General features: G+C 40.6%; 2 protein-coding genes across 11 annotated transcripts; one reads left to right on the top strand and one right to left on the bottom strand.

Moving 5' to 3' along the window:
* The first annotated feature begins 6,204 nt into the window (after positions 1–6,204).
* LOC118671686 (alcohol dehydrogenase class-3) lies at positions 6,205–22,445 on the top strand. 4 transcript variants are annotated; one of them, XM_036340337.1, is made up of 9 exons: positions 6,205–6,297; positions 9,324–9,425; positions 11,193–11,334; positions 11,974–12,061; positions 17,807–18,026; positions 18,180–18,440; positions 19,908–20,043; positions 21,882–22,020; positions 22,151–22,445. In XM_036340337.1, the coding sequence occupies exons 1-9, from the start codon at positions 6,286–6,288 to the stop codon at positions 22,173–22,175; spliced, it is 1,125 nt and encodes a 374-aa protein (XP_036196230.1). In that variant the 5' UTR covers positions 6,205–6,285; the 3' UTR covers positions 22,176–22,445. The 4 variants fall into 4 exon arrangements, 2 of the variants coding, with proteins under 2 accessions (XP_036196230.1, XP_036196237.1); XR_004972817.1 differs by lacking the exon at positions 21,882–22,020 and having other exon boundaries at positions 19,837–20,043; XR_004972816.1 differs by lacking the exon at positions 22,151–22,445 and having other exon boundaries at positions 19,837–20,043; positions 21,882–22,018.
* Positions 22,446–24,957: 2,512 nt separating this feature from the next.
* Positions 24,958–104,304, bottom strand: METAP1 (methionyl aminopeptidase 1). Of its 7 annotated transcripts, none has more exons than XM_036340312.1 (11): positions 104,012–104,303; positions 60,998–61,049; positions 55,629–55,741; positions 54,658–54,718; positions 49,358–49,449; positions 47,714–47,797; positions 43,748–43,886; positions 41,332–41,463; positions 38,156–38,299; positions 33,531–33,596; positions 24,958–27,749 (listed from the first exon to the last, which is right to left on the bottom strand). In XM_036340312.1, the coding sequence occupies exons 1-11, from the start codon at positions 104,123–104,125 to the stop codon at positions 27,739–27,741; spliced, it is 1,008 nt and encodes a 335-aa protein (XP_036196205.1). In that variant the 5' UTR covers positions 104,126–104,303; the 3' UTR covers positions 24,958–27,738. The 7 variants fall into 7 exon arrangements, with proteins under 7 accessions (XP_036196205.1, XP_036196177.1, XP_036196157.1 ...); XM_036340284.1 differs by lacking the exon at positions 24,958–27,749 and adding an exon at positions 30,024–31,422; XM_036340264.1 differs by lacking the exon at positions 24,958–27,749 and adding an exon at positions 30,024–31,697 and having other exon boundaries at positions 104,012–104,302.
* Between the last annotated feature and the right edge of the window lie 2,834 nt (positions 104,305–107,138).

Genomic DNA, 107,138 nt, shown 5'->3' with positions numbered 1-107,138 from the left:
GCCCCAATCACTCTGCGCCATCAGCGGGTGTGAGCAGGGCCGGTGCCATTAGTGCGTGGGAGCGACAGCGGGAGCAGGGCTGCCAACAGACAGAGGACTGGGACCATGGAGGGAGGGGCCAGGGAGGGGTGCAGAGGATGGGCTGAGACCCTCCCCTGTGCCTACCACAGCCTCGCTGCCCACACTTCCTTTCAAGGGGCATGACTTTGTGCACTGGGCCCCTAGTCTATAATCATAAAAGCGTAATATGCAAATTGACCAAACCCCCGTCTGAACGACCTTCCGGATGAAGCTGGGGCTGCAGCTGTGGGTTGAGGCAGCCACAGCGGCTGCAAGGAAGGGAACAAGGCAGCCTCCAAGGCTGCAAGGGATCGAGGCAGCCGCCATGGCTGTGAAGGCCTATCTTGCACAAATTTCATGCATCAGGCCTCTAGTATGCATATAAATTCTTTGGTTAATCTCTTCTCAGCCCCTCCCCCTTCCCTCTGAGATTCATCAGTCTGTGCCATGCTTCCATGTCTCTGGACCTATTTTGTTCATCAGTTTATTTCGTTTTTTAAACCAAAAGGTCTTTTAAAGCTCCAAATGCTTTAGGAAGTGTTGCCTGTCCTGTGAAAATAACCACCAAGAGGAATCTGCAATTCTGGTTGCCTTATTAAGAAGGTTTGACCTGATAATAATATTGTAAATGACATCTCTATATTCCTAAGCAGTCTTCTAATTGTTCTGACAAATTATAAAAGAATCATCAGCACTTTCCCTTTCTCCAATGTTCACCATGTGGAATTATTAACTGTTCCATAATAATGGGATAATTAAAAGCCCATGCCTTTGCTATAATTACTTTTTTAAATCTGAGCATCTGAATCTGTGTTTCATTTCTATTAATAAATCCATGGGTGATGGTACAAGTGGAAGCATGACAGGGAAAACAATTCTAGACCCAGCGTAAGAATTCACCCCAGGGAGAATAATGAGGGGGACCCATGTAATCAGTCAGAGAGCTGCCCTCTGGTCCCCTTTAGGTCCTGTACCATATTGAGGACCCAGGGGTGGATGCTGCTATCAATCTGGGTGTTCAGCATGGCAGAGCCAGGACAGCCTTGGTAAGGAACGCCTGTGCTCGTGGGCCCAACCTCACCTCTATGGCCACTACATTATTAGCCAACGAAGCAAGCACTTGGGGTGCTGCTGAGCAAAGTCCTGGGACAGTCACCTTGTTCACCTGATTGACACTTTCTTCCAGAATCAGACCTTTTGGTGAGATTCACTTGGAACGTACGTTTCCTCACCCAGTGCCTATTATTGAAAGTTCCATCCCATTATCTTTTCTAGTCTTATTACAAATCTTACAACCTCATTCCTTTGAAGACCCTGATCACCTAACCAAATCGTTAATTACTGCCTCTTAATCAATGTAGGTCCATACTTCAGAGCATTTCATTCCTGTCAAAGAGATGTAATACTTAACGTTCTGTACCCCGGCAGGATTTTCCAAGTCTACCCCTACCAACTGCCAGAATATTATTTTTAATATGTTTTTATTGATTTTTAGAGAGCAAGGGGGAGGCATAGAGAGATAGAAATATTGATGAGAGAGAAACAGTTGCCTCCTGAACACCCCCTACTGGGGATCTAGCCCACAACCCAGGCATGTGCAGTGACCAGGAATCGAACTATAACCTCTTGGTTCATAGGTTGATGCTCAATCATTGAGCCACATCAGCCAGGCACACCTGCTAGAATATTATGTAGAGCACCGTAAACCAAGCTGAAATTCTCTTCCTCCTCTACAAATTGATCATAGGAAATGTCTCTGAGGGGTGGAAGTGCAGTAGGAGTGTGAGTCAATTGCTCAAGCAATTTACGGTGCCTTCAGAATCTTCATCCACATCTATTACTTCTTCTTGATAATGCTATCCTCCTGGGCATGTCCAGCCTTATAATTCTGTTTATCCAATAATACCCAGTCACGGTGAGAAACTCCAATAGCATAATTACCTAGTATGTCATCCCCAGGCATTTTTTAAAAATATGTTTATATGTTTTTATTGAGAGAGAGAGAGAGAGAAACCCCAATGTGAGAGAGAAACATCAATCAGTTGCCTCCCATAGGCACCCTGACCAGGAACTGAAGCCACAGCCTGGGCATGTGCCCTGACTTGGAATTGAACCAGTGACTTTTTGGTGCATGGGACGACACTCAACCAACTGAGCCTGGCATACCCAGGCATTTTTAATCAAAACCAAGAATAAAGCGAGCATGGCCTGCTCTTAAACTTGAGCTTTCCCGTGATTCTAGTATTGGAGCTTGCAACAGGCTCCATACAACATTCTGCCACAGTCGCTTAAAAACCATTCAGTCCATAAAAGGAAAGTATCAGAGTAGTTCGCACAGCAATCGAGACCAGGCGGACTTCTCTTGCTCTAGGTTCTATTCAAAGCTGGTTTTTTAGGTCACACTATAAACCGGTGAAAGCTGCCCAAAGATGGTGTTGCCCACGCTGGTTTCCTACTCATTAGCTGGTCCTCACTTCTCCCTGACACACAGACCCTGATTTTATCCAAGAAACACTCAATAATGAGCTCAGGGTAGGTGGTACTCTCCCTCAGCTCCAGAAGTTACACTATGATTGGTCTAATCCCATTCCCCTTTGCTAGGGACTGATTCGGGATTGGCATATGACTCCATCCTGGTGAGTGAGACATTAGGGGAGATCTGCCTGAGGAAGAGGGGGTGAGGGAGTGATTTCCCTCTTGGTTTTAAAAAAAAAAAGCGTGGGGGAGGATAATGAGAAGACCCCTTCCTTCCTGCCTCTGGATGTTGTCATGTAAGGACATGACGGGCTGGAGCTGCAGGTGCCCTTTTGCAACCATGATGAGAAAGACAGGAGGGTGGCAGAGCAGCTGAACGAGAGCCCTGGCATCATTGAGCTGCAGAAGTCACCATTCTTTCATCAAACTGTCCAGCCCTTTTAGAAGCAAACATCTATCCCCACAGGCTTTGAATGAATGCACTTTATACTCTTCTGTGGCAAAACCTTGTGGTCCCCAAGGCTTTGCCTTCAGTACTTTTCATTCCAGGAAATCAGAGTTGACTTTTTATTAACTGCTCCACCCCTGCATGCCTAGAGATACTCTACTCAGAGTCAACTGGATGTTCGCTGCCTTCAGCCTCAACCAGGTCAGATCATTAATTCCAGATGGACCCATTCGCCTGGTAGTCACAGAAATCAATTCTTGCTAATTTAAAATAATAAAGAATGTATTAAGAGGAAACTGGGAAGCTCATAGAATTACCAAGAGGACTAGAAAATACTTTCAGAAATATACAGCTTGATAATATGTCCAAACCTTGCACACAGACCTTGCAGCAAATGATTGGTCACCATTTTGCTGGCCCTCGGGCCTCAGATGCTGCAGACTGAACCACCAATCCCACCCCTGGACATAGGACACCACCACTGGCTTGGCTGCCATTGCTGCCCCAGGAAATTAAATCGGAAGGAAGGAAGGAGGGAAGGAGGGAAGGAGGGAAGGAGAGAAGGAAGGAAGGAAGGAAGGCTTTGCTTATTCTCCCTCCCATGCTCCATCACTCCCACTATTTGCCGGCTACTGCTTCACACTTCTTCCATTGTCCAGCCTAGAAGGGAAGGGAAATTTAGAGGAAAAGACTACACTTTACATGACCAGTACTGCTGCAATCAGATACTGATGTTCTTTGGGTGTGGCATCTTTGAAATACTGGAGTTCTTCCTGATTGGGGAATTTCTGTGAGTTTCACATAGAACCCCCTGCCCCATTCGGAATCTCCTACCTCCAATTTCTTTATCAGGATGATTCTTTCCACAACAGGCCAACTAAGGCCCTGCCTTCAGCCCTGGGCTTTCACCAGTCGCCTTACCTCTCCAGGTGGATCTCTTGGTAAAGTTCCTTTTACGATGATCTAAACTTTATCCCTTTGCAGGGCGCACACCTGGCTCATGGAAAACACACTTGTGTCCTTGTCCCCACTAAACCCTGCTCTACTTCACTCTGTTACCAGACAGGCTGTTCTACATGCCTCTGGCCATACATTTACTTTCTTTGTTTCAGATACCAGACCTTCAGTCCTCCAGCTTCCAGAGAAACATCTGAACCTTATTGAGTGGTTTTCTTCTCTTGGCTTCAGATAAGGGGGGAGTGCGTCCCTCATCCTCACCAGGAGGTAGAAAGGGCACAGCCAGCACATGGACAGCTCTGTCCAGAGAGACCTTCCCTCCTGACCATTTCTGCCCTTCCCCACGAATTCTTTGCCCTCTCTTACAAACAGATGAGCTGATACCAGCAGTTGAAAGGTGCTGTGTCTTAGCGTGTCCTACATTAAGTAGTCGAGTACCTGGCCTTAGAATGTGGGGGTAATCTGGGTACCCGTATTGCTTGGCCTTGGAATGTTTAGCCAAAACCGAGACAGTATGAAAAGTCGTCTTCGAATTTCCTGTTACATTTAATCATGGAATTATACCTTGCTCTTCTCCAGCCTGTCAGGTTTGCCAGAGGCTCCGGAGTTCCTGTCAGGAGAAGGTATGCTTAGGTTATTTACAAGAATGGATAACTCACAATATATTATTGCCTGCAAAAAAAAAAAAAATACAAGGAAAATTCACTTCTTCAGGATCACAGAACCACCTTGAGGGAGTCTCTGACTCCCAATTCCATAATATGCGTTTATCTTGAAAAGTAACAAGGAAAACTGCACAACACAAACTGCATTCAGTTTGGAGCTGCAGCTGCAAATTAGACGGCCACCTTCTCTGTATGCCATGCGTACGAAGGAGAAAGGACTTGATGGGTGGCTTTGTAACCTCGGTATTGAACAGCATTAGTACCAACCACTTCTGGCTCCCTCTTGTTCAACCCATCAGGGCTTTCTTCAGTTCAGTCAGTTTTCTGTTCCAGTTCATGGCGGCTCCAGCAAGAGCTGTCTTTGCCTCTCTAATGAAGTATGTACTCAAACAATGCCTACCAGAGCTGGGGGGGGGGGGGGGGGAGTTCCCCTCAAAAGGTAGCAGACATTTATGGCTTCATGAATGCCTCCCTTCAATTCCCCAGGGTAGGTGGTACTCTCCCTTCAATTCGCTCAGTATTTATCTTCCTTGTGAGCACTAAGAAATCTGCTTCAACTTGTTTGAAATCTGACGACTGTACACTTCCTTGCCTGTTAGAAAGTCCAAAATGACCGGTCATTTTCACCTAGTAAATCTGTCAGTTCAAAATAAACTGAGCTATTTTCTTAGGAGGCAGAATTACATACAAGTTAGCACTGTCCCTCATTGCTTCCCGTCTTCTGCTGGCTGAAATGGGGAAAGGTAGGTCAAGAATTTAACAGTCTGCTTCCAAGTGATACCTGGCGTTTGAGGCTCTACAGCACTTCTGCACGTTGCTGCTACGCTCATTGTATGATCTGTATTTGGAAAAATACCTGTCTCCTACCTGGTCAGCTTATTTCCAATGCAGTGCACACTAGCAAATTCTCTAAAGGGACTGAGGGCCTCTAATTTCACCTTATAACAAGTTTACCCTTCTCACAGAAAGTAGATGGGATTTACAAATCTACTTGTCATTCCTGCCTATGGTTTTTTAAAATATACTTTATGTCAGGGGCAGCTGGAATAGGAGCCGAGGACATTTCCCGAATGGGTCCCCCGTCCTTTGTGTCCTTTGCTCATTCTCACGCTCAGCTTCCTCTCGATGGAGAATCTTGAAGGGCTTTCTCTTACTCATCTTGCATCCTCAAGACGTAAGAGTGCACACAAAGTTCCGGGGAGCACGAAGCCCAGGCAGTCCTCCCGGTTCTCACGTGCTCCCGGTGGAATTCCTGGTCCCTCGCCTCCCACATCGCCCCCTGGAAAGGCTTACCTACGCTGCCTCGGCTACAGTCACCCGAGGAAACCCTGTCCTGGCACACACGGTGGGCAGCCAGGCGTGCGGACAGCCAGGAAGCCGCCGCTACCCCGCCTCGCCCACACCCCGCCAGCCTCCCGGACCAGACCTCGCGCGACCGCTAGAGGGCGCGGCGCGGCGCACCCAGGCCCCGCCCATCCCTCCCAACCCTCGCAAACCCCGCCCCACGTCCCGCCCCGCCCCCCGGCGCCGGAGGAGGCGGGGCCACGCCGAGCTGAAGCCCCACCTACGCTGCGCCTGCGCCACGCCCCCTGCGTCGGGCACACGCCCCGCCCACGTCCCGACGGTGCGCCCGCCCCGGATGCGCGCCCGTGCTGGTCCGCGCTGACCCGCGCAGAAGGCATGGCGAACCAGGTATCGTAGGCCCTGCCGCGGGCCCGAGTCCGAGGATGCGGGGCGGGGAAGCACAGCCTGGACCCGGGCTGCTGGGAACCGGAGCTGAACGGGGCCTCGGAGGAGCGGTTCGCGGGAAGGAAGCTGTGTTCCGCCTCCTTCCTGGGGAGGGCTCTGCGCTCTGGGCAGCTGGAGCGGAGCGGGAGGCCGGGGGCGGGGGCCAGGGTGGTCGGTGCGTGTTCCGGTGAAATGGCCCGAAGCGGCGCTTGGCCTGTGCCGAGAGCACGCAGGCCCTTCTGTTCAAGGTGATTTCGTTCATAAAGGGGATGAGAGGCCGTAGGAGCTGCACCCCCGCTGGTGTTAACTGGCATCTGGTAAGATGAGATGCCTAGTCCGTCGTTTTGCGCGAAGTCGCAGAACCGATCCAGGTCTTACTGTGACTTGCCCAGGGTCATACTTGCGGGTGCAGAATTGTAATTCCTGTTATAGATGTGGGAGTGGGGCAGTTGCCTGTGATTTAGAGTGGGGCTTTGTTGTGATTAGAATTGTCATCGAAAGGAAACATCCTTTAAAAGTGGGGGGGCTGGAGAATAAACCACATATGGATGGACTATTCCTGCTGCTCCAGATCTCAGGTGTGCGATATGACCTCATTGTTAATATTCTGCATTGGACCTTTGAGGTTTACGGGACATTGAGGTGAAAAGGATTCCAGTGCAGAGTCTGAATTTTCTGTACCATCAGATTTAATATCTACGTCTCAACTTTAAAAGCAGAATTTCGCACTAGCCGACTTGGCTCAGTGGATAGAGCGTCAGCCTGCAGACTGGGGGGTCCTGGGTTCATTTCCGACCAAGGGCACATGCCTGGGTTGCGGGCTTGGTCCCCGGGGGGTAGGGGGCGTGCAGGAGGCAGGCAATCAGTGATTCTCTCTCATCATTGATATTTCCATCTCTCCTTCTCCCTTCCTCTCTGAAATCAATAAAGAAATATATTTTTTAAAAAAAAGCAGAATTTCTCCCCTCACCAACTTACACAAGCCACTCATCCTATATAATCCTCTGTAATAAAGAGCTAATATGTTAATTAGACCAGAGGGCAGGATGACCTTCCGGGAGGACTTTCCTGCCCGACCAGTGGGCCAGGGGCAGGGCGAAGAGGCAGCCGGGGCTGCTGGGAGGGCCAAGCCCCTTGCACGAATTTTGTGCATCGGGCCTCTAGTCTCTCTATATAGTTTAACTCTCCTTTCCCCTCCCCTCTTTGTTTCACTGCTACTAATAAGTACTAACTTATTTTTGCAAAGCTACCCTGTGCCAAAGAGAATGAGTATTAGGGGCTTCATATTCATTCTCATTCACCCTTCACAATTACCCTGTATGTAGGTGTTTTATCACCATTTGTAACTCTTCTTCTCCTTCAGTATCCCAGCTAAACGCGATGCTTTCTCAAACTCACTGCCAAAGTTACACTTTCTCCACTTTTCGAATTCTGTAGCACTTTGTGCCTCTCCCTTTAAATCACACTTTCTGTAATTATTGACTTTCCAGTCTGTCTCCTATAAACCCAGTGGCTTTCAACCTTTATTCTACCAACTTGTTTCATAACCATTATGTAAACTGATGGAAATCTTCCCTGTTACATTTGATTCTCCGGGAATGGAGGGGTGTACTAGAATCTCTAAGGCAACATTATGCTATAGAAATATAATACAATTCACATATGTAATCTTAACTTTTCTATTAATCATATTAAAAAGCATTAAAATTGTGTTAAAATTTAATCCAGCATATTGAAAATACTATCTCAACATGTAATCAATATTTTAAAATATTATGGAAGTATTCTTACCTTTTTTTGTACTAAGGCTTCACAATCTTACAGCTTAACTCAGTTCAGACTGGCTATTTTTCAAGTACTCAGTAGCCACAGGTGGCAAGTGAATACTGTATTGGATGGCACAGTTAAAAAGGATTGGAATAGCCTGGCCGGCTGGTGTTGCTCGGTGGTGGAACAACCTGGGTATGTGCCCTGGTGGAGAATCGAACCTGCCACCTCTTGGTGTACAGGACAGTGCTCCAACCAGCTGAGCCACACCAGGGTGATAGGTATGGTTTTTTAAAGTTCCCCCATTCTGGTACTCCTTACATTCCTTCCCATCCTGTGGTTTTGTACTACACCAATGTTACTCACACCAACCTGAACAAAAGAATTTCACAGGGTACGTGTTAAGCATTCAGAGTCCTTGGGCCCTATGCCAGACCTACTGAATCAGATTCTCTTAGACCTGTATTCTTTACCTGCTCCTGTAGAATGTCATTAAGTATTCCATGAACAAAACTTTTCAACCGGAAGAGGGTTTTATATCTGACCAAAGGCCATCTAAATTAAATACTAATGAATATTACTTACACAAAATCTAAAAAACAGGCAAAATAATTCTCCATATCACTTAGAGCAGTGGTTCTCAACCTTCTGGCCCTTTAAATACAGTTCCTCATGTTGTGACCCAACCATAAAATTATTTTCGTTGCTACTTCATAACTGTAATGTTGCTACTGTTATGAATTGTAATGTAAATATCTGATATGCAGGATGGTCTTAGGCGACCCCTGTGAAAGGGTAGTTCAACCGCCGAAGGAGTTGCGACCCACAGGTTGAGAACCGCTGACTTAGAGGAACATGCTTCCTTTTTTTTCTTTTATTAATACATTTTTATTGATTTCAGAGAGGGAGGGAGAGGGAGAGAGAGTTAGAACATCAATGATGAGAGACAGTCATTGATCAGCTACCTCCTGCACACCCCCTACGAGGGATCGAGCCCGCAACCCAGGCATGTGCCCTGACTGAGAATCGAACCCAGAACCCTTCAGTCCAAAGGCCGACGCTCTATCCATTGAGCCAAATCGGCTAGGGCAGGACATGTTTCCTTGTGAATCTTTAATATGCTTCCTAAGATTAGCATTCATCAGTATCTAAATTAACTAACAGGCAGTTCATTATTCGTTCATGTGAATAAACAACTTGCTCTTTTTTTCCCCCCATTTCAGGTGATCAAGTGCAAGGCAGCGGTTGCCTGGGAGGCCGGAAAGCCTCTCTCCATCGAGGAGGTAGAGGTGGCACCCCCAAAGGCTCATGAAGTTCGAATTAAGGTAATGTTACATCTAAGGCAATGGAAAAAGAAGACTTAACAATTAGGTCTCTGGATAGATTAATACTCTTGAGTTCTGCAGAGGATAAATCCCAAAGGAGTATCGAGAACAAGGTATTGAAAGTCCTCCAACCACAGAATCACAACATCCTCCTCTTATTTTATCCCTCTCTCCTCTGCAGCACTCCTCCATCTTTTAGCTTTGATGTTGGGCTGAGCAGCCTTCCCCAGGGATCACTGCAGTTTATTTCCATAGCCTAGGTGTAAGGTGACTTTGACAGATGTGTCCCCTTTCTGCGGATCCCATAACTTAAAATGTATGATGACACATTAGGAACAAAAGAAAAAGAAATGGTCTTTAGTTTTGTTAGGTGAGACTTCAAATAAGATTTGGGAAGAGGCTCCTGATCAACTGGAGCAACAACCCAGTAAAGTCATCTTAGCTTTAAATACTGACACTTGCAGACAGGGCCCGAGTTCCAGGGATGCATTCATTATCCCAGTGCTGCTTAAAGAAGCGATCCTAGGAGAGAGGCATAGTTCACAAGGCCACCAGCTGGGTGTTTTTAGCATTCTTCTCTGTTATGATGTAAAATTAATGGTTTAAAGTAGTGACCTTTGCCCTGGCCCGTGTGGCTCAGTTGGTTGGACATCATCCCATGCACCAGGAGGTCACCGGTTCAATTCCCAGTCAGGTCACATGCCCAGGTTTCTGGCTTGATCCCCAGTAGGGGGTGTGGCCGATATTAGGCGCTCACATTGATGTTTCTCTCTTCCTCTCCCTTCCTCTCTAAAAAAATCAATAAAAATATTTTTTAAAATAAACTAGTGACTTTTAAATAAAACTAACATCCTAGAAAAATGAGCTTTTTTTTGCTATAAATTGGAGTAAACGTCCCCGGTCCTACCTCCAAACACAGCACATAAATACGTACTGACTCATGCTCCCAGGGACCACACATACCAGGTCAAGAAGAACAAATAACTTTTCAAGGTCCTTTTCAACCCAGACCCAGAAATCTGAAATATTTTAATAGTTAAGTTCAGAAACTAACCTGGTTGTGATTTTGCCACTGAAAAAGAAAATGTCCTGGCTGTATTGTTCGGGGCACACTGAGTTCAGCTGTCTTTCCTGGCATTGCCAACAAATAGCAAAGAATGTTACATTGTAAGTGGGTATGTAAGTGAGAAGCAGAGAAGTATAAATACACTCTAAGACTTTTTCTTTGTGCTTTTTTGGTGGTTTGGAAAGATAACATACTTAAAAGAGATAGGGATAAAGGGCTTATTTAAGCAAAATTTGTGTGTGTGCTAAAAGGGAGTTGGTTCCACTAAAAGCTCCGAGTTTTAGTGCAGACCAAGCAGACTGGCATATTTCAGAAATAATCCATAGCTTTTTAGAAATACCATTTCCCAACAGTCATGAAGAGCCCAGCAGTGAAATGGCTTTGCACACAGGTGTTCTTCCTCTTCACCTTGTTTGCTTTGTCTTGCTAATATGCACTGAAAAGGAGAATAGATGTGCCTCTTTCATTGAATATAAATACTCTAGCCCTTTAATGTACTACTAAGAAAAGGCTGCCAATTCTAGTTGTTAAGATGTCATCTATTTATAAGCATATACTGATTTAGAGAGGTTAAAGTATGAAAGAAAAGTATCTTGGAATCAATGGAATATATTAAAATAAAAGGGCCTTTCCTTTGACCAATGCCTCACTGAGTTGCATGCACACACACTGAAATGCTCTTTATTTGAATATCCTGATAGATTATTGCCACTGCTGTGTGCCACACTGATGCCTACACCCTGAGTGGGGCTGATCCTGAAGGGAGTTTCCCAGTGATCTTGGGACACGAAGGTGCTGGAATTGTGGAAAGTGTTGGCGTAGGAGTTACTAAGCTAAAAGCAGGTAAGAGGGTATTTGAACCACTTATTTTATACCACCATAGGGAAATAACATTTCTGATCAGCTATACATTGTTTATTTATGAACAAATTATCACCTAAGAAAGTTGGGAAGATTGATTTTATTCCTCACCCAGGAAGCATAAATACTGGGTGGGCAAAAGTAGACTGCAGTTGTTTGTCTGGAAAATAATACAATAACTAATAAATAATACAAGAATAAACTGTGTTTCCCATAGTCACAACTGTAAAACTACTTTTGCCCCCCTCCCCCCCCTTTTGATGGGGTTTTTTTTTCCCTGATTTTGCAGACTGTTGTTCATCTGAAACTGTTAAAAACATTTCCGAAGTCAGTTTCTAAGCAAGAATTTTTAGATATGCATCAGTGAGTCAGTAGTTTGAGGCACATGACTCCTTGTACTCCAGTTATTAAAAGTTTCCTTTAGTCAAAATTCTGAAACTTATATTTTTTGCAGAGTCAGGCATTGTCTGAATGATGTTATGTAGGTGAAGTTCTAAGCCTTGAAGAGGTTAACTTTCAAAGCCGAATGAGCTGACAGGAATAGGAATTTGCAGGGGCTGATACGTTCATTAGAAATAGATGCTACGCATCCAGGATAATGTCTTTGTATTTATTTTCCAGGTGATACTGTCATCCCGCTTTACATCCCTCAATGTGGAGAATGCAAATTTTGTCTAAATCCTAAAACAAACCTTTGCCAGAAAATAAGGTTAGTATCTTTTTATTTTTATTTTTAAAACAAGATTCATTTTTAAAATGATAATAATAAGTGTGTGGCAATTTATACAGACCATTCTACATGAATTATTTCAATCCATCTTTATGGCAACCTCACTGTCATCATTAGTATCCCAGTTTTCATAGATGAGAAAGTTAAGACTCAGAAATTAAGTGGTTTTCCAAGTATCATCAGCTATTAAGAGAGAAAACTGAATTTTCTGAACTCAGTCTCTTTCCATAACATTAGGCTAAGTTTGCTAACATGTAATAAGGAGGGACATGCTTATGAAATTAAATGAAATCATTTGTATGCCATTTTATTATCCATGAAATCGAAATCGAAGTAATAAAACTTATTTCAGCACACGCCCCCCACCCCATGTGGCTCAGTAGTTGAGCGTCAACCTATGAACCAGAAGGTCACAGTTCAATTCCTGGTCAGGGCATATGCTAGGATTGTGGGCTTGATCCCAGTTGGGGGCATGCAGGAGGCAGCTGATCAATGATTCTTTCTCATCATTGATGTTTCTGTCTCTCTCTCCCTCCCTCTGAAAATATATCTTTTTTAAAAAAAACTTCATAAGGTTACTGGGAAGACTACAAGAGATAACATGACCCCTTAACATGGGAAAGGTAGTTACTTTATTGTAGTAAGGTAACAGGTCTTAAAGAACTACTTCTTTAAGGCAGTTTATGATCTTTTTGTATTTGTATCCTTTTTTGTTTTCTTTTTATTGAGGTAGAACAGACCTAATAAAGTACTTAAAGTGTACAAATCTTAAGTGTACAGCTCAATCTATTTTTATGTATGTAAAAAAGATCAAGAAAACCCTTCCAGCACCCCACAGAGTCCTCCATGTCCCTTCCAAGTCACCACCTGCCTCCTTCAACGGTAACCTCTATTCTGATTTCTTTCTCTGTAGAACTTCATATGCATTATGTGCTCTTCCGTTGGGTTTCTTTCATTCACAATGTCTGGGAGATGTAGCCAGTTTGCTCAGTCATATTCCATTCCCAGTATCACTACCTTCTCTTTGATGTTATGCAAAGTGCTGAGATCTCAGAAAACCTCTGCATATTGTTCTTGGATTCCCAAAGAAATAATCCAGAGGACTGGCTATGAAAGACATGAGTTTATTAGGACTTACACGCACTCCAGTGGCGCTGACACCAGTGAAGTTGAATCACTAAGTCACTTGCGGCCTACAGACAGGCCACTCCAGGGGGGGCCGCCGGCCAGTGCTATTATCTCATACCACCTAGACTTTCCCAACACAAGGTTTTATAGAGTCAGAAAACAGAGAAAAATAGGGCATGCAGAAGGAGAGGGATGGGCCTGGAGAGATCAAAACACTTCTTGCCTGAGGAGCTGACCAGGCTCCCAAGGTCTCACGGTCAGCTTACTAATGGCCTTCATTGTCTTCCCACACAGTGTGTGTGAGAAGGGGGTGGGGGGTGGGGGGGTGGGGGGTGGGGTTTGGAGGGGGAGAGTTTAGACCATGGAGAGGGGCCCTTGTTCCCATTTACCCCACAGGTATTTCCTAGGGCTGGAATGCTAAGTCATAGGGTATACTCCCACCAGCTTTATACGGGAGATCCCTTTGTCCTTGCATTTGTTTTCTAATGCCATTGACAAAATTAGTTCATATTTTTGGAAAACAAGATTCCATTTGTTTTATAACATAAATCCAATTACTTTGGGCAAAGCTAGAACAAAAAGAAATTGTTTTCAAAGGGAATTTCAAGCAGCCTGGAAAATTTTGTGACACCTCAAATACAATAATGGTAGTGGGCTTTCTTTGGCTATCTGGTACCATGTAGAGGGACAATTCCTTCCAGAGCTTACATGCATCCTACATCACCTCCTGTGTGTGCACTCCTCTGGGAAAAAGTGATTACATGTTCAGGAGGGCTAAGCAAGCAGGTAGCTCTCGTGAAGATACGACATTTATAGTGGAGCTTTGTCACCTATTTGCTCTTTGTTTCTGGTCATATTTCTGTTTTTCTCTCAAAGAACTTGTATTTGCTCTTGAATCCAGAGGCAATCCATTTCTCTTCATTTGTGTATTTGTTTATTCATATACATTCCAAAGGATTTGTCTAAGAGTGTACCTTAAATTGTTACCTGGTGGGGCTGGGCCCAGAGTGGGTCTGTAGGTCTGCCTTGAGCCGGCTGGTAGCATGTGAGTTCTTGACTTCATGCAGGAAAGATTTCATAACAGGAGTCCAGATGATTTTGAGAGTACATTAATTAAAACTGGTGACAGTGAAACAAAGGAAGAGTTAAAGGTAAAAGCAGCAACAGGAAAGAGATTAGGCAGAGCTGCTTTGGCTCACTGAGAAAGAGAAATCACAGTCAAAGAAGTGAGCCAGGGAGGGGCTGCTGTTAGCTCACTGGAAAGTCAGAGAAAAGGGGGCCTTGGAGACAGGTTCAGGGGGTGAGCCCAAGATGAGATGCCGCTGCCCGCTGCTCCCTTGGTGGCAACTCTTGTAGGTCCCTTAGAGTTTAGAAAAAGAGCAGAGATGCAAGGCACAGGCATGCTATAGTGAGGGCACTGTTGCTCCTTTGTTTTGAGGTGTTTTATCTTTAGCCAGTGGAAATCCAAGTGGAGGTCTCAGAGGGGGGTCTTAACAGGATATTCACTAGCTTTCCAGGTGTGTCCTTCAATATGTTGATTCATCAAAATGTGCATATGGAGGGGTCAGGGTTCTTTTCTGGTTAGTTTCATTTTATTTTTTTTTTATTTTTATTTTTTTAAATTAAATCTTTATTGTTCAGATTATTACATTTGTTCCTCTTTTTTTCCCCCCATAACTCCCCTCCTCCCAGTTCCCACCCCACCCTCCGCCATCACTCCCCACCCACTGTCCTCATCCATAGGTGCACGATTTTTGTCCAGTCTCTTCCCGCATCTCCCACACCCCTTTCCCCCCCAGGAATAGTCAGTCCATTCCCTTTCTATGTCCCTGATTCTATTATAATCAACAGTTCATTCTGTTCATCAGATTATTTATTCACTTGATTCTTAGATTCACTTGTTGATAGATGCATATTTGTTGTTCATAATTTGTATCTTTACCTTTTTCTTCCTCTTCCTCTTCTTAAAGGATAGCTTTCAGCATTTCATATAATCCTGGTTTGGTGGTGATGAACTTTTCCTTATCTGTGAAGCTCTTTATCTGACCTTCAATTCTGAATGATAGCTTTGCTGGATAAAGTAATCTTGGTTGTAGGTTCTTGGTATTCATCACTTTGAATATTTCTTGCCACTCCCTTCTGGCCTGCAAAGTTTCTGTTGAGAAATCAGCTGACAGTCGTATGGGTATTCCCTTGTAGGTAACTGAGTTTCTTTCTCTTGCTGTTTTTAAGATTCTCTCTTTGTCTTTTGCTCTTGGCATTTTAATGATGATGTGTCTTGGTGTGGTCCACTTTGGATTCCTTTTGTTTGGGGTTCTCCGCGCTTCTTGGACCTGTAAGTCCATTTCTTTCACCAGGTGGGGGAAGTTTTCTGTCATTATTTCTTCAAATAGGTTTTCAATATCTTGCTTTCTCTCATCTTCTGGCACCCCTATAATTCTGATGTTGGTACGCTTGAAGCTGTCCCAGAGGCTCCTTACACTATCCTCGCATTTTTGGATTCTTTTTTCATTTTGCTTTTCCGGTTGGGTGTTTTTTGCTTCCTCGCATTTCAAATCATTGACTTGATTCTTGCGCTCCTCTGGTCTGCTGTCGGGAGTCTGTATAATATTCGTTATTTCAGTCCGTGTATGCTTAATTTCTAGTTGGTTCCCCAATATAAGATCGAGGGTCTCATTAGTTTTCTTGTAGATCTCATTAAGTTTATTGGCGGCTTCTAAACAGTTCTTGAGAGACCTTAAAAGTGTGGTTCTGAACTCTATATCTTCCATTGACAATTTTGTCCTGTTTCTTTGTCTCCGCATTTTGTTATGCTTCCTTGGTGCACCCCCTAGTGGTCTTTGTGCGCAGTCTTATAGTTAAATCTTGATTGTTGTAGCTAATTCCAGGGAGGGTTTGACCTCCAGGCCAAGTGGCTATGAGAGTCAGCAGTGAGAGAACTTCTGTCCTCTAGGGAGGTGCTAATCTAGCCTTTGCCTGAGGCTATCCGGCAAATGCCTGTGTGCAGGGCTTGGGCGGGGCGGGTCACACAGGATCAACAGGGTGGGCCGGAGAGAGCAGTTATGGCGGCTCTCAGTCCTGTCCCCAGGGGCTCTGCCTCTCTGAGTCCCAGCACCCGCTGCAAAGCTCAGAGAGAAAGCTGCGCTCGCTCTGACCAAAGCCAGACAGTCCCGCTTCTCCCGTTTGAGTCTGGGTCCCTAAAGACTCGCCCGGATCTGGAGCTCAGAGTCTGCGACTCCCTCCCGATTGAAAACGCCAACCGCGCCCTCCGCCGCCAGCCCGCTCCGCGCACTCCGCACCTCAGAATTTGACTTCAGCACTGCGCCTCCTCTGAGTGTCCGTATGCGTTTCTCTTTCCTCCTAGTTGTAGGACTTCCACTCAGCCAGCGTTCCTGTGGTTCTGGGTGCTGTCCCTTCCGTTTTTTGGTTTCACTTTTGAAGTAGTTGTTCAAAGCAGCAAACTCGGCGTTAACCTATGCCGCCATCTTGGTTCTCCTCCGTTAGTTTCATTTTAAAACGACTTCATCAGAGAGGGACTGGGATGAGGCCAGGCTTCCCCAAGACGGTCTGGAGTTTGTTAACTATTTGCTCCTAAGTGCCCTTGGTTAGGGAAGGTAAAACCTTGTGATTCATTAGCTGGCTGTAAATTGCTCAAATTGTTTTGCCTTGTTTAATAATTTTTGTCTCAGTTTCCCATATTCTGCTTCCCAGCTTCTTACTACTCTGCTTTAAAATTATAGTGTTTGTTTTTATTAACAATAAAAAATATTTATTAAGCAGTCTGTGCCAGGCTCAGTGCTAATGCTTTACATAACATCTCATTTGATTTTGATTTTATTTTATTTTAGCAATCTATGAGAAAGAATTGTTCTCTGCATTTTCTAGGGAGGAAACTGAAAGTCCAGTTTCACACAGGATTTGAGCCCAAGTGTGTCTGACTTTAGGGCTCATTCTCCTAAACAAGACACTATATCACCTATATGTTTAGATTCTCAAAAGTAAATTTTGCTAACATATATCATATTGGTTGCCTTTGTGAGTTTGCTCTCCCACCTCCATCCCCGTTACTGTAACCAACTACACAGGCAAAAAACTAAGTGAACAGAGAAAGTAACTTGAATCCTTGAGGATTGCTACACTTTTGAAAAGGCCTGCTGAAAGATCTAAATTAGCCAGTTTGGCCATCTGTTTTCCATAGCCAAATGGATCATTGCATGTGGTCTCTGCTTGTGTAGATGCTGGGTTTAGCTTGATGCTTTATGAAGTTACATTTGCTCACAGAGTGTTATGATGGAATTTTAAAATAATTTTATCTGATCCATAAGTTTTACCTGTTAAAAATCATTTCAATATTCTGACAGTAAGATCCAGAAGAATACTGAATGTTGGAAAAGATGTGAGGTTATAAATCTTTTACAAGTTTCCCTATTGTTGAAAGAGATAACTGATTAATACATACATTAGAAATTGGACTTTTGGTCTTAGCACACTTTCTAACTATTTATATTAGTTGTTATTTTTAAAAGTAATTCTTTTTCTTATGGGTTTTAGGGAACCTAATTCTATCCTGCCTTTTTCCTTTTCTGTTTTCTTTAGAGTCACTCAAGGGAAAGGATTAATGCCAGATGGCACTAGCAGATTTACTTGCAAAGGAAAGAAAATTTTACATTACATGGGAACCAGTACGTTCTCTGAATACACAGTTGTGGCTGACATCTCTGTTGCTAAAATTGATCCTTTAGCACCTTTGGATAAAGTCTGCCTCCTGGGTTGTGGCATTTCCACTGGCTATGGTGCTGCTGTGAACACTGCCAAGGTAAGTGTTGGCCTGGCTTTTAGCTCCCACCTTCTAATTTGATGCAACAAAACTTTGCTGAAATAATTAAATTGGTCCGATCTGTAAGAAACCTAGTGATTTTCTTGACTCTTGTGGAAGCAGTACCTCATAGACTGACTGTCTTACTATTAGGTGGAGCCTGGCTCTACTTGTGCCGTCTTTGGCCTCGGAGGAGTTGGATTGGCGGTTATCATGGGCTGCAAGGTGGCTGGTGCATCCCGGATCATTGGTGTGGATATCAATAAAGATAAATTTGCAAGGGCCAAGGAGTTTGGAGCCTGTGAATGTATCAGCCCCCAGGACTTCAGTAAACCCATCCAGGAAGTGCTCGTTGAGATGACCGATGGGGGAGTAGACTACTCTTTTGAGTGTATTGGTAACGTGAAAGTCATGGTAAGTATGCTTGGTTGGCTAGTTCCTTTCTCTCTCTCTCTCTCTCTCTCTCTCTCTCTCTCTCTCAGTAACCTTTTTTTTTTCTAATATATTTTTATTTATTTCAGAGAGGAAGGGAAAGGGAGAGATAAAAACATCAATGATGAGAGTGAATCATTGATCAGCTGCCTGCTGCACACCCGCTACTGGGCATGTGCCCCACTCCGGAATGAAACCATGACCTCCTGGTTCATAGGTCAATGCTCAACCACCGAGCCTCGCCCTGCTGGGTTGTAACTGCTTTTTTAATGTAATTTTCTTAAGATTTAAAGTTTTATGTTTGTAAAGGAGAAGTCTCTTGATAAGAATTATTCTAATAGAAGAAAGGAAAAATAATGATTTGAACTACAAATGGGAAATGACATGAGTGGCTCAGGGAAGGATGAAGAAAAAATGTTTCTTTGCCTTCCATGCATGCTGGATCTTAGAGTATGTCTGCTTCAATAGAAGCAGAGTGATGCAGTTGTAGAGAGCATGCGCTTTGAAGGTGGATAAACATCCACATGCTAAATCAGTGACCCTGAACAATGACTTCTCTAAATCTCAGTTTCCTCATATGTAAAATACAGACAGTAAAGCCCCTACTTGATACAAAGTAGACATTCAGCAAAAGTGTCAGTATTACTTCTCTGCCTACTTCTTTTATTAAAGTCTTTAGAATTTTGAGCTGGTATTTACTTTTAAAAATGGACAGCAAGTAAAAGCTTTAAATCCTTTCCATTGGTGTCACTATATAGCCAAGTTAATAAATTTCTTTTTTTTTTTAAGGGGAGAATGATAATTTTTATTTTTTTAAATATATTTAATTGATTTTTTTACAGAGAGGAAGGGAGAGGGATAGAGAGTTAGAAACATCGATCAGCCCTAACTGGTTTGGCTCAGTGGATAGAGCGTGGGCCTGCAGACTGAAAGGTCCCAGGTTCAATTCCGGTCAAGGGCATGTACCTTCGTTTGCGGGCACATCCCCAGTAGGAGGTGTGCAGGAGGCAGCTGATCAATGTTTCTCTCTCATTGATGTTTCTGACTCTCTATCCTTCTCCCTTCCTCTCTGTAAAAAATCAGTAAAATATATTTAAAAAAAAAAAAAGAAACATCGATCAGCTGCCTCCTGCACTCTCCCTACTGGGGATGTGCCCACAACCAAGGTACATGCCCTTGACCAGAATCGAACCTGGGACCCTTGAGTTCGCAGCTGACGCTCTATCCACTGAGCCAAACCGGTTAGGGCAATAAATTTCTTAAAGAAAGTAAAATTGTTCAATAAAAGTAAATGCAGTAAGCATTCTACTTGATCATTTTCCTGCTGTTTTTTTAGAAAGCTTTGTGAAACCACTCTCTCTTTGCCCCTCTCCCCCAGAGTTTCTGGGGAAGCAGATATCTTCGGCAAAATGCACTGACTTCTGTGATTTGGTTCATCTCTGCCTGCAGAGAGCCGCGCTGGAGGCCTGCCACAAAGGCTGGGGCGTCAGCGTGGTGGTAGGAGTCGCTGCTGCCGGTGAAGAGATCGCCACTCGGCCCTTCCAGCTCGTCACAGGACGCACATGGAAAGGCACCGCCTTCGGAGGTGATTGTTGGATGGGATGGCATGTTTTCTCGCTCATTTCTGTTTGCAGAGTTTTAATTGCAGGCCAGTTTTCTTGGTTTAACAACAATTTTCACGGGCTGCTTCTCATACTGAGTTGTTGTATACAAAGTTATTTTAATAGAAGAGTTTCACACTCAATCAGTATTTTCTCATGAAGCTCAAAGCCACATTTGACTCAGTAAAAGAAGAAAATTAATATTCTATAAATGAGGCCATCGCTGGGGGTAGGGCAGGCATGAGAACTTGTTTGCAGGCTAGGCAAACAGTCATCCACACTGCGTCATGTTGTGGAGTTAAATAGGTTACAGGCATTTTTTACTCATTTTTCTGAAGGGTGCAGTGGTCAATCATACCTCCGAAGAGTACTGATTTCAGCGTAACTAATATTAAATCAAACTGAAAACGTTAAATTAAACAAAACCTTATAACAAAATTAAAAAGCTGCCAGACTGATTATTTTTCCCTGGTATGATCCTAAAAAGTGCATGGTTGTTAACCTTTCGTACGCCATAAGCCTCTAGATGCAAGGATGGTTTCCATTTTGGACACATGGCAGTTAACTGGTTAGGGTTGCCTACATTTTAATAGGTTTTTAAAAAAATATATTTGCACTATCCTCTTAGGAATAAGATCATATAGCATGAGCTTTGCATGATCTGTGTATCTGTTAACATCCACTACCTTATGTTATGCCTGCTTTTTTGAAAGTCAGAAGAAAAGATTTAGGAAATATGCTAAATTGAAGAATTTGGCCAAAGTTTTCCTTCTTTATACTAGAGAATTTGCTGTAGAAATGTCACGCTGACTAAACCCTCCTGTCCTGGAAGTATGCTGAACTTGAGAATCTTAGAACAGACCTTTAAAGCCACACATGCAACTCAGAGGCATCCTCTCAGGATCCAGAGCTGAATTTGAAGGGCCTTCTAAGCCTGGGTGACTGAGCCAGGCCGGGTGGTAGGAACCTCTGACTGAAGCCTCGTCCTAGCTCAGTGCTGTTTGGGAACTAAGCAGGAGCATTTGGGGCCCTGTGGTGTTCCTAAAACAGCGGTCGCCAACCTTTCGGGCCTCACGGACCACCAGTTGGCGACCACTGTCCTAAAATATGACCCACAGATGTAAATAGATGTTTTGGTCTAGAGTTGTAGATGTCTCAGTTTTAATAGGAGTTTTGAAAGAGAAAGAAAAAGCTCTCAGTTTGTAGGGGAAAAAATAATTAGTAGAGGATATAATGAGGGAGATTTGGAAAAAGCTCAAAAGAGATTTGAAATCTGGTCCAAAGCATCCCGGCTTTAAAAAGTAGGAAGGCTGCTTTGTTGTTTTATTGCTTCTTTCAATAACAAGTGAAAAATTAAAGCATCTGATTTTCTACTTTGCTTTCAGTTTCACAGTTTTCCATTCTGAGTTGCTATCCCTATTCATTGTTGACTTAACACCAAAGAAAGAGTCATGTAGCACATCAATATTTTTCTTCCTTACATTTCATTATAATGGAAATCTCTGCTATTATGGACCTAAAAAATAAGCTTCTAAGACTTACAAAGTTCTATTCTGGGTAGCCTAAAAGTCTCAATTGAAACTTAATGACATTTTAGTAAATCAATATAGAAAGAGGAATGTACTAAAAAGTCATTTACTTTTTTCTTAACTAATATTCATTAAATTCTTTCTCATCTCTATGCTGATTTTGACGTTTTTCATTCCTATGTAATGAAAACATTTATTCTCTTAAATGTCTTTGTTTAACCCACAAAGTAATAAACATACTGTAGAAACTTGCTGAAAAAAAAATTAATGAATAGATGTATGATTTCTTTTAGGATGGAAGAGTGTAGAAAGTGTCCCAAAGTTGGTGTCTGAATATATGTCCAAAAAGATAAAAGTTGATGAATTTGTGACCCACAATCTGTCTTTTGATGAAATTAACAAAGCCTTTGAACTGCTGCATGCAGGGAAGAGGTAAGCTGTACCTTAGGTTGTATATTATAGAATAAGTTTATGGAGGAAAAAGGACAAACATATCAATTTAATGTTCCTAAAAGAAAAGATACCATTCAAAACCTACATGTATTGTTTCTTTCTCTTACAGCATCCGGACTGTTGTGAAGTTTTAAATTCAAAAAAAAGAAAATATGTTCATCCTTATAACTGAATCATGTGAGCTGATTGGAGCAGCTAGACAAACTGGGAGAAGCTCTTACAAGTTCACAGCCTCTTAGATGTTTGGTAACCTACTGTAGGGAATAATGTTTTCTGTATAATTAATACCTCTAATCAAGGGGAAGGCTAATACAGTCATAAATCTGTTTTCTGGACTCTCCTTATGAATAATTGTTAGCTCATTAAGGAATTTTTTAACAAAATTAAAGTAATTTCTGCATAAATGTTTATCTCTGTTTTATGCTAAATATATACTCATGGTTTTTTCCCCACTATCTTTATTCTTTAAAGGAAAGATGGAAGCAGGCCAATAATGAGTTTATGAACCTTGTCTGCTACTGGCTCAGTAACTTTGGCTTAACTTTTAAGAGTCTCAGGCCCATTTACTGAAGAACAGATACCCTTAGCCATCAGTGACAAAGTTAATGAGAACCCAAGAAGGCCTCTGTGAGGTTATTTTGAGGGCAGGCAGGTACTGTGCCTTGTTCAAATTTACATACCCCCAGTTCCTAGCATGATATCTAGCCCACAGTGAACACTAAAATTCATCATTGAAACAACCTTCTGTACTTAAGTAGGTGTGTGTGTGTGTGTGTGTGTTCTTAGCTGTATAAACTATTTCAAGATTATAAAAATTACAGTTATTTATGTACTGAATGTCCAAGTTCCGGGCACTTACTTTGATCAGATCTTCACATGTTACCATTGGCCAGACACATTGCACTTCCAGAGGAAGCAGCATCCAGAAATCGATGTCTAGCACTCTCATGCCTGTTGTTATGCGTTTTACTGCCTGGGCATACAGTAAGTCCTTGCTTACTGTCGATAGGCTCTTGGCAATTGCAACTTTAAGCAAAAGGACACCTCACCAAACCAATTTTCCCATAGGCTAACTGATAGAAACAACAGTTAAGTTCCTACCGCATATTTCTGGTCACAAAAACATCACCAAACTAAAGATTCAACATTGAAATAAATGGGATCTATACATACATTGAAGAAAGATTAATAAAAACAAGGCAGATAATGATGTTCCTCCAGCCCACTGATTCCAGTTCAGGGTTGCGGGTAGCTAGAGCATCTCTGCAGGTCAGGGCGAAGGAGGGACCCCCATCCTGGACGGAAACCTTCCCATCACAGGGCACACTCACACTACATGCACTCAGACTGGGGCAATGTGGACACGCCATTCACCTCACATGCACACCCATGCAGACATGGGGAGAATGTACCAACTCCACACAGACAGTGGCCCCAACTGGGAATTTTTTTCTCATCAACATTACAACGAAATCAAGTTGAAGAAAACCAGGTTATTCAAGGACCTGCTATACCTCACTTTATTGTGCTTCTCAGATACGGGTTCCGTTTTTCTTACAAACAGGTTTGTGTGGCAACCGTGTGTCGAGCAAGTGTATCAGCACCATTTGCAACAGCATTTGCTCACTTCAGGTCACATTTTGGTAATTCTCGCAATATTTCAGATAGTGGTTCCTCTAATGGATCTGGGCAAAGTACATTGAAAACCTAGAAAGGATTCACCATTCTAGATGCCATTAAGATCATCCGTGACTCGTGAAAGGTCAAAATGCCGACATAAAGAGTTCGGAAGAAGCTGGTTCGAACCCTCATGGATGACTTTGAGGGGTCAAGACATCAGTGGAGGAAATAACTGCAGATGTGGTGGAAATAGCAAGAGAACTAGAAGATGTGACAATTCTTGCAATCTCACATGATAAAACTAATGGATAAGTTACTTCCTAGGGGTGAACAAAGAAAGTGGTCTCAAGGTGGCATCTACTCCTGGCAAAGATGCTATGAAGATTGTTGAAATGTCCACAATTGACTTAGAATATTTCCTAAACCTACTTGATAAAGCAGCAGCAGGATTTGAGAGGATTGGCTCCAATTTTGAAAGAAGTTTTATAGGTAAAATGCCATCAAACAGCATCCAGTACTACAGAGAATTGTTTGTGAAAGGAACACTCAATGTGGCAGGATTCACAGTCCTTAAGAAATTGCCACAGCCACCCCAACCTTCAGCACCATCACCCTGATTAGTCAGTGGTCATCAAAGAGGCAAGACCCTCCACCAGCAAAATGATTACAACTCACTAAAAATAGCTCAGATGGTGGCTATTTTTCAGCAGTATTTTTAATTATGTACATGTGCCCTAACCAGGAGTCGAACAGTGACCTCCTAGTTCATTGGTTGACCCTCAACCATTGGGCCACGCCGGCCAGGCTGGAACAAATTATTTATTACATGCACAGAGAACTAACAACATATACAATAGAATGTGTAGAATGATGGGTGGTTGGTTTTTTTGAATGGAGATGAGGAAAAAACTGCATTATGTCCAAAATTCTGTCACATGGAGCAGGTTAAGGTGTGTAAAACTCACACCAAACAAAAATGTCCCCAAAGCATACACATAATGCTACTCCTATTTATCCATTTTGGATGCAAATGATACGTAATTCTCAAAATGTTTTGATTTGGGGAGGGCGGGGGGAGACATTTTGCATGCACAGAACGCTTCAGAACATCTTCTGCTTCGCTACCAACCTACAAGCAGGCTGATGATCAAAGTCCGAAAGTAACTTTGGGCCTGGAAACATTTTGCTGACCCAGGAAAAAGACCAACTTTGGACTCAGACAATTTTGTTTCAATCAACACGCAAGATCAGAGATTCTCTGCCAGCAAATACCTTTAGGAAAAAGTACACTGCAAACACATTTGGAAAACATTTTATTAAGTATATTCAAAGCTATTTAGATCATAAATGCATAGAACTATACCAAGGAAATCATCTTTAGAGAAACAACCATAAAGTGAACAGAGATATTCCAAGTCCTCCACTATACCAGTTTCATTTTCTTCACAAGAACAAAGCAGATGGGGTGGGCTGTCAAGCACTGCCTTTATCAAACAGGACACTGACAGAATCCCTTGAGATGAGGTAAACATGCGCATGCTCCTTCCACGGAAGGAGCATTAATTCACCATAGAGCTACCTCCTTTAGACAGGGACTAAAACACCAAAAATAATCAAGCTATGTTAAGGTAAAACAGTGGAAATTTGGATTAAAATATGTTGATCTCTTCTCGAATCTACATTTTCATACTAAATGTTTTTATCATTGGCTACTTTGTTTCCTCAAAGCCAGCTAGGGCTCAGATTTACTGATCAAGTTCTAAAAATTCTAGCCTGAATCTTCTGTTTAACTCTGATGCAGCTACTAAACTAAAGCAGATTTGCTTTATAGTCACAGTATAATAATAAAAGTGTAATATGCTAATTAGACCGGACATCCTTCAGGACGAAGCGAGGGAAGCCCAGGTACCAGGTGCCAGGGGGAAACTGGTGCCTGCAGCCAGGGGAAGGAAGGCCTGCTCTTGCACAAATTTCATGCAACAGGCCTCTAGTATATAGAATAAAACAGTTGCTAAGTAGTGGTGTCATCCTACACAAAGATCAAGTATGGCACTTATCCTCCTAGCCATGCAACCAGTGAAAGAATCCGGGAAATCACAGCCCTGGTGTCCTGACTGTTGGTCTTGTGCCCTCCTCATGACATCATAGTGCAGATGTGCCTACATGTTTTGAGAAGTATTGGCATGTGTTTGTTGTTGTGAGTGGGATGAGAAGGTGGGGGTAATAATAGTAAAAGGGCTAATCACCCAGGAGATGGGAGCTATTACTCCACTAAAAGCTTTACAATAGTAAAAATCGATGTCCATAGGAAAATATTAAAATACTTTGAACTATAACAAACATATTAATACTATCAACAATAAAAAATACATTTAAAAAAACACATATTGATGTGAAAGTCTTTCCAGGAAGCCCTTCCTGAATGCTCCACATATTTGACTTTTTGGCACATTTTAGTAAAATATACATTTAATGTAATCACAGAATTGCCATCTAGACAGTTGTTGCTCACCCAGTCTCCAACATGAAAGGCGGCAGATGACAGGTAGTCAATGCCATCTTAGTCTTGCTCTTTTGCAAAATAACCAAATGCAAACCAGTTTTTTATTGTCATCCTTCACACCAAAACGAAGAGGTAAGGGGGAGGCTGCCACCAAAGACTGCTTGCACCTCAGAGTTCAGACACTGAAGCCAGAGGATTGCCACGTGTGGAGCATGTGCTACTAAGCTGACCTTTCCTTAGATGTTCATTTTTAAAATGAAGCTAAACACATTACCTTTTAGAATATTAGCATAATGCAGCTTACGCTGTGAAACAATTTGTACCTAAAACATTACTGTCCAGATGATTTTCCCCCCTACTATATTGGAAAATGAGCCACATATCCGCAAGTGGTATAATTTGCTCCTCTCATAGGCTAGGGAGCCTGAGAGAAGTCAAACACCATCAAATGCAGACAGAATCTTATCATACTATCTCAAACGGTTCCAATATTTCTAACTCCCAGACCACTAAATTATCCTCACTACTCCCACTGTATTCACTGCATTCACTGTTAAACAGTAGCTCAGTTTATGAAATTTAGCACACAGTAGGATCAAAATTAATTCAAATAATTTTTAAACCAATACTTGCATGCTCTTAATGACATGTTCCAAGAATAAAAAGAATCACAAACTTTGCACTAAATAACTTTATTGTTGGTAGTGATCTTCACGCAGTCATTCTGAAATAATTTTACATCTTGTAGAATCAACTAAATAGTAAATACTGATGTTCAGAACCAAAGTTCTCACCATCAGAGAAGATACAGGTAGGGAACAGGGAAAGGTGAGACAGATGTTAGATGTGAAATAAAGTATGTGAAGAAATTCATGATATATAAGCAATGCATTTTCTGGCTCCATTCCCTAAAAAAGCCTAGAAACGATGACACCCCAGTAGCACACAGATCTTGATTTCCCAAGAAAAGAAAGTGGGTTTTTCCTTGAAGAAATAGCCAGACACCAGTGTGGAGCAGGCAAAGTGTATGATAAACCTAGAATATCTTGCTATAGCAAAAGGCACGATATTATGCCTTTTAGGCACAAGTCAAAATAACCCATGAATAAGCTTTAAAGGTGTTCCTGCTGACCCAATTTGGAATTCCAGTAATTTAAGTAGAATGTTTAAAAAGAATCTATGAACCCAAAAATACTAAAAAAAAAAAAAAAAAGTGGTAAGAGGGAGGAAAAACACATCTTTGTAAAAGGGTGCTAGCTAATAATGCAGATGAAATACTAGGTTTAGAAAGTCCCAATTTGCAGCAATCAATTCAATAAAACAATGGATTCTGCAGTGAACACTAAAACCATTGAGTGAACAGGATCTCCAAATGGTCTCCAAGTATCTCCTCCCAAATTATTTGCTTTTTTAAAAAAAGATGTTTTAAATTTTTAAAATAAAAAGATCTGACAGAATCCAAGTGACAAACTTGTATTGGCATTAAATATGACAATATTATGTGCCTCCTGATGAGATGTGACGCAATGAAAGGGACATACCATATGCCATTATGGTGTCTTCTGCCAAAATGTTTATCTTGAACCTATTTATGAGAAACAGAGAAATACAGAATTCTACAAGCTAACTGGCCTGCTTTTTCAAGTGTCAATTAAAAAAAAAAAGGCGGGGGGGGGGGGCGGGTAGAATTGCTCTAGAGCAGCGGTTCTCAACCTGTGGGTCGCGACCCCTTTGGGGGTCGAACAACTCTTTCACAGGGGTCGCCTAAGACCATCGGAAAACACATATATAATTACATATTGTTTTTGTGATTAATCACTATGCTTTAATTATGTTCCATTTGTAACAATGAAAATACATCCTGAAATCAGATATTTACATTACGATTCATAACAGTAGCAAAATTACAGTTATGAAGTAGCAACGAAAATAATTTTATGGTTGGGGATCACCACAACATGAGGAACTGTATTAAAGGGTCGCAGCATTAGGAAGGTTGAGAACCACTGCTCTAGAGTAAAGAAGACCACAGATACATGACAACTGAATGCCATGGGTCTGGATCCTGGATTAAAAAAAAAAAAAATTTTGAAGAACATTTTGGGAGAAATTGAGACTAAAGCTTGAATATGTATTATATATTAGCCCAGTGATTTCCAACTGGTGTGCCATGACACACTGGTGTGCCACAAGAAATTTTTAAAACATGCACTACCTGTTTAGTCAGGGGCACTGACTTCTTTTCCCTTAGGGTGTTAAATTAAAAAAAAAAAAAAAACAGCTAACACAAAAGCCATCTAGTGTGAATAAATCAAAATAATATCTTTTTTTTGGTGAGATCAGCAAAAAAATTTTTTTGATGTGCCAAATTTTAATTAGTTTGTGTACTATGAAATTAAAAAGGTTGAAAATCACTGCAGTAGACAATTCTGTATCAATGTTAAATTCCTTGGGTAAGATAAATGTACTATGGTTGTGTAGGAAATGTCCTTGTTTTAAGATACATGCTGTATTAGTAATGGCTGAAGTACAATGCCACTTCTTTCAAATGAAAAGTGTGCTTATATAGACAAATTATGACAAAATAACAATTGTTGAGTACAAGAAAAAGAAATGTGATTATTTCATGGTTTTTATAAATATACTTTCAAGGTTTTTTAAATTTTCAAAATAAAAAATTGGAAATAAGAAACTAAGGGAAAAAAGAGAGAAATAGCTTACTGATACCATGGGGGTGCCTTGGGGGGCTTTAGCAAAGTGGAGCATCCTGCTCTTAATTTTAACCAAATCCAATGCAATACCAGAAGTGATTATAGAACAAATTGAGGAATCAAGCTAAGATGGCAAACAAATTTCTAAACCTCTTCTTCCTATTTACTTAAGACATGTGGATGGCAAGTGGTATAAAGGTGTTGGTAAATGAGTTCTAATGAACCTTAATCCATTTTATCAGCAAAAGACATAAAATGAAATTAAAAGGCTAATATGTTTTCCTTCTTCTAAATTATAATTCCAAAGGGGCATGTAGGACTGGTAGGGGGGGGGAAAGATTATTTAAAAGTTATTACAGCCCTAGCAGGTTTGGCTCAGTGGACAGAGTATTGTCCTGTAGACCATAGGATCCCAGGTTCAATTCTGGTCAAGAGCATGTACCTCAGTTGCAGGCTCCTCCCCGGCCCAGGGCCCTGGTCAGGGAGTGTGCAGGAGATAACCAATCGATGTGTTTCTCTCACATCAATGTTTCTCTCCGTTTTTCCCTCTCTCTTCCACTCTCCCTAAAAATCAATGGAAAAATATCCTTGGGTGAGGATTAACAAAACAAAACGTTATTACAAAAAAAAAGTTAACACATTGGCTCATTTTTTTTGAGAAGTTGGCAGAATGATGTAACTAGATGTTTTCTTATCTAAAACTAATAAACATCTATAATTAGATATGTACAATCAGAATAGAGCCCGTATTATTGTAAAATCTCCCAAACTGAGAAAAGCATCACCACCAGTATGGTGTCTTATCTTTTAACAAAAGAACCATCCTACCAAGATTTTTTCCTGGAGCTTATTTTGTAATGATAGACATCGAATCAGCACACACTTAATCCCACCACCAGTACATACAATGCTCCACTAACTATGTAGCATTCTCTGTCTTAAAAGCTCTCAAAAACACATTTGCATCTCAAATGTTGCTGGGTAGACTTCTGCTGAACTAAACACAGTACTGGAATTTTTATATGGCCATTAAACTTGAAGAAGTATTTTTATTCAACTAGTTGTGAGTTTATTTTAGATTATGAAATCAGCTGCCCCATTTCCCTCTGAAATCCCAAACAAAATGCAGCAAAGTTAATGACTACATGGCGGGATAATCACTCAAACTTTTTAATCTCCCTTTACGCATTATATTAACATTCATATTGCAAGGCATTCCATTCACAAATATTACAGTTTGATAAAAAACTTCGCACACATACCCCCGAAAGTCTACACCAGATTCAGTCACCTGACTAAATCATTAAAATAATAAAATGAAAACATTATCGTAATTCTTTTAAAGCAACAACGTCTGAGGCACTCTGGGAAAGATATTCTCCTACAAGTATTAACATGTCAGTGGTATCGAATTATCTTACAAGAAAGTCACCTGAAACCCAGTAACCAAGTACACTCTAAGGACAATGCCTTTGACCTGCTATGCCTTCACTGGGTACAATCCCACTTGGACTGACCTACTGAAAAGAACACAGACATTGGGCAGCTGAGGTCATTTCTAATGAGATTCCCAGAGATGTAAAGGTGAAGTATGTTTACAGCTGCATTCCTACTGCAAGGAAACAGGCCAGTCCTGCAAGGGGTCCTTTCTCCTCACCACCAGGCTTACTAAATGTTAGGTCTCACCTCTCACCTGACCGACTCTGCTCACTGCTGGAGAGCTTTCAGAACTGGCTTTCCCCATCCACTTCCAAGTGCAACCTCCACCCTCCTCTGACTATCTCCAAGGTGTGCTCTAGAAATAAAAAAGTGTGGAAGAAAGGGAACTCCTTCCCTCCCATTTTGACCAAACAGAGGTCTGAAATAGCAATGTATTACAAAACCCTCATGCTCTGCAACAGCCACCACCATGTGGAGCATGGCTATTTTTGCCATAAACTAGATTTTTTTTAAAACCTAACCTTTTCCCAAAGTGAATTTTGCCACATCCATTCACTGACAGTCTGACTGAGTGTTTCCTTACACACAACTACAAAGGTAAATAATTAGCATTGGGTGGGTGGGGGTGGGGGAGAAGGGGCAATTCCCAACTGGGAATTAAACTAACTACTGCACACTATGGGTCCATTTATGACAGCATATAACCCGTCAGAGCAGAATCAACACAAACCCAGGGCACATAGTGTTCAGTAATTACATATAAGGAATTTAAAATGTATACATATATATTTCCTATATAATAAAAAAAATCTGAAGCAACAGATGTTGCTAAAGTTTCAAGGGTTCTCATGTTCTACATTCATCTCTCTGGAAAGCAGCTGGCTCTCGGTGCCCAGTTGTGGCAGTGATAAAAGCAACTAGAAGCAGGTTTAGGTAAAAGTGCTCAAAGGGCAAATGAGAAAACAGGGGTGCAGAGATTGGGGGTGGGAGGAGGGAGAGAGGGGAACACTGAAAGGAGTTGAAAGTGTTTCCTTTATTCTTCTTGGCTTTTCCAGACCCAAGACAAGTTCTTGAGGACACGTGTCAGATGCTGTAATCCTTCCTTATCTATAGTCAAAACAAAACAAATAATAAAAAATTTTCTCTTCCATTCTGTACTCTCAATAAAAAGCCTCGTACAGCCAGGAAGTGTTACTGAGATGTGCCATCTCGGGGAAATTAAAACTGGGACATGAAGTGAGGCCGCTCGCTATCCAGTCGCCGGGTTAGGATTTCACAGCCAGTGTCCGTGACCAGCAGGGTGTGCTCAAACTGAGCAGACCGCTTCCCGTCTCTCGTCACCGCGGTCCATCCGTCGGGCCAGGTTTCATCCTGCCATCCACCTAAAACAACCAGAAACAATTTCTTCCTTCCATCACCCAGTTTTCTAAATAAGTTCCAGGTAAGTGTACCTGTGTATCCTATATCTGTAGATAGCACAGAAAACCAATTAGAAAATTCTGTATTAAGATTCCTATTTACACTTCAACTAAGTTTTAGCTAAAGCTGTTGATATTTAAATTTACATAGGTGTTATACTTGACATGTTTTATACTTCCCAAATATCAAATCAAGATAGTAGTTCCAAAATAAAAGCACGTGGGTTTCATTTTAGAAAATATATTAATACCACTCACCATAAAGCTATAGGGGAAAAAAATGAATGCATGAATTTAGCTCTTTCCTGGTCTAACTCTGGCATCTGACTAAACTATAGCCGGTGTTAATAAAGATTGTCTCTCTTCATTCTTACAGCAGCCCTGGAGAAGTGGCACAATATAAACTGTATTTCCCATTTTACAGAACAAGTCTGCAGCCTCTCACAGGCTCTCCAGTGCTCCCCTCCGCCACTTGAGTGCAGGCTGGGCTTAGAGACCAGGTCTAAGGAAGAGACTCTGGTAGGAGTGACAGGATGTCTCTCCCAAGATTAAGTTATAAAACAGACGGGGACGATCAGAGAGAGGCATGTCCTTTCACACAGGGCCAGGACACATGCCTACTACTACGGCCTCACTCTGCATCCCTAATCCCAACAAAGAACTGGCAGAAAGGAAAGGCGAAGGCTTCACGAAGCAGACCCGAGTTACCAACTGAGTCTATCATCATTGCCACGTGCCTACCACAGGAATAACAGCAGTGAGGACAAACAACTGCCAGCACTAAGTATGTCTGTGCTGTGCTTTCTCCACAATAGTTGTGTGACACCACCTGACATCGTGAGTGCAGACCTTGAGGCAGAACAGCTCAGGACATTGGAATCCGACAGAATCTGCCATGCAACTAGCTAAACGACTTTATGCTAGTTACATAATCTCTTCGAGGATCAATTTGCTCTTCTGTATAATGGGGACAGCACCTACCTCATAAATTGTGGAGAATTAAATCATTTAACTGTGTCTGTCTCAAAGTGAGTGGCTCTACTTCTTTTCTCCTCCTGTCCACCTTCCCATCCCTTCCCCATGTCAAGCAAGAATTTCTACACAGGCTCGATGGAGGCTTCTAAATATGATAATGTAGGCCCTGGCTAGGTGATTCCGTGGTTTAGAGCGTTGTCTCGATACACCAAGGTTGGGGTTCGATCCCCTGTCAGAGCACATACAAGAAGCAACTAGTGAATGAAAAACTAAATGGAACAACAAACCGATGTCTGTCTGTCTGTCTCTCTCTAGCCTCCCTTAAATCAATCAATAAACAATTAAAAATTACAATGCATCCTGTGACAGGATCTTTATTAAAAGGGACCAGGATTCAAGTACTTCAGCATCTACTGAGAGCAAGAGAAAGTACCGCTTCCTTGACAACCCTTACAATGTTTAAACATTTATCTTTTTAATCCTCACCCAAGGACATGCTGATACAGGAAAGAGGAGGGGGAAGGGAGGAGAGAGGGGGAGAGAGAGAAGAGAGAGAGAGGCCAGTTGTCTTCTGTTTGTGCCCCAACTGGAAGTGGAACCAGCAACCTTTCAGTGCACAGGACAATGCTCAACCAACTGAGTCACTCCGGCCGGGCACCCCTCACAATGTTTAGTTCTCTGCATGATACTAAACCAAGCTGAGATGGGACAGGGAGCAGAACTGAAGCAAAAAGTGAGTAGAGCAGACTACTAATTTGTACATCAGTAACCAAGAGTAAACAAAAATTCAATTAAGGAATGTACAGCATCCTTTTTGCTCACCTTCACAAATCATTGGCTCAATGGTAAATACGTGGCCCGCCTTCATCACTCCAACTGCTTTATTTTCTGTAATTAAAGAAGAAGAAAATTAAAAACATAGAAAAAACCAACAGTGTTGCTGAAAAGCTCACTGGAAAGAGGAGACAACTGTATTCCCATCAGTCATCCTCAATTACCTTCTCCTCTCCCGATTCTCCTTTCTTACAGTAGATCATTAACAACTGATAACCACCTACTCTGGAGCAGACGCTCTCCTCCATGACGTCACTGCTTATGTTTTCGCTAGGAAAGTACAGACATCCAAAGGCTGAATTTTAGATGTGATTATCACTTTTACAAAAGGAGAAGTGCCACCATTTATGTGACAGCAGGATTAGAAATGCAATCATGGAACCAAGCAAAACTGCTTACTCACCCAGGTGTAACAGTGTGGAGGCGTGTGTGGATGAGTGGTGGGAGTCGGGGCACAGCCCATAGAAAACTGCATGATTTTTCAGTTGTCTTCTTTTTCTTATCTTCAAAGGAGAAAAAGCCTCTGCACACTACCCTATTTTTTTTTTAATGCTGACGAGACTATTTTTATTTGAAATCAGAAATTCCATTTCTCCCTCCAAATACTGTTTTAGCTTTTGATCCAAATTCACTAACATCAGAGTATTTTTCAGGACCATCATGAGAAACACAACTATTAATCAAACTGTCCAGACCTGCCAACCCTCTCCAGGATGCCAAAAGTTAAAAATAGGGATAGGCCTTTTTAGACCCTCAGACAAAAACAGAGAACCAGTTTAAATTTCAAATTAAAAACCAACTAATAACAGCCCCAACAAATGAATGCCTGCATTTACTCTGCCAGACCAGCAGGGGGCCAAAACATGGCTTTCAGGGGTTTTTGGGTCTGGTGGTTGTCTTCATGGTGCTGACTTTGGTAATGACTGACACATGTCCACTGAGGCTGAATCTACTAAGTATCACACTTTCTAGGTATGGTCTAACCTCACCCACATCTTTCCTTGTAAATGGCTATCATGCTGGTTTCCACTACCTGAGGTATTGCCAAAATCTGAGGAGTAAACATAATTTTGACTTTTTATTTCGAATCTAAATAACTTTCTCCAAATGACATGCAATTACTACATATAAAGAATTGGTCCTATTCCCTTGAGAAAACATCAAGAGTGTCAGTGTGGTGTCATGGACAGAAAAAAGGATGAAGAAATCTAGAGCTGCTGTCCGACACAGCAGCACTGGCTGCGTGTAGCCACTGAGCACTGGAAAAGTGGTTGGTCAGAATGAGATGGGCTGTAAGTGTAAAAATATGCCGATTTTAAAGACAAAAAAAGCATGCAATATATCTCAATAACTTTTCCATTCATTACAGGTTGAAATGCTACTATTTTGAATGTAATAGACTAAATAAAATATACTATTAAAATGAATTTCACCTATTTCTTTTTACTCTTTGAATAGGACCATTAGAAATTTTTAAATTACATATGTGCCCCATCTATTCTATTGACCAGCACTGATACAGAGAACCTGAGCTCCACTCCTCATTCTGCCATCGATTCACTATTCTAGAAAGGTTACAACTCCCACACATCTCAACTCACGGTTTCAGCTTCTCAATGTATCTCAACCAATACACATTATCTGAGTGACTACACTACTGCAGACACTGTGCTAAGTACTTTTTAAAAAATGTGTACCTCACAGAATTATTGCAATATACATTCTAAACGTAGGTATTATCATCATTACTTCCCAACCATTAACAACTTAAATAATGAAGCAAACTCTCATCTAATAAGGACTTCTCTCATACAGAAGAGGTGGAGGGAAGTTAACACATTTCCCTGGTTCCAGTTCAGTAGGTCAGGAATATGGAGTTACAAACCAAAGCAGAGATCATTTACATTCCAAAAGGCCTCGGCTCCACAAGGACTCTCTCAGCAGTTTCCTCTAACACTTCCCTAAAGTGAGCACAACAGATGCTGATTTATATAAACCAGATTTACACGTGACGTTTGGTAAACATATCAAATGTATGACATGAAGCAGATCTAGCTCGCCCTTGCTTCTTTCCTCAGAATTTTTTTATTTCTAACTAGGTGGTTTTAAAAAACTTCAAGTGGCATCTCTTGTATACCAATGGCACCGTATTTTGCTGACCCCAACATCACTGACACATATCTCCTTCTCCCACAAATTCTATCACCTTCTAACAGTCTCTCTTTGTATCATCTATACCTAAACCTGAGTTTGTCACTTCTGTAAGGGCACATTTTCATTCCCTCCCTGCACACATACTTTTTATTTACACACACACAAACACACACACACACACACACACACACACACACACACCACTGTAATCAGAATAGTTACTTCTATTCTAAGAGGATGCACACCACTTGGCTAGAGGGCTTACCAGTAAGGAATGCAGGCGGCTACTAAGTTTCTGCTCCTAGCTTTTATTTCAAGCATAATTCACAACTTAAACAAAAAGAACTATGTGGTCTGTTAATAAATGCTCACTGATCTATGTTAAATGCTGTACTCTGAACAACTTCTTCAGCTCCTCCTAAGTGGCTTCTGGCTCATTTCCCTTCCTCTTCACAACCTGCCATCTAGGATTTTACCGCCTCACATCTGGACCTCTGCCAGCGCACTGGGCTAACTAGCAACACCAGTTCGCACCTCCAATACATTCTAGATACCACCGCCAAATCCGTCTTCCCAAAACAGCAACTTCACTTGCCACTCCTCTGCCCAAAAATGTTTCTGAAAATCCCTACAAATAAAGCCAAATATCCTTAGGCTGGCACTGCTATTACTAATAGTTCTTAACACATAATAGCCAAGCTTGTATTATCTCTGTTCAGTCTCAACTTGAAGCACCTATTCATGCTGGAATGGTCTTCATCTTTCCCCGCCAAACCAAATCTTGGCCATTCTTTATTTCCCCCATAGGCCCAGCACCACACTACTTCAGTCTTTACCAGGCAGCACAAAGTACAGGGGAAGACTGACTCTAGAAAGCCAGACAGAACCCAGGTACAAATCCTAGTCCTGGCATTGTCTTACTAGTTTGTGTGAAGCTGAGTAAATAAATTACTTCTCTAAGCACAAAATCTGCTTTTTAAAATAGGGCTAAGAAATTATGCAAGGAGTTGTAATGATCAAATGAGATAATGTATGATTTTCAACCTTTTTCATCTCATGAATCATATGAACTTATTACTAAAATTCTGCAGCACACCAAAAAAAGATTTTTTGCCAATCTAATAAAAAAAGTATAATTTTGATTGATTTACATAAAAAATATTAATAGTAACTACCTACTTTTTGCTCCAAGTGACTTTTAAAAAAAATCAGGTACCTATACATGTATGTAAGAATTTTTGGTACCAAGAATTAACCAATCAGATGCAACTTTATTATGCAACGTAACCAATAAAATGCAACTCTATTATATAACCTATATAGTTATGGTTTAAGACAGGGCATTCACATCAGACGGCTATTTGACAATCTTAGAGAAAAGAGGTCAGTGCCCCTGACTAAATAGTCAGGTATTGCATGTTTAAAAATTCTTGTGGCACATGAGGGTGCTGCAACATACCAGCTGAAAATCACTGAGATCATGTATATAATCATCATCACCATTCTAAAGGTTAACATTAAGTGTTTTCTGTGTAATGATATCTCACTTTACCCAATAACAGTTCTAGGGTAGGTGCCAGCCATTCCCTCAAATTATACAGATGAGGAAACTTAAGCAATAAGGAGATACATGAAAGTGTTTACATAACAATTGTTAAATTCCTTTTCAGGCCACTTACTGTGAACAGCTTTCTTTTCTAGCGCTAAATAACAAGACTTATTCCTGTATGTCTTATTCTCCAAGAAAAAAGCCTTCTGGGAGAAAACTGTCCTACACTTCCTTTGTTATCCTATCAGACAGCACTCACGTGGAGGAAAGGTACTTTGTCTATTCCCCTCAACACCAACAAATAGTACAAAGTCTGACATACACTGAGAACTCGGGTCAAACCAAGCTGAAGCCATTTCACTGAAGGAATCAGAATAGTGATGGATAGACAGGTAGCAGAGACTGTTAGCTATTCACCAAAATTAGTTTACTTTTCTCCTAGGGTATCAGCGAGATAACATTCCTAACCTCCCGTACAATTAGTGTAGCCATGTGACTAAAGTTCTGCCAATGAAAAGTAAATGTAAGTGATTATCCCAAGTCCGGGCTGGCTCATTAAAACCTCCCAAGCATACCCCTCCAATGCTTCCCCCTCGCCCGGTATCTATAGGTTAGGAGGGAAACTCCCACAGTGATCTTGAAAGCTAAGGGTTGACAATGACAGAGCCTAGGTCACGGAATAACTGCCCTATCCCCACAGTGACCAAACACACATGCTTTGGACTGTTATGTGAACAAAATGTACATATAAACATGTATTGTGTTTGAGCAAATATACATTTCTAGGGTCTATTTATAACAGCTAACAGATTACTCTAATAAATACAAAATAGTACGCCCTGTTAAATGTTTGAATAAATATCTGTTGAATAAATGGTTAACAAATATCAAATCTTTGGGCGGTACTTACTGGCATAGTGGGGTACATTGGGGGCTGTATGAAAAAGCTTATGGATTCCATGCCCACAGTAGCTTCGAACAACTGAAAAGCCATTTGCTTGGGCATGCTTCTGAATAATGTTTCCCAGTTCTCTGTATCGAACGCCAGGTTTCACTAAAAGGGAAAGAGAAGACTTATGAAACAGTAATAACAGCTAACATTTACTAAGCAATTACTATCAATGTGCCAAGAACCTTCCTGAATGCTTTATAGGCCTACATGCTGAAACTTTCAGATGAGGAACCTGAGGCACAGAGAAACTATCCTGGCAGTAAATGGCAAAGGGGTGTTTCAAACCAGTGGCACTGGTACTTCCTCCTTTGATGTGGATGCATAGAGTAAGTGGGGGGAGGCACCTTTTGCTTTCTGAATAAACAAGAGAATAGAAAACACACTTCTCTCCTTCCCTCAGGTCCAGTGTGCTATTCTTTTAAAGAGAGAGGAAGAGATGAGAGGAAAGAGCATCAGGAGAAAAAGGAATGTCCAAAGTAACTTGACTTGTCCTGAGTTTCAGTCTCATCAACTTCTCAAAGAATTACTTCCATAGACATGGTTCTCAAACTATTCACAGCTGCCTCTGGGGGTAAGGTATAGAAAGGTACTTCTCACGTGTATATACTTCCTAGTTCATTTAATTTTTATGACTTTTACTTCTGTTTCCATAAAAACCAAAACAAAAGAACTGGTTCTCATTGCTGTGAAGACTCTCCTGGCACTGAGACCCCTTGCACTGGGCCCTGCCAGACTCCCAGACTCCTGGGGAATCCAACCACGGTTCTGGGTGTCCTCCAACTCTCTAGTCTCCTCCTGTGCCTGATTTCAATTTGAGGTTCAGGTACAACATACCTTGTCCAGCTCATCAAATTTCTGGGCAAAAAGCTCAGGAATCATTTTTATTAACACTTACTTGCTCTTAACCAGATGTTCCAGCTTGACATTTTTGGGGGTGGGAGGTTAATGATTTTGAGGAACCATGCTGACTTTCATAATGATACTCTTGCATTCCCATCAAGCCTTCCTATCAACCCCAGTCAATGGGAAGAAAAGCAAAATTTTAACCCATGTTGGACAGTAGCAAATAAAGAAAATCCCTACTCATCAATAATGAGGGAGAGTGAAAGGGGAAATTCCTCCTTAATTCTCAAAGCAGAGGCAATCCTGGTCCCAAGGGTGCTTGCAGTAGTATCTGTAGATATTTTTGGTTGCCAGAACATGGAGTGTGGTACATATGGCATCTGGTGGGTAGCAACTAGAGATGCTACCTAGCAACCTGCAATACACAAGGTAGGCCCCTCAAACAAAGAATTATCAGATACAAAATGCCAATAATGTGTAGGCTGAGAAACCCTATGAAAAAGGCGAATTTCAACTAATAGTCAAGCTCTCCAGTGGCTCAGCAATACGGTGGGCAGCCAAATTAATGGAAAATAGGACAGACACGACACATACAAAGCACCTTCCTGAGATTAAGCAGCTTTTGTTCTTTCCTGGCTACGTTATGATGACTTTGGTTTCTGGTAGTTTCTTTGCAAGTCTTTGTAAAATAAATTTCAGCAGTCTGGTTATTTCAATCAACTCAGAGAATCAAAAAGGATATAAACATTGAACACATTATCTGGCAGAAACCCTAACAATTATTTAAAACTAAAGCTTCCACAAATGAGCAACTAAACGCTCAAGTTCTCATCACACAAAACCACTAGGAGTATTACAGTCCTTTAATAATCAACAGGGGCCCTGGCCGGCTTGGCTCAGTGAATAGAGCAACGGCCTGCGGACTGAAGGGTTGCGGGTTTGATTCCAGTCAAGGGCATATGACTGGGTTGCAGGCTTGATCTCCAGTGGGGGGCATGAAGGAAGCAGCTGATCAATGATTCTCATCATTGATGTTTCTATCTCTCTCTCCCTCTCCCTTCCTCTCTGAAATCAATAAAAAATATATTAAAAAATAATCAACAGCAAATACGTAAAAAGAATACATATTGATACATGAAACTATCACATGCTTTCGTTTTTCATTCCTCCAACTTCACTACATTAGTAAAAATGTCATTATCTCCCATGCATGTTAAATGAACTAAAAACAATAAAGACAATGAATTTCTATTATTAGAGACAATAGAATTCTGTCCTGTCCAATACTTTGTTGATGATAGAACAGGGTTATTTTATTTTTTGTGGTAGTGGAGTGGGTGTGCAGAAACAGAGACAGAACACTGAACAATAAAGCTGAAATGCTATGGATTTCAACTGAAAATTTATTTGCTCTCAAACTGTCCTGTTTGGTAATGGATTGTTAATATTTGCAACAGAGCCTTTCCTTCTCTTTCCTCACAAGCTATAGCTTAAACAAACCAACAAAATAAACCCTGGATGAATTGTTTGCATGGACAAAGAGAACCTGAGAAAAATCCTACAGAAATACCCCTTTACCCACAGATATTCACTATAGCAAGACATCTAGAAAACACCAAAGTCCAATAAGGAATAGTTGTAGAAATTTTCATATTATGCAATATATAGCCATTAAAAGAATGCAGTAGACTATGCATACAGGTACACGAGCTAATGCGGAAAGATTCCTAAGATACTGTAAGTTAAAAAGTACCAAATTACAGAATACTACAATTATGATTCCATTTATCCTAACTAACCACATACACATAGGGATGAGTGTGTGTGGGTGTGTGTGTGTGTGTTAATGCACAGAGGAGAGAAAAAAACTATTAAAAGTAAATACCTCTGGAGAAAAGAGAGATATAAAAAGAGGAGAGACAAGTGCAAAGGAGGACCATTCATTTTTCCCTCATAATCTAGAATCCTGTTTTAGTGTTTTATGAGAACATAATATTTGTTAAAGAATAAAACATAGGAAAAAATTATACTCAAAACTAACTATTCATACATTCATTTGTCAGCCATAGAAAGATAAAATCACAGAAGAGTCAAAGGATGAGAGGCAATCATTCAGTCCATTCTCACCAAGGGATTCCAAATCATCCTTAAACCATCACTGTGAGAACCCAAAGCTCACTCTTGTAGGAGAGAGGCAAGGCTGGCAGGGACCGCAATGCCTCGTGCAGTGACGAGTCATTCAAAACCCATCAACACAGGCAGGTCCCACGGTGCCCGGCACTGAGGCTGACCTGCATCGATGGCTTGCATCAAGCACTCATATGTGGTCTGAACCAGCTTCAGTGCCCCTTCATCCACGTCGCCGACAAAGAACGTCTCGTTCAGGTCTCCATGATAACCATTGCGATAAAGAGTGATGTCCACTGCAAAAGAATGTGCAAATATAAAGAACACATTTGGTTTTGGTTTTGTCAATCCTCACCCAAGGATATTTTTTCCATTGATTTTTTTTTTTTTTTTTTTTTTTTTTTTTTAGAGAGAATGGAAGGAAAGGAGGGGGAGAGGAGGGAGAGGGAGGGAGGGAGGGAGACAGCAATGTGAGAGAAATGCATTGATTGGTTGCCTTCCGCACATGCCTTGACTGGGGCCAGGGAACGAACCTGCAACCCAGGTACATGCCCTTGACCGGAATTGAACTCTCGACCCTTGGATATGCAGGCCAACATTCTACCACTGAGCCATACTGGCCAGGGCTTAAGACCACATCTGCTTTTATTTCAAAATCAAAGTCATTTCTCCAACATGACAGCATCAAGCAGCTTATGAGAAAGATAATTCTGCATTCTCCTATTAGACCCCAATGGATGTACAGTTGCTGCCCGACAGACACTTCTTATCTACAATACAACTGAACTCACTGTGGAGAACAGAGACATGGTCACGCAGCACAAGCCAGACAGTGGGCTTTCATTACTCTTATAGTAGTAACAGATCACTTACGGCAGAAGAAAAATGCATCCAGGACACATTCATGCAAGATCAATAATCTGAGTTAATGATATTAAATGGAAGACTTTGTTACATTTGACATTAAACAGAAAACACTGCTTTAATTTATTCAACCAGTTTTTCCTCCTCTTGGTGAATCAATAAATAGAAAAACTTACCCTACTCTTCACTTATTTTTTAAAAACTCGTTTGCCTTTCGCTTATTTGTGAATATTCATCCTTCTCTTTGTCCCCATGTTTAAGAATACAGATTATTGCCGAAACCGGTTTGGCTCAGTGGATAGAGCGTCACCTGGCGGACTGAAAGGTCCCAGGTTCGATTCCGGTCAAGGGCATGTACCTGGGTTGCGGGCACATCCCCAGTAGGAGATGTGCAGGAGGCAGCTGATCGATGTTTCTCTCTCATCGATGTTTCTAACTCTCTCTCTCTCTCCCTTCCTCTCTGTAAAAAATCAATAAAATATATTTAAAAAAAAAAAAAAAGAATACAGATTATTGCTCTAGCCGGTTTGGCTCAGTGGGTAGAACGTAGGCTGCGGACCAAAGCGTCAGGGGTTCGATTCCGGTCAAGGACATGTACCTCAGTTGCAGTCTCCTCCCTGGCCCAGGCCCTGGTTGGGGCTCGTGCAGGAGGCAACCAATTGATGGGTTTCTTTCACATCGGTATTTCTCTCTGTCTTTCCCTCTCTCCCACTCTCTCTAAAAAATCAATGGAAAAATATCCTTGGGTGAGGATTAAAAAAAAAAAAAAAAGAATACAGATTACTACTACACCATTATAATACACTAAACTTATACTAGAAAGCACCTTCAATGAGTCTTTGTAAACCACGAATTTTCAGACAGCCAACAATATCACAGTACAGGTGTGTTGGCTCAAGCTTGATACACATATTCCTAAAAAAGCTCACCCATCATGCATGTAATAAATGACAGGGTTCATATAACAGGGATGGGCAGGCATCTCACCACCTCTGGAACTTTATAAACAGATACCTAATTAAAGCAATAACAATCCACATAAAAACAGTGCCTCCACTGTCATTCACAGCCAGCATCCCAGCGGGTGCATTCTCTGCAACCTTCCACATGTGGGCTCATGTTTCCTCGCTTGATATGTAGGTCCTTGAAGAGGCTGGATTACTAAAGAGACCAAGTTCATCAACATTAAAAGTACCATCTAGAGGAGTCTTCAACTTTTTTTTATCTCAGAGGAAAATGTCTGGCAGCTTCTTCCTCTGCACTTGCAACTTCCCAAGAGCTTAACTTATAAGAAGGGCACTTCTGTAAGATTTCTAGCTTTTTTCTTAAGGTTTTCATATATTACTAAGGATTTCTCTTTATCTGTAAGAAAGTCTGAGCTAAGCTATTCAAAACCATTAGTGAACCAAAAGAAAAAAGAAAACTCTCACTTGAATGAACATTACTCCCACATTTCACTGACACCTTTCACCTACTTACCAATCACATGATAATCTGCATTAAAGAAAGACATGCTGTACCAAAGGCATCATACTAGAAGTATCTTAACACCATAAAAATATTTTCACAGATTTAAGATTTAAAATTTTAAATATGAAAAAGGATAAGTTAAAGACAGAAAGCAAGTGAAGAAAACACAAGTCATTATCAGACACCCACCAAACCTTGTTGTTTCTTTACCCATAGTGACCAAAGTCACACTTACATATTTCTTACCGTTAACAATATCACCTTCTTGCAAGGGCCGTCTGTCTGGAATTCCATGACAGATAACTTCATTCACTGAAGTACAACAAGACTTTGGGAAATTATAATAATTCAACGGAGAAGGATAGCAATTTCTTGCAATGCATGCCTATAATAAATTAAAATATAGAGAAAATAATTTGCAATGTGTAATCTTACCCAATTAACCAGATTTTAAAATTTAAAAACTGTGGAAGTGTTTGTTGTACAGATGCTCTTAAAGGAAAGTTTGCTTAATATTTTATTTTAGAAGAAAAACAGTAGTTATTACAATAGGATTTGTGCTTGTCAGACAGACTATAGGCAAAACCAGTCCAAATTCCTGATAATGGCAAAGGAAAAGCAAATTTACATATTACAAATATATACAAATATGAAGATTCTAGTGTAGAATTAACTACTTGTGAAAAATGTGTTATTTCAAGTAAAAAGATAATATTTAAGGTAATATTAACACATTGTATGTGGGAAACATATTTATACGTTCTACCAGTGTAGTAGAGTGCGGGACACATATTAATACGTTTTTTATAGACTAGCGGTAGAATGCGGGTAATGTATAAATACGTAAACTAAAGTTATCGTAATTTTACTGAACATTGCCATTTGTGCAAAAAATTAGCAAAAATGGCCCACGCTACCTGTTAGCATGCGATAAAAACTACCTGCAAACAATGTGTTAACATGTACTTTTAATCCTATATAATAAAAGCCTAATATGCTAAGTTGTCCGGTCAAAAGGTCAGCCATTCAACCAATCAAAGCATAATATGCTAATGATATGCTAAGGCTGTTCAACCGCTCACTATGACGTACACTGACCACCAGGGTGCCGACAGTCAATCAGTCGACCAGTCGCTATGACGTGCACTGACCACCAGGGAGCAGTTGACTGGTAGGTTAGCTTGCTGCTAGGGTCTGAGTTAGATGGGCCGGATATGCCCTGGAGCCCTCCTGCGGTCCCTCCCCAGCTGACCAACCTCCCGTGTCCCTCTCCGGCCCCGATTGTGTACTGGTGGGATCCCTTGGCCTGGCCTGCACCCTCTCACAACCCAGGACCCCTCAGGGGATTTCAGAGAGCCGGTTTTGGCCCAAACCCACAGTCCAGGCCGAGGGACTCCACTGGTGCACTAATTCGTGCCCCGGGCCTCTAGTGTAATTATAATTTATTATACAGAACTAACCTATATACCTATAATCAAAAGATTAATACTTAATATACCAGGTATACCAGTTAATAATGCAGATTTATAATCAAAGAAAACACAATAATTTCAAGAGAAACATCAAAAGTGCTTTATTCAAAGTAATGCCCATCGCTGGCTACATATCTCCCCCATCTTTCAGGTAATTTGTGGATACCATCCCAATAGAACTTTTCTTGTTTTGAAGCAAACTATTCAGAGACCCAATTATCCACTTCTCCGTACGTTTTGAAGTGCTGCTCAGAAAGTGCGTGTGCCATCGATCAGAACAAGCAGTAATCTGAAGGAGCAGGGTCTGGTGAATATGGTGGGTGGGTTAATACTTCCCAGGCAAGATCTTTTAACGTTTCTTTAACTAGTTTTGAAGTGTATGATGGTGCATTATCATGAAGCAAAATTACTTTGCTGTGTCTTCTGGCACATTCTGGTCATTTTACGATCAAAGCGTGGTTCAAATTGAGTATTTGTTGTCAGTAGCCATCAGTATTAACGGTTTCACCTGGTTTTAAAAGCTCATAACACACCACACCTTCCTGATCCCACCAAACGCAGAGCATTGTCTTCTTTCTGAAGCTATTTGGCCTTGCAGTTGATGTTGATGGTTGACCTGGATCAACCCATGATTTTGTGGGTTTGGGATTTTCAAAATAAATCCACTTTTCACCGCCAGTCACAATTCGATGCAAAAAAGACTTTCTTTCGTGCCGTTGAAGCAACATTTTACTGATAACTTTTCGGTTTCCCATTTGTCTTTCGTTCAGTTGATGTGGCACCCATTTTCCTTCCTTTAAAATCTTTCCCATTGCTTGTAAATGATCGGAAATTGTTTGCTGAGCAACGTTTCATCTTTCTGCAAGTTGTTTTTGAGATTGACATGCATCTTCATCCAATAATACTTGTAATTGTTGGTCTTCAAACTTTTTTGGTTGACCTGGACATTCTTTGTCTTTCACATCGAAATCATCACTTTTAAAGCATTTAAACCGGCATTCATAAGTATCTTGAGATGGAGCATGTTCACCATAAGCTTCCTGAAGTATACGATAACTTTCAGCAGCACTTTTCTTCAAAATAAAGTAATAAATTAAAATTTCCGCAAATGCTCTTTTTCTGGCACAAAATTCAACATTTTTAAGTGTAAATATATCTATGATGTTAACACCTTCAGCAAATTTGACATATGAAGTTTTGAAGCTTGTTGTCAATACAACAAAATAGCATACTTATCAAATCACATATATATCAACATATATGTAACCCCATCTATTGAAAAAATTCCACATTATTAACCGGTACACCTGGTAATTAAGAAATGGTAAAGTACTTCTAGAGACATTTTAATTACTACATTCATGTGGAACAACAAAGAAACCTCTAAGAAAATGGTCTGGTTTTCCATAACAAGTCCTATTTTACTAAGATATTTTTACACAGTGGTAGTCACAGCATATATAATTTTTCTTTCCACACTACCACACAGTCTTCAGACTAATAATTTTTAAATAGTGGCACACAATAACTTCATTGACAATTACACTATTATTTGAAATTTAAATTATTTCCTGAATTAAAAAAAATATCACCCTTTGCCAATAACTACCTATCACTTTTGCCTTGCTTAACAATACTATACTTCTATGTTTCTTACAACAGATTCTCATGACTAAAAACGCCAACGCCATCACAGGTTGTGTCACCGCAGGAAGTTAATCTCCCTGTCTCAGTTTCCTTACCTATACAATGGAGGTGCTAGCAGCATCTATCTCGTGGAGTTGTTGAGGGTATTAAGTGAGTGAGTAAAAGAAGCATGTGAAAGAGCACCTGCCCAAAGGAGGACGCAAGGTGCTATTACTGCACACTACGTACTTTATCACATATGGAACAATAACCAAAAGTCAGGGTTTATAAAATTCTGAATATGTTTTTAAAAACATTTTTATGCTCAAGACACATTGTCAAATTTCCTTTCAAAAGTGTTGTCCGAATTTACAATCATACCACCACATTTCATCATCCCCAAATAGGGGGTGGATATAAGCATTTTAAAAAATACTTAGTAATATAGTAGAGCTTCATGATTTGCATTTGTTTGATGACCAGAGAAAATTAGTTTTCCAGGTGATTTCTTAACTAGTTATTGCTCTTCTTTTGTGAACCATTTATTCATATAATGTGTACACTCGTCTACTGTAGTGTCTATATCATATTTACTACAAATACAGGTGGGGCAAAAGTAGGTTTACAGCTATTCGTATGGAAAATAATACAATAATTAACAAATAATACAAGAATAAACTGTGTTTTGTATACTCACAACTATAAACCTACTTTTGCCCCATTCTGTGCCTGGTCTATTTACTGCCTTGTTATTGTGGGTATGAAAGGGAATTTTTCCACTAATCTAGTTTCAGAACTTGTATTCTTTTTATTTCAGAGTATTTGATGTATGTAATGGCATGATTTAGTTCAAGCACCAATAAATTAATCATTTTATAAAAGCTAAACTAAAATGTTATGAAATGTGAGGTTTCAGAAACAAGGTATTTTACAGATACTTAAAGATGGAAATAATGACCGCTGAATATTTTCCACATTTAAAACAAAGTAAAAATTTGCTTTCAAATTAACATAGCCAAGTTACTTTAGACATTCAGAACTTAAGTTTAATTTTTAGTAGTCTAAAACATTAAATAATGCGAAACATATTCAAACATAAAAGTAAAGTCCTTACTAAGTGCACAGCATGATCTATTTCTTCAGTAGTTACACCTGGTTTAATCATCCCAGCAGCAATGTCCAGGACTTCTCTAGCAAGCTGTAAAAGAGAAACCCTTCTTACATTTCAGAAGAAAGGAAATAAAAACAGAAATCTGTACCTTCTGCCCTATCACAGATTTTGTGAAGATTCATAAAGTGCACCTCGCCTTAAAGGTTATAATCCTGCATGTTTCACGTGCTCCATTTTAAAACCATTTGTATTTCTAATGCCCATCAATACACGTGTATGTAAATACATACATAAAATTGGGCTAGCTAGTAAATAGCTTAATAAGTAAGTCTGACTGATTTCTATGTGAAAATGTACATGTTAAGTAGTCTACACAATGATCAACTGGTAGAGATTGAGTCCTGTCATATTTCTGTAATGGGGAAGAAAAGGGAAGTAAAAGAATAGATGATTTCCTTCAAAGAATCACAGCACATAAGTGATGGCAACAAAATTTCTCCAGATTATCAAAGAAAATTAGTATCCAATCACTTTTAAGCACTGAATAAAAACTTAAAGGATCATTTCTAAATCAGCAATATCACCCTAGCCGGTTTGGTCAGTGGTTAGAGCATTGGCCTGCGGACTTAAGAGTCATGATCCTGGTCACGGCAATGTATTCCAGGTTGCAGCCTTGATCCCCCAGCCCGTTTGGAGCGTGAGTCGGGGGCAACCAATCAATGTGTCTCTTTCACATCAATGTTTCTCTCTGTGTCTTTCCCCTTCCCTTCCACTCTCTCTAAAAATCAATGGAAAAAAATATCCTCAAGTGAGGATTAAAGAAACAACAAACAAACAATAGCAATTCTTCCTTTTTTCTTTAGAAAAATGTGAACATGTGACTTCACTTAATAAGTATCAGCCTAAATCCTACACTGCATCGGTATTTCACAATAGGATCTTTAGCTGACCTTTAAGCCTTAAACTCTGCCCTAAGTTATAATGACTTGTGAAAATAAGATGACAAAATGTCACAAAAACTAGATTCTTTAAAAATATAAGGGATAACAGAAATAGACTCTCAACTGAATATATACTTCCTGCCATATTAATTTTCAAATAGATTATTTAAGTAGATAACAGCTGTTGTACAGAACTATATACTAACAATCCTATCTAATAAAGAGCTAATATGCAAATGGTCATCATGACCTCACGCCATCACAATCCATCACCAGGAGGCTGCATGCACAGCAGGCAGGAACTTGATGTTGCATGCATGGCACAGAGGTGGGTCCGGTGGCTCCGCGTGGTGAGGCCTGGGGGTCCCGTGGCTCCACGCTGCGTGGAGGCAGGACCCGGTCTCCGGCCTACCTCTTTGGGGCAATCCATCAAGGAGCCCCAGATGGGTGGGCGAGGCCTACATCTTTGGGGCAGTCAATCATGGGGCTCCCGCACTGTGGGAGGCCACAGGCCAGGCTAGGGGACCCCCCTTCATGAGTGCATGAATTTCGTGCACCAGGCCTCTAGTAGTTTAATAAAAAGCAAGTATGGCTAGTCAAAGCCTTACTACCAAGCACGTCCACCCTTTGTAATTCAGCAAGTCACTGCCTTCCTGTCTAGTAACTGCTGAAACGTGCTCTAACCCATGAGGTAAAAAACTCTTACCCTACATACGAGTCGCATCCCTTCTATATCTTCCGCTGAGAGTAATTTAATTTGAGAAGTACCCTTAAGAGCTTGTTCAGATTCAGACATTCCTGAAAAGGAAAATCAGTAAATAAAGCCAAATGAATGGGAAGATATAGTATTAGGCATAATTATCTCCCTGATGACATAATAATAGTCAAGTTTCACTATTTCACATATTTCATAATTTAGGAGGATCCCAGTTGGATTTTTTTTGAAAAAATATTTTCAACATGAAAAAAAAATTTGCTAAGTAACTGAAGGGCGAATTCTAAAGAAGAAATTTACAGATCTAAGAGAATTCAGTCAATATGGAGTACTTATTACATAACAGGCAGTGTGCTAGTAAAGGTTAGTAAATTATTCACATTTGAATAGTACCACACAATTTACAAACTGCTTTCATGACCATCATCTAATAAGGAAACTATATACCGACAACTGATGAGTCAATTATACACATTAATTTTTTTAAATAGGAACCTAAGTCAGTGTTTTTCAAACTGCTGTTTGTGATCCATAAAGTAAATAAAAGGAATAGAAAATAATAGATTATATTATATAGGGTAGGGGTAAGTACTGTTATGAAATGGTTGTTAATTTACACACATACACAAACACACACACACACACACACACACACATGCCTATATACAGATCGTATTATAAAATATATTTCTCACTTTGGGTTACAGTAAAAAGTATTAAAAAAATACTTGAAAAATATTGCCCTAAGAATCTTCATTAATAAAATTACCTTAACTCAAATTATTCATATATTTAAAAATATTAGAGCCAGTATAATAATTATTTCAAAATCTGACAAAAAGAATATAACAAACCATAAACTAATATTTTTAAATAAATGTGGACAGCCCTGACTGGTTTGGCTCAGTGGATAGAGCATCGGCCTGTGGACTGAAGGGTCCCAGGTTCAATTCTGGTCAAGGGCATGTACCATGGATGCGGGCACATTTCCAGTAGGGAGTGTGCAGGAGGCAGCTGATTGATGTTTCTCTCTCATCGATGTTTCTAGCTCTCTATCCCTCTCCCTTCCTCTCTGTAAAAAAATCAATAAAATATATTTAAAAAAATAAATGCTTTATCAATAAAAAATAGTAAAAATAATAAATGTGGATATAAAAATCCCAACTAAAATATTATTAAACAGAATCCAAAATACATATAATACCCCATGACATAAGTGGAAAAACACATTAACAAATCTATTAATATAATTCCTCACAGACATAAATTAAGGAAGGAAAACTAAATGATCATCTAGAAAGATAATTCTGATAACATGGTCAGCATGACAAATATAAATCTCAAGCCAACAACCCATATCATGGAATGCCCACCTCAGCACCACTATTTAACATTGTTCTGACAGTAGTAGCAGGTATGTTAAACAAGAAAAAGAAATAAGACATATTAAATTAGAAAGAAAAGGACAAAATCTTTATCAATTTCAGATATGATTATATATAATCATATCCCTAAAATAAGGGGACACCTGGTGAATGACTAGAAATAATAATTTAGCAAGTTGGCAGATTGTAAATTAAATATGTCAAAATCAATAGCTTGCCCATATACAAACAATGAGCTAGAAAATATAGAAGATACTATTTACAAGAACAACTAAAAAAGATAAAATATCCAGAAATTAACTTAATACAAGACCTAATGAAGAAAGTTTTAAAATACCACTGAGATAGATAGACTTAAATAAAATAGAAAAACATACCCTGATCTTGGATAGGAAGACTCAATATTGTAAAGGTGTCAATTCTTCCAAAATTAGTCTATAAATTTAATACTATCCCACTTAAAAAATGGCAACAGGATATTTGGGGGGCAAGCTAATTCCAAATTTCACATGGAAAAACAAACATGCAAGAATAGCCAGGAAAATTCTGAAAAAGAGGAAAGGTGGGGGCAACAAGGCCTACCAAATATGAAAACATTATATAGCTATAATAATTAAGAGTTTGGCAATGGCACATGATTAGACAAATGGGTTAATGAGACAGAACAGAATCCAAAAACAGACTCAAAGACTTGTGAGAATTTAATATAATTGTATAGGCAGCATTTTAAATCAGACGAAAAAAGGACTGATATTTTAAATAACTAATGGTGTGACAACCAGATATTTTTCAAGGGAAAAATAAAGTTGTATTTGTATTTAATCCCTAATACTAAATAAAAATGTTATCACACATAAAAAGAGTGAAGCCATAAAAATAGTGGAAGAAACAAAATGGGAAAATCTATATTAATAAAAGGATAATATGCTAATTAGTCCAGTCATCCTTCCAGATGAAGCTGGGGCTGCAAGGGAAGCCCAGGTCCCGGGTGCTAGAGGGAAGCTGGTGCCGGCAGCAGGAAAAGGAAGGCCTACTCTTGCACAAAATTCATGCATAGGGCCTCTAGTCATTTTATAATAATCTCTGAATCAAAAAAGTCTTCCTAAGTAATTAATCTATAAACACCTCAAAGAAAACACTGATAAATTTTATTACAGAAAAATGTTGAAAGTTTGCCATAAATGTAATGCTCTAAACAAAGACAAAATGTTCAATTGGGAAAAACCTTTTATAGAACACACATCAAAGGATTATTTTCCTTAGTAGAAAAAGAACACTTATAAATCAGTATGGAAAAAAACTAGTAACCTAATTGGGAAAGGGCTAAGATGAATAGACAGATGTATAAAAAGATGTTCAATCTTCTTCATATTTTAAAAATACAAATTAACACAAAATATCATCTTTCAGATTAGCACAATTCATATAGTTTGAAAACACTCTATGTTAGGGAAGATAAGGAAAAAAAGACTCCTATATGATTTTTAATAAAAATGACAACTGGCAAAATTGCTAAAATTTGTTATAGCTCTCAAAATAAAAAAATACATGTATTCCTTGATCTAGGTGTTTTACTTTAGGCAACTGACCTACAGAAATACTCTCACATGCAAGAACAGTTACTACACTCAAACAAGCAAAAACCTGGAAATAATCTAAACATACATTAGTAAGAGGAGCCTGGTTTAATAAATTATGATGTACCCACATAATGAAATACTTGTCATTAAAAAGAATATTTATAAGATCTATTAAGAGACTAAAACAAGGTGAAAATAAAAAAGAATAAAGCATGGTGAAAAGCTGTACAGAGTTTGGTCCTACTGTGTATAATTAGGGTGAGGGGCTAATGTGCATACACATGTAAAAGATCTCTGGAGCCCTAGCCAGCTTGGCTCAGTGGATAGAGCGTCAGCCTGCGAACTGAAGGGTTTCAGGTTCAATTCCGGCCAAGGGCACATGTCTGGGTTGTGGGCTCGATCCCCAGTGTGGGGTGTGCAGGAGGCAGCCAATCAATGATTCTCTCTCATCATTGATGTTTCTATCTCTCTCTTCTTCTCCCTTCCTCTCTGAAATCAATAAAGAAATATATTTAAAAAAAACAAAAAAGATCTCTGGAAAGTTTTGCAAGAAACTGTTAATAGTGATTCTACCTCTGGGGAGTAGGGCTTACTTTTCACTATGTAACATTTTATCCTATCAGAATTTACCACGTCTATGTTGATTTTAAAACTACATTAAGCCCTGACTGATTTGGCTCAGTGGATAGAGCGTCAGCCTGCGGAGTGAAGGGTCCCAGGTTCGATTCCAGTCAAGGGCATGTACCTGGGTTGCAGGCACATCCCCAGTAGGGGGTGTGCTCATTGATGTTTCTAACTCTCTATCCCTCTCCCTTCCTCTCTGTAAAAAATCAATAAAATATATTGGGGGGAAAAAACTACTTTAAAAAATATTAAATAGCCCTAGCTGGTTTGGCTCAGTACAGCAAGTGTCGGCCTGTGGACAAAGGGTCCCAGGTTCAATTCCGGTCAAGGGCACATGCCCCGGTTGCGGGCTCGATCCCCAGTGGGAGGGTGTGCAAGAGGCAGCCAGTCAATGATTCTCTCTCATCATTGATATTTCTATCTCTCTCACCCTCTCCCTTCCTCTCTGAAATCAATAAAAGATATTAATATATATATATGTATATGTGTGTGTATATGTATGTGTGTATGTGTGTGTGTGTGTATATATGTGTATATATATGTATATATATACATATATATATACATATATATTTTATATATACATATATATATTTTATATACACATATATATATAAAAATACAGCCTGGCAGGTGTGGCTCAATAGTTGAGCGTCGACCCATGAACCAGGACAGGGCACATGCCTGGGTTACAGTCTCGATCCCCAGCAGGAGGCAGCCGATCAATGATTCTCTCTCATCACTGATGTTTCTAATCTCTCTCTCCCTCTCCCTTCCTCTCTCTGAAATCAATAAGAAAACCTATTTTTAAAAAATATTAAACACAGAGTAATGAACTTATACATCTCAAGAGCTATCTATCATTCAGACTATCTTTTCCTTCAATGTATCTGAAATAGTGAAGTTTAAGTTTTTAAATTATATTCATAAAAATGTAATATGGTTCGCCACTTCTTAGAGAACAAAGGCAACTTAACAGATTAAACCACAAGAAAATGAATATTCAACCAGTTTTGACATGCAAAACCAGTAATTTCATATAATCCACTTAAGTTATGCCTACAGGCCCTACAATCAGAGACTGCTCCACTTGCGCTACAAATTACCTATCTTCTCTGGGTCTCTCACCATCATTATCTATAAAATGGAGAAGACAACAGAATCCACCCCAGGAGTAACACATGAGAACTTAGCATAGTGCCTGACATATAGTTATGAACAAATATCACTTACAGAATCATCATCAGTACTACTGTAATCATTGCCATTAATACTAGGTTCTATTACTTCTACAGACCAGTCTTTAGTTAGGCATTCATTTGAGGCCTCCACAATCTGTTTTTATCTAAATACGTTTTATTTAATTAAAGTATAGAACATGTTAAATCAAAATGCTTTTTTTAATCTAGAATTCGATATAAAAACACAAAATTCAATATTATGTTGAATGTAGTCTTAACATCTAAACATTATTTTCAAAATTGGGTAGATTTCTTGGAAGAGTCTTTAATTTTCTCAAATGTTCTAGTGTCTTAAAAAGCTGTTTACATTTACTAGAAATCCAGCACTAAAACAAAAACAAACAAAACAAACAAAGAGAAATCCAGCACTGAAAAATTTTCCAAAGAAAAGCACTCCTTTCTTTGCAGTGGTCATCAGGCTCACAAGCTAAAAACTGAGGAATCAGCATCGCAAAACTCACCTAAAGGATGATCAGCATAATCTGGTCTTTGAATATAACTTGGCACGGGCCTGGTTGGCATCTAAAAACATCGAAAGATATGTTAGTTAAAACCAATTCAAATCTGAAAGCAATTATCACTATTAAAATTTACTAACAAAGGAAATAAAAGTGAGGAAAACACTAAAAAGTTCATTCATTTCATTTAAATGAAAAAAGTTTTAAATGACACCTCAATTATCACAATATATCTCTTTCATGAAGATTAAGCTTCATTTTCCTAGTGCTAATGACACTTAAATATCCTAAGAGGGGAGGGTAGCCAGGGCCATTAAGGATTTAACATCACAAGCAGACAGCAAGGTGACCATGTTGTTCCGAACAAGCTGGCAAACCATCAATAACAATAAATTATATCGCTAAGTAAATATACACCATTATGTTCATTATTATCTCTGGGAGCTAGGATTAAAAAGATGTTCTTATGTTGTTGATATTTGCCCCAAATTTTTAAAGATGTATTCTTTTTATAAAAAATCAGTAAAAAAATTTTAAATATTTTTGGATGACAAATAGATTTCAAATTAAATGGATTCCTATGTTAATGTGCTAAAGCCCACCTGACAAGAACATAGGAAGGAGTGGGAGTGGCAGGAAAGCCCTATCAAAATTAAGGTAGAACTGTATCACGTTAAACAATTTTAGAAAGGTAGCAATATTCGCTACCACCACGCCAGCCAGAAAATATCTATCTACCATTTTCTTTTTTAAGATTAAAGAAATTTTAATCCTTTCACCTAAAAATTTTTTCTTCTTCCATAATAGCCAATTATCCCTATTAACTTCTAAATAATGTTCCATAAAAAGAGCTAGAATGTGAACTTAATCCTGATTATATAATTCATAACTGGAATACAACTTACAGGTATCATTTTTAGTAAACTGAAAATTGGTTTTAAGAACGTTAAGTGTTTATTACCTTATTTACTCACCAGTGGATAATGTGGTCGGAGTTTGCCCGTGTACCGATAACCTGCCCATGGGTCAGTGTTAGTATCACCTTCTAGACTCCAGGAAGACAATTCCCGCTTTGCCTTTTCATCTTCTACGTGATAAATGGATGAGAAAAAGAGGAAGAAATGCTTCAGTGTCAAACTACTGAGCAGCAGCATTCTTTAACTGTAACTTGTGTGAACGCCACACCAAAGAGTATACAGGTACAAAAACCCAGCAAATTCCCGCCTTAGCCTATATCACCGAAGCTATTGTTTTCTTGCTATGTTTACAACCCTATGATACCTCAAAGATCTGCGTGTCTTGTGAGAAAAAGCCTAAGCTAAACATATTGTAAGTTTTTATACATTATTGACTAGGAACAGCTCATAGTAGAATTCCTTTCCTCAAGCAAATGCTAAATGTATACTTTCTACAAGATCAATTTATAGAAAGCCCATTTTGAGGTATAAAGTCTGAGCCAAGGCAATATTTCAAATTCCTTTAAGAATTTTATAAGCATCATTTGCCTTTTTTCAGTAAGGGGTAACAGAAGAAATTAGAAAAAGGTAAAGATAAGGGGAGGGAATAATCAGTAGAAAATTACTGAAACCTCAGTAGAAAAATTTAAGAATCACACACACACACCCTTACCAGGTTAAAGTTATTAATACATAATGTTGCATTTAGTGAAATGTACCTAGACTCATTTTCACACAGAACAGACCAGCCCCTCTATGGTATCTCACATCAGCAAACTGACTACACCTCCATCTACAATGTAAAAAACAACAACAACACTAAATAGACCTTGAATAGCAGGAATTAAATCCCTCAGAGTGTCAACCTACATACCTCCCAAGGCACACCCTTCTTTTCTTGATTACTGCCATGCTATCACAAGTTTTGAAAGTCAGGCTTTAGATAATTTTAGAAGTGTATGAGAAAAATAAAACTCCCCCTTTACAAAATATATTTAAAGTACAAAATGGGGAAGAAAAGATGAAATCATACCATATTAAGCTAATGAGGAATGGTGAAATTGATGAAGTTGGTCAAAAGATACAAAATTCTAGTTATAAGAAATATGTTCGAGCGATGGAATGTACAGCATGGTGACTAAAGTCAACAAAAATATAATCCAGTCAAATTTCCTCATTTTACAGCTGAGGAAACTGGGGAAGGGTTCCAGTAGCCAATCCATTCACATTACTCTGGAAGATAATACAATGATAATATTACATATAAAGTAAAGAAACAGAAAAGAATGAGAATGGAAAAACAAAAGAAAAGCTCTACTGTGCTACTGAATTTTAAATATCTTTCTCACGTAAGGAACTGAAGAAAGCCACGGTGAATGTTAATGTCAATAGGAAAACTATCTCTCACCCCAGGACAAAACTGGACTGCATTCATTGCCTCAGGGTCAAACATTACAGAAATATTTAGAGATGCAGGCCCACTGACGCTGCTTCAGCTATGAAGAGCATCAACTGCTTTTGTCTGGAATATGAACTGCAATAACCATTTCCACCTGAAACCTAAGGCAGAATAACAAGATGCAGGCTTTTGTTTTAACATACTCCTGGGGAGGCAGCAAGGAAAAAGAAGGATATAAAATCTTTCAAAGCTTCCAGCTGATCTGCATTCCAAGTTTTCCACAATCTATTTCAAAAGAGAATTAAAAGCAGACCTCAAACAAATAATACATATAACCACAAGATTCCTAGATGAGATTGAAATCTGGCAAGTTCTTTTTGAATAATTTACTTAGGAAAACATCCACTTCAAAAGTCAGTTCATTTACATTTTTGGGTCAGTCTGAGCTGAGGCCTAAGTGCTAGATAATGGACACCTAATTCAGCTGAATTGGACTTGGGATTGGTAACAAAATTGCAAACTAACTGATCTTTTTCAAAAAGCTGTGAAAGCACAGAACAGTGTATATAATACCTGAAAGCTGAGTCTCACACACACATCTGGATGAAACAGGACCAAGTAAGAGGACCTGTTCCGTCCACAGTCTGGTTCAAAGTACATCATATCTAGGCTTTAGTCTTTAAAAGGTTCTGTGCAGGCTGCCTCCTCTGGTCAGCTGACACAACATGACTGCCTATACCTAAGCTTTGCATAAAACAGGATCATCTGATCACAATTCGGACTCAGTTCTTCGAGAAATGACTATTAAGTAGCTGTGCAGCACTTACTATGCACTGTATGTATGCTAAGCATTTTACATGGATTTATTTAATCCTCACAACAGACAAAATTTCAGCATTTTGAAGGCGAGGCTCAAAGTAATGTATGCTCACAAGTCTTTGGTGGAATCAATTCTGAAACATTACATAAAACCTTCACTCTGCAATCCAAAAATCAAGCACTCTAGTTTTGAGGGTAGAGGAGTGATTATTTAGATTTGGTTTGTTGTTTTTTCAAAGGAATTTTTACAGCATTTTTTGGGCTACTCAAAAGACATCTATCAAATGCTTTCACCTCTTACTTTAAGAAATGGGAGACAAGCACACTGAATAAATCAGTGATACATAAAAAGAATATCCTAATATATAAAAAGCCAGGGGCTGTCATGACTGAAACAACCAGATGGATGACTGAACAGCAGGCTGCATGGGCTGACCAGGCCGGCAGGGGTGGGGGGCAGTTGGGGGGTGACCAGGCCGGCAGCGGGGGAAGTTAGGGGTGATCAGGCAGGCAGGCAGGTGAGCACTCAGGAGTCAGCAGTCCTGGATTATGAGAGGGATGTCCTGGATTGGAGAGGGTGCAGGCTGGGCTGAGGGACACACCCCGCCCCATGCACGAATTTTGTGCACCAGGCCTCAAGTAGAAAAAGAGACTATGAAGATGTGAAACGCTACTATGTCCACTCTGGCAGGAAATACGGCATAGGAAATATGCACCCCAGCTTCAGCACTGTGTGACTTTAAGGGCTTTGTAATCTAACTGGTCCTTACTATCACACACAAAAAATAAGTCCTGGGCCTAGCTGGTTTGCTCAGTGGATAGAGTGCTGGCCTGCAGACTGTAGGGTCCTGGATTCGATTCCAATCAAGGGCACATGCCTGGCTGTGGGCTTGATCCCCAGTAGGGGGTGTGCAGAAGGCAGCTGATCAATGATTGTCTCTCATCATTGATGTTCCTATCTCTCTCTCCCTTCCTCTCTGAAATCAATAAAAATATATTTAAAAAATAAATAAAAATATATATTTTTAAAAAGTCCTGTCCTTGAATCATTTATTTAATTCACACTTGAAATTTTCCTAAGGCCTGATTAGCTCCTGCAATCAAGAGAACCCCAGGTCCGTATGGTTTCACTGGTGAATTCTACTAAACATTTAAAGGAGAAATAACACCAATTTGACATAATCTTTTCCAGAAAACAGAAGAGGAGGAAACACTTTGAATTTTATTGGCAATAAAATTACTCTAATGCCAAAACCAATCAAAGATATTAAAAGCCAATTACAGAAATATCCCATATGAACAAACATATAAATCAGGCCTCCTTAATTAGAGATCAGGACACACTACACCTTAAAAAAAAAAAAAAAGGAAAAAGGCCTAAGCAGTCATCTCATGACATGACCTACTTGATATCTTATCTCACTATTGTTTCTTGGAATAAGTTGCTATGTTTTATGATGCCCTGTTCCTTCCTAACCCAACATTCTTTCCCCCTAATTCCTTTCCCAATAATCTTAGTTCCAACGAGGACCCTTCCCCAGACATTCCCTCCTCTAGGACTGTCATCCTCGGCAGTGTTGTTGGGATCAATTTATTAGGGAGAAGATACATGGCTAGCCAGCTGAGGGTTGTCTCTATCCAACACAGCTCAAAGGGATCAAGAATATTAGACTCACCACTGAAGAAAATCATCCGAAAAGATCCAAGAGGGCATCACACTAAACACTGTGGTACGAGTAAAACCAAAATGGCCTCAGTTCAATGCAGTTAATAATTATGTTATTTTCACTTTGGGCACATCAGTGGTTTAATTCTCTTGTAGGATAGGTTTTAATGAAATAATTCACCCTTAGGAATCCAGGATTGAAGAAAGAGGCACATTTCAGTTAGTTAACAAATGCCTGGGGTAGAGACTCATTCTAAGCTCATTACTAACATACTGTTTCACCTCAACTCTTCACTCACCTATGCTTTAACCTCCTGATTATAAAATATTAATAACTGCCTTAACGAGCTCTAAAATACCAAACACATTAGAAATACAGCATTTTATCTATGAGTGAATAAAACTAAACGGCATTACTTAAAATCAATCTCTATATTTGATTTGAGGTAACAAATTCTGCCTTTTATGCTTTGAGAAAGTCATTTATTCACAATCAGCTTTCCTCCTCTCTAACCACATTTCCTCCCACAATAGTCTAACATTTCCATTAAATGTAGACTTCACTTTACACAAGCACAGAAAATATCTTTTTAAACTGTTGATATAAAACAATCTACCAAACTTTATTAAATCAACAAATTCCTAAAATATATATACACACACACACACACACACACACACACACACATACAAAGAGATAAATAACAAAAAAAAAATACCAAGGTCAGTAAGCTGAAACAAAACCCTTATATGGAGGACCATGTGCTGTCTGGCAAGCGTTCATCTATCAGGATAGCAATGCCATAAGAACAGAAACCCCCTGCCAATTTTCAAGTAATTGTGAGGGTTGTCTGTCTTAAGCCAGCCACACTAATGACATGAATTTACAAGATGAATGGCCAGAGCAGGAAAGGCCATTTCAATCAGAGACACATCGCGGTGGTGACAGCAATAGCTAAAGCAGCAGCCAATAGTTTCACTTTGTGGTGTCTCACAAAATAACTTCAAAAGAGCAAATTAAACATCAAACTGGAAGTAATAACATTACATGACCAAAAAACCTAAAGTAATAGACTTTTGAGTAGAAAAGCCATCAAAATTCAAACTAAACAAAACCAAGAGATCAGGCTAAATGAAGCCAGATAGCTCATGTGTCCCAGCCCACAATAAGCAAACATTTCTAGCAAAGGAAAGACGGTGCCAAAAGATTAGACCTTCTCAGGTATTGCTCAAGTAAGGTCCGTCTATCCCAGCAACCATTCATGTTTTCATGTCACATGTCATACAATAATATCAACAAAGATATTACTCAGCCACATTTTTTACATGATAACACATCATAAAGAATAAACAATATGTTCAAATTCTAGCTTTTGAATTATACTTAGAATATTCAAATATGCACTTTCTGAATATTCAAACATACACTTTCAAAACTGGAAGAATTTTCACAAGAAAGCCACTTCGAAGACATACGGTGTAGAGATGTGTGATTTCACTTACTTGCTTTCTTATGTAGTAACTTGTGAGTAGCCCAACTTCCTTTAAAACATTCCTAAAAGAGCAAACATGAAAATTAGTGTCAGGCCTTTCTTAATTAGAAACATCTTTTTTTTTTCTTTTTCTTTTTTTTTAATATATTTTATTGATTTTTTACAGAGAAGAAGGGAGAGGGATAGAGAGTTAGAAACATCGATGAGAGAGATCAATCAGCTGCCTCCTGCACGCCCCGCAGTGGGGATGTGCCCGCAACCAAGATACATGCCCTTGACCGGAATCGAACCTGGGACCCTTCAGTCCACAGGCCGACGCTCTATCCACTGAGCCAAACTGGTTCGGCAATTAGAAACATCTTAAGGAATATTGTACTTAAGAAAGGGTTATTGGAAATTTCATTTACAAAAAAGAAATCTTTGACTTCACTGAATATTGAGAAAAGCTTAAGAAATGATATCTGCTTAAAAATTTATTTCAAAAAGCAACCTAAACTCTAAATTACTTCAAATAAGCAAGAAACATTAGTCTATATTGTAAATAGTAGTCACAGTTACATTTTGAAGTATTTTAAAATAATTTAGAGACAAAATCATAAGACAATCATAAGACAAGGAAAATGTTGCAAATAGAAGTTTGATTTTCAGTCATACCCACTTTGTTAACGATGTGCTGACAGACCTACTAGACTGAACTCCATGAAGGAAGGGACCATGTTGTGCTTACCAATATGTCCCCAGAGCTAAGCAGAGAGCCTAGCACATTGTAGTACTTGCTGATTGGACAAATAGATGAATGACTAGAAAGACTAAGCTTTTCACTTAGGAAAATAGGTTCAGATAATGTATGTCAGACACCAGCAAGAATTACTGAACTGGAAAAACGAGTTCAAGTAATAAATTGAATTAAAATAACGAACTCAAGCAATAAATTAGAAAAATGATTCAATCGTATATATTACTTATGCTTTGGTTTTCAGAGTCTCTCTTTCAAAGAATTTAAAATACAGCAGTTGCCCTTATTAGTTTCACTTTCCACGCTTTCCGTTACCTGCAGTCAGTTGCAGCTCAAAAATATTAAATGAAAAGTTCCAGAAATAAACCATTTTATTTATTTTTAAATATGTTTTTAGTGATTTCAGAAAGAGTGAGAGAGGGAGGGAGAGAGAGGGAGAGAGAGACAGAAACATCAAAGATGAGCGAGAATAATCAATTGGTTGCCCCCTGCCGCTCCACAGTGGGGATCAAGCCCGCAACCCGGGCATGTGCCCTGACCAGGAATCAAACTGTGACTTCCTGGTTCATAGGTTGATGTTCAACCACTGAGCCACTCCAGCCAGGCCAATGTGTACATTTTAAAGTAAGTGTGCTCCATTCTGAGTAGCGTGCTGAAATCTTGCGCAGTCCCACCCCAGACATGAATCATAGCCACACTGAATATATACACTGCCCGCCTATTAATGACTTAGTAGCTGTCTCAGTTGTCAGACTGACTCACAGTATTGCAGTGCTTGTGTCAAGTAACCCTTATTTTACTTACTGGTAACAATGGCCCCAAAGCACAAGAGTGATGGTGGCAATCTGGATATGCCAAAGAGAATCCATAAACTTTATCATGGGTCTATATGTATAGGAAAAAACAAAGTATAGGGTTCAGTACTACCCGCAGTTTTAGGCATTTACTGGAGATCATATTGGGGGGGGGGGGGGGTGGAGGGGAGGGGGTGACTACTGTAAATCATTACAAATATTAAGAAAATCCACAACTTCCTACAAATGTTTTATCTTTGCAAACATAAAAGAGTAAGTCATGGATAAGAGAAAAGGTAAGAAAAAATATAAAATAAAACACCCCTAGAACTACATAGTAATCACACTACATTACACCAGTGATGCTAGGCAACTCTCCCTAGAGGTCTACCCAAGGGCCTGAGGGCCTCCAGGGCCAGGATCTTCTCTATTCCCCCTTTGCTCTCCTTGTATCCTCACAGCCTGCAGCAGTTAAGCCAAGAAAACCCAGGTCCTACCTAGTTCTCCTACTATAACATCAATAGACTTCAAGTGTATAAAAAGGTATCCACAGCATCCTTAGATTTATTTTTATTTTTTTGAAGCTAAAACTGAGTTCAGTCTTTTGGAGAGAATGGAGACGTGGTGGGCGGAATAATAGTGCACCAAAGATGTCCATATGCTAATCCTCAAAACCTGTGACTGTGTTAGGTTACAACTATGGTAAAGGGGAGTTAAAGCTGCTAATCAGCAGACCTTGGGATGGGGAGGTTATCTTTTTATCTAAATGGGCCCAATGTAATCACAAGTGTCCTTAAAAAGGCAGAAGAGGGAGGGAGAAGGAGTCAGGAAGATGTAACAATAGAAGCAGGGCAGGGAGAGATAATTACATTATTGGCTTTGAAGATGGAGTGGGGGACCATGAGCCAAGGAATACAGGCAGCCTCTGTAATAACTGAAAAGGGCAAATAAGTCTCCCCAGAGCCTCTAGGCAGCGGTTCTCAACCTGTGGGTCTCGACCCCTTTGGCGGTCGAACGACCTTTTCACAGGGGTCGCCTACGATCATCCTGCATATCAGATATTTACATTACGATTCATAACAGTAGCAACATTACAGTTATGAAGTAGCAACGAAAATCATTTTATGGTTGGGTCACAACATGAGGAACTGTATTTAAAGGGCCAGAAGGTTGAGAACCACTGCTCTAGAAAGGAATGCCAACCTGCCGACACCTGATTTTAGCCCTAAGACCTCTGTCACACGTCTGACCTACAGAACTGTAAGATAAGTCTGTTGCTTAAAGCCATCAAATTTGTGATAATTTGTTATAACAGTTACAGGAGGGAAAAAGAGTTATTCCTATTTGTTGTCACACTGCAAAAACTAATCACAACTGGCAAAAAGATCAAGAAATTAGTAGGAAAACATATATGTATGTTTTGAAAAGTCCCAAGAACTAAGTGATTTCTTCAGTATTACCACGCCTACTACAGGAGAGGAAAGGAAAAGTCAATTTTGACCTATAATATGAAGACAACCATAATAATAACTATAAAGTTACTGTTTACTGAATAGGTGCAGTATAGGCCTATATCTCATTTCATCCTCACAAGAACCCTGCAAGGCAGATGACATTATCCCCGCTCTACAAACGACAGCACCGAAGCACCAATATGCAATAATTTGTCTATCACATAACAGAACCATATCTGGCAGAAATAAGACTCAAACCCAGCATTACCTCACTAAAGGTGATACTTTCTCACTGCTTTACAAAGTGTGGGTGGGGGTTATGGGTGTGTGTGTGTGTATTCAATTCAAAGCATAATTTAGCACTAAACTTAGAACCAGAAAACATGGGTGTGATTAAGCTCTACAACTGTAAGCTCTAAAATTTTAATCTCTAAATCTAGAAAATGATATTATTAACCATTCTCATGGATCCTCAGTTGCCTCATCTATAAAGTGGAGTTGATATCTCCAGGAGCAGAAAATGGAGCAGATTAGAGGAGATGATGTAAATAACCTACATGAAAGTAGTTAACAAGTGTCTGTCCTACAGCAAGTATCAATGCAAACGACATCCCAGGGCTTATCACTATGCCTGGAACTGAACAGGTTTCCTCAATATAGGTTTGAGAATGAACTAAGATTAACGTGGTCATATACACAAGAGCCTTCTACTTGTAGGTAGAAATGTAAACTCTTTTCATTACCTACTAGGACAGGCTGCAAGCTGCCTACTCCATAGCCATTCTCCCTTTGCCTTAACACTAACGGAATCCTGCTAGTGGAGGTGTAATGTCCCAGCTAAAAACATTCCCAGCCTCCTTAATGATGCGGTGGCCATATGATCTAGTCTGGCCAACAAAATGTAAGCCTCGCTGTTGGGTAGGACTTCTGGAAAGCTTCTTAGAAAACCGACATGTATTTTCTATTCTTTGCCCTTTCCTGCTTCTAACAGGGAGATGCTGCCTGAAGTGAAGCAGCAGTCCTGAGGCCACAAAGCCACAAGCAGACCCCAAGCGGCCTGGATCTCTAGTGACTTTGGGCAGGAATTGGAGTGATGCAGTAGAACAGCGATGGCGAACCTATGACACACGTGTCAGAGGTGGCATGCGAACTCATTTTTTTGGTTGATTTTTCTTTGTTAAATGGTATTTAAATATATAAAATAAATATCAAAAATATAAATCTTTGTTTTACTATGGTTGCAAATATCAAAAAATTTCTATATGTGACACGGCACCAGAGTTAAGTTTGGGTTTTTCAAAATGCTGACACGCCGAGCTCAAAAGGTTCGCCATCACTGCAGTAGAACCTCTGGAGGGAGCATAGCCCTGCTGCCACCTTGATTTACGTTCAATGAAACTAATTTTGGACTTTTGGCCCCCAGGACTGTGAGAGGATAAATTTGTTGTTTTAATCCACTCAGTTTGTGGTGATTTGTTACAGCAGCCGCAGGAAGCTGATACAGTAGCTGACCAGTCGTCAGGGCAGAGCAGAGGAATGAATCCAATTACTAACTATACTGAAACAGGGTGAAAGACTAATGACAGCCTTTCTGAAGTTTCTTCAACTTACATGTACTTATTTATGGAGTCAACTCCCAATTATTCATGGTAATTTATAAATGGGGCAAGCAAAGGCAGATGAGTTATTTTAAGAAACTTAACTTTAGCCAGCAATTTCAACTTCTTCTCTTCCTCCCTGTCCAAGCTATTCTTCATCACAGATATGACTGGCAAAGGGGCGGGGCAGATTGGAGTTTCACCTGTTTTTCCTTCTTCCTGGCAAAGATGTTTATGGCAGTTAAGACTGTCAGTGAGAAAAAGATCAGGGGTGGGGAAGAAAAGAAGTGAAAGGAAAAGCTCAAAGTAGGTCCTAGAACCCCATTTTAAAGTAATCCAGGCCCAGAGGCAAAGTCCCACCACCACAGAATGTTGGGTGCACCACTACTTTTCTTCACTTCCAGGTCTTAAAGCTAATGTTTCCTTAACACCAGACAAACCGTCTGCATACTAAATATACTTGTGCAATTCCCCATTCATTTTCATTATGCAAGCTTAGAACAGACCAACTGAATCCCTGCCCAATGAGAACTATACATGGCTAAAGTGGGATACACATCTCCTAGGTACTGAGATAGCCAATATTGTAGCACTACTATTTTTTTCTTCCCTGAAAAATGAAGGACAGATTCTTGGTTGGGCACATAAACCCCCTTATCCAAAGTCCTAAACTACTCCAATTGTTAGATAAGCATTAGCAAAGTTTATACCCTCAGTCTGGCAATGCCTTTTCCTGCCATCCTGAAATCCTATCCTATATAATAAAAGGGTAATATGCAAACTGACCCTAGGAATGACCGGTCACTATATGTGCACTGACCACCATGGGGCAGACGCTCAACGCAGGAGCTGCCCCCTGGTGATCAGTGCACTCCCGCAGGGGGAGCTCCGCTCAGCCACAAGCCGGGCTGACAGCTGTGAGCGCAGCGGCTGTGGCGGGAGCCTCTGCCGCCTCCTCGGCAGCACTAAGGATGTCCAAAGGGGAGCGAGCCTAAGCTGTCAGTGGGACATCCCCCGAGGGTTCCCGGGTTGCCAGAGGGAGTGCAGGCTGGGCTGAGGGACCCCCTCGAGTGCACAAATTTTCATGCACCAGCCTCTAGTTAGAATATGAAGAAGCAAAAGGACATTAAAAAAAAAATGAAAACAATTTGTAAGAACAATGTAGAAGTGAGTTCTATATTGGGTTGACACAAATGACCTTTTAGATATTCTTCAGCTCCACAAGCCTATAATTCCAGTTTTATAAGTAACTAGAGGCCCAGTGTACAAAATTCGTGCACTCAGGGGTAGGGGGTCCCTCAGCCTGGACTGTGAGAGGGCACAGGCCAGGCTGAGAGACCCCACCAGTGCCGGGGAGGGACCGCGGGAGGCCTCCAGGAAATGTCTGGCCTGTCTCACTCAGTCCTGATCGGCCAGACCCCAGCCGCAAGCTAACCTACCAGTCAGAGCGTTTGCACCCTGGTGGTCAGTGCATCATAGCAACTGGTCGACCAGTCGACTGACTGTCTGCTCCCTGGTGGTCAGTGCATGTCATAGCAAGTGGTTGAGCAGCCTTTGCATGTCAGTAGCATATTACACTTTGATTGGTTGAATTGACAACTGGACACTTAGCATATTAGGCTTTTATTATATAGGATTATAAAAGAGATTACAAGTTCTTAGAAATTTTTAAATGACAGTAGAAATGAATGTCTCAAAAGAAAGATAAAGATAGAAAAATCTCCCCCAAATGGTGAGCAAAATTACAAAAAGTTAAAAAAAAAAAGAGAGAGAGAGGTGGGGCCCTGGCCAGGTAGCTCCATTGATAGAGCATCATCTTAATAAGCCAAGGTTGTGGGTTTGACCCCCAGTCAGGGCACATACGAGAATCAACTAATGAATGCATAAATAAAGTAGAATAACAAATTGATGTCTCTCTCTCTCTGTGTCTCTTCCCTTTCCTCTCTCTCTAAAATCAATAAATAACAATTAATAAAAGAGATTGTATTTTTGAAACAGAGGATTAAAACAACAAGTCTGATATTTGAATAAACAAGTTTCAGAAAGAAAATGGAGAGGAGAGGTCAAAGAAATAACAAAGTTTTCCATAACTGAAAGGAGTTTCCAAACAAAAAAGGCCATTTACAGATGAAAATCAATTTGCCCAACGTATACAATGTGAAATTTCATACCAGGTGCAAGGGAAAATCCAATAAGCTTACAGAGAAATGGCAGGGAAAAATATTGAAAATGTTACGAATCCCAGTGGCATGAGACTTTCAACAGCACTGGAAGCTAAAAGAAAATGGATCGATAACATAAAAATTCTGAGGAAACCATTTCCAAACTGGAATTGTATACCTAGCCAAACTGAAAATTGAGTGTCAGGGCATAGCAAGAAATTTTCAGATATAGAGAATCTCAAGTTTACCTCCCATACAATCTTTCTCAGGAAGCTACTGGAGGAAATCCTCCTATATAATAAAAGGATAATATGCAAATTGACCCTAACAGCAGAATGACTGGGAATGACTGGTCACTATGACACACACTGACCACCAGGGGGCAGACGCTCAATGCAGGAGCTGCCCCTTGGTGGTCAGTGAGCTCCCACAGGGGGAGCTCTGCTCAGCCACAAGCCAGGCTAATGGCTGCCAGCACAGCAGTGATGGCGGGAGCATCTCCCGCCTCCTCAGCAGCGCTAAGGATGTCCGACTGCAGCTTAGGCTTGCTCCCTGCTGGCAAGTGGACATCCCCCAAGGGTTCCTGGGCTGCCAGAGGGATGTCTGACTGCCAGCTTAGGCCCGATCCCCCCGGGAAGCAGGCCTAAACCAGCAGGTAGACATCCCCTGATGGGTCCCAGACTGAAGAGAGGGCACAGGCCGGGCTGAGACCCCCGCCCCCGAGTGCACAAATTTTTGTGCACTGAGCCTCTAGTATTATATAAAACACTAGAGGCCCAGTGCACAAATTCGTGCACCAGTGGGGTCCCTCAGCTTGGCCTGCGGGATTGGGCCAAAACTGGCTCTCCAACATCCCCTTAGGGGTCCCAGATTGCGAGAGGGCACAGGCCAAGCCGAGGGACCCCACCAGTGAACGATCTGGGCCAGGGAGGGACATGGGAGGTTGGCTAGCCGGGGAGGGACCGTGGAAGGGCTCGAGAGCATGTCCGGCCCATCTCACTCAGTCCTGATCAGGCGGACCAGCAGCAAGCTAACCTACTGGTTGGAGCATCTCCACACTGGTGGTCAGTGAACGTCATAGTGACTGGTCAACCAGTCAACTGTCTGCCCCCTGGTCGTCAGTGCACATTATAGCTAGTGGTTAAGCAGCCTTAGCATATATTATGCTTTGATTGGTTGAACAGATGACCAGACACTTTGCATATTATGCTTTTATTATATAGGATGAGAATAAACCAAGAAAGAGGAAGATGTGATACCGACAAGACAACAGAGAAGTCAAGGGTATCTCCAGGATGATGCTTGAAGAGAGATGTAAGGTTCACTACTATGAAGCAAGCTCAGGGAGCAAGAAGTTCTGGCTACAGGAGGTCAGAGGGTTCCAAGAGAGACATTTCCAAGATAAAAGTGATTAAATGTCAAATGCATTTAAAAGTACTAAAAGGAGTTCTAAATAATTGTGGAAGAGTTTGGGGATGAATCAGTAAGTGACCAAAGGAAACTATTAAAAGAAGGGGCCCGGCCCTCATGGCTCAGTGGTTATGGGTCGACCTATGAACCAGGAGATCATGGTTCGTTTTCCAGTAAGGGCACATGCCTGGGGCGTGGGCTAGATCCCCAGTGTGGGGTGTGCAGCAGGCAGCCCATCAATGAGTGATTCTCTCTCATCACTAATGGTTCTCTCTCTTTCTCCCTCTCCATTCCTCTCTGAAATCAAGAAAAATATTTTTTTAAAGGGAGGATGGAATTTATAAGTTAGAAGCATTTAACCAGGTATGTGAAATAATTTTACCAATCAACTAAAATTTAAAAAGAAAACATTTTAATGAATGTTTTTGTAACATTTTTGCCTCTATGATGTTGGTAGAAAACATAAACCCAATTAAGAAACATTTAGATTACCTTATTGTGAATTAAGATTCAATATAACATAAAATATTTTAAAATATATATACCCACTGCTAAAGAAACCCCTTTAAAGAAGTTTATAATATGAATGAATTAGTATCTTTAAAAAATCAATAAGTAATTTTAAAAGGAAAACAGAATTTTAAACTAGAAGAAATTTACAGTTTTATAGATGAAATTTGTGAAGGAGCCAATTTTCCACTCAACAGCAACTCTATTCTGCTGTTAGAGATCTTATGTGATAATCAACAATTTTTAAATGCTATTATATTAATATAACCTATAGATAATGTTCTTTAAAGTAAATTTTATGTTCTACAGACAGTGTAATAATTTTAAATGAATGCTTGCTCATGGCCATATATAATACTGTATATGTCCAGATATTTAAAAGCAATTTGGGACTGAAAAGTGAACGTCTTTAATGTTTAATGATACCATGTAGGTTAAGTATCCATTTCACTGTATCATTTCCTACAGTGTGATACTTAACTTTAGATCACTGTATCCTTTGAGAATCGTGGGAAAGCAATCATTCCCTTTCAAAGAAAAATAAAATATCCATGTATGAATAAGCATGTGCATGCAATTCTATTTATTCATTTATTCATAAAAACATGGAGCATACGTTATGTCCAAAGCACTGTGCTAGGTGCTGAGCATTCAGCAGTGAACAATATAGGTTCATTCTGACAAATATCACATGGCTAATTATACAATTACTACATATTTTAAGTCAGAAGGGCTAAAAAGAAAAAGATAGCCCTGACTGGTTTGGCTCAGTGGATAGAGCTTCGGCCTGCGGACTGAGGGGTCCTGGGTTCGATTCCGGTCAAGGGCATGTACCTTGGTTGCAGGCACGTACCCAGTAGGGAGTGTGCAGGAGGCAGCTGAATCGATGTTTCTCTCTCATCAATGTTTCTCTCTATCCCTTTCCCTTCCTCTCTGTAAAAACAAAACAAAAAATCAATAAAATATATTTAAAAAAAAAAAAAAAGAAAAAGAAAAAGATACACAGTGCTATGAGAAGAGGTTGAAGACCAGAGCTAAAAATACAGGCAGGGGTCAGATGACATTAAGGATTCTGGTCTATTCTAATGACAACAAAAAGCTTTTAAAGGGTTTTACACCAAAGAACAACCTGATAAAGACTTGAGCTCATGACATTCCTGCTCACCAATTACAAGCCCAAAACTAAAACTCCTTTTTCTAAATAATATACAGAATGGTCTTGAAGAACTCTATAAAACTGGTTTTTAATACAAGCAGTCCTTGCTTTGCATAGTCGTGTAGAACTGTAAAAATGACCAAGCAAGCTGTAACCATAAAAAGCAATCTTCACAATCAATAGAAAAAATAACAAATATAAAATAACTAGGGGCCCGGTGCACGAAATTCGTGCACGGGTGGGGTCCCTAGGCCTGGCCAGCGATCAGGGCCGACTGGGGCCAGGCTGATCGGGGCCAGGCCGATTGGGGCCTGAAGGCCCTGGCACGGTCGGATGCCAGACGCCGACACCGCTTTTGGTGCCCCACCACCATGCGGTTCTCCGCCTCCCCATTCTCTCTCCGCCACACAGTCACTTGGGCCTGCCGGCCAGGGGGGAGGGGGAGGTTGACCACCAGCCCCCCCCCACCCCCACCCCTGGTTTCCCGTCCCAAGCCAGGGCCTGGCCCTGATAAGGTGATCGGGGCCTAACGCCTGCGGGGAGGGACTATGGGAGGTTGGCCAGCCAGGGGAGGTTGGCTGTGGGAGCACACTGACCACCAGGGGTCAGCTCTTGCATTGAGTGTCTGCCCCCTGGTGGTCAGTGCATGTCATAGTGACCGGTTGTTCTGGTCATTCGGTCATAATGGTCACTTAGTCTTTTATATATATAGATATTGAATGTCAACTATAATTAAAAAATAAAATTTTTTAAATTGTAATTGATAAGTGACTTTAAAATTTTTTGTCAAAACCTTAAAAGCTTGAGGGTCCATTCATTTGTGTAAAGTGGTAGCTCTTTCAAAGTTTGGTCCTGGGACCAGCATCATCATTTCCTGGAAATTTGTGAGAAATGCAAATTATTATGCCTGACTCCAAATCTGCTGATTCAAAAACTCCTTGGAGGGGCCCAGAAATGTGTTTTCACAAGCCTACCCGGGGATTCTGGTGAGCATGCAATTAAGAACCACTGGTTTAATGTATATTTTTCAAAAGAAAGATTTTGACATTTTTAATCTTTAAAATTTTTTTAGTTAATATTGTAAAGTCCTTTAAAATAATCCTTCAGGTCAGATAAGTAGTTCTCTTTTGTCCTTTCAAGATTATTAATGAAGGCAGTGAGATTTCCTACTACTTTTATTTTTTTAAAAAAAGTCATTTATTTATTTTAAAATATATTTGTATTGATTTCAGAGAGGAAGAGAGAGGGAGACAGAGAGAAATATCAACAATGAGAGAGAACAATTGATTGGCTGCCTCCTGCAGGCCCCCCCTGGGGATTGAGCCCTCAAGCTAGGCTTATGCCCTGCTTGGGAATCGAACCATGACCTCCTGTTTCAGAGGTTGATGCTCAACCACTGAGCCACATTGGTCAGGCGATTTCCTAGTATCTTGATAATTCTGCTTATTGATAACTCAGAAAACTATTTATGTTTATCATTATTATTAGGACCATCACATTTTACTGTTTTGCTGACATTTCACTGCTGCAAATGGCCTGGTGCATAGCTATAACACCTGCACATTTCTAAGGAAAACAAGAAAAGAATGCCTGTAGCACCTTTAGAATCATGGATTAATAATGAAGCAGCAATTAGTCAGGAATAGAGTGTGAAGCTCAACTCAGTTTCACTTTCCAGGTCTGAATAGAAGAATTTCCCTCAGTATATAAGACAGTACATGTAACATTCATTGCTATGCCAAGCACACCAAAGGAGCTTAATGTTAGCTTTCATTATATTGGTGCTTTTTAGTACTATTCTAGAGAAGGTTCCTATAAGCCCTCCTGTTTATGTAGCATTACGAAGCTTGACTAGCCAACAAAAACAAAACATAAAGAAATGAAGAATATGAAGAAAAACTCCATTCAACAGCCTAATTTCTCATATGACTTTGTATCTATACTAGGGGCCCAGTGTACAACTTCGTGCACATTGAAAGGAACTGTGAGCCGCGAGGCTGCAGTGGGCAAAGGGGTGGGTTTCAGCCCATCCTCCGTGCCCCCACCTGGCACCTCCTGCCACGGCCCCCAGTCCCTGTCTGCAGGCAGGCCCGCTTCCGCCACTGCTCCCACTCACTGATGGCACCAGCCCCACTCGCACCTGCTGATGGCGCAGAGCAATTGGGACGGTGCCAGCAGCAGGTGAGAGCGGGGCTGGGGACATCAGCAGGTGCAAACAGTGGCTGCTGCACTGATCGCCCCTCAGGAGCAAAGGGAGGTGGAGAAGCCCTCAGGGGCAATCGGGGCCGGCAGCCACTGCTCGCACCCACTGACAGCACAGAGCGATCAGGACCGGGGCTGGGCGCTGGCAGCGGGTGCGACAGGCAGCTCCAGCGCCAGCTGCGGATGCGAGCGGGGCCAGCAGTGGGTACGAGCGGCAGCTCCAGCACCAGCAGAGGGTGCAAGCGGGGCCGTCGCTGACAGCAGGTGCAAGAGGTGACTGCCAGCCCCCATTGCCCCTAGGGAGCAGGTGGAGGTGGAGAAGCCCTGACGGGCAATCGGGGCCAGCACCGGCAGCAGGTGAGAGCGCCGGGTGGGACCGTGGTGCAGGGGAGCAAAGAATTTTCAGTAACCACCAGAGGCTTGACCTGATGACAGCGACTGGCGCCCTGCCTTGGTCTGGCGCCCTGCCTTGGTCTGGTGCCCCCGCTCACCTGCTCCAACATCCTGCCGCGGCTGACACCTGCCATGTTCCGCGTTCTGCCGCCTGCTGCTAACGCCCGCCATGTTCCGCGCGCACCCTCTGATGGTCAGCGCATGTCATAGCGACTGGTTGTACGGTTGTTCCGCCGTTTGGTCTATTTGCATATTAGGGTTTTATATATAAAGATTACAAGTTCTAAAGAAAATATTAGAAATTAGCAATGTATTAAAAATAAACTTACTATGATTCAATTAAACTCTATTATGACATTTCTGTCCAAAAAAACCCACAAAAACCTTAAAAGCTCCCTTACTGTTAGTTATAAATATACAGGGAACTGGAAAAGAAAGTAAAACTAATATTTGTTTAGTAAACTGTAATTTAAAAGATTAGAAATACCTAGAATTAGAGTGTTTTATTTCATTATTTAAAAACTTACCAAGACTAGTTTGAACAATGTTTGCCTTATTCCCACTGTATAACTCAGAAAACAGAATGAGCATCTTTTTCATGCTTAGCGAATCGTCATACTCTTGTCTAGGTTTGGATTGTCTTACAAATTTTATCTTTTACACTTTAAATACCTCTGAGAGTCCCTTTAATGTAAAGTTTTTTGTTGGTGTCACTTCACCTGAAACACTGTCATTCTTGTCATCACAACCATTTTCTTCATTTATGTCAAAAGTTTGCCTCACAGCCCTAGCCAGTGTGGCCCAGTTGGTTGGGTATTGTCCAATCCACAGAGAGGTCACTCAGGAGGCAGCTGATGGATGTTTCTATCTCTCTCCCTCTTCATTCTTCTCTCTCTAAAAATCAATGGAAACATATTTTTTTAAAAGTTTGCCTCACCGAGTTCCTCTGGCTGCACAGCTAGAATATCTAGCATGGGCAATATCAATATTCCCATGGTCAGCTAATTCTTCTATAATTCCACTTATGTTTGATATAGATTTCACTTCCAGAATTATCAGTTACCATTCCTTTGCTACACTGTCATCTTTGTTGTCCAATTCCTTCTTTCAATTATCCATTATTTTATTTTATTTTTTAATAGATTTTTATTGATTTCAGAGAGGGAGGGGGAGGGAGAGATAGAAACATCAATGATGAGAGAGAATCATGATCGGATGCCTCCTGCACACACCCAACTGGGGACAGAGCCTACAACCCGGGCATGTACCCTGACTGGGAATCAAACTGTGACTTCCTGGTTCATAGGTCTATGCTCAACCACTGAGCCACGCAGGCCGGGCTAATTATCTTTTCTTTTTTTTTTTTTAAGTGTCATTTACATTTATCACTGGGAAACATGAAAGCAACACAAGTACAGGTTTTTCTGTCTGCAGGAAAACTGACTGACAGATCACAGTGACCAATCATTGGCAGGCTTTGAAAGAAGTGGAATGATATGCTCCATAAATAAGCCGCACACCTGTGATTTTTCTGCAGCGGTCCAAGGACGGAAGAACTAGCAGTAAAGCTTGTACTTGATGCAATTACTCCATAATGTTGAGAAACTGGTTTTGTTTTACTGAACTGAGGTAACAAAATTCATGCATGTCAAAACTGCAAAATAAGATCTGCCTTTAGAAACCAAGAGCTGGTTCTTTGAAAGGATAAACAAGATTGATAAACCTCTAGCCAGTCTCACCAAGAAGCAAAGAGAGAGGACTCAAATAAACAAAATCAGAAATGAAAGAGGCAAAATAACAGACCTCACAGAAATACAAAGGATTGCTAAAAAAAAAAAAAAAAAATACTATGAACAACTCTATTTCAACAAACTAGATAACTTAGAAGAAATGGACATATTCTTAGAAAAATACAACCTTCCAACACTCAATCAGGAAGAATCTAAAAATCTCAATGGGCCAATAACTATGGAGGAAATTGAAGCAGTCATCAAAAAGCTCCCAGCAAATAAAAGTCCCAGGCCAGATGGCTTCACAGGGGAGTTTTACCAAACATTCAAAGAAGAACTAATACCTATCCTCCTCAGACTACTACAAAAAATTCAAGAGGAAGGAACACTTCCAAGCTCATTCTTATGAAGCCAGCATTACCCTAATACCAAAACCAGATAAAGACAACACAATGAAAGAGAATTACAGGCAAATATCCCTCATGAACATAGATGCCAAAATCCTCAACAAAATTCTAGCAGTACATCAGAAATACCATAAACCATGACCAAGTAGGATTTATCCTGGGGAAGCAAGGATGGTACAATATCCACAAATCAATAAACGTGATGCATCACATAAACAAATTGAGAGATAAAAATCACATAGTCATATCAATTGATGCAGAAAAAGAATCTGACAAAATCCAACACCCTTTCTTGATAAAAACCCATTGCAAAATGGAAATAGAGGAATCATACCTCAACATAATAAAAGCCTTCTATGACAAACCTACAGCCAACACCATACTTAATGAGCAAAAACTAAAACCATTTCACCTAAGAACAGGAAGGAGTCAGGGATGCCCACTTTCACCATATTTGACATATTACTGGAAGTGCTAGCCATAGCAATTAGACAAGAAGAAGAAATAAAAGGTATCCAAATTAGAAAAGATGTAAAACTGTCATTATTCGCAGATGACATGACACTGTACATAGAGAAGCTTAAAGACTCCATCAAAAAATTATTAGACTTAATAAATGAATTTGGCAATGTAGCAGGATACAAAATTAATGCTAAGAAATCTGTGGCATTTTTATACACCAATAGTGAACTTACAGAAAGAGAGATTAAAAAAACAATCCCATTTATCATCGCACCAAAAAAATTAAGACACCTAGGAATAAACTTTACTAAGGAGATAAAAGGCCTCTACTCGGAAAACTACAGGACACTGTAAAAAGAGATAGAGGAAGACATAAACAGATGGAAGAACATACTGTGTTCATGGATTGGTAGAATCAACATCATTAAAATGTTCATAACACCCAAAGCCATCTATAGATTCAAAGCAATCCCCATTAAAATACCAACACAATATTTCACAGACCTAGAACAAACTCTCCAAAAATTCATCTGGAATAAAAAAAGGACCCCTAATAGCTGCAGCAATCCTGAGAAAGAAGAACAAAGTAGGAAGGATCTCAATACCAGATATCAAGCTCTATTACAAAGCCACTGCTCTCAAAACTGCCTGGTACCGGCACAAGAACAGACATATAGACCAATGGAATAGAATAGAGAACCCAGAAATTGACCCAAATCACTATGCTCAATTAATATTTGACAAAGGAGGCAAGAACATACAATGGAGTCAAGACAGTCTCTTCAATAAATGGTGTTGGGAAAATTGGACAGATACATGCAAAAAAAAATGAAACTAGACCACCAACTTACACGATACACAAAAATAAACTCAAAACGGATAAAGGACTTAAACATAAGATGAGAAACCACAAAAATATTAGAGGAATCCACAGGCAGAAAAATCTCAGACATATGCCGAAGCAATATCTTCACCAATACAGGACCTAGGGTAATGGAAACTAAAGAGAAAATAAACAAATGGGACTACATCAAAATAAAGAGCTTCTGCACAGCAGAAGAAACCAACAACAAAACAACAAGAAAGCCCACTGAATGTGAGAACATATTTGCCAATGTTATCACTGATAAGCGTTTAATCTCCAACATTTATAGGGAACTCATACAACTTAACAAAAGGAAGATAAACAACCTAATCAAAATATGGGCAACAGACCTAAATAGATACTTTTCAAAAGAGGACATAAGGAAGGCCAAGAGACATATGAAAACATGCTCAAAGTCACTAATCATCCAAGAGATACAAATCAAATCAAAACAATAAGATGCTATCTCACACCTGTAAGAATGGCTCTCATCAACAAATCCACAAATGACAAGTGCTGGTGAGGATGTGGAGAAAAAGGAACCCTCATGCACTGCTGGTGGGAATGCAGACTGGTGCAGCCACTGTGGAGAACAGTATGGAGTTACCTCAAAAAACTAAAAATGGAACTTCCATTTGACCCAGTGATGCCACTTCTAGGAATATATCCCAAGAAACTAGAAACACCAATCAGAAAGGATATATGCACCCCTATGTTCATAGCAGCACAATTCACCATAGCTAAGATTTGGAAACAGCCTAAGTGCCCATCAGCAGATGAGTGGATTAAAAAACTGTGGTACATCTACACAATGGAATACTATGCTGCGGTAAAAAAGAAGGAATTCTTACCATTTGCAACAGCAGGGATGGACCTGGAGAGCATTATGCTAAGTAAAATAAGCCAGTCAGAGAAAGATAAATATCACATAATCTCACTCATTTATGGAATACAATGAACAACATAAACTGATGAACAAAAATAGATCCAGAGACAGAGAAGCATCGATCAGACTGTCAAACCTCAGAGGGAAGGTAGGGGAGGGTGGGGGTAAAGGGGAGAGATCAACCAAAGGACTTTTATGCATGCATATAAGCCTAACCAATGGACACAGACACCAGGGGTGTGAGGGCATGAGTGTGTGTGGGGGGGGGGGGGGCCCCCATGGGGGGATAAGGACACATATGTAATACCTTAATCAATAAAGAAAAAAAAAATGACCTGCCTTTATATAGTTGGCAACTTTATACAACCCATTTATAAAACTTTTCTAAATAGGTTATGTAAACAAAATACTTCTGCATCATACAGCATCTTTTGTTCCCTCACAAAAGCTGACACATATTTCCTTAAACAAAATAACATCTCTTTCCCAATTGATTCATTTAGAAACACAGAAGTTTATATATCAATTTAAATCAAGAAAGGGAGGGGGAAGAAACCATCAAAGAAAAGAGGTAAAAGAAGCATTTAAAATGTTACAAACAATGTGTATCTTTGCCTTTCTAATATAGTAGAACCTCGTTTCTCAGACTAATTCGAGAAACCGAATCATTTTTCCCATTAGAAATAATGTAAATTTAATTAATCCATTCCAGACCCCCAAATGATTCCCTGATTTAACCTTTCTTATACACAGTACATGTCTATTGTACGGTTTAATCCATAAATAAACACTTTAAGAACAAAAAAGGACATGAAATGTAAATGAAAATTTAGCAAAAAGGAAATGTACAGTAAAAAATGGAAATTTAACAATAATTATAAGCAGTAACAAAAGCAAAAACATGAAAATATTCACAGTACAATATCCTGAGATTTTAACAGTGGTAAACTGACTCAAATTTGTGCATTCTCTCCTTGGTTTGTTGCCTGAGAGATGCGTGACTGATCATACAGGTAGCATCAGCATGAAAGAGTTGTCAGGTTGAGAAGCAAATTGTTCAAGATGGGAGACGTTTGAGAAGCGAGATTCCACTGTACTACAAAAAATGTACTGCCCACTATTAATTCATAATTCAGAAAGATAATTCATAATTCAGAAAGAGTTTAATAGTAGAAACAACTCAAAACCCACATGGTTTTCTAAAACAATTTCAAAACTAAATGTAGGGCAGTGGCTAAAATCATGGGCTTTGAAGACAGACAGACTTGTGCCCTAGCTTGGTCACTTATCCGCTGTAAGACACTGGGGAAAAGTCTTGCTGTCTCTCAGCTCTGCCTTCCTAAACTGTAATGTAGAAAAAATTACTGTGTAAAATGTGTGGCCAGTAATAGGTGCTCAATTCTAATTGTCATCAATTTTACTGTTTTAAAAAGCATTTTAAATGCTAAATATTTATCTTTAACCTGTGTGTCAATCCTGGCCCAAACTTTTGGCTTATGAAAACTGATGACAATTAGGCAGCTAGTGGTTACTGCAGGCATTGTACCTCACTAGCATCATTGCCCACAGAAGCTGCGCGTTGGGAAAGGGGATGCAAGAGCCCAGCAGAACCTGAAGTTCAAAAGAGCTCCCAGCCAACACACAGACCATCAGCACAACCTGTGACCAATCTTTGATGGAATACTGAGTTATTCAGACACAAAGGCAACCCCTAGAAAGTTAGGCTTTTTCTGAAATAAAATTTTTTAAATTAAATAAAAATAAAATGAGCACAGACTTTAGTAGCCACACTGCAAAGGAGACAAAAATCACAGATTCACAGATTTAGACTATAAAAACTATATATATAAACAGGGAATATGCTAATTATCCCAGATATGCTAAATAGTCACGACCAGTCAGGCGTGGCCCAGGAGTGGCCCCCCGCTAGAGTGGCCACCTGCGCAGGCAAGCCCTCAGCACTGCCCAGCCAGGGGTTGCGAGCAAGAACGCCACACCACCTGCCCTGGGAGTGACCCTCCGGCAGGAGTGGCCACCAGCGAGGAGGGGCCCACGCGGGCCCACGGCAATGCCCAGCCTGGAGGCCGGCTAGCTGGGGGTAGCAAGCAGGCCCACGGCGTCCCCGCCCTGTGCTGAGGTGGAGCAGCCCCCAGAGGAAGTGGCTACCAGCTGCCTGCCTGCGTGGCGCGGCCTGTGTGCCTCCCCGTCCAGTGCCGAGGTGAAGTTGCCTGCGTCCCTGGCCAGGGATGGGACACTGCCTGCCTGTGTCCCTGACCTCAGATGTGGCGCTGCCTGTGTGCATCCCTGCCCTGTGCTAGGTGAACCTGTCTGCCTGCATCCCTGGCCAGGGGCGTGACACTGCCTGTGTGTGTCCTCCTGGGTCTTGCCCAGTGGGGGTGGGGCTTGCCAAGTCTGGGTTTCAAGTGATTTTGAGGCGTGCACAGGTGTGCGGGGTCTTAACTCTGGCTCCCACAGCGCACCCAATACTCCAACAGGAGGGAGGAGGAAGTCTGATACCCGCACCCAGGGCCAACACAGCAGGGCGGCAGGAACCCCATCCCTCACAGAATCAGCCATTGGTTAGCTTGCCTTCAGCGGCCGGACAGCCAGGAATCCCATTCACTCGCACCCAGGACCCAGACAGATTATTATTGTTTATTTATTAATAAATTTATATATTACTTTCATATACACTTTTCTAATTTTCTTTCATCTCTGACAATTCTATTATAGAGAAAGGGCAAATAGTGGTATTAAAATATTTCTTCTAATTAATTCCCTTTCAGTGTGCATGAATTCCTGCACCGGGCCACTAGTCAACTATAAAATCTCAACAGAATGCAGGGAGCATCTATTTGAGGACTCTAAAAAGTGAATAGATGCAGGCAGGTTAAGAAAGACCACAAATCTGAGGTACCACTCCACTGCCAACCAGAGTCACCAGGAAAGTGACCACCAGGGCAAAAACACAAGAGCACTCCAGGAGAAGCCCTCTGATTCTGGCTCATGGAACAGGAAAGGGAATTCCCGGTGCTCAGAGTACGAATACCCACCTTCTTTCCTCTTTTCTGTCCTCTCACATCCTAGACCCCAAGTGATCCATGAGCTTGTTTTATAGAAGCCAAAATTCTTGGGAAAAGGCATTTTCCTCTCTTAACGGTAAGGCTGTGGTCCAGAGAAGGTGGAGCCAAACCCTAACGCTTTTTCTTCTGCGTCCTCCTGCCATCTAGCCCCAGACACAGGCACTGTCAAAGAAGTGTGCAGCAGAGCAGGTAACTAAACCCCCGCTTTCCAGCTAGAGGACCAAAAAAGAGGATTCCCAACAAAGCTCCAGAAAGTATCCCCATAAAGTTGTTCATAACACAAAATGCAGGTGCTTGTGAAAACAGAACTAATAGCTGTAGACCGTCAGCCAGGTCTCACACCAAGCACTGGGAAAGCTCTAAAGAGCACTGCAAAGGCTTTGAAAACGGAACTGACATTGGAACCCACAGCCCAAAGAAGCAGGTGAGAACTTGCATCCTGAATCTAACCAGATTAGTAGCCCGCTAAAATAAAAATATCAACATTCTGCACAGGATTTAAACAAGACTCACGATCTCTGAATATTCAAAATCTCAGGGGTACAGTCTAAAATTATGCGGCATATAAAAAAGAAATAAAATTTTAACTCATAAGGGAAGTGAGTCAACAGACACCAATGCTGGCATTCATAATGTTGGCATTAACTGACAAAAGATCTGATTAAAAGCAGCTATTATTAAAATGCTCCAATAAGCAATCAGGAATATCCTTGAAACCCTGGAAAAAGAGAAAAATCTTTGCCAAGAAAAGAAGATATTAAAAAAAAAAAAATTTTTTTTTTAAATTTCAAATGAAAAAATTTTAATTGAAAAATAGCTAAAATGAAAAACTAAGTGTATAGACTCAATAACAAAATGGAGATGACAGAGAAAAGATTCAGTGAACTAAAAGATCAAAAAAAAAATTATCCCATTCAAACACAGAAAAGTTTATTTTAAAAATGAACAGCACCTCAGGAACCTATGTGATGATAAAAAAGAAAACTGCTGCCCTGGCTGGGTGGCTGTTGGTTGGAGTGTCATCCCTTACACCAAAACGTTGCCAGTGGGATTCCTGATCTGGGCGGGCGCGTGCATGGGAGGCAGCCGATTGAAGTTTCTCTCTTTCTCTCTCTCCCCCCTCCTCTCTCTAGAATAAAAACATATCCTCAGGTGAGGATTTAAAAATAAAGAAAATTGCTAAGGGTAAAGAGAAAAACTGCATAATGATTATGCAAAAACTGCACCATTAACTAAGATGATATAGCAGTCTAAACTGTATATATTTAACAACATACAGGAAGCAAAAAGTGCCAGAAGTGAAAGGAGAAAGAGAGAAATCCAAAATACAGTTGGAAACAAAAATCAACATCTATTCGTGATAAAAACTCAGATGACCAGAAGAGCACTTCCTCAACTTGAAAAAGACCAGCTACAAAAAGTCTCCAGGTTATATCACATTTCACACTTAATGTGAAAAACACAATGCTTTGTCCCTAAGGAACCGGACAAGGATTTCCACTCTTAATATTCCCGTTTCAACAGCACAGCATAAGTCTTACAATGCAAAAAAGCAAATTAAAAAGGCATAGACTGGAAAGGAATAAAACTGTGCCCATTCAAAGATGATGTACTTATCTATATAAAAACACGAAGGGAAAAACCAGTCCAGATCTAAAATACCAGTTTAGCAAGGTCACAAACACATAATCCTATCTAATAATAGACAAATATTGAAATTAACCATACCTCCGCTACGCTTCCCATCGGCTAATCAGCGAGATATGCAAATTAACCGCCAAGCAAGATGGCGGCCGGCAGCCACATGGCTGAAGCGAGCAGGAGGCTTGCTTGCTCCAGTGATGGAGGAAGCCATGGTTCCCCAGCTCTGAGCTCCGAAAGCAACATAGTTTCAATTATAGAAGCTAAACAAACCCCAGATACCTGCTTTCAACAGGCCATGGCCTGGGAGCTGGAGTGGCAACAAAGTTTCAATTATAGAAGGTAAATAAATCCCAGAATTTAAAAAAAAAAAAAAGAGAGAAAAGGAGAGGCTGGGAGCTTTAGTTGCCAGCGGGCTTGGCCATCCTGAAAACCCTCAGCTCCTCGTCCAGACTGGCCAGGCACCCCAATGGGGACCCCCACCATAAAGGGGGCGTGGCCAGCCTGAAAACAGCCATCAGCCCCTCATCCAGGCTGGCCAGGCACCCCAGTGGGGACCCCCACCCTGAAGGGGGTGCAGGCAGCCTGAAAACAGCCATCAGCCCCTCATCCAGGCTGGTCAGGCACCCCAGGGGGGACCCCCACTCTGAAGGGGGTGTGACCAGCTGCAAACAGCCATCAGCCCCTCATCCAGGCTGGCCAGGCACCCAAGCAGGACCCCCACCCTGATCCGGGACACCCTTCAGGGCAAACCAGCTGGCCCCCACCCCTGCACCAGGCCTCTATCCTATATAGTAAAAGGGTAATATGCAAACTGACCCTAACAGCAGAAAGACTAGGAATGACTGGTCACTATGACACACACTGACCACCAGGGGGCAGACGCTCAATGCAGGAGCTACCCTCTGATGGTTAGTGAGCTCCCACATGGGGAAGCTCTGCTCAGCCACAAGCCAGGCTGATGGCTGCCAGTACAGCGGTGGTGGTGGGAGCCTCTCCTGCCTCCTCAGCAGCGCTAAGGATGTCCGACTGCAGCTTAGGTCTGCTCCCCGCTGGCAAGTGGACATCCCCCGAGGGCTGCTGGGCTGCCAGAGGGATGCCTGATTGCCAGCTTAGGCCCAATCCCCCCAGGGAGCAGGCCTAAGCCAGGAGGTGGTCATCCCCTGAGGGGTCCCAGACTGCAAAAGGGCACAGGCCGGGCTGAGGGACCTCCACCCACCCCGAGTCCACAAATTTTTGTGCACCGGGCCTCCAGTCAACAAATAAAAGCCTACTTTATTTTTTATATACTAGCAATGTATAATTGAAAAACTACAAAGAACAATGCTATTTATAATCATCCCTCCCAAAATTAAATAAATAGAATGAATATAACAAAACATGTACAGACGTTGTACACTGAAACCTAAGAAACAATGATTTTTTTTCAAATCAACTAATATCTAAATTAATAGAGATATCCTGTCTTCATGCAATGGAAGACTAAACAGAAAAAAAAATGTCAATTCTCCCTCAAATTCATTTAAAAGTCCAAATTCATTTATAAGTTTTAAGTAATTTCAATCAAAATCATAACAGATTTTAGATATAGAAAAGAATGAGTCTAAAATTTATATAAAAAGGCAAACAAACTAGAATTGCTAAAATGATTTTGAAAAAAAGAATGAAATTGGAGAAATCATACTTTTTTTTACATTAAGAAAAATTTTTTTCCAATTCTACTCTTAAAATAACGTTACTAGGGACTACTGTTGATAATACCTGTGTATTATCAAATACATCTTAATAATCTAAAAAAAATTATATTCTTTGTGTTTGATGTATTATATTAATAGCTTTTCCTATTATTTAATGATTTCTACCTCCCTGAAATAAAGTAGCTGACTATGGTTGATTATTCTTTCATATACTACATAGTGCAACTTGGTCATATTTGTTTTATAAAGTTATGGTCATTTTATGTCTCTCAATAGGTATTGCTGGATATTTTAAATCAGTTTTCTTGCTGATCTTTCTTTCCTTTCCTTTCTACCTGCCATTTCGCTATTACTACCAACCCTTATTATTAATTATTATTACCAATCCTTATTATCTAAACTTCCCAATACATAATAGGGAAGAAGCCATTACTTCTGCTTCAGAGTCTTGTTTCAAAACTAAAAATAGCCCTGTCATCTTCTTCATGAGTAAAAAGGACCAGGTGCTGAATATCTATAGAGAAAGGTTGCCATCAAGTTGGGCTAGCAGGACTGTCACCTTCCATCATAGATAACAGCCTGTCATGCCTCCCATTTGGTAGTGGGAACTACCATTTGTTGAGAGCCTTTTTGTGTCAAACACCTTACCTGTGTATTATCTCATTCGGACTTCACACTAATCCTAGGAACTGGATATGACTATTCCCATTTTACAGACAGGGAAACTAAAGCTGTAAAAGGTTAAATAATTTGATAGCTCAAACAGCTGTCAGGTGGCAGAGCTGAAATTTGAATATATAGCTCTCTGGCTCCAAAGTCCACTCTCTTTCCACACAGCTTCAGGCTCCTGGGCAGTGCTCTGAAGAAGCAGCGGCTCAGTAAAGGGGATAAGATCCAGCTCTGCACTGCCCCCACCCCCAATACCCTGGTCTGTGCATCTCTTATGTTTGGCTGCCTCTGAGTTTATCCCTTATAATAATCCAATAAAAATGAATAAAAACAAAGACAATCTAGCAGCAGACAGGAGAGGAAGAAGCAGATGACATCAAGGTAAAAGGAGACAGATTTAAGAGAAAATGCTACATTAACAATTTTAACTTAGATTTTAAAAATATAAATATGAAAATATATACACATTTCTCAGTATATAGTAAGAATTGAAAACGGGATAAAGTCAAAGGAAAAAAAACCCCAGAAGATTGGCATCAAGCAGAATCATATTTACCTCTTAAACATTCAAAAAAAGATTAAATGTTTTCATTCAAGAGCTTATGTTATTGTATGTTAATTCTCTTTCCAGCAGTAATTATTTATTAGACACTATATTAACCCATGTTATCAAGCACAGGAAAATAGAATGTCCCTACTAAATTCTGCTGAATAATATGCTAACGAAGGGATGTACCATGTACCTTGAAAACTCCTGGGACTACATAGCAATTGTTCCTGATGAAGTAAATTAAGGGGAGTAGGGAGCCAGGCACCCCTCACTTTAAATTCTTGGCAACTAACAAAAGGCATGCAGGAGGCAGCCAGTCAGTGTTTCACTCTCACCTTCGATGTCTGTCTCTCTTTCTCTCTTTCTCCGCCCTCTCCTTCTCCCTCTCCCTTCCTCTCTCTAGAAATCAATTAAAAAATATGTTTAAATACAATAAATTACAATTAGTATAACCTCTGAAATGTACAGTGCATATTTATTAAGGCTTATTTCCTACAGCCAGTATTTTAAATTAAACACCATCTGTTTTCTTATCCTGAGTTAAAGCAACTTGTCTCTGGAAACACATTATATGAATTAATACAGCAGTAAGGCAACATGTTTATACTTTCCTGCTCACAGCATGACTAGACAGTTACTCTCTGCCCCACAATTGAGTATCTATCTCCACAGTGGCCAAAACACACAGATCACTTCTTTCAACCTCTTCCCTGGGAACATGAGCCTTCTGGTGAACTTGGTTTGACAGACTGGCATCCAGAGAAACCATCAGACTACTCCTTTCTTCCCCACCAATCTCATCAGCCTCCCAACATAGCTGTCTTCAGTGACCCACCCTTACAGGGGTATGTCTAGACACTCCCCATTTTTTTATTGTTCCTAGTTTCTCCACTCACAAGGTAATGTCATTTACAATATGACAACATCCAGAACCCAATCATCAAATGTCCCTCAATTTTAAATGAACACTTTCCTAATTGAAATGCTTGCCATCTGGAGTGTACCAGAGTAGGTTCCAAACATTTTTCTTCTCAGTCTCTTGACCATAGAACTCTTTTTTAAAAGAAATCTAAATAATCTTCAGTATTTAAAACAGAACAAAAGAGCTGCTCTGAGACGGGAGCAGGGAGCCGGGGCCATTCTCACTTGTACGTATTTCCATATGTGTAATTCAAACCAATCACACTTAAGTAATCAGATGTCCTCTCCTCCATTCAAACTTTACCTCCCTTCAAGAACACAGAAGATGACAATTGATTTTAAATGCCATATTCTCTGTAAAACTGCCCCCCTTTAAGCTATCACTGCCTCTACAGTTTAAGTTAATGGTCTGTTCCATTGTAATCTCTACTATTGATTTGATTTTCTCAGGTAAACGCTGAACAAACTAAAAACCGTGTAAGTTTTTTAAAGGCATTATATTTCAAAACCCTTCTCCATCCTCACTTCATGGTGGGCAGAGTGAAAAACCAGGGTAATCTGTAAAGGACAACATTTAGGACACACCTTAAGCATTCATGGAAAATTATTTTCCTTTCGTGTCTATTCTGAAAAGTCCTAAGCCATGGACCAATTACCAAATTTAAAAATAATCATCCTTGATTCTACTTCAGCAAACACTCCTGAAAAAGAAGATGCTTTACATTTTTCAAACTACTTGGTATTCAACTCTGCCCCACATCAGATTTTCTCCCAACTGTATTTTCAATGTAGTCATCATCAACTAACATTTTGAAATTCCGCACATTCATTGAAAAGTAGCTACTCAAATAGTCTCGTGTTTTCCTTAGAGGATTTCCTGGTGCTTATATTTGATTCATGAAACCTATATCAAATTCCAGCTTTTTAATAGGAAGACTAGTGGGATTATTCTCATTAAATCAACTGAAGAACTGTCTCACAAAACAGTTTAGTTAGCTAATGGCTTGTACTTCAAGATATATGAGGATTCAAGTAAGTGAAGAAACCAAAATTCTCACTCGTATAAGAATACCCACCTTTCTCTTACTTGATGAGGCCATGAAGCAACTGGTTCATGGTCTTCAAAATGACTGATGGCATCAAGAACATTTCCAAATCTCCTAATAGCTCTTGGAGGCTCAAAAGTGTTCCTTCCCTAAACCACAATCTCACTCTTTTTCTTCTATTCACTATCAGACTAGGACCACGTAAAACCTGCATAACTATCTTTTCCCTGAAGAATACACCTCTGACTCCTTAATTGGGCGATCTTTCCCTCCTTATCTCTGAAAAAAAATGCACCAATAAACTAACTAAATTAGATTTAGAGTTTCCCAGATGAATGCCACACTTTCTTTTCCTTTGCATAACCTACTCTATCTGCTCCTGACACTCACCTTTATATCTGTATCCGCAGAAGCTTTACCTGCCCTTTCCGATCTATTTCAAATGCTACCTTCTCCATAAAGTGTCCACACCACACACACTCCCACCCTAAGCCTAACAAATCAAATGTATTTATTCAGTACTCCTTGAGAGCTCTTTGTCTTACTGCCTTATTTTCCATCTACTTAACAACTACAAAGTACTGTCTACTAATTACCTTTTATAAATAGTAGTTAAAACTTTTATTTTCACCCAAGAGAACACACTTTTTCTTTACTACAGCAGGTGTCTACCAATTTTAGGAGCTGATACAGGGTTCTCAGTCCTGGTGACATATTAGAATCATCTGGAAAGCTTTTCTTTACAAATACATATGCTGTTCCCTGTCTCAAATTAGGTCAGAAACTCAAAGGATAATCTATGTAGGTGATTCTTATTTATTTGCAGGATTATGAATCACTGGAGAGTGAAAAAGTACCACCAGAGTTAAGAGATTTGTATTTTCATTTCAATGTCAGAGCAAGTCATCTCCTATTTTACTCTTCTTATCTAATTAACCCCAACATCTCCCACTCTATTTTAGGCGCTACTGACTTGCCAAACTACCAAAGCAGCTTCCCAACTGGTTTCCCTACCTCAGCCCTCTCTTGTCTCTCCCTAATCTTTTCCTATTCTGAACCATCCTACAAGTATTTGCTAGAATTAACATTAAATGGTTTCAGAATGTGACCACTTACCCACTCATCCCCTTAAGAACCTGTATTACCTTAATCTTTCCCACCATCTCAAAACTAAAATCAATTCATGTTGATAAGGGTATGAGCAAATGGGTGCAACACACAATGTTAATGAACGTGCTGAATGGTCAGCTGGTACTGAGAAAGCTACAGGTATCAAAATATAGCATGCATAAATATAGCATGCATAAACATAGCATGCATATAAATACTTAAACATAAAGACAGATATAGGGTGGGGCCAAAGCAGGTTTACAGTTGTTCATATGGAAAGTAATACAACAATTAATAAAGAATAATACAAAAATAAGCTCATATTTTGCATAAGAACTGTAAACCTACTTTTGCCTCACCCTGTATACCCACACACAAAAACATACTTTGACTCAGTAACTCCACTTTCAGAAATTTAACCAAAGAAAATAATCTGACAAATGAGCAAAGATATATGCAAATTTAATGCTCACTGCAGTGTTTATAATTGTGAGAAATGAAAGAGACTTTAGTTATCCATTAATATAAAATAGGTTAGATAAATTATGATCCTACCACGTAGGTGAAATCTGTAGCCATTAAAAGTAAATGAATGGGCATACAAAGAAGTCTACAGTGGTTTGGGTTTTAGAAAGACAAGTTAAAAGGAAAACCGGAAAATCCAAAATAGTAAAAAGGAAATAAACAATGCACTCTAACACAACCAATTGGGTCAAAGAGGAATACACAAGAGAAATTAGAAAATACGATGGGACAAATGAAAACAAAATACGCAACATACCAAATACAAAATATACCAAAACTTATAGAATGCAGCAAAAGCAATACTAGAGGAAAGTTTATCATTATAAACAAACTTACATTAAAAAAGATCTCTAACAACCTAACTTTACAGCCGAGGAAAAATAAACATAACTAAATCTAAAAGTAGTACCCTTTCGTGATAAAAACACTCAATAAAGTAGAAACAGAAGAAACCATCTCAACATAATAAAAGCCACATATGAAAAGCTGACAGCTGACATCACAAGTCAATGGTAAAAAGGTGCAAAGTTTTTCCTTTTAATACCAGGAACAAGGAAAGGATGCTTTCTTTCAGCAGTTCTATTCAATATATTATTGGAAGTCTTGCCCAGAGCAATTAGGCAAGGAAAAGAAATAAAAGGAAAAGTGAAATTACCTTGATTCACAGATGACATGCTTTTACATTTGTGACCACTAGTAGTGACCAGTAGTGTATTACCATTACATGTCTTTTTAGTAGGAATTTTATTCTGCCAATTTTAGGTGGAACGGTAGTTTATTCACCAGTTGATGAGGGAAAACTCTTCCTGATAGGTAAAATAATCAGCTATTCAATGACAATGGGGAGTGGTTGAGGGTGGGAATCACCTTTTGTAACCCACACTGAAATAATTATCAGGCAAGGAAATCAAATACATGGAAAATAAAATGAATGATAAACACAAAATTCAGTATAAGGGAGTGCCTTAGGGTGAGGGGCACATAGAAGCCTTTTAGTTATACTATTTTACCAAAATATTTTTTTTAATAAATTAGGTGGTAAGTACTGTATCATGCTTCTACTATATTATTATGGATGATTTACTATCAGTCTTTTATTCTACTCAACATTTAATAAAATCAGTCTAGCAAAAAAAGAAATCCTTGACTTTAAGGTACTTAAAAACCTCAATTCCAAAGAAATACTAAATTATTCATGTAATAACTGCATTTATTGTTTCCTCTACATTTGTTTAATAAACAATGCAAAGTTATCAGTATTCAAATAGTCAAACCCATCACTAACACCAATTAGTGAAATAATTAGAAATAAAATCAATCCCATTTGAAAAAAAAAGCCATGTCCTACTCAGAAAAAAATAAAAACCTCTGCCATGTCTAAAACCTTACATTTACCTATTTTACTGAATGATTTAAGCTCATAGCTTGATGAATAAGACAGCATAACTGTCAAAATCTGATGCAAAGGTTGCCCTTCTGCACCTCTTTATCAAGACAGAATCATTAAACGCAGGTTCACAATGTGGAGAAGCCTCTGCTGCCTCCCACATTATGATGATAAGGAAATCGCTAGTCATAATTTCACTTCTAATTTACACTCTACCCACTCTTTAGAGACATGGGCTTATGACCCAAATAAATGCCCCATTAGCAGACCCCAGCTGACAGCGTTTTTAGGTATGCTTTCCACAGGTATGGCACCGTTCTGGTATATCAGGAAGAAGTCCCTACTGAACTTTGCAATAAAACAGTAAGTTCCTGGAGACAAAAACGGGAGACAACTTTTTTTTTCTTTAAATAAGAACACTTTAACATGAGCTCTAACTTCTTAACAAACGTACGTGTCAATACAATTTTCATTATTGGTGGTACAATGTTGAATAGCAGCCATCTAGACCTTATTCACCTTGCATGACTGAAACTTCATGCTGTTGATCAGTAAGTCCGAGTTCTCCCTCCTCAGGCCCTACTAACCACCATTCCTCTCCCCAATTCTATAAATCTGACTATTTTAGGTACCTCATGTAAGTGGAATGATGCAGTATTTGTTTTTCTATGATTGGCTTATTTCATTTAGCATGTTTCAGCTATGTTGTGGCACACTGCAGGATTTCCTTCTTTTTTTAAGGCTGCATAGTATTCCAATGTTTGTACCGCATTGTATTTATCTATTCATCCATCCATAGACATTTAGATTGTTTCCACAACTTAGCTATTGTGAACAGTGGGGCAAGGAGATAACTTATTTGCAATGTATAATTTGGGCAAAGTTCCCCAATGTCCTTCTCCCAGATTTAACACATAAACTGAGTAAGACAGACCTGGCTTGCAGGGTATGTTGAATTATTCTTTATTCAAAGCCAGACAGCAGACTAATACCAATCAAAATAAAAAGACTTATAATTGTTCAGCTGGGAGCACTACCTGCCCAAACATGAATAAACAAATGCTTCATGTTAAAACTGTGAGGTCAGGAGAAAGGGTAATAATTGTATTTCTATTACATTAAAACTTTAATAAGGAGAGAATATCAATGGTTGCTGTGTAGAGTATTCCTGCCTATATACATCTACTAAATAGGTTTGCTATTAATACCAAAGACAATTCCTCATTAATACAGGAGTTACCATGCTACTGCTTCTCCCTCCTAATATCTACATGTTTCTTCATTCCCACCAAATTTACTAAGATCAAACTAAAAACTCTACAAGTATGACAAACCTGAAAAAGACTCACCCCCCAAAAAGGAAGTGACTACAATTTATATCTACAACCTCTCTAAACACATAAGATCACACCTATTTCCAATGGCCCTTCAATCTCTAAAAAAGTAACTTAAAGACTTGCTCAACTTTTGACTACTTGCCAACCAAATGATGCTTTTTGCTTTTTTACAAGTTCTAGTGAAATAAAAGTATAGTTCATTCCAAAATTGCAATATAAGTATTTGTAATAAGTATGTCAATATAAGGAAATCCCCATTGACCACCAGAAAGTCTTCAAACCAACAAAGATCCACTGATTACACTATGAGAACTACTAGCAGCTTGGGATGGTTCAATTCTGGATTCCTATACAGTCCTACTATTATTCTGTGCCTGAGTAAATCAAAATGATTTAAATTTTACACAAACATTTATTGAAAAGCAGTTAAACAGCAGCTAAAAAAATCAAAAAAGAAACCAAATGCAGCCATAGGTGATTAAATAAAGGACAGTTCATCTATAATGTAGTATACTATTCAGCAACTATAAAGGATAATGTAAATGTAGCTATGACAGACATTCTCAATATATTGGTAAGACATAAGGGTGGTCTTACTAATATATTGGCAAGTGTGGCTCATTTGGTTGAGTGCTGTCCTATGCACCAAAAGGTCGCCAGTTCAATTCCTGTTCACATGCCAAGGTTGCAGGTTCAGTCCCCAGTAGGGGTATGTACAGCAAGCAACCAATTGATGTTTCTCTCTCACTCTGATATCTCTCTCTCTCTCTCTTTCTCTCTCTCTTTCTCCCCCTCTCCTTTTCTCTCTTTCTAAAATCAATAAAAAATATATTTTAAAAAGAAAAAAAAACCAGAGGGAAGATGTCGCATAGGTAAACACCTGCATTCGCGCCTCCCACAACCACATCAAAATTACATCTAAAATTACAACCATCATCCAAAATCGCTGGAAAGCTGGCTGTAAAGAAGAAAGCACACTGAGACTGGTAGGAGGTGCAGAGGCACAGAACAGACTGTTCCGGCACCCATATGTACCACTTTTTTAATCGGGAGGGAGATCATCTCTGCAGAGGCTGCCCAGCCCCACACCAGACCCCCAACCCAGGGTCCCAGAGCTGGGAAAAGAAGTCTCTACAGGCAGTAAAAACTAGAGGCTATAAAAACCAGTGTGGATTGGGGTCCAGTGACACAGAGGCTTCTGGAGACCCAGCTGTTCCTCTTAAAAGGCTGGCACCACAAACTGAACTTACAAGGTCCTGCTTCCTCTGAGCTCCAGCACTAGGACGAGGCTCTGGGAACATAGACACATGTGAGGAGAAACTAGATTGTCTAGCATCTGGGCAGGAACTCGGGGTGGCTCTCTCCCAGATGGAGGTGCTTGCAGGGATCATTTTTCCTATGCTGGGGTCTCCCCAGTACAGGACTGACTGGCAGCCATTTCTGTTTGCTCCACCATGGTGATTCCCTAAGACCCCCACCTCATCCAATTTACAACCCCACCCAAGCTGTGTGCATTGGCTTTTGCATATAAATGGCCTGTCCTTGCTCTGGCTAAAATCTCTCAAACAAGCAGTAGCTGGGCCAGGGAGCCCCAAATCTATCAATAAAAGGCCCAAGATCCAGCACCAGCACCAGCCTGCCTTGCTTCATAGCTGGGCCTCTTCTGGGTATTTCCAAACCCAATACAAAGAGGAGGAATCTGCAGATCTCTCTGTAGCTCCTGCCTGGTAGCCCCAGGCAGTGGCTGATTTTGCACCTCTCTGGAGATCCAAGAGCCAGTGTGCCCAGAAGTGTCAGACCATACCAGATTACAACTCTTCACATCCATAAGCGACACACTAAAGGAGCAGACTCAGTAAGCACCAGAGCCACACTGAAGCAAGTCCTGCTCATAGGGTGTCTCCTGCACAGCAGTTCTCCCACTGTAGTTGCAGCTGGTCCCCACAGCCAACTGGCCTGGAGGTCAATCCCCCCTGCCCCCCAGTGATACCAACAGAAATCAAGGCTCAACTACAACAAGACTGTACTCACAGCACACAAAGGGGTGCACCTAGAGCTCCCAGCTCAGGTGATTGGGGAGGCTGAGCCACTGGGCCCTATAGAACACCTACTACACAAGGCCACTCAACCAACTCAAGGAGAAATAGCAGCTCTACCCAATACATAGAAACAAACACAGGGAAGCAGACAAAATGAAACATGTCACAAATTAAAGAAATGAAAGACAGCAAACTACTGAATATAGAGTTCAAAACCATGGTTATAAGGTTACTCAAGAATCTTCCAGAAACCTCCAAAAAATTGGAAAAGGGCCAGTCAGAAATTAAGCATACACTGATTGAAACAAAGAATATACAGGGATTCAACAGAAGAGTGGAGGCTTCTGAGAATCAAATCAACTATTTGAAATATGAGGAAGCAAAAAAACAGCCAACCAGCAGAGCAAAAAGAAAAAAGAATCCAAAAATATGAAGATAGTGTAAGGAGCCTCTAGGACAATTTCAAGCATAACAACATTCACATTACGGGAGTGCCACAAGGAAAAAGCAAGATATTGAAAACCTATTTGAAGAAATAATGACAGAAAACTTCCCCTACCTGGTGAAAGAAATAGACTTACAAGTCCAGGAAGCAGAAAGAGTCCCTAACAAGAGGAACCCAAAGAGGACCACACCAAGACACATCATAATTAAAATGCCAAGGGCAAAAGACAAACAGAGAATATTAAAAGCAGCAAGAGAAAAGCAGTTAGTTATCTTCAAGGGAGTGCCCTTATGACTCTCAGCTGATTTCTCAACAGAAACTATGCAGGTCAAAAGTGATGCAGAGCAAGGACCTACAGCCAAGATTACACTATCCAGCAAAGCTATCATTTAGAATTGAAGGTCAGATAAAGAGCTTCACAGATAAGAAAAAGCCAAAGGAGTTCATCACCACCAAACCAGTATTATATGAAATGCTGAAGGGTATTCTTTAAGAAGAGGAAGAAGAAGAAAAAGGTAAAGATAAAAAAAATATGAACAACAAAATGGCAACAAATACATATCTGTCAACAAATGAATCTAAAAATAAAAATAAACCAATAAGAAATCTAATGAACAGAATAAACTGGTGACTAAAATAGAATCAGAGGCATGGAAATGGAACAGACTGATGATTCTCAGAGGGAAGGGGGTGGGGGCAGGAAGGGATTAAACAAAGATCTTATATGCATATATGCATTACCTATGGACACAGACAAAAGGATGGCGAAGGCCTGGGGCAGGGCAGGAACTGGGTGGAGAGAGCAAAGGGGGAAAAAAAGAGGGACATCTGTAATAAGCTCAACAATAAAGATCTAAAAAAAAAAAAGGAAGAAAGACATAAAAGCAGTCAATTCCCTAGGATTATGTACATTATGGTGCCATTTTTGTAAAAATATATATAAGTGTATGCACATTAATATATATAAAATATATAAATGTTTTTAAAATACATATCAAAGCCCTAGCCAGTTTGGTTACGTGGTTACAGTGTGGTCCACAGACTAAAGGGTCACAGGTTCGATTCAGTTTGAGGGCATGTACCTTGGTTGTAGGCTCGATCCTCAGCCCAGTTGGGGTGCATGCAGGGGGCAACCAATTGATGTGTCTCTCTCACATTGATGTTTCTCTCTATCTCTCCCCCTCCCTTTACTCTCTCTAAAAGTCAACGGAAAAAAATATCCTCGATTGAGGATTAACAAAAAACAAACAAAAAATACACATCACAAATGTCACATGGGGGCCAATGGGGGAAGGGGGACATATGTAATACTTTCAACAATAAAGTCACAGAAATTATCACTGGGTAACTTTTCACCTGTATTTTCTAATTTTTCTACAATAAACATATTAGTAAAGTTCTTATGTTTAAAAATCACAATCTTCATTGTACTTTTTCTTGCAAGAAACTACAACAGTTGTGCCTAATCATTTAACTTACAGCACTTTTGAGGGGTGGTGAGTAATGTGAAAAGTTTAAAGAAAATCCCCATCATTAAAACGCGTAATATGGTTAATATCTCCATCCAGGATGAAGATGAGTTCCAGAAACACTCTGCATTGTCAGGAACTTGGTTGCTGAAGAAACAAATGTTTCAGAGGACAGGGTTGCATTTCAAAGACACTACATATTAGAAGGGCAATTCCTCCTACAAGATGCCCAGCCGCTCACTGTCTTCCTGCACACCCAATTAATCAGCTTACCTTGCCACTGCTTCTTTGAAAGAGCCTATTGCAAGAATTTATTCAAATTGTTCGTAAACAAATAGTACCTCTCTTTAAACACTTTTAAATCTTCCTTGTAACTGACTATAATAGTATCAGACATGAGCCTATAGGCATAAAAAAGCCATTTACTGAACACTGTGTTAAGCACTTTGCATGCTCTCTCTTAGTCACCTTCCTCTCAACTCCATAAAGAGGGTGCACTATTCACCCTCTCTTACAAAATTAGGACATGAATTACTCATGGATATGGAAGCAAAGATTTAAACCCAGGTCAGACTCCAAACCTAGTCTCCTACTCATGCTATTCTACCTTTTAAGTTATTAAACCTTATAATGAGTTATAAGGTCCTTCTCAACTGATCCTTTAACTAAAGATATGATAGCATCTGCCCTGGGCTGTAAACTAAAGGCTTGAATGCTATGCTTTCCTTCTCAGGCCCACCAACCTCTTTGCTTTCATTTAATGAACTAATAAGTGCCTTGCCTACTGCGTGCAAGGCACTTAGTGAAAGACAAAAAAATGAGTAAAGCGCAGCCTCCATCCTCAAAAAAATTGTTATAATCTCCTAGGGACCAGGAGTAAACTACTAAACTACTAGTAAAACTAAACTATTAAATAAGAATGAACATGTCCATTAAAAAAAAAATCACCAAACATCAGGAACCCCTGAAAAGCTGATTTTTTTAAGTAAAATAGGTTTTACTCATTTACAGGGGCAAACTTTTCTTAAAATTAAACATTTCAGATAAAAATATCTAACTTCTTAAACATAAAACACAGTATAACAATAAAAAGAGCTAACACTGATTAAACTTACTCATGTGCTAAGTGTTTTACATATGCTTAGCATTTAGTCTTCACCAAAACCCTGAAGTACTATAAATGGCCCTATTTTAAAAGAATGTAACAGAAAACAGAGAGGTTATTTGCCCAGTTAGTAAATGATTCAAATGCAGTAGTCTACCTCTCTATTCTACCTTTTTAAAAATTATTATTATTATTGATTTCAGAGAGGAAGGGACAGAGAGAGATAGATAGAAACATCAACAATGAGAGAGAATCATTGATCGGCTGCCTCCTGCACATCCCACACTGGGGATGTTGCCCGCAACTTGGGCATGTGCCCTGACTGGGAATCAAACCCTGACCTCCTAGTTCGTAGGTCAACGCTCAACTGCTGAGCCATGCTGGCCACGGCTATTCTACCTTTTGATACATTTATTCATTGATTCAAACATTTATTCCCAATTTAAAAATGTGTCAAACACCTTAACATAGACCTCACCAAAGATATTCAGATGGCAAATAAACATATTGAAGATGCTCTACATCACATGTTATCAGGGAAACACAAATTAAAACAAGATGACACTATGCACCTATTAGAATCACCAAAATCTGGAAAACTGATAGCACCAAATTCAGGTGAATATGTGGAACAACAGAAACCTCCATTCCCTGCCAGTGGGAATGCAAAATGGTACAGCCTATTTCCTTATAGAACTAAATATACTCTTATAATACAAATCAGCAATTATGCACCTTGGTATTTACCCAAGAGTTAAAAACACGTTCACACAAAAACCTGCACACAGATGTTTGCAGCAGCTTTATCATAATTTCTAAAACTTGGAAGCAACTGAGATTCCTACAGTGAGTGGATAAACTGTGATACATCCAGATAGTGGAATATTATTTAGCTCTTAAAAAGAAATGAGCTATCAAGGCATAAAGAATCATGAAGGAATCTTAAATGCATATTGCTAAGTGAATGAAAACAATATGAGAAGGCTACATACTCTGTGATTCCAATTGGAAAATCAAAACTATCTATATATATCCTATATAATAAAAGCCTGATATGCAAATTGTCCCCTCGGGCAGTCGTTCAACAGGAGACTGGGCATTCAACCACTCACTATGACCTGCGCTGACCACCAGGGGGACGGCGTGGAACATGGCAGACGTTGGCGACACAGAGCTGGCAGTGGGCGGCTGTGGAGGCACTGCCAGCTCCAGTGGGCCCCAACGAGAGCAGGACCACAGTGGGATGGTGGAGCAGGTGAGCGGGCAACACCAGGTCAAGACGGGTGCGAGCAGGGGCCCGATCACCCCACAGATGGTGACCAGCGGCAGCAGCGGGGGGCAGGGCCACCACCCAGCTTCCAGGCACTGAGGGAGCTGGGTGGAGGACCCGGCCCCAATCGATTGCCCTGTAGGCGGGATGGTGGAGCAGGTGAGGGGGCAGCACCAGGCCAAGGCGGGGTGTCAGGCGGGGCTGCGGGGCTGTGAGGCTGGGGGTGCAAGCTGGGACCCGATCTCCACAGACCACCCTGAGGGAACCAATCCGTGCACAAATTTGTGCACCAGGCCTCTAGTATATACATAAAGGCTAATATGCTGAGTGTCCCTCCCACTGTCCAACCAGTCACTATGATGCACACTGACCATCAAGGGACAGATGCTCAACACAGGAGCTGCCTGATGTGAACTTGCCATTTACAGAGAAACAGCAGCACAGACCTGGCACTGACAAAGCAACACTCAGCTTCCCCCAAGTGGGACACAGGCCCTGCCACCACCCCAGAGTGACAGCTCACCAAATCGCAGCCAACACTGGTGCAAACTGCAGCCCACAGCCCAACCCAGCCCAGCCCAGAAACCGTGGCTGTGAGTGCTGGGTAATGACATCACGTAGCAACACCAAGCTTCCTCTCCCTAGCAACAGGACATTTATATATCTATATCTATATATCTATATCTATATCTATATCTATATCTATATCTATATATCTAAATCTAAATCTATATCTATATAGATAGATATATATGGCTAATATGCTAAGTGTCCATCCAGGTAATGACGTCACGTAGCAATGCCTGGCTTCCTCTCCCTAGTGACGACTAGCCTCCTTGCAGTTTCTTCAACCCAGTAACACAACTTGCTTTATAGCCAGGTGGAAACACTTCACACCTTAACCGAATGTCTGTGAAGCGTTTTCCCATGCCTCATCTCATTTGATCCTCACAGAAGTCCTGGAGTAGGTGGATAGGAGACGCAGTGGAATCCTATTTTCTTTTCATTAGCCAGAAAACAGAGATTTAGAAAGTTTAGAAACTTGACCTGACTGAAAAGAAGTAAGAAATGACAGACCTTGAAAATGACTTCAAGTTTTCTCACTGCACAGAATATAGTCAAACACTGCTGCAGTTAAATATTTTATCCTTTGTTCTCCCTGCATGATCTACAATAATAATCTGCTTCATGCTGATATTTACTGCTGTGTTGCTGACAATTACCTGGAAGAGAAGTTGGGGTGCTTCACTGGGCTGGAAAAAGTTTAGCTACATCAGAAAGCAGTTCTAATTAAGCAAATTTATTCTATACTATATAAGCTAATATGCCAATTAGAACAAACAGCCGAAAGACCATCTGGACAACCTTCCAGACGAAGCCGGGGCTGCGAGGGCTGAGCCCCTTCACAAATTTCGTGCATCAGGCCTCTAGTATATACATAAAAGGCTAAGTTGACGCATGCATATGCGATACATATAAAGCTCTCGCTGGTGCCAATCGCACACGTGTGTTTCAATCTGTCATTGTCGATTGTGAATTTGGTTGACACTTCTATTATAGAGAAAGGGCGAACAGCAATATTAAAATATTTCTTCTAATTAATTTCCTTTCAATGTGCACGAATTCATGCACCAGGCCACTAGTGAAGACAATAAAAAGATCAGTGGTTGCCAAGGGTTTGAGGGGTGGGGAGGGTGGGAATGGATGGAAGAATGAACAAGCAGAGCACAGAGGATTTTAGGCAGTGAAAATACTATGTATGCCACTATAAAATGGACATATGTCATTATTCATGTGTCCAAACCTACATATTGTACAACATTAAAAATGAGCCCTAGACCGGCCGGTGTGACTCAGAGGTTGAGCATCGACCTATGAACCAGGAGATCACGGTTCCATTCCAGGTCACAGCACATGCCTAGTTGCAGGCTCGATCCTCAGTACGGGGCATTCAGGAGACAGCCCATGAATGATCCTCTCTCATCACTAATGTTTCTATCTCTCACTCCCTTCCTCTCTGAAATCAATAATTTATTTATTTATTAAATAAAAATAATGAACACTCAAGACAGACTGGATTTGGAGTGATTATGATGTGCCAGTGTAGGTTCATCCTTGGTTAAAAAAGTATACCATTCTGATGAGTGATATTGATAGTGGATGTTATGCATGTTTATGGGGCAAGAAATATATGAGAAATGTCTGTACCTTCCTATCAGTTTTACTGTAAACCAAACACTAAACATATTAAGTACTAAACAATTTTTTACCTTAAAGGAAAATCACCTTTAAAATTTTTACCAAAATACAAATTTCACTATCCTGGTTCTTTAAAAAGAAAAAGAATGAACAACATAAACTGATGAACAAAAACAGAACCAGAGTCACAGAAGCATCGGGTAGATTGTCCAACCTATGAGGGAAGGTGGGGGTTGAGGGGCTAAGAGATCAACCAAAGGACTTGAATGCATGCATCATATGAGCATAACCCATGGACACAGATGGGGGGGTGGGGGGGGACATGTGCTGGGGGATTGGGGGGGCGGCCAGGGAGAGTTCAATGGGGGGAAAAGGAGACTTACGTAATACATTAAACAATAAAGAGCTTAAAATAAAAAAAGAAAGAAAAAGAAAAGAAACAGGATGATCCCACATCAGTATGCTGGTATTCAGGCAACATTTTCAGCCTCAGTTATGCTGTGTCACTTCTTGATCTCACCGACAGATCAACCATGCAGAAGGACAACTTATCAGGCACTCTATCAGAGGCATGTTGGTCTTATGGGAACAAGTCTGTGCTCATCCCTGGAATTTTCTTTATTTTGCTTGAATTTAAATTCCTAGGTCAAAATAGTGAACATTCTTAATGTTTTTGATACATAGCCTTCAATTTTTTTTCAATAAATGTACCTATTAACACATTAAAAAAATGTATTGACCATCTACCACATACACAGCATTGTGTTGAAAAATGACAATAGGGCAATGAACAAGATAGCTTTATTCATGAAGCTCACCTAAATCAGAGATTGAAAGACAGATAAATAAGAAAACAAGTAAGATAACTAGATTGTATAAATTACAAAGGAAATAAACAAGGTGGTGTGACAGAGTAACTGGGAAAGGCTCCCTTCTGTGATGGCTTCTTGTAGTTTTATTCTCCGTTTATTCACAAGACAAACTGGCCAGACAGCCAGGCTGGGGACTGGAGGAGCTAAAAGTAGAGAGCACAGCACTCCTAGTGAAGATAATCAGAGAAATGGCAAGAAAAAGCTCTAGTTTCATCACAGATGTATAAACTGGCTTAGGGAAAGTTGGTGATTTGGTTAAAGTCTCAAGCTGGGACTGAAAGAACAGCTGTGATTTGAGAAAACAGGTGACATGTTGGGTGAAAGAAAGAGTACAAGTAAAGTCTCTAGTTCAGCGGTTCTCAACCTGTGGGTCGCGACCCCTTTGGGGGTCGCCTAAGACCATCGGAAAACACATATATAATTACATATTGTTTTTGTGATCAATCACTATGCTTTAATTATGTTCAATTTGTAACAATGAAATTGGGGGTCACCACAACATGAGGAACTGTATTAAAGGGTCGGGTCGGGGCATTAGGAAGGTTGAGAACCACTGCGCTAGTTAGAGCAAGAGAATATGTAAAGTTAAACTCTGAAGAGGGCCCTGATTATGGGGCTAGCATCCCAGAAGCAATGGTAACTCTACTTGTTGTGGGTGGAGGGTAAGCATAATCAGCCTGAGCTATGCTGGGGGAAAAATAACTTCTTTAGGAAAGTTTTGTTTGGATGTTTTTGTGTATGTGGGTGGGTGTTTGCACAGTGGGGAACTACACTTGGGAAATACATTAAGAGACCACTACAACTGGCTTGGTGTCAAATTTTAAAAACTGACCCTAAGAGGTAGCAATAGGAATGAAGAAAGAGAGACAGTGTGAGAGCAACTCGGAATATGTTTGACTGCAAGTATAGCAATGGTACCAGAAATATACCTGCAGAACCCAGCATGACACAACTCCAGTTCTACAGCACTTAATAAACCCTGCATGTTTTCACAAAAGTGTTGGAACTTTTCCACAAACCTCAATGAGCCAAAGTTCCTTCTACTGAAGAATATCATGCCTAAGAGAGCATCACCTATGTTTGAGGAATATGGTTTCATAGTATCTTTTTTTAAATCTCAGCAGATAAATGTGTATACATATTAATTAATTCAGCATTACAATTCCCACCTATTCTTAAACACAATGTAACCCACATTACTCGATTCAAATGGCACACAGTTTCCAAAAGGAAACTATATATTATGTTTTAAGTCCAGGTCCCACTTAGGCCTCAACAAATTAGAATCTGAAAATTGTTTTAAAGAAACAAACGGACTCATACCAGATTTAGTATGTTGAGAAGGCCCACTGCTATTTTTAGAATAAGCAACACTTCTCAATGTGCAACTTTTTCCAAGTGATACTAACAAGGTCAAGGATCATATCCTATCTGAAAACAAGACCTATACAACATAGCTAGGATCCCTTACAATGGTTTATCTACAAGTGTCTTGGATGTTATTTATGTTTATTTTACATACATCTTTATGTTTACAGACTCATATTTGTGTGTGCTGTTCTTATATATGTTTTCATTCTATTCATTGATATTTTCACATATGGCAGTGTTACATCGTACTGGTGGCCTGTTTAAAAAATGCCTTGGATTTTTACCAGCATTTCACATTCATTGAATAATTTGGGGCTCGGAACGACCTTGCGAAATATGTCAGTAAAATATATCTTCCTCTCTGTACGGTGGTGGAATGAGAGCTCAGAAAGGGTAAGTAACTTGACTCGTTCAAAATCGCACAGTAACTGGCAAGCGCAGGGTCCTGACCTGGCCTTCAGACCATGTTCATGTTCTTCTCCCCGCAGGACACTGCCGATTTAATACGTTAGTATTCTTGCGTCTCCTGCAAACCCGGACTGTAACGAAAAGCCACAATTCCAAAACGTTGCCGCTCTGCCCAAATCTTGAGTGTGAACTGCAGCCGGAACACTAGTACTTCTCAGTAAACATACACACAAGCACACGCCTCCGTCAGGACCCCACTCGGTGCCGGGTGTGCTCCACTGCACAAAACTTACTAAGACGCACTACCGCCTTAAAGCAGAACCCTGAATGGAACTGTCTTTTTCACTCCATGGGAAATGCAGTCAATGCAAAAGGTGACTCAGATCGTTAAGCTATGGTTCTCTAAATCAGTCACTGTGGACACCCAAGGAAAATAATAAATTACACAAAACCCTCTCCACCCCACCCCACCCCCCAAAGTTGCCTAAGTGTCAAAGACGGAGGTAGGGCTGGAGCCAGCATTCCTCCTCCCTGCAACTCCCACCATCCCCAGGCAACCCACCCCCCAAAGCCCAGCGGGTCTCTTCCGACCACCCCCCGCCCCAATCCCGCCGAGACCAGAGTGACTACCGGCCCCGGAGACCCCCCCACCCCCACCCCCACCCCACTCCGCAATCCAAGACAAGAGCCCCGCCGAGAGCTGCCGGGGCGACTCGCAGGGCCAGGGCCACCCCTTCCCCAGGTATCCCCACCTGTCCCGGCAGCCCGCGCACCTGGGAGCCCTCGCCCCAGCAGACGACGCGCGGCGGGAACCGGCCCGTCAACGCAGCGCCCCGGGGCGGCCGGGCGCCCGGGGGGAAGTCCTCTTCCGCTTCCCCCCCACATGGCCGCAACAGACCGCGCCCCGCCCCCGCCGGCTCCCCAGTCCCTCCAGGCCCCAGATCGCAGGGGGGCTGCAGGGGGCGCCGGCGCTGCGAATGGGGGGGGGGGGGGCCGGAGAGCGCAGCAGGCGCGCCAGCCCCGGGAAGAGGAGGAGCGCGTCTGGCCGGCCGCGAGGGCAGGCGGAGAGGGCAGGGGAGAGGACCGGCGCCGGGGCCGCGGAGGCGGGCGTCTACCTGCGAGCAGAAGTAGGAGCCCTGGATGCCCAGCTTGATGCAGGTGGGACACTGGAGCTTGGCCTCGCTGCTGCAGCCGGCCGTCTCGCACACCCGCGTCTCCACGGCCGCCATGCTGTCTGGCTGCTGGAGGAGCGCCTCGCCGAGGAAGAGGAGGAGGAGGAGGGAGAGAGGAACGGCCGGTGGAGGGAGGGCCAGGGAAGGAGCGAGGCCGAACGGGGGAGGAGCTGGGCCCGCCAGGCCGGGCGCGGAAGGAAGGAGAGCGCCCGACAGGCCCAGGCCGAGCTGCGCGCCCCGCCCCGGCCCCGCGCGCGCGCAGCGGGCGCCCCGCCCCACCCCCCACCCCCCCCCGGCCTCGCCCCGCCCCCCGGCGGCCGGCGCACGTGGGGGCGCGGGGACCTGGCCGAGACCCCCTCCCGCGGCGGACGCCCCCTGGGAGCGCGGGGCGGGGAGGCCGGGAGGCCCGCGAGGGGAGGCCCACGTGCCTCGCGCTCTGCCGGAGGCAGATGCCCAGCCGTCCCTCCTGACAGCCCCGGTGTCCTCAGTGTCCCCGCTCCGGGCGGTTGGCGAGAGCCGTTCGCTCCTCGGCGTCAGTCCCGCCGGCAGCTCCTGGGAAAGGGGACTAACGCCCCTTTGTAAAGTTCTGCTTCTCGTGGACGCCGCTCTGAGGCCTGGGGGCCGCGGCTCATTCACAAAGAAGGAGCCGGAGAGTGTCTGAGGAGGGGGGCTGGGGTGGCGTTGGCCCTCCCTGGCGCCGGGTATTCTTTTCGCACCACCCCCTCCATTCACAATCTAAGGTGCTAATAATAGTAGGGCAGCGGCTACTATGTATTCAGTACAAGCCTTAGTTATACTGTATCTATGTTTTTGTATCATCCCAAGTAATTTAAGAGGTAAATAGAGGGCAATTGTAAGAATCATGAAACGTCAGTTGCAAGGAGCATTAGAGGTCATCCGATGCGAACCTGTTGCCTCAATCTCTCCAACCACATCCCAGATCTGCCATTTTCTGACTTGTGCTTGAATACCTCCTGTCACTAGAGAAGAGAGAGGAACTAAAATGTATTGGTCAACTAAATCAGCGGTTCTCAACCTGTGGGTCGCGACCCCTTTGGGGGTCGAACGACCCTTTCACAGGGGTCGCCTAAGGCCATCGGAAAACACATGTATAATTACATATTGTTTTTATGATTAATCACTATGCTTTAATTATGTTCAATTTGTAACAATGAAAATGCATCCTGCATATCACATATTTACATTACGATTCATAACAGTAGCAAAATTACAGTTATGAAGTAGCAACGAAAATAATTTTATGGTTGGGGGTCACCACAACATGAGGAACTGTATTAAAGGGTCTCGGCATTAGGAAGGTTGAGAACCACTGAACTAAATACTGTGAACTTTGTGATAGCTAACCCATTTTTTAATGCATCTTTTTTAAAACATATCTTTATTGATTTCAGAGAGGAAGGGAGAGTGAGAGTTAGAAACATTGATGAGAGAGCAACATTGATCAGCTGCCTCCTGCATACCCCCTACTGGGGATGTGCCCGCAACCAAGGTACATGCCCTTGACCGGAATTGAACCTGGGACCCTTCAGTCCTCAGGCCAATGCTCTATCCACTGAGCCAAACCAGTTAAGGCTAAATGCATATTTATTAGACAAGAAAAGTTCACGTAACTTTTATTTTAAATAACTTTGTTTTGCAATGTAAGCAATGCAAATGATGTAATAAAATTTAAGATGTTATATACACATAAGCAAAAAGGCATCAACCACCAAATATATGTGTATATATGTACATATAAAATATTTTTTTGCAAAAACAGGAAAACATACCATGCAGAGTATTTAGTTACCTGCTTTCTTCAATTATTATGCCATGAACTTTTTTTCTTGTCATTAAATATACTTTTACCACATGATTTTACAGTCTGCATAACATTCTGTTGTGTGGATAATTTACTGAACCAAACTCACTAATAGGCATTTAGGTTATTTTCAATTGTTATATGTTACACACAAGGATTCAGCGAATACCCTTTTAATAAGAACTTTGCATACATCCTTATTTACTTAGGATATATTCTTTGGGAGGGGGGATATATAGTCTTGAGAGTGGAATCCATGCATCGAAAGGCTGTCACTTCATTTTTTATACAGTTTGTCAAAATTTTCTTCAGAAAGTATGTACATGTTTACACTCTGGTCAGAACTGCACTAGAGATCTTATTTCCAGAGACCATACTAGTGCCAGTTACGATCTATTTTTAACGCTTGTAATTTTGATAAATGAAAATGGTGTCCTGTTTTTTTAATAAATTATAAGACATTTTTTCTTATTAATATTTGTATTTTTCTTTTATGTTTGTTTTTATTTGTTAAAATTTCTTTTTTGCAGAAAAATACAGAAGAAGAAGAAGCAGCAGCAGCCAAGACACAAATTGGCCACAATACCATCAACTAAACACATCAATGTTTCATTTGTCCTTGTTACCTTTAGTCCTTATCCACGGGCATATTTGATGTTTACATATTGATCAAATGTTTTAGTCTACACATTCACATAACATTATGCCATGGATTACTCTTAGATTTAGAAAAACCAATACGTCCTCTTCTATATGATAGCTCTTTATGTATTTGAGACAAAGTATCGTATCTTATGGTTTGTCAGTTCCGACAACATCCCCTTGTATTATATAGAACGTTTAGATCCCTTGTAATCCATGTCCACCTACTCTAAAGAAATTCCAGTTTGTTGACCCCTGATGGGTTGTGTTCAGGATTGAACTAATAAAATGGAGGAACAAGAATTTCTGAAAATTCTGGTCCCAAAGATCCTAAGGTTTCTTCTTGGGCACAAGGAGGGTAGAGACTGTCCTGCCCCTACTGACCGTCTGCTCTGGGGACTGCTCTTCCTTGCATTTTTAGGAAAGCAGTGCCGTGGGCAATAAGCAAACCCCTTTGCCTTCAACCCTGCTTTCCGTATCTGAAAAATCCAGATTATAGTGCCTACCTCATAGAGTTTGTTGTGATTAAGTTGGGTAGAATTTGTGTAGTGCTTAAGGGCCCAAAAGTACTTGTTAGTCTTACCTCTCACTATTCTTCATGCCTTG

The sequence above is a fragment of the Myotis myotis genome, unplaced genomic scaffold (assembly GCF_014108235.1).
Source record: "Myotis myotis isolate mMyoMyo1 unplaced genomic scaffold, mMyoMyo1.p scaffold_m19_p_1, whole genome shotgun sequence".
Taxonomy (NCBI): domain Eukaryota; kingdom Metazoa; phylum Chordata; class Mammalia; order Chiroptera; family Vespertilionidae; genus Myotis; species Myotis myotis.
Note: the sequence above shows the minus strand (reverse complement) of the source record. Positions and strands in the feature narration are given on the sequence as shown.

Coding starts and splice junctions, on each gene's coding strand:
- LOC118671686 (XM_036340337.1), top strand. Junction 18,441..19,907: donor TTGGTAACGTGAAAGTCATG/GTAAGTATGCTT, acceptor CTCTGCCTGCAG/AGAGCCGCGCTGGAGGCCTG. Junction 22,021..22,150: donor CTGCTGCATGCAGGGAAGAG/GTAAGCTGTACC, acceptor TTTCTCTTACAG/CATCCGGACTGTTGTGAAGT.
- METAP1 (XM_036340264.1), bottom strand. CDS start 104,125: ATGGCGGCCGTGGAGACGCGGGTGTGCGAGACGGCCGGCTGCAGCAGC. Junction 54,719..55,628: donor TCCGACCACATTATCCACTG/GTGAGTAAATAA, acceptor CGATGTTTTTAG/ATGCCAACCAGGCCCGTGCC. Junction 33,597..38,155: donor CAATGTACCCCACTATGCCA/GTAAGTACCGCC, acceptor CTTTAATTACAG/AAAATAAAGCAGTTGGAGTG.